The following is a 123,959-nucleotide window of genomic DNA, read 5'->3' on the forward strand; positions in this document are numbered from 1 at the left end:
ACCTGGTAGCCAGCCATGAGGGCGCTTGCTGTAAAAGAAACCCCACAAATTAGAAACCCTATCAAAACTAAAAATCTCTATGAATTGTGTCTCATAAAAAAGATCAGGTCACCAGTTTGTGCCGTCTTTTCTTGTAAAAGCAAACAAAAACGCAAGTAAAACAAAAATGTTCAATGTGAGGTTGAAAAAATGGGACAGAGGTGTAAAAACATCATCAGTTGCCTTAATCATTCTAAAGTATTTCATATACAAAATCGAAAGTTAAATTTCCCTGAAGCATATATACTATCAATACCTAGTTAAGTATATTCATTGACACGTTTTTATTTATGAAAGAATCAATATATGAAACTAATTAGCTTTGACGATGACGTCACTAGGAGGCTGCTAAACAAAGCACCGCTCCCCAGGGGCTCGATGGTGTTGGCAACTTTGGTCAACCGAAGTATGACGTAAATCCGTTAATATGTGCAAGCATGGGTCAACCGAAATTAATTTGGGTCATACCTTACATGGTCAACGAGGGATCATCACCAGGGTCGTGCAGGGTGTTGAAATCGAACACGGACAATGTTCATGCGCAGACCAATATCACAGCTATTCTCTGTCTGTCTGCTAACTGACGCAGCATTAATTAAGGACAAACCGGACTAAACACTGCATGAGGAGCCCTGCAGATAGAGATCGGGACTTCGTTTGTGTCTACACGTTTGCATATATATTATAACAGGTTCCTGTTAATTGGATTAGTCTCGAAAGTTCGAAAATCAAATGATTTATAGGCTACAGTGTCAGGTACCAAAAGTACATGAGATAATATATCACATTTCTTATAGTAGGTTCATCTAATCAGAGAATGCTGGATGACAATGCTATTGTACAGTTTTCAGATTTAGAAACTATTGTCTACAGTTAAAATATTCACTGTTTGCAAATAAATATTAGATGATTGATTGTTGGTTGGTTTGTTGTCGAACGCCGCACTCGGTAATATTCCAGCTATATGACGGCTGTCTGAAAACTAACCAAGTCTGGACCAGACAATCCAGTGTTTGATATCATGAGGACCAATCCACGCAATTGGTATACGGACCCCCCGATGATATAAATATTTCAAGATTTGTTACTGTCGTTACATTTGAATTACCTTTTAGATTTGAATTTAAATCGTAGCCTTTTACGAAATAATACATGTTTTGCCTTACTGTATATATATAGTGACTGAGTGAGTATGGTTTTACGCCGCTTTTAGCAATATTCCAGCAATATCACGGCGGGGGATACCAGAAATGGGCTTCACACATTGTACCCAATGTGGAATCGGGGAATCGAACCCAGTTCTTCCGCGTGACGAGCGTACGCTTTACTACTAGGCTACCCCACCGCCCACAAGCCAAATAGTGTCACAATATTAACTATCGGGAGCTGAGTACAAAATGTATTGAACGGTAAAATGGTATGCATTGCAGAATCGCCAAATCATAACCTTTTTGTTTTCCCGCTAGAAATTTACCCTTCGCTGTAATAAAGCCGACCAATCAGATTCATGTATTCCATTCTGCTCAACGGAAATAACAAATACGGCATGGCTGCCGTGTACAGAATGACAGCTTGCTCTCCATTCACGTTTTGGTAGAAAAGCTTGATGTGAAGGACAAGACTGCTTCGGTAAGTATTCAAGTGTTCCCATAGACAACAGGAAGTGAAACACGCATACAGTAACATTTTCTGGAAGTTCTACTTCCGCGGGAGGTGGAAATATCGACACTCACTCGAGATGACGTAGACTGCGTGAGCAACTCGCTGGAGGAAGTGTTTTGTTTACCATCTGAGACCACCTGTGAACTCGGGAAGTGCGATTTCTCTGTTGCCTCTTTGTTCCCGAAGCGAGGTTAAGCTGGATTTAGAGTTTTTTACAGTTAAAGAAAGTTATTTCATACAACGCTGAAGACTACATGAGACTATATATCCAAATAAGCTAATAGGCTATAGCTTGTTCAGCTGTCAATCGAACATAAAGATCAGGTAGGTTAAGTATGCAACTTCTGTGTCTATGCCGTCCATAAAGGTATGCATGATATATCTATAAACTCGAATAAGGTATCTTGGTATATTTACATTATATATCTTAATTGCATGTTGGTGAGTTGTCCTGACAGCTACCATCCACTAAACATTCTGATCACTTGATGAATCATCGTCTTCATATAAGATGACATTTTTATTGATTAGCCACTTCAAACCTTATGTCGTAATGGTTTTGCAGCACCTTTAATTTATATTTTAAGATAATTTCACTGTGGAATTATGTTGGATGTTGATTTTGAGATAATTACCCATCCATCTAATTGTCAATATAGACTGTTTTGCAATGTTTCATATATCATCGCATGATTCAACAAGTAAATGCATGGTAAGGATATTTGTCATATACCAGCTGAGTGCTCCTGAGTTTTATTACTGCAGTTTCATATGAAAATGTTATGGTGAATGTTGGCTAAAATCATATCTGATTGCATGATGATGGATGTTTACAATTAGGTCTAGACATTTTAATTAGGTATAGTGCCTTGCTTTCGATCAAGAGATTGCCTCTATATAATTAGGGTAAAATTCTGCTAGATTGATCATGAGCAGACGAGAAAAGTTGGAATAACCTGACACCGACTTGCTGGGTATGTTGTTTGAGAGGCAGCTGTCCCCCACACCCTTCTTCCTCCCTCCCGCAGTGTGTAAATAAGTCTTTGTATGTGTAATTGGTATCTTAAATTCAGTCATGCAGATTAGGCATCTGACCCCTTACCCCTATCAACATGCTGCAGCTATAGGTATCACATTACCGCTGACTGCATTGTGGACAGTGATAACTAATTTAGGACAACAGGTTTATTTCAATGTAGTTATCTCACTCAACTTTAGTCAGATCGTGATTTGGTCAAAGGCCGGTTTTGTTCTGTCAGCAGTTAACTCCAAGAAGATAATAGGTGACAATGTGGGTGTATCACAAGACTTGACCTGATCTATCCAAGCCTGAGGTTATCAGGTGCTGTCATTAGTGGTGTTAACAAGGTATTGTAACTTGCCTCGTGCCCTTCATATGTGTCTTTTTGTTGCAGCATACAGTGTGCTATGCACTCATTCCATGTGTTGAATTAATCACATGCAGTTGATATACCTGCATATGTTATGAGATGGGTTATTGATGGATCATGTCTTGTTTCACAAATCGTTATTTATCATCACCCAGATCATAGTAGGTTAATTAGGGACTTGCTCCGAGGTATTTGTCTTGCATCCCATAATACCAAAGTCATTATTCATGTTTTAGCTTAAACAGCTAACTCAGCATAAAATCTGACAACCTCGGGAAAAAATCATTAAACCCCCACAGGTGACCAAAAATATATAATGTTTATTTCAACAATATTCAAATGTCAATTTCAAATGTTAAAATGATGATCTGAAGGAAGTTACAGTGTAACTCAAATTGCATCTCAATGTAATGTCAAGTGTATCTGGTTACTGGGGGTATGGTTGGAGAATGGCAGGATGTGCAGGAGACTGGTGTACAGTCTACACTGCTTCTTTCTAATCGTGAGCTAGTTAAGTTGATTTAGCACTGCATTGCTCTGCACAGGTTTAGGGTGGTGGGGTAGCCTAGTAGTTAAAGCGTTCACTCATAACGCCTAAGTCCCAAGTTTGATTCAACACATGGGTACAATGTATGAAGCCCATTTCTGGTGTCCCCTGCAGTGATATTTGCTGGAATATTGTTTAAAGCAGCATAAAACCATTGTCACTCTGCAAAGGGAAAATTTCAGGTCAGCATTTGTAATTGCAGACATGCAATTTTTCAGTCTAAAGTCGTAATTCCTTCGTTCTGTAAAATAGTTATAAAGTTTTATGGGTTTATTTTTCACTTCTTCATTTGTTCTCGGTGCATACATTTCTATGTGTTATTGTGGTCTTGTTACCTATTAATTTGTCAATCAGTGTTTAAGATGTTGCAATGACGTCAAGGCTGACAACGCCATACTCATAATGGTAATAGCCCTAAATTTATAAATAAAAAATTTGGGGAGTGGTTAGGTTCAACTTAAAAAATGGTAGCCAAAGAGTCTTGAGGTCTGGAGGTTAGATGAGCTGGAATAGGGTTTAAAGTTGCATTCAAGATTTATTGCACTTATATGGTGAACTTTCGAGTGTGGCTGCTTGTACTAGTCTGGATAGCCTCGCTCCAAAGCTGTACAGAATAATAAGTCCATGGGAGTATTGTCTTTCTATCCTTATGACATGCAAGTCCAGATAAGCAGACATTACATAAAAACCTTTATTGGGACAATTTGTTCTTATTTTGAATATAATCTTGAAATTATGATTAAAACTAATAATTATTGCCTTAGAGACTTGTGTAAATCTATGGTCTGGAATAATGCTGGTTTTATAGTACTCGCCCTCTCAGATACCATGCTGCAGCTTAACATGGACACCCCACTCATAAACAGTATACAGACACTGATCCGACCAGGTCTTGTTTTAGCCCCTTAAGGGGCGGTCGGGTAGCCTAGTAGTTAAAGCGTTCGCTCGTCACGCTGAAGACCCAGGTTCGATTCCCGACATGGGTACAATGTTTGAAGCCGAGCACCAGTCAAGGTAGCATGTACCATCTTTAAACATCTTATGGTATGACATGGCTGGGGATCCAACCACAGACCTTTCCTCTCTCCAGGCAGACGCTCTATCCGCTAGACCATGGAGGCGGTCGAAGGTCTCTAGGAGCCCCCTTGATTTCTAAGTGATACTCCAAGATTTAGTGTACATTAGACAGCTGATCATGACTGATTAATAAATGTGCTACTATTAGTCATAAGGTATATCGACCACCCACACAACCTTCAAGATATTTCACAAGCCTTAAGTTCAAGTATTTATTAGGTTGTTGCTGAAAAACACCCTTGTAGTTATGTCTAGAAATGTTCTTTGAGGTATGTTTGTTATGGAAACCATGTGAACTGATGCCATCTAAATCAATAGATGAACGGGGCCATGTTGCACAAAGCGATCTTAGTGCAATGACTGCCATAAGCCTTTGTTAAAGTATGGGAGGTACGATCACCTTAGCACTAAAATAGCTTTGTGTAACAGGGCCCAGAGTGTTATAAAAACTGATGTCACATGACTGTAGCTCACCTGGATATATAGTCAACAGCCACTTGACAAAGGTGACACTGCTACTTGCTAGGGATGGGTATTGGAGTTTTAAAGTGTATCACAATATTTTACAATGTGCAAGGCCGTATGGCAATACGTATCACAATATTTTGTAAAATTCTAAATTTTGAATTCAGAAGCAGTTTGAAACACCGCTTTAGGAATTGAAGTTCATTAACATGATTAATGGAACAAAACAAGATGCTGGTGCAACATAATGTTTACTCATACAATAAATAGGCATGGATGCACGTTCCGGATTCACGATTTGGGTATTTGGCAAGTGTATAACATTAAACACAGGATAAAAATTGCCATTTGAAATAACCTGATATATCGAGCATTTAAAAATGATATTGTGATACGTATCGTGGATAGAGTGAACCTCAGTATACCAATATACCGGTAATACCACGCACACTTACCACTGGTACCATTTTGTTAAAAATCTTTTCTGGACTCTATAGTACCCTACAGCAACTGTCTCGTAACTATCTGTTTCCATCAGCATACAGCGGTAGAATCATATCATGCACACTAAGGTACACACACATTCTACAATGTGACGATTACAGCTGTGCACTGCCATCATGGTAATGAGAGGAAAAGTATTTAATCACTAATACGGTTGAATATGAAACACAACTATTTCGCAGTACTATTGTTATGGTTAACAGATGGCTAATAAAAATAATAAGTGATGTTGCATAATGACAAATGTAATTTAAGTGGTGTCAGTTTTCTACTATGTCCTGAAATGAAGTATGCTTGAAAAGACATGAACATTTATGATTGTGTTGCTTTCAGATGTCCTAATAAATGCATATGGAATTTAAAGCGGTTAAAGGGCAAGTTCACACGGAAATGAACCAATTTTTCTTGTACTTTTTCCACATTAAAAGTGTTAACATAGAAGTGTCATAGACAAAAATATAAAAACATCAAATTTAATTAACATATTTTTTGCATTAAAACGATTTATATTTTTCACATTTACCAAGTGTTCTATTTCCATAACAAAAACACCATGGCTTATGCCCCTTGCAATATGACGTCATTGGTGCCAATTGATAAACATTATGACGTCATCATGCTTTGTTAGAGCCGCTTCACGTGGTGTAGGTACAGTTTTGTGATTCTAGCGTCTCAGATGCCAGCCAGAATTGTGTTATGATGAGTCACCACTGCGCCGAGTGTGTCGTAGACCATGTTGTTTTACCGCAAACTGGTCCTTGATATCTTTTGCGTTGAGAATAGACAGGGACCCAGTTGAATTGGCACCAATTACGTCATAATCTAAGGGGGATAACTCAGGCCTATTTCGCTCGTAAAACGAAGGCTTCATAACAGCATATCATTTTAACACTATTGTGAGCTTCCTACTTTCACTGTGAAAAAAAAATGAGTGTATATTTTCAAACACAGATACTAACTAATTCTAAAATTGCGTTTTGTTTAGAAAAAGAAAGAAAGTGATTTTTGCATGTACACTTCCCCTTTAACATGATGTATCAAAATAACAGTGAGAAAAACCTGTTGCTAATTCGTTGCAGTCCCCATTATTTGTTTCTGACATATTTATATCGAGTGACTGTGTCTGGGTCACATCCTTCCCCTTCCATCACTTATAAAAGTTCATGTAGACATGGATTTATATATAACATTTTATATTGTATGAGAGGATATATATTACAAATGGGAGACATAATAAAAATAATTTATTTTATTATTAATTTGTTTCTTTTCCAGTTGTTTTTCAGCATGTTTCAGTAGGGGCCTTGGGCCTCTGAAACGAAAAATAAAAAATGTGTGGCCTTATGTTTGTCAGTGAAACTCTTGTTTGATTTTTTTAAACATTGATACAAAAAAGTTTTTGGTGCAGTATGCTATCAGTTTATTGGCAGGATAACAGCAAAGAAACAAGTTTCTAAGAAAAAAATATATTCCATTTCAACAATATTTACAGACGGCGGATTTCCGTAAAGCAATTAGTGTGGCCTAATTTCTATTATCCCTCTGTCCGTCTTGGCAAGGATTACTATGGTTACAGCAGTAATCACCAGCAGAAAAACAATGTCAATAAAATACAGGTTTGTGGTATTCCATTTCCTGGAATTGAATGTTACCATGCACTGAGGCGTGGTGATTCTAAGATTTTGACATCCATGCTGATTGGGTGATTTTGTTAATTAATAATGAAGTAATGGTGACCAAACCAATCACAGCCTTCTTAACACGGATGTAAATCTTCATTACACATCATGAAGGTGGAATAACTGTTGAGAGAATAGAAATTGTCCTTGGCCTGCTATGGGAGAATGTCATGCTTTATGTAGCCTCTCAGAGTCCCTTAGCCATAGTATTTCCCCTTCCGCCCAGCCCTTACTGTAATGCTCCAGCCTGAAATGAAGCAAGTCTAGATTTTCCACAGGTTAAGTTAAGTTCTGAATCTCCTATCTCACTAGGGCTCGGTTTCAATTTTATAGGAGTTGTTTGTGTCTATATAAATTATATATTTTCAGAGACTAAGCTTTCGCTTAGCCATTTTGGTGAGTGTCCTTATCTTTTATTATCAGGGCTGGTAAGTGTTATGTGACCTACCACTGCTGCAATGGCATTTGTTGAACATTTTTGTTTAGCTGCATGGGAGAGGATAATGAAACATTCTTTATATTTCATCACTGTGGAGGTATGTATATTCTGGTTCTGTTGAGACATGTTTAAAGTTAAAGTGCAAGTATCATGAAAAATAGGAATACATTTTTCTTACATCATTATGTAGCCAGTATGATGTATAATACTATGGCCGAGAATAAAAGTGTGAAAACATACATTTAGCACTGTTGCTCTTTATAAAAAGTATGTATTTTGAGGCCTGTATTTGTCACAACCCAAACGAATCTTGAAAACGCTGCAAAGGAACATGGCTTTATTAGCAAGTCCAGTTAGGCGTGCAAGCTGATTGGGTATTACCACCAGCCGGGTACAGAACATACGCAGTCATTTAGTTGTCGGGAGACCTGTGCTGTATGTATAATACTGGTAAGGATTCCATGCACGTCACACGTATGGCTAGTAGGGTCGTGTCAAGTAACCTTGATGAAACATGAATCATATCATTTTATCATTGTTCCTTTTCAATATTAGGGGCAAGGGTTGCACCCACCCCCTTTCCTGCAATCTCTGCTGTTATAAACATTGATTGATCTTTGGAGCCAATTAGTGATACTGTAAATCTTGAAATTAACGCGAGCGTGAATTAAATGTGAAAAATGCAAGTGGTCTTGGCTCGCATTATTAAACATCGCATTTATATCAACAATAAGACATTTTGGATAGCAGAAATACCAACTTAGACATACACTGGAAACAAACAACTATGTATTCCACATCACCGTTTATTGAGCAGCACTTGTAACAAGTATATAAACAATGCCATTCAGACACTAATTACATCCTGTGAATTGTTACAACTGGGGTCAAGACACTAACACGTCATCACTGATCACACCTGCAAGTCCAGACAGACGCCACCCATGCAACACTGTGTCTTTGTTCTTTGCAACTGAGTCAAAGGCCGACACGAGCCAGCGCGCATGCATGTCCTGACAGAGGACATTTTATTTAGATAACATATCCACTGATGCTTGAGAGGAGGGTGTGTTGAATTCATATTGAGTCGCATTTTTGGCCAGGGGCCAGCGTTCGCATTCTTTAGGAGACGCATTAATTTCGCGATTTACAGTAATTGACCAGAACAGTAATTATCTGACCTCCAGTCAATCACCTCCAGCAACGTGTAACTTGCATGATGTATGCCAGCAGTCAGTCGAGGTATCAGAAAACACTCCGCCATGTGGGTAGTGTAGTGTAACACGTTGGCCATTGACACTGGTTCACAGCCTGTGACATGTCGCTTCATCTTTGTAGTGCTATTTCAAGACTGCAACGGGATAATGTGATCAGGCCCCCGTTCCACAATGCGATCTTAGCGCTAAGACTGTCATAAGTCTATCTTAAAGTATGGGAGTTATGATCGTCTTATGGCTACGATCGCTTTGAGGAACGGGACCCTGGAGAATATATACTAAACAAACAAACTAATCTGTGTTATGCAATCACTTGTAATCCATGCATAGAAGATGGGAATCATCCTCATTATTTTCGTCACTATTGTTGGTCACAGGTAGCAGTTCACTTGTACATCTTCCAAAATCACCAATACATCTTCCAAGATACATTCACATTCCTGGATAACTCGAAAACTATTGTCACTGTCAGAGTCGAACATATCGTCACGTTGTGATCAGGATACCCAAACAGAAACAAAGTAAGTACTATCGATGCTTCATCATTTTATACACAAATCAGCGAATATTTTAAACACAAAGCAGTCTCACAACAAAATAAATGAAAGTACCTTAACGCGAACAATAAACGCAATTGAAGAAGTATAGTATGTTTCTCATAAGTTTTCTCACCGAATAGTGATCTCAATTTATGATGTAAATGGCATTTGTCACTTTTATGTTGGAAGAAAGAGGGGTTTTTTTTTCAACCTTTTAATCCCATTCATATGAAGTAAAGTACAGTGTGCAAATGATCATTGTTTAATTGTGGATAGGAGAATGCCTAAGAGTTAAAATGGGTGAAGAAACTGTTTTCTTTCCGACCATGACTGTGAACAGAGGCTTGCCTGCTAGAGTGTGAACGGAGGCTTGCCTGCTAGAGTGCGAACGGAGGCTTGCCTGCTAGAGTGCGAACGGAGGCTTGCCTGCTGGAGTGCGAACGGAGGCTTGCCTGCTAGAGTGCGAACGGAGGCTTGCCTGCTAGAGTGCGAACGGAGGCTTGCCTGCTAGAATGTGAACTGAGGGGAGGGCTTGTGTGGTCAAGTGTGTAATGTTAGAGGTAGCTTGTGCAATTAAAGGTGTAATTTTAAAGGTAATGTCCTCCAAAAAGACCATATATGGAGCCTCTGTATATAAAGGCTTCACCTCTGCTGTATTTTCGTTTCAGCCTTTGAAATTGATAGACAGGACAAAAGTGCACATAAGACTTATTTACATGCCGTTTTGATGTTGTCAATACAATATTTCCATTGACAATGTTGCGATCTATCCAAATCTGCAAAGTTACATATACCCATTAAACTTGCACTCTAACATGAACATGTTGAGTTGATTGAGGCAAGAAGTACTTGTATTGGTAGTGATTTCAATTATATAAAGCAATATAATTATCAATCCTTAAAGTTGGTTTAATCCCTGTAATATACTGCTGACAGTAAGTGTTAGTCAGTGAATTAGAATATGCTGTCTTGGTAATGACTATCTTTGAGCAAATTATGAGTTGCATATCTGTTAGTTTAGGTTCCTGAGTGTATGAAATTTGGATAGGAGAATATTTAATGGATTTCTACAGAGTTTTTTTGGTCTTTTTGTCCATGTCAGCAGTGCTAGAGAAGGGATTTCAAGGTAGTTTGATTTGAGATTATGTTTCTCATTGTGAGATGTTGCCAGGTGATTAGCACCTGTGTGGAAAGTAAGGGAGATAACTAGAAACAACACATGCCATGTGGGTACAATGTGTTGTGGGGTTTACAGCGTAGTTCGACTGGTTGCTGTTTTACTAAACAGAAACTTCCTGTAGTCGCTCTGACAGTAGCAAATACAGTGAACATATTGAAGGCCATTATTTTGAGGCTGTACATGTACAAACGTTGCCTCTGTGTTTGGCCTGTTTGTCTATGCCTGGAATATTATTCCATTTGTCTTTTGGCATGTGAAAATGTCCTGTGCAGATTTAAGGAAATGTTGTTTTTGCTATTACCAAAATACTATTCCCAACATGTTTTCATGTGTGTGAAAAATGAGTGCCTGACTGGGCTGACTCATGTGAGATCACTGGACAAACAATAAACAATGTTTATTGGAAACATTTTGATTACACTTATTATGTTTTGTGATAATACATCCTTTTTGGTCCCCTCCCTTGTTTCTCTCTAGACTATGAAGCCATGTTAGTTGGGAACCCCTGCCTCCGGGCACAATGATCCAAGGTAGTAGAAGACATGTTTTTCATGATAGGCACTTTTGTGTTGGTTGTTTGCCTATTTGGTTGTTGTTGAACACCACTTTCAGTAAGTTTTAAAGTATGTGTCAGTGGCTTGTAAACTAGACACACCAGTGATTGGTATCGTTAGCCATGTTGTGGTGGTATGATGGTACCCAATCAACTAGGTCACTAGTCTGACCACCCAGTCCCTTTAGTGACCTCACAATGAGGAGAGTAACGATATATCGAACTACTACAATTGTTTGCCCTACGATAGTTCAATAGCGATAGGAATTTTAAAAATGCCAGCAGTACTGTCAATCGTATGCATAACAATCGATAGTTTCAATAATTGGAGTTAGTTACAAATAATATGCATATTTATGTTACCCAAATTTCAAACCTGCCTGTGTGTTTGGTTAACAAGGATTACGACAACTTCAAATTAGAGTTACTACCCTTTGGTTTGAGTAGCAACAGAGAGGAAAATGGCCGTCTTTCAGAATGTCAGCAATTCTTTATTGATTTCAATTATATAAAGCAGAATAATTATCACGCCTTAAAGTTGGTTTAATACTGTCGCAAAACTATTGCAATACAACCGCAATAGGGAAAATAGACCCCTACTCACAACCATCATAAGATATTAGGAACTGTCTAACCCTGAATCTCCATAATATGATGTCATTGGTTAAATCTATACATAGCTAAAGCACCTTTCATGTCAAATACCTTTGTATACATACAGACTTAGAGAAAAAAATGTCGAAGGTGACTTCACATCATCTGAGTGGAGGCGGGTGGTCAAAGTATTCACTTGTTCACCTGGGTTTGATTCCCCACATTGGGATAACGTATCATGCCCATTCCTGGTGACCCCTGCAGTCATATTGCTGGAATATTACAATGTGCCGTCTAACGGGATCGAATGGTCAGGCTTGCTGACTTGGTTGATGCATGTCATCATATCCCAATTGCGTGGATCGATGGTCATGATGTCAATCACTGGATTGTCTGGTCCAGTCTCTATTATTTACAGACTGCCGTCATATAGCTGGAATATTGCTGAGTGTGGCGTTTAACAACAAACTATCAATGTACAGTTGGAAAATTGCTGAGTGGCGGTAAATAATAAACGATCTATGTACAGTTGGAATATTGCTGAGTGGCGGTAAATAACAACCGATCAATGTACAGTTGGAATATTGCTGAGTGGCGTTAAATAACAACCGATCTATGTACAGTTGGAATATTGCTGAGTGGCGGTAAATAACAACCGATCTATGTACAGTTGGAATATTGCTGAGTGGCGGTAAATAACAACCGATCAATGTACAGTTGGAATATTGCTGAGTGGCGGTAAATAACAACCGATCAATGTACAGTTGGAATATTGCTGAGTGGCGTTAAATAACAACCGATCAATGTACAGTTGCAATATTGCTGAGTGGCATTAAACAACAAACGATCAATGTACCGTTGGAATATTGCTGAGTGGCATTAAACAACAAACGATCAATGTACAGTTGGAATATTGCTGAGTGGCATTAAACAACCAACAACAACAATAACAACAACCATGAGCAGTATAATACCTTATATCCAGGGATAGACACAGTCACTAGTACGTTAGTTCAAGACTAGGGAAATCAAGAGGGAATACGAAAATCTAGTATGTTACATAAACCACTAATCCGAAATGAGCAGCAGACTAGTGGGATTTGACAATGGTGTCTACCGCTATGATATTTGGGTTACATTCCTTGTGGATGTTTGAGAACAACTCGATACAAAGTAAAGCAGCTCAGCGAACATTGAAACAGAAATTATGAAGAGAATTGGGAAAATATTTCAGAAGTCCAAGTTGTTTGGTTTGTTGTTTGTTTTGGTGTTGAGTTGGCGCCATGTGCATGAATTAGCAGCCCACAGGACGTGGCTGTTTTGAGGCCAGTAGCCAGACAGTCTGGTATTTGTCCTCGCAGTGTGGACCGGACTTTCTGCAGTGCATGTTGCAGTATTCTGGGGCCTTGATACATGACTGGAGTGTGTTTGATCAAATTTTTATAACTTTGACAACAGTAAACAGTCATCAACCAAATTTCACCCTGTCTTCTAACATGTGGACACATCAGTGGGGATATGTGGCCTGTGCATGAGAAGGTCCAGATGCATGTTGGGGGATGGGACAACACTCGACATCTGGTACACGGTTACCTCACAAATCAAACATTATTCATAAAGAATTAATAGCATTTTTGTGTGTTGCTGTTATGTTAAGCCAACATGGTCAGTAATAAGAAGTTACAGTTTTTATTAGTAGTAATAATTAGACATTTGATTGTTCTTCAACTCTTATGTCTAAAAAGGGCGTGAGTTAAAATATTACGTCAAATCGGCTTTTTTTTTAAGCCATATAGCGATGAGAACCAGTTGATATATATACAGTTGATTCATGAATACAAAGTTCTATTTAGAAATTTTTTTGTCAAACATGTTTTGGCATAACAATATTATCTACTACTGTTTAATACAGGGGCTATAAGCCACCAGTAACCAATGCTTGGCCACCTTGCTGGGGATCATGGGGACTTAAAAAGTCTAAAAAGAATTCACGAAATAATAATATGGCTAACTTGACTTTTTTGGACTTGTTTTTAGGACATTTACAAAGACATTTTTGAGATCCTGGATAATACTGATGGATACCCAATATGTATGTGATAAATGTACATTTTGCAGTGAATTCTATTTTGGTCCAACATGTTCAACACCATCATCGGTTTGATCAACATGAATTACTCAGAATCTAGATGTTAAAAAAGGGAAGTTTAAATAATTGTGATAAGTATGCAAATATGTCGGCATCAGCCGCCATATTAGGAATCGCATTTGGAGCCATTACTCAACAGTTTTGCAAATATGTTACTGGGTAGATCAATGTACTGTTTGTGAACTGTGTTTTGTGTGCAAATGGCGTACTGTATGGACATGATGTAGTTGTATAGGAGTTCTCGTTTGGTGTTCCAGGGCAAAAAAATTCCAAGCATCATTTACTCTAAGAGCTGAATAAATAGAAGCGGCTGGTTTAAATCGGTGATCATTCATTTCATTGTTTTTACTTAAAATGTTTTTACTTAAACATTTGTGCGACCCATAACTTGAAAACTATCCTGCTGGATTCTTTTCAAATTTATTATTTCCATACTAATAGAAGAGGTTCAGTGCAGAGTTTGAATTTGATTTTGATATGTGGGTTTTCTGAGAAAATGAGAATGTTTCCATGTTTTGAACTCAGGAAGTCTTTTTTCTTCTTTAATATTTGTGCGACCTATAACTTGAGAACGACTACATGGATTCTTTTCAGATTTAAGGAACACTTTCGATACTATTAGAAGAGGTTCACTGCAAAGTTTGATTGTGATGTGTGTGTTTTCTGAATAATTTTTTCCCCCCATGTTTTGAACTTAGAATGTTTTTATTTCAACATTTGTGTGACCTATAACTTGAGAACTACTAAATGGATTCTTTTCCAATTGGGGTCACAGTTTCTTTACCAATAGGAGAGGTTCACTGCTCAGTTTGATTTCGATAAGTCGATTTTCTGAGAAAATGTTGTTTTTTTTTGTGTGTTTTGAACTTAGAAATATGTTGGAGTCAGAGCCCTGTTTACTTTTTGCCTTGTTTGCCAATGTTTTACATGCTGCTGTGATATTGCTTGAATATTCCTCTCTGCAGTTTAATTCTTAGGTTTATTTTGCAAATGCATTTTGTGTGCAAGTACTTGGTGTACATTTACCCCTCCTTGTAAGGTTGGTTCTACTTTCAATAACCCTGGTTAATTATGGTGACCATCTTATCTGATTATATATGGGCTGTGCTCCAGTGTCTTGCTGTGTAAGGCAAAACCTGGTGTATATCACAGTGTATCCCCCGGGCCTGTTCAAGTCGTTCACCAGGGCATGGTATATTTAACCAACACACTGTTCTCTTGTGGGCCTCAACTGTTGTCCTGCTTTCTGGTCACATGGGCTCGTAGCCAGACAAGTTTGCTAGTCCTGGTAAAGATGAAGGAAATGATTATTTAATTACATTTTTTATTAGTTACTTTATAATACAAAATAAAATGAAAAACAGAAACATTTCAGCTTATTATTTTATCTTATCATAATCTGACGTCTTTGTAGGCCTGTGATCATAAAGAGAGGCTGGAGTCTTTATGGTCTATCTATACTTTCTAATTTACCATGTACAGGAGCTTGAGAGAGTTGCTTTCAATACAACCCTTTTTTTCAAAGATTTGTTTAGAATTTCAAGGCCAAAGCCACATAGGACATCATAATATTACAAGTGCAGACTTGGAGCAAGGCTAATGATGGTCCTTCATACAGTGCAGAAGAAACTGACTCATAAGTCACCAGTCCTTCTTTTATGTGAAAACCTTGCTCTGTTAAATCTAATCCTATGTATGTCTGAGTTGTAGGACTTGTGACATTCTCCTACACTTTCCTGCTTATAAATGTTGTTGTCATGTGGAAAGTGGTATGGTGAGTTTTGTGTTTTGAAGAGTTACAAGTCTCCACTAATGACAGTGTTGCATGGACAGGGGGAGTCATAAGTAACTGTAATTAATGGCTGGATGAAATTAGCCCTGAAATTCTTGTTATTCACTATGAGATTGAAATAGCAATGGGTCTACATTCATCTATCCCTTCGTTTCAAGACCTTTGTTACGTAGAAAGTACAATATTTAAATAGGGAACATACTAGAACCCTGTTTCTATCGAACATGTCATTGGGTTATTCCAATTATTAATAATAATAATATTATTATATCTATCATTATTATTATGATGGTGTTATCAGTTGCCACTGACTGTTTTTCTTGGTGATCATGTTGATTCTGTCACATCTGCTGTTGCTCGCTGCAGTTTGACCTTTTGGTCTAAAAACCCCACGTCATGATAGATGTGACATGAATGGACATGGTAGATGTCTATCATAAAATATTTACTGGACAGAAACTTTAGGAATGTATTGATACAAATGTTTAATGTAAAATTTGTTATGCATGAAACCCTCATTAGTTGTAAGGCTGAATATGTATGTTTTGATCGTATCATGACATTTCTGTCATGTTTATTGACATAATTTTTTTACATGTATCTGATGTGTACTGCAAATCGAAAATTAATTAAAGAAAGAAATTTAAAATGCTTATGCTTGTCATTGCTGGTCTATTACACATTTTCCTAGGTTAAGCGAAAAAAAAGTTTTGATTAACTATGCCTTTCATTTCTATGAATTTATTTATAAGGAGTTTTCAGTTCTGTGTGATTTTTCAGTTTTGTAGGAGTTTGTTAGCATGGTTAGGAGTACTGTAAGTCCATGGACAATATCCTCAACATGATCAACACATATCCACCTGTTTTAGCATGCTATAGTGCTTCCAGTCTTCTATGTCGACACAAGTTGCTGTGCAGAGCTGCATGCCTTAGGTGCATCTGGGTTCAAATTCTGATTTACCTTGATCATATTCCTTGTTTTGTCAGCACTGAACCCGTGCTTGTGGGTTTCACTAAAGTAGTCAAGTCTTACCCATGCATCACTTTGGTCTTTCCTCCCACATCAGTCGCGCACACAGTCATATTTACAGCAATACCGTTCAAAGCGACAGTAGACCAAACTCACTGACTGTACCCACCCATGAAAGATATGGGTTGGACTAGGTCATCAGCAACCCATGCTTGTTGTAAGAGACGACTAAGGGGATCAGGTGGTCAGATTTGCTGACTTGGTTTATGTATGACATTGTATCCCTATTGCGTGGATGTATGTTCATGATATCAATCACTAGATTGTTTTGTCTAGACTCGATTATTTTGAGACCGCCGTCACAGCTGGAATATTGCTGAGTGGCGTTAAGCAACAAGCAAACACACACTCACTCTACCATGTCGACTGATGTATGAACATTAAACAACACAGTTGGTTGTCTGTTTTTTCAGTGGATGTTTGCTAAGTGCTTGTGTACACTCAGATTGATTTGATGACCTGTATATAGAACACTGAAGTAATGACCTGTTGTTTTATAGAACAGTTAATGTGTATGGGTCACTGAGCAGATTCAGGAGATGGACAGTGGTGTGGGGATTAGGTGGCCAAAATGGCTGCAAAAAGTGAATGGTATTATCCCAGAAAAGTAAACTGTCAAAATGTACTTGTTCAAAGTCAAAGAAGTTTCTCTGATTGTTAACAACAGAAGGGATACTTGACATGTTTCTGAGAACAATTAGTCTGACACTGATATTAAACATTTCCCTCATTGCCTTTTGCGATAACACCTTCAACAGTGATATTGGGAAGATTATGGTGGTGATGATTGTTCAGCTTATTACTGAGTTCAGCACAGTCGGTGAGCTACCACTCTGCTAGTCAGATAGTGAGCTACCATTCTGCTAGTCAGATAGTGAGCTACCATTCTGCTAGTCAGATAGTGAGCTACTACTCTGCTAGTCGGACCCAGCCAGTGAGCTACCACTCTGCTTGTCAGATAGTGAGCTACCACTCTGCTAGTCAGACACAGCCAGTGAGCTACAACTCTGCTAGTCAGACACAGCCAGTGAGCTACCACTCTGCTAGTCAGACACAGCCAGTGAGCTACCACTCTGCTAGTCAGACACAGCCAGTGTGCTACCACTCTGCTAGTCAGACACAGCCAGTGAGCTACCGCTCTGCTAGTCAGACAGTGAGCTACCACTCTGCTTGTCAGATAGTGAGCTACCACTCTGCTAGTCAGACACAGTCAGTGAGCTACCGCTCTGCTAGTCAGACAGTGAGCTACCACTCTGCTAGTCAGACACAGCCAGTGTGCTACCACTCTGCTTGTCAGATAGTGAGCTACCACTCTGCTAGTCAGACACAGCAAGTGAGCTACAACTCTGCTAGTCAGACACAGCCAGTGAGCTACCACTCTGCTAGTCAGACACAGCAAGTGAGCTACAACTCTGCTAGTCAGACACAGCCAGTGAGCTACCACTCTGCTAGTCAGACACAGCCAGTGAGCTACCACTCTGCTAGTCAGACACAGCCAGTGTGCTACCACTCTGCTAGTCAGACAGTGAGCTACCACTCTGCTGCTAGTGGGATAGTGAGCTACCACTCTGCTAGTCAGACAGTGAGCTACCACTCTGCTAGTCAGACACAGTTGGTGAGCTACCATTCTGCTAGTCAGACACAGCCAGTGCGCTACCACTCTGCTTGTCAGACACAGCCAGTGAGCTACCACTCTGTTAGTAGCCAGTGAGCTACCGCTCTGCTAGTCAGATAGTGAGCTACCCCTCTGCTAGTCAGACACAGCCAGTGAGCTACCACTCTGCTTGTCTGAGCCTAGTGAAAAGTTGTAAGGTCTTCCCAAATATAATCTGAAATAATTATTGTTTATTGTTTGTATTTGTCTCATGGTGTCTTATCCTAACCCTAATTGTACCAAGTAAGGATAGGTTATATGGTTAATTACAATTAGTTTATATAGGTATAATATATAGGTGAAATACAATTAGGAGCGACAATTCGGTGTAGGTTCTCACACTGTTATCAAGCAACCTGATTTAATTTGCAAGGGTGCATGTTGACATTAAAAGCTAGTTGCATGAAACAAAACCAGGTTGCACCCTGGACTCATAAATTTATCTAAGTTGAACATGTTGAAAGGTAAATGCACAAATTGGTGTAAATAAGTACAATCTGAGATCCCTGATGACTGCCATGTGTCCTGAATTACACATGATGCAGGGATTAGTGATGTAGTATGGTAAATAATGCTTTGAGGAATTGAGAGTGTTCAAAGATCAATCCAGGGTGGATAATTACTGGTTAGTCAGACGCAAATTTGAATTGTTTTACATGCGTCTGGTGTATGTAGACATAAATATTGGGTTGCATTTTTCAGTAACAGGTGCATGTTTTATATAACTAACTCAAGCTCTGCTAACCATGCTAGCATCAGTTCTAAACAAGCCATTTGTGTTAAAACTTCAAACAAAAAGTGAAATTTTATAAAAAAACCTACCTACCAACCCATATCTGTTGGGTCCATGTTCAAATTATATTTCGAGATGTTACAGGTTTTGCTGAATTTGATATAGACTGACTTTACTTTTAACTAGCAAAGGTTGGTTGGGGCCAACTGTAAGCAATCAAAATGTGTTACTTAATATGGCCTCCTCTCTCTCACATCTCCAATCCAATCAAAAATATTCCCATTCTATTCCCCCACCACATCTCCCTAACCCCCTCCATCGTCTCCCTCTCCCACCCCCACCCCCAACTCCACCCCCTAGTATCTGGTGTTCGAGCTTCCTTCTTCCATCTTCCTGACCCTGGCCACATTGCTGCCTTGGTAAGTTTGTCAGTGCTGTCTACACACATGATAACCCATGATAAACCATGGAGATTTTATGCTCATCTGAATTCATGTTTCCAGGACAACTGTACAGTTTTCATTTTGTTCTCTGACTGTACAGTTCTGAACTGTGTGACCAGTGAAGATCCGGGGTAGAATGGGTCTTCAGCAACCCATGCTTGCCGTAAAAGGTGACTATGCTTGTCGTAAGAGGCGACTAACGGGGTTGGGTGACTTGGTTGATGCATGGCATCAATCCCAACTGCATGGATTGATGCTCATGATATCAATCACTGGATTGTCTGGTCCAGACTCGATTATTTAAATAGACCACCATCATATAGCTGGAATATTGCTGAGTGCTGCATTAAACAACAAACCAACCAACAACCAAAGGCTTGTTCAAAGGCCAGCTGTACAGTGCTGATCTGTGCTGATGCCTGATGGCTTGTTTCCAAGCCTGCCACACAGTTTTGATCTCTACTGATGGCATGTTTCCAGGTCAACTGTACAGTGCTGATCTGTGCTGCAGGCATGTTCCCACACCAACTGTCCTTGACACATGCCCCTCCTGTATTTCACTTGTCTCAGATTTGTAAACTTGCAATTATTTCAACCCAGGTAGCATGTTTCCAGGCCGGCCATCTGTATGGATGAGTATGACAGAAGACTTATTCGTGATGGCCTCTGGCAGATTGCACTCTCATGTCCGACATTATGCCAACTATGGATATCTCTTGAAGGCATGTATTATCTTCTTCACAATAACAACTGTGCTGCCTCCCTGAACCCAAGACGTGTTTGTTACAAATAATATTCATTATACCCTTTCATGCTGACGCATTAGGCACTTCCCATTGCAGTAAACTACGGTTATAACGAACACGCTTATAACGAACTGACGGATATAACGAACTTACTTTTTGGTCCCGACTATTTGCTGTAGTTATGCTGTATATATGCTTATAACGAACTACGGTTATAACGAACTAAAATTAGTAGTCCCTATGAGTTCGTTATAACCGTACTTTGCTGTATGTTAAACACATTGTAAGAATTATTGTTAGCTCACCTAGACCAAAGATCCATCCATCCATCCATCCATCCATCCATCCATCCATCAATCAATCAATCCATCCATCCATCCATCCATCCATCCACCCATGGTCCATCCATCCATCCATCCATCCATCCATGATCAATGCATCCGCCCGCCTGCCCATGATTTACTTCTCCAACATGGCTGCAGGAATGAGCCTGATACTGATGAGGATAATTACCAGCACCATCATGGGAACCAGAATTGTTCATTTTTGTAAGAATGAACATGATGAAAGAAGGTTAAAATTATGAAAAATAAGTTTGAATGAGAATCTTGTTAGAAACCACGATGTCTGGGAATATCAAACATTGATATGGATTTGGGTTCAGATTTGATCATGCCACGAAAATTATAGAAACAAGGTCTGACAAGCTTCACCTGAATGCAAGGAACAGTTTTGTGACTCTTTCAGTAAACATTACAATTCTTTGTTGTCTTCATTCAACATGATTTTAGACACAATACACACAGAATATGTAACTGATTATTGATAACCCAACAGGATAATGGTGAGAAAAATTCCAACACTAAGATTGAAGTTGGCCTTCTTGAAAACCCAAATAAACAAGAGTTGCACCTACTTTTTATCTAATACACAATGGATAGTATTGGATGTTGTCACTGAGTGGGAGAGGACATGAATGAAATACTGTTCTCAGTGTAACAGGTGGGGGGATCCACGTTGAAAGAAAGCGGAGTTAGCAGTTGTGTAGCAAATGTACCTTTTAGTGTGCTGCTCAGTGTTTGTACTGCCATAAGTGCAGCTTGAGTCTGACATTTGATTGGGACCAGTATGTTCTTTAGTTTTGTTTTGATCACTGACTCTGGGAGACTCCTACCGGGGCCCAGCTGATCAGTTGGAGCATGTCCTGTAAAGCCATCATTACCCGTCTGCCCCCTCCCCAGGCAGCAGGCAGCCATGGTGATGAACCAGACGGCTGCCCGCAAGTTATCTGACCACCCTGAAGAGAGATCACTGATGTGCTAATTAATTAATCTGGCAGTGTCATATTTCAGTGTTTGGGAAAGGCAAATCAAAGCTGGTCAGTTGAGCATTGATCATTGTTGATCATCGATGTGGTTGAGGCAGTATCTCAGTAATGCTGGTGAATCATCAGTTGAATGAATATTGAGATCATTTAACTAATGAAGGAGTAAGCATATACTCCAAAACGACCATGCTTAATAATATTTACTTCAGTATGTAGAAAAAAGGATCTGATTACAGTCTGTGTCACCGTTAAGCACTTAAGCTCCCAATATATTGCAATACGATTATTTTGCCGATGCACAGCCCTAAGAATTACCCTGTTTTCAATTGGCTATTTTTAGCTGCAGTTTCCCCATTCAGATACATGTATTGGCATCCATAGTCCACTTATAAAGGCCCAGAGTTAACACTAATTAGTATTTACTCTTTGCTATTTTTAGTTTTCCTGTTTGCCTGTTTACCTTATACAAGTGAAGTCTGCCTGTGACTGCATTGCTGTCTGGGGTAGAATAGGTCTTCAGCAACCCATGCTTGCTGTAAAAAGTGACTATGCTTGTCGTAAGAGGCGACTAACGGGATCGGGTGGTCAGGCTCGCTGACTTGGTTAACGCATGTCATTGTATCCCAATTGTGTGGATTGATACTCATAATGTTAATCACTGGACTGTCTGGTCCAGACTTGATTATTTTCAGACCACCGTCATATAGATGGAATATTGCTGAGGATGGTGTTAAACAACAAACAAACAAAATAAGTAACTACAACAATGGTGTTTAAATATAACAAATGAAATATTTAATGTTTTTATTCAATGATTTAGTTTTTCACAGTGACCTGTCGAGCTATAATAATGACCTATAAGTTGAGGTTTCATGAAGACAAATGACCCATTGTGTAAAATTCCCTACCTCACTAACACATAATTAGCTGCCAAAATTAGAAGCGAACAGTCTAGTGGGCACTGACATATATGCACTTAAGTATATTATTTAAATTGGAAACCTAATTTCTGGCATTTCTTTCTATTTTTGGAAGGTAACATGATTGTCCGACCAGAATCATATTTCCTTCCCATGTTTTGAGATAATTACAGAAATTAGATAGGGTTCTTCTTGTGGGGTATCTCAGGAGGGACTTCTACCTGATGAGTACACAGCATGGTCTTCGGGCAGGTCCGCGCCCCCATCCGGGGGACGGTATTATGCTGGCGTTTCTTTACTACATTGTGCATGGCAGACATTGTTCATTTGGAGGTAATCTAATAATTTCTTCAAGTAATTTAGGAAGGTAAGTTGTCTGCGTTAGAGTAAGCTCATGGCTTTCCACTTCTGCGTGGCTCCTCTTGGCTGATCAATAGCAAGTGAATTAAGCTGTGGTGAGCTCACTTCGGACGTGTCGATTATGACGTTGATGATCCGATTAATCAAATTCTACAGAGGTAATGAGGTACCCTGGTGACTGGGAAGATGTATACTGGTGGACTTAAAGGGACATTATCACTTTGGACCTTTTTTTTTGTTACGGTTTCATTGACTGATTGGGTTTCAGGACCGTAAACTGTCTGTTATCGGAAACAATTCCAGTCCAGGGTGTTGTGAGGTAGCACATTGCTCCTACATATCGGTACAACTTAGTTGGTCTCTTTGATCAGTCAATTAAGAATTTATTGGTCGCATCACTTTTTTTCATTAGTAAAGGTGATGATTGTGTTTTAGATTCAAATCATTTAATTAATCACAAGTTTCTTGTAAAGTTCAATGAAATTGATTACTTGTTAAATGGACTAGTAGTGTGATTTTATTGTAAAGGACTCCATACGATATTTGGCCACTGAATTGTTCTTCATGTATTGGTATCTTTTGCACCAGAAGGAATGATATGTGTGGTCAAGACAACCTCACTTCTTTCATAGCTATCACTGACAAATGGAGAGGGAAAATGTGAATTGAAACTTATTATCCCAAAACTTTTGTTCATTGTATTAACATGTCCCCCTTGAAAATTTTGGGGCAGAACAGGTCCCTTAAACCCATTTCTTGCCTACCATGATGATTCTGGGACAGAATAGGTCCCCAGTACCCATTGCTTGACAACCATAGAGTATCTGGGGCAGAATGGACCCCTAGGATCCATGGCTTGCTGGGGCAGAATAGGTCCCTAATTAATACCCATTGATTGCCTACCATGGTGATTCTGGGGCAGAATAGATCCCAATACCCATTCTCATGTCCCATGCAGATTCCTTCTCTGTATTTGTTTCAAACATCTGTAGAACAAGGAATTACTTTTAGTGGCCCATACATGGTTAAGTCTATCAATATGTACAGAAAAGTAAACTGGAGTAGAAATTGGTCATGTGACTTTGTTTAGAAGAGCTCTAAATTTCTTCGTCTTAGCTCTTATATATTTCAACAAAAGTACTATTTTTTCAAATCTCATCTTGAGCAAGCGACTCATCTACTCTTATATCCTATGAGCCTCACATGGGGTTTGTGAGATATAAAAAATAATCAGAGTTTAATTCTAAAATATTTCAGAGCAACAATCAGTGTACCGGTAGTACATGTATTTGAAGGCTCAGAAATTTGACGTGTCATGATGTGCAAGCTGTCAGTGTGGGGACAGCGGAAGGAAGCATGGGCGTGTGACAGGCTCCCAAGGAAGTGTGAGAACACGGTATCAAGTGGGTGATAACTGACGTAACACGCCATGTACACTGCTTTGTTACATGTGGAATGATCCCTCAGAGCAGTGTCTCAGTGACCCGTATTTCACCATGGTAAGAGATAATGTTTACAATAATTGTTTTAAGCCATAAGGCAATATAATCTTGATGCAATAATGCTTGGTTTTCTGCATCATGATGTTTGAGAGATCACCAACTGGGGGGTTATGATTGTTTGAAAAACATGACATCCTGCACTATTGAGAGATAGACATATTAAAGTAGTACTTGAAGACATTTACTACAAAAATACACCTTGTTTGAAGAGACATGGGCATATCCTTTATTCACATGATTCAGGACTCATTCACGACTTTGGATAAGAAAAAGGCTTACTTTCTGTCTTAACAATGATGATTCAGGCCATTGCCAGTGATATATGCCTGCTGTGACCAATGTGAAATACTTGGGTTTCTACACTGTAGAGGATGTGGCATTGTTCATCCAACAGGTCAACATTGTCAGGTTGGCTGTCAACGTGGTGAAGTTTCACAATCTTCAACTTATGATGCTGGAATTTAAGATGATGCATTGCTTCCTGTGTCACGATTCTGTCGTGTCAGATCATACTTTTGTTTTAAACATTCCTCATGTTGGTGAACTGTGCAGTGCACCGATCATCTTTGCTGACACGTGGTACTGTTGAAGATGTTGAGAGTTGCTGATCCAATAGGGACAAATAAGAGAATCTCACCCCAGTGTCTTTTGATGACAGAGGTCAAACTAAAATTTGCATTTTTCAGCCAACGATGCTAATATCAGTAAAACCACCCAGATATGCATGAATTCTTCAAAACAGACTTCTGATGAGTCAACCAATGTCAGCTTGACTCTTGTCATTCACTCTTCAGTGAGAGCAACACCTAGTTCATAGAGTGTGGTGGTGGATTTTGAAGTTGACTTACACGACTGCCCATGACGTCCCAGATGTGATGAATGGGGCAAAGGTCAGCACTGAGTGCAGGGCCATGGCATGTCATGGTTGTTTTGTTGTTTGGGGGAATTTGGTCACGATCTGGACTGATGAGCATGTGCGTCATCACATCTTGATAGATTAAACATTTCCCAACACATTGTGCAAATGGCACAATGATGTTGTCCTGACAGTATTGACCTGTAACTCTGCCTCAGGCAATATGGCGCATAGTTCGGCCAGTCATTGTGATACCACCCATACCATTAGAGACCCGCCCTCAGAATGATCATACTTTACGATGGCAACGTCCTTAAAACACTCATTAGGACGTCTCCAAACTCGATTCCTTCGGTCATGAAAGTCAAGAATAAACCTCAATTCGTCAAAATACATGACATAAGCCCAACGTCGATGATCCCACTGCTGATGTTCTCTATGCCACTAACGCCTCTGCTTCAAATGACGTGCAGTAAGTTGTGAAACGACACGTGGACGTCGTACACGCAAATGCCATCTGTGAAGCCGATTTCACGCCGTTTGGGCATGTACCTTTACACCAGTTGCCTTGTGCAACCAGTCTCTTATTGGAGAGGCAGTTTGCAACCGATTTCTTAATGCCATCATTTTGACTAAGCTCTCGTGTTGCCCTTGGGTGTCAAGAGTGGCGTCGATCATTGACATTTTGTGTTTGTTGGTATTGGGCCCACAATCTGCTGATGACAGATTGAGGAACGTGCAGAGTTTGGGCAACAATATTCTGATGTGTGCCCACCTGCAGCATATCTATGTCACATAAATGTTTAGCACGTTGCAAACGTAGCATGATCAATGCTGTTGCTTCCTTAATTAATTAATGTGTTTAATAAAGCACCTTTGAGCGTTTGGTAACAAGAAAAGTGTCTGCTCACAACCCAGTCTAAGTGACAAGGGTAAGTCTGGCGTATCACCCCTTGCACGTGCATGAGGTCACATGCTTCATGACTGTCACAATGTTTTCTGTTTTTCCTGTTTTCATCGCCAGAGAGTGGTGTAATTTCCGAAAGTTTCGCCTCAAAGCAAAATATCCCCTTCCTTCTTTGCATAGTATATTTTATATCAAAAGACACAAGTATATCATATATCAAGAGTTTTAGACATTGATGAGGGGTGATATATTTGATATCAAATGACACAAGGTCTGTTAAGCGTTGGGATGCAGTTTCATTCTGTTACCAGATTCACCCCGATTGTGTTCATAGGTTTGTCAGCTTGTGGTCTTCAACAAAGTAGTAAATATCTGAGACCTGCATGGCTTCTGGCTTATCTCCCACATCAAGATGACATGCCATAATATAACTGAAATCCCATTCAAAGTGGTGTTAAACCAAGCTTGCTCCCTCTCTCTCTCCCTTTCCCTTGATGTCCTTAGCTGTGCCTGAGATTCAGGCCATATTTCTGCGCTGGCATGCTCAGTTCTAACCAAGTGGAATAAAATGAGGAAAATAAATCACCATATTCCCCTTTTATGTGATATACTTGACATTATGTTATTCCCTCTCAGATGACCCTTTTGCTGAAGGTTGGTCAGGCTGCTGACTTGGTTGATGCATGTCATCGATCCCAATTGTGTGGATCGATGCTCATGATGTCAATCACGGGATTGTCTGGTCCAGACTCGATTATTTACAGACCGCCATCATATAGCTGGAATATTGCTGAGTGCGGCGTAAAACAACAAACCAACCATCTTTTGCTGAACATCATACCAACTTGTCTGTCACAAAATGGCGATACCCAGGAACGTTTTTTTCAAACAGCACATCCTGCTTCTTTATGAAGGGGTAGATTTAACAACAAATTTGTATGTAGCCAATTACATTGTAACATCATATATAAAGAACGGATTCTTTATTTCTCTTCCTGAATTGCTTACTATTGCAATTTCAACTTTGATATTTGTTATGCTTAGTTCGTTTGGTTTCATCAATATTTCATTTCTAGCACTGTATGAACTGTATGTGTGTGCATGCAAACAATCTGTGCTAAATGACGCTCACAGACAAAATGATGGATTTATGACTCTGTCCGGGAAATGAATAGGGCATTGAATGTTTGATAACCTAATGATTGGAGAATTGGACATCATTTCCCAGATGGCCCTGTGCCACGCCCATCCACAGCGCATCCACCCCGCAATCAATAATCTCTTTTATCTTACCATTAATGTTTAAGTTTGGTAAATTTGTGTAACAATACGACATGGTGTTGCACTACCTATTGTTCTGCGGAGTGTTTGCACATGAAAGTCATGGTGACTGATAAATGCCAGATTTGCTCTGAAATCCTATGTAATTGAATGAGAAAAGAGGATTAAAAAATGTTGAACATTTTGTGCTCTGGAATCCATGGCAGTGTGATCCTCCGGATTGGCGACAGAGTCTCTGTGCAGAAGTATCGTCTCGTTGATTATTTCCTATTAGTGATCATTGATGGTTGATCACTTATGATGGGATTTGTTGCATAGAACATTTGTGAACTTGGGCACAGAGGCATTAATCTATACTTTGATGTGCTGATTGGGTTTCGTTCTGGTCACCACTATACAATCAATATTATCACTCGATTGGGTTCTGTTGCGGAGAGCAGTTGCCAGGAACTCGTTGCTTCTGTTTTGGAAATTGTTAACAGTGACATAATGAAATGTTGAACCTTGGCTTCTGGACTCGCTTGCCACAGGTAAGACATGTTCCTCATGTACAGGTAGGATGTGGAAGAACAAGTCTGTCAACCATGGATTGATTTTGTCTTGGTCGGGTTTAGGCCATCAACAGTACCTCTTGTTTGTTTTCAACTGTATGTCTATGTCATGTACATCAATGGTTCATGGTTTTTTTAAATGAAGTCATTATTGTTTCATGAATATGAAGCCAGTTTTTGCTGTATCAACATCTTATCTTGGCTGCGTGTATTTTATGCTCGACCTGCTGTATCTATCATCCTACCTGAAACCTTGTCCTCTGAAGAGACATACACGTGAATACACAATGAATGGGGGCAAAGGTGGCCCAACCATCTTAAGGCCCAACAATTCACAGTGCTGAGTTGGGTCCTTTGGGCACACCAGAAATCTATGATTGTGGGTTCAAATCCCAGTTCACCCTGATTTTGTTTCTTGGTTTGTCAGCTTCATATGTGTGTTCATTGGTATCACTGAAGTGGAAAATGACTAAAACCTGCATCGTTCTGGAATCTCCTCCCACTTGAAGCTGACATGCCGTCATATATAAATACTGTTGTAAAAGATGTAAACCTCACTCACTCACTCACTCACTCACTCACTCACTCACAAGTTTAGAAGCCTGCAACAGGGAGAATTTAGTGACATGATGAGACGTAAGCTTGATGGAACAGTCACGTGACTGCTGCTGTCAATATGGAAAACTAAATTGCCTTTGTCCAACAAAACAATTCTAGCTACCAGTTACCAGGTTCTGATATAGTAACATCTCATGTATGGTTGAACACGAACCTTATTGTTCTTTTCCCCATGTGTACAGTATCTGCAACGCAGTACCACATGTTGGATGACCTTGAGGGATCACTGTGACCTTGTTGAATTTGGTGTTTTGAGGCAAAAAGTATGCCATGAATGTATGTGTTATTCTTTGTCATGTGGAAAATATCATGTGTATCAAGAACAGGTGTCTCAAGAACAGGTGTTGACGATCATAACTACTTTTTTGGGTGTTTGCATGTTCAGGTGATGAATAATTAATGAAATGAATAAACATTAATTGCTTCCATGGGAATATTTGCAACATAGGGATATGATCATAAAATGTTAAGCTGATGCTGTGCTGTCATGTGTGAACCTTTGTGTTGGAGGTGAGTGTTGTGTGTTGGGTGAGTGGTGTGTGTGGGGTGAGTTAGTGATGGTGTGTGTGAGGGAGTTAGTGATGTGAATGGTGAGTTAGTGATGGGTGTGAGGTGAGTTAGTGATGTGTGTGTGAGGTGAGCTAGTGATGTGTGTGAGGTGAATTAGTGATGTTGTGTGTGATGTGAGCTAGTGATGGTATGTGTGAGGTGAGTTAGTGATGGGTGTGAGGTTAGTTAGTGATGTGTGTGAGGTGAGGTTAGTTAGTGATGTGTGTGAGGTGAGTTAGTGATGTTGTGTGAGGTGAGTTAGTGATGTGTGTGGGGTGAGTTAGTGATGTTGTGTGTGAGGTGAGTTAGTTATGTTGTGTGTGAGGTGAGTTAGTGATGTGTATGAGTTGAGTTAATGACAATGTGTGCAAGGTGAGTTAGTGATGTCTGTGAGGTGAGTTAGTGATGTGTGTGAGGTGAGTTAGTGATGTGTGTGAGGTGAGTTAGTGATGTGTGTGAGGTGAGTTTGTGATGTTGTGTGAGAGGTGTTAGTGATGTGTGTGAGGTGGACGAGAGGTCGGTCACATGACCGCAAAATTGACGTTCATAAGTGTATGAACGACACAATTTGACGTTCATACGTTTTTCGTCAGACCATGTTCTTGAAATGACGTAAACACTGACGGACTACTTCCACATTCCTCTGGAAACCCATGGGAATTGCCTAGCACGAAAACATACATAATCGTTCTTTCTGATCATTTAGAACCTATATTCTTGGTCTCAGCGTTTCAGTATACATTGAGAAATGTTAGAGAGCGTGACTGCATGATTGTTCACGAATATCCTCGCTGCGGATCATCCAAATGAACAAACGAAGAAATGCTCATCTAAACTATCGTAGTATCGACTCAATCCGTAGAGCAATCTATGAATTTACCTTTGTGTCTGTTTGACGCTTCTTTATTCACCTTTCAATGATCGGCCAGTTGATCAATGATAACTAACACATGTAACCGCCACAGGTTCAGTAACAACTTCGGAAATCTCTCCCGTCACGTTTATCGTGACGGCCAATTTTGACGTCTTGTACTTGATGTAAATGTATTACGACTCGCTGTTATTGTGACTGACTTACTGAGGTAGTTCTTTACGGACCTCTCTCATCTAATGAGGATATGATTTGAATACGTGTTGTGTAAGATGTTTCTGAAGAGCAAGTTGTGCATCCATACGCTCATGTAACCTCTCTTTTTGAGGAACTATTTTATTCCGCGATATAGCTGGTTGTTGTATGGCTGTCAGTTTAAACATAGTCTCATGTACTAAATAAAATTGTGTTGAGATCTTGGCTTACATCCTTTGAGGTAAGAAATTGTGATAAATGTCGCAAGCTCCAACGTTCATACAGTTTGGCCCTCACTCTATGAAGGTTCATACTCCAATGAACTCACACAAAGTGAAGGTCAATTCTTAAATGTGTTTAGTTATGATGTGTGAGTTGTGTTGAGTCGTGATGTTCATTTTGGTTCAGATCTTTACCCAGTGCCCTTTGCTGAGTCGTGGTCCAGTGTAATATACTGTTAGGTTATGTCCCTTTGTCATTCCAGGATCTGCTGATACCAGTGATCCCAGATAATTATGTCAACAGCATATCAGTACCTTTACTCGTTGGTTTCCCCAAAGTCATCATCCATATTCCATTCATTCAATATATTGAATGGCAAAATTGCAAACGCTTTAATGATGAATATGTTGTTCATGTGTATGTCTTCTTTTTCAGAAATGGCAATCTTGCAGAACAGATAATACGAAGATGGGGCAGAGGTGAAAGCAACACCCTCCTCTCCCCATGACCACAGATCTGGACAGCCAAACCAGCTCATCTTACTGACTGACAAGCTCCACAGCCAAACCAGCCTGTCTATCTGACCAAAACCACTGGACCAATATATTCATTTATATATAACAAAGTATATTTTCCCTAGATTCTTATCTTATAACACTATTTTGTACATCAGCTACATATCTTTACATAAGAAGCATTTAATCAACAATTTACACATAGATAAGAAACACATCACTAAGATAAGTGAAGGGTTTCCTGTTACTTCGTGACACAAAAGTGTGACAAGCGTCCCGAAATACTGGAATCCCCAGACGGTGCAATGTCTACGGTGTACACAGTACGTGAAAGCTGGGGTGGTCCGAGTGGCCTTGACCCCCAGGTCAGCTTCGAGAGTTCCAACAGCGGGTACTCCATTAGCAGTCAGACTCAGTTCCTCAAAGGGAGGACGGAAAAAGACGACTACATCGAGTGTAAACTCCGCAGAGAAACAGGCAGCAAGGACAAGAACCTAAGCAATGAGTGCGGAATTGGTACTATCCGACCAAAGTGTTTAAAACATTGCGCCAATATCAAATTGTTTGTGTTTTTCATGTGTGTGCTTCTAACGATTGCTACAAGCTTATCGACTGGCTACCTGAACAGTGTCATAACGACGATTGAGAAGAGGTTTGAGATCGGCAGTTCAATATCAGGGCTTATCGCAGCTTCGTATGAATTTGGGTCCCTAGTTGCTGTTATTTTTGTAAGTTATTTAGGCGGCAGGAGACATATACCAAAATGGATTGGCTTCGGCATTATTTTCATGGGAATCGGGGCACTACTTTTTGCAATGCCACATATCATTGGGCCAAAATACACCGTCCACAATGGCTATGATGTGTCGAATAAGACTGATGTCAGTATTTGCAAGCGTCCAGAAGCAAATAAAGGAGGTTATTTTTCAACAGATTGTATAGATGAGAATTCTGGGAACTGGATGTATGTGTTGATACTGGTTGTGGCACAGATATTTATTGGGACTGGAGGCACACCAATTTTGACCCTTGGAACGACTTATGTTGATAATCACGTAGTCAAGGAAAAGGCACCCGCTTACCTAGGTAAGTTGATTTTATAATTTTCATTTGCTTTGTAACCATTGTAACACAAATGATTTTGATTTCCATAAAATGATTCATCAGTTGCAGTGTTCAAAATCAAGCCAAGGTGTCTTTGTGATATGCCCAATGTCATCTTCCCAAGGTAATTGAGTTACTGACTATAAAAGTCCAGTTTCCACGAGCGAGGCAGGATTTTCTGGGCTCAGTCGTAGAGCTTTTACGAATTTTGTCCCTTCTATGTCCCTCCTATTGACCAATCAGATTCCACCTCTCATGTCACTTGCATTTGCTTCAAGCAAAGACGATATGATCCGTGATCTAGATCTATTTGCATCAAATCCAGGAGCACCTTGATTACAATGATTTGGAAAATATCTGTTGAAGCCCAGTTGATGGTACACATGCTTTGCAAATCCTGCAGTCGACGGAAATCTGCACATTGAAATCCATGCTGTTTATTTCATTTCACAATTTTGATTGGACTATGTGTACACTCGTTAGTCCAGCCAAAATTTAACTCCGGAATTCCAGCCTAGTTTGGCAAGGGTGGAAACTGGACTTTTGTAGTCAGTTAACTGCCCAATGTTGGAAGTAAAACAATAAGGGCCTCCCTAGATTCAGAGACTAGCAGTAGAACTCAAGGACGCCAGTACCCTAGTTCATTTCGAACACTGAGTTGTATAAGGCTGAAAGATTCTGATTCATCGGTGCATGTGATTTCAATCATGTGATACAAGACATGCATTTGTATTTAGAAAATAAGTAACAAGCTATGAGGTACTACAGATTATATGTCCCGAGTGAATGAATGGTGTTAATTGCGAGCTTTGGCAAGGCTGTCCTTCACCAGGCACAGATAATCCGTAATTCAGAGTTTCGAGTAGGTATTTCTATTTATCATCCAAAACTGGTTCCCACATTGTAGATATCGCTGCAATGAAATTGCATCACAATGCTTTACAGACCATTGTGACGTCTTGGTAACCATGACATGACAAACAAATGACATCACTAATGGCTCTGCTATTGAAGCTGTTAGCAGTACTTTTTACACTAAGACACTGCTGATTACTGTCTACAAACTGAAAAAGTTGGAAGAATGATGTTGGATGATAAATAAAATCTCACCCTCATAGCTTTTGATATCAAATATATCAAGTATTACCCATTGACAAGAGAGAGAAAAAGAAGGAAGAAAAGCATAAAATCTCAACCCCTCAGAGAAACTTCATTGAAAACAACCTGTTGTTCAGATGGCGTAAAGTAATCAATTTGTGACACCATGAACTCTGGATGACATCATATATTTTTCTCAGCACTGAAGTACTGTGGTGTCATATGGCTTCAAATGACCAATCTTCTATGAGAATCGGTGACATGCCTATGAGCAAACATCAGAAAGTTATTGTCCATGATCATTCTACCCTTATGGGTAATATGTAGATTATTGAACTTCATGATTGTCTGGAAACTTTGAAATTTTAGCTTTATCGTATGTAGTAGATAACTGTGTCTGATTGTGAGACTGTTTGTCTTTAAGTAACAGGAATATCAAAAAGCTAAAGTGATTTTTAGAAAAGAATCGGCTTTTGTTTTTCTGTTATGTCAAAATTAGTGTCTATTTACGTAAGTTTTCCCCCGACACTGTTGATTGTTTTTTATTGTACGGTTCGCAGAGTGTTGTGATGCACATTCTTGGTATATCATCCACTCATATTTCCATTACTCGTGGATTGGTCATCGGGTCCAACTGACTCATACATACTTATTGAAATTGAAAACGGTAACGTCAAGTAGGTTCTGTAACACATTACATTTCGATTCCTGATAATGCTGATGCTGTCAGTTGTTAATGGTTAAATAATGTTTCTTTCTGAAAGTGACTTTAGCGTTTAGCAGCTATTTGTTCATGTTTTGTTGATACAAGATGTCATATTAATTTTTTTTAAATTACCAATCCTTTGAAAGTTGCATTGCAGGAAGAAAGCTAATAATCATTTTCCCATTTGACACTGTTGAGATAGTGAAACAAACAGATTAGAATTGAAAAGTTTATAAAGAGGAAATAGCCTAAGTGTGGGTTATGAGGTACAGAACAAGCTTTGACTGGAATCAGAAGCCCCGTAGACGACATACATGTGGAACTTGGGGTAGGGTGGATGGTCATATGGTATTGGGTAGCCTAGTTGTTCAAGTGTTTGCTTGTCAGGCCAAATGCCTGGGTTTGAGTCCCCACATGGGTGATACACATTAATGTGTGAAGCCTGTTCCTGTTGTCACTCCCAGGGGCGGTCGGTAGCCTAGTGGTTAAAGCATTCGCTCGTCACGCCGAAGACCCGGGTTCGATTCCTGACATGGGTACAATGTGTGAAGCCCATTTCTGGTGTCCCCCGCCATGATATTGCTGGAATATTGCTAAAAGCGGCGTAAAACCAAACTCACTCACTCACACACTCACACACTCACACACTCACACACTCACACTCACTGTTGTCACTTGCCATGTTGTCATGGCAATGGCTGCCATATTGCTAAAAGCAGCATAAAGCCATACTTACTCGCACACCCACTCACGGCCCTATTGTAATTAACCTATCCCATAGAATTCACACACTTCACTTTATCACTTGAGCATGTTTGTTTTCCAGTGACACCTAGATACTGATGAAACAAACATGGACAAACATTGCCTTACCTGAGTCAATATTGTCACGCAAGTAGTTAATCAAAACATTCGTAACCATCGGCATGATGAGACCGCCTCCGTGATCTAGTAGACAGAGCTTCTGCCCGGAGACCGGAAGGTTGGTGGTTCAGTCAGAGGCCACATCCTAGCGATAGACCTTTAAAGATGGTACTTGTTGTTTCCCTGTCTGGCGCTGGGCATTAAAGGGATAAATCAAGGTATACTCTAGTATTGGTGAGTCAGTGTAATGCGTTTGTGTGGGTTAAAACTGTGGCATCATGGTATCTCTGTGGGCTGGCACTATAAAAGCTGGATTGGCCTAGACTACACATGCACGTCACTATGTAAGTGCAATAATGCGATGGTAGACCCTATTTCACCTCACTCCCCCTCACCTCATAACTAGAACCCTGAATATCCGGGTTGGAATAGGTCTTCAGCAACCCTTGCTTGTCCTGAAAGGCGACTATGCTTTTTGTAAGAGGCAACTAATGGGATCAGGCGGTCAGGCTCGTTGACATGGTTAATGTCATTGTATCCCAATTGGGTGGATCGATGCTCATGATGTCAATCACTGGATGTTCTGGTCCAGACTCGATTATTTACAGACCGCCATCATATAGCGGGAATATTGCTTAGCATGCTTAGTGCAGCATTAAACAACAAACAAACAAACTAACAAACAAACAAACAAACAAAGCCTTCCTAACCATCGAGGACATGACCATAAATGGCGTTGATTGTGACCATGTATATCTTCTTCCTGATACCAAGCACTTTTTGGCAAGTTATCATGGAACAGTCAAGTCTTCCGCCACTGAGACAAAGTAAACAGACATCCATTGTTTCTTGTCTTGGCTTGAGAGCAGACTTGTATGATGCATGTGTTCTTTAAGCACTCTTTTCTTCTCGCCGGAAGTTTGATCAATAATTGATGCACAAGGCTCCTGTGAATGCAGACCATATGGGGATGACGCTTCATCTTATCTTGCTCCTGGCAAATTATTGACAAACTTGGTTATCATTTCTTTTTCAAAGCTAATGATAGTATGCTAAAGAGCACCCCCAGATATTCTCTAGTCAATAGATCAGATGTTTGTGTTTTCAATCTACTTTTTTGAATGTTGAAGTATATTTTTAATATGACATCACTAAATTCAGTTTGAAACTAAATACATAGGATGCCAACAAGATTGCTCCATAAGTCCTGGAATTATTTTCTGCTAACAACATAATATTGCCATTGTTACTAGGTTACTGAAATTTGTTATGTGGAATGGAAAATGAGTTTGGCCTAATGAGTAGTCATTGTGGTATTTTTTTGGTCAACATTTTCAATTTATTTGATCACCCGACTGAAATTAAAGTGAGTTTATGTTGTGTTTTGCCCTTTGTTTGTTAGAACTGAAAATATCTTCTCCAAATCAACTGAACATATCAATATCGTTTTCACATAACATTTTCTGCATGTGCCTAGCTACAATGGAATAATCTTTTCATTTTGAAAATTTCAAAATGGCCACCACAGCATTATTTGATTTTTGGAAATGTTCCCTTAATCTATTTACAAGCAATCTAATATTCATTTATTCCGATGAAGTAGTTTATTGCTCAGAATTGATATTTTCATTGTTTGACAGTTTACCATTTACCATTTATTTAAGCAGCGATCATAAATAACACAAGGTAAACTTATGTGAAGGCTGATGAGGATATTTTTAAAACTTTAAGATTTATGAAAATGAACAATATTGTGTCCAATTATCACGATTATTGTGTGTTTTTTTGTCTTTTGTACAATATAACTAGTTTAATACATTCTCACCCATTAATGCTTTATCACTAAGTAAAGGTGAGCTTCTGTACCTGTGGTACTCATATTTTAATTATGATTTATAGATTTTTGCAAATCAATAAGATTGGGTTTGGACAAATTATTTTATTTTTTTGTGAAGCCCAACATGTTCATATTTTGTTTGCATAAAGTTGTTTGTATGGATTGGTTTAGTTGAGTGTTGATACTGTTTGAAGTGCAGGATGTTTAGCGTGCTTACAGCAGCATGGCTACATTTACTTTTGAGAAGGCTTAGATTTCCTTATGAGATCATTGCTGTTGCCAGGGATCACATACAATGCATATGATCAATTAATATTTAAAAATAGTTACTTTTTGAGTGAAGTATTAGTTGTTGTGTTTTATGTTTCTAATACATCAAGGATTGAGTGGTCAGACAAATGTATATAAATTTAAACTAATGCTTTTTGCTCCAGTCAGTCGAATCTGCCTGCCTCTCCCCACCACCCCAACCCCCAAGAATTATGAAAAAAAGCAGTGTTGCCCCCCTCTCAAAGTGCATGTTGTTGCATGTGTTGCATTTTGCTGCATGTTGTATTTCAATTTTCAGACAAGATATAGCGTTGTGGCTGTGTTGCCTGGGTAACGTATTCTCATACATTCATGGCTGTCCTGCCTATTGTTCTTGCTTGTACTAGTAATCATGGTAATGGTCTCCTCTGGACTGTGGTGTTCTTACCCTTTTTTTAACAGCGATTGAAATTGGCACTAGTCCTATTAAGGAAGAGAATTTATTGATATCAACTTCTTTGTTATTAAGAACACAATGTTTCGAAGTATATCCTCCTTCATCAGGTTAGTAAATGACCCGTGAAGATCCGGGGTGGAATAGGTCTTCAGCAACCCATGCCTGCCGTAAAAGGCGAGTATGCTTGTCGTAAGAGGCGACTAACGGGATCGGGTGGTCAGACTCGCTGACTTTGTTGATGCATGTCGTCGATCCCAATTGGGTGGATCAATGCTCATGATGTTAGTCACTGGATTGTCTGTTCCAGACTCGATTATTTACAGACCGCCGTCATATAGCTGGAATATTGCTGAGTGTGGCGTTAAACAACAAACAAACAGCTATGAGGCAGAGGACAACGTTTCGGAGTATGTAATTACTCCTTCAGCAATTAAGAAGTTGACATCCATAAATTCTCTTCCTTATGTGTATCACTTCTAAATGCCTTTCAAAGACTTGACTAGCCCTGTTGTCCTTGCCAAACTGCCCAATAGTTAAGGTATCAGAAATTTGCCATTTTCAAGGGTTTTGCTGTATGTAATTATAAGGACTAGTGGACTACAAATGGTAGTTTCTATCGCTGTTAAACCTGAAAGGATGTAGGCAATGTATTAAACAATGGTCTGATGATCTCACAAGATCACTCACTGGAAGTCATTTATACATTTCTCTGCCAGAAGACATTCTTCTCAAGAAAACAGACCGCCTCCGTGGTCTTGCGGTAGAGCTGAAGGTCTGTGGCTGTGTCATACCAAAAGACGTTAAAAAATGGTACTTGTTGTTACCCTGTCTGGCACTCGTCATTAAGGGGCTAAAACAAGGACTGGTCGGCTCGGAGTCGGTATGCTGTGTCTGAGTGGGGTATTCATGTTAAACTGCGGCATGGTAGCTCAGTGAGCTAGCACTATTAATTGGCATCAGTCCGGACTAGCTAGTACAGGCAGCACCCCCCCCCCCCCCCCCCCCCCCACACACACACACACACACACACACACACCCCACGTCACTGTATAAGTGCAACAATCTTGGACGTGACGTTAAACCCAATTTCACCTCACCTCTCAAGAAAACATAGGACCATGGTGACAGTCCAGTACAGTCCAACCTTGTATATGGCATTAAGTGTCTGAAGAGGCCTTGAAGAGGCATTGAATTTGGCAACAATTGTTAACTTTGCTTTGAAATAATGCAGAGAGGTATCAAATTGGAGTAAAAGACCTGATTTTCATGAGATTGGCAAGGAATCTCCTAATGTTCTTTATACCTAACACAAACTGCATTGTTTATTAGTTGCACGTTGTTCATCTTGTACTTGGCATTGGTTTAGATATATACATTATGTGCTTGACAGTATATATGATCGAGCTTGTGTTCAAACTGTGAAAGACATTTTCCAATTAAGCAATTCATGTGAGTGTTTATTAAAGATACTAGTCATACATCAGTAACCATGGTAATATTAAGCTGAGAATTATTCAGTTTTCATTTGCGTTTTTGTTCCATTGTGGTATTACTTGAATATTGTTAAGAGCAGCGTAAAAACATACTCACTCACTCATAGTGGTCTCTCAGCAAATTTGGTAATTAGTTCACTTCAGTGATAAATAATTTCAGGTTTGAATGCAAGCTTTGATTGACTTTGCATGTGTACATTGTGGGTTGGTGTTTGTTTTCCAGGCAATTCTGTAGCTCAGCAAATTGTACCTTGTTTATGCTCCCCTCTGTTATTTAGAGGTCATCACCAAGTGCAAAGACAAGGATATTTTGTAGTCGAAAAAGAAAATCTTATGTGAAAAATGTGCATGAAACAAATGCAAAGGATACAGTAAGGATTTATCCAGGATTTCATACTAAGTGCCCTTGCCAGACAATTTGGGGAAAAATATATTATTTCGCTCAAATTGGTCAGTGAAATGCAAGTTTCTTCTACAGATAACTAGCATCAGTTGTTATTACTATATAACATGAATTGAGAAATTTGTAATTCAAATTTGCTGCAGACTTTGGACCAAATATCGGCCCCTGAGGTGGCCTTGATAAATCGCTTTACATAGGCCTACTTAACAAAAATGTGACTTGGAAGCAAGGGATCTGGAGTATTTATTTTGCCTTTCGGATATTTTTATTTTGGTCACACACACCTCATTTTTACGTTTACTGGTGGAGGTTCATGCATGAATAAGATAATAAAAGAATAAAATCAAGGATCACTTTAATAACATATATCATATTTTCTTGGAGTATGGTGTGCACGTTTTTTCCAGAAAACACTCCACAATGAGTTTTGATGTTTTTTCGCCAACGCAGACTAAAGACATTACCAGGAGCATGTAACACAGGAAATACCATGTCAACAATGCCGTACTCATTTGTGCAATTTAATGCTGTTTTTTCACTTTCTGGTTATATGAAGTGTTCATTGTACATATGGACTTATGTTCGTAATCTGTTTTATTAAATTTATTCAAAATTTCATTCAATATTATTTACATTAACTTAGGGAAATCGTGTGTGAAGTGACTCACCTTTATTCCCGGCGACCACGGCCATATTACTGATATTGACAGGGAATGGATACATATTTCATAAATGCCACACTTTGACTCAGTAAAAGTCATATTTGTTTTAGTTTGACTACTACATATTCAACAAAACATTTTCACAAAGGTGACAGGTAAAGTTGTTCTATATGTAAAAAATATCCTGCAAAAGCTATTCCAAAGTGCTTCTCTTTTGGTTATTATTGTTTCAAATGTATAAGGTAAAAACGCAACTAAAATAATACGATATTGATATATATTATTTCTGATAAGATAAGTGTCAAATTCAATTCTTCCAGTCATTGCATCAAATTCATTAATGTTGTATTATTGGGTATATTTTTAACCTAATCACCGGTAGATTGGTAGAAAATGTGTGTATACGTGATTGGTATATCCAGCTTAGTTTACAAGAAAATACACACAGTTTCTGTATTTGAAACAATGCCTAGCACAACAGGAAATATAGTTTAAGTGGTCAATCATCATGTCTACTGATATTTTATCTCAAATTTCACATTTTTATTGACCTGAATTCCTTGAAGGGATATGATGTATACATAGCTTTTTACTAAGCGTAATATAATGTTGACCTGTCTTTATTTTATATCTTCTTCTTTTACGATATCCAGGCTCAGGTTGAATGTCTGGCAAGTGTACTATCTCGAAAATATCCGGTTGGCAAATTTTAGAATGTCCGGTTTACACTTTTTCAAATTGGACATTTTGCAAGTCCAGCACATAGACAGGTTTCCGAAGCCCTGTTGGAAACTAAACTTATGAACACTCTTTAACATTTGTAATGACCTGAAGAATGTTTATTGAAGATGATACAAGAGAGAAAAACTGGGGCATGAGAGATGCATCCAGTGTATTCTTAACTTGCCTAATCACAGGAATAGGCGATGTTCCCACTAAGGACCAGTTGTGGCCAGCATGGGCTATTTCTGTCCTAGAGTCTAAACCTGCATCAGCCTGCTGAGGTCGACCTTCACCTGAAAAGGAGTAACATTCTTCCTTGTGGAAGTGCCTCTGGCCAGAAAACGAGTGCTGTTGTACTAGGGACATGCTCAGACAATCATTGGAATTGCAAAGTCAGCAAAACCTAAGCCCATTTCGCCTTTCCATGTTGACTTGAGCCATGCCTTCTTTTAGTGGTATTATTAGGTGTGATAGCCAATGTCTTTATCACAGGCTTGAAAGTGTGTAGGTTTTGTATTGATTACACATAATTGTCTTAATTATGCCCTTGCTATGTGCTTAGACTGGTGGTTTTACATAAGTGAAGTTATAGATAGCTATTGGGCAATAACATTGGAGCCAGATTCTTATTTCGTTATTTTGCAGGGTAATGCACATTTTTAAGGTTTAGAATGTTGGTGTTTATCTTCCATGGTGTGTGAAATAATGTTGACTTAACAGTGCAGTAGTTGTGATGGAGAAATGTATCAGTTATATACTGATATACTGTGCTGTGATGCAGTGATGTTATGTCACCTTTGATGTTGATTGAGCCACAGACTGTAAGGATAATTTTTTTCCAGTCACAGACTGTAAGGGTGATGTTGTTTGTACCACAGACTGTAAGGGTGATGTTGTTTGAACCACAGACTGTAAGGATAATGTTGTTCCAGTCACAGACTGTAAGGGTGATGTTGTTTGAACCACAGACAGTAAGGGTGGTGTTGTTTGACCCACAGACTGTAAGGATGATCTTGTTTGACCCACAGACTGTAAGGGTGATGTTGATTGAACCACAGACTGTAAGGATAATGTTGTTCCAGTCACAGACTGTAAGGGAGATGTTGTTTGAACCACAGACTGTAAGGGTGATGTTGTTCCAGTCACAGATTTTAAGGATGATGTTGTTCCAGCCACAGACTGTAAGGATGATGTTGTTCCAGTCACAGACTGTAAGGATAATGTTGTTCCAGTCACAGACTGTAAGGGTAATGTTGTTTGTACCACAGACTGTAAGGGTGATGTTGTTCCAGTCACAGATTGTAAGGGTGATGTTGTTCCAGTCACAGACTGTAAGGATGATGTTGTTCCAGTCACAGATTGTAAGGATGATGTTGTTCCAGTCACAGACTGTAAGGATAATGTTGTTTGAACCAAAGACTGTAAGGATAATGTTGTTTGACCCACAGACTGTAAGGATGATGTTGTTCCAGTCACAGACTGTAAGGATGATGTTGTTCCAGTCACAGACTGTAAGGGTGGTGTTGATTGACCCACAGACTGTAAGGATAATGTTGTTTGAACCAAAGACTGTAAGGATAATGTTGTTCCAGTCACAGACTGTAAGGGTAATGTTGTTCCAGTCACAGACTATAAGGATGATGTTGTTCCAGTCACAGATTGTAAGGATGATGTTGTTCCAGTCACAGACTGTAAGGGGAATGTTGTTCCAGTCACAGACTGGAAGTATGATGTTGTTTGACCCACAGACTGTAAGGATGATCTTGTTTGACCCACAGACTGTAAGGGTGATGTTGATTGAACCACAGACTGTAAGGATAATGTTGTTCCAGTCACAGACTGTAAGGATAATGTTGTTCCAGTCACAGACTGTAAGGATGATGTTGTTTGTACCACAGACTGTAAGGATAATGTTGTTCCAGTCACAGACTGTAAGGATAATGTTGTTTGAACCACAGACAGTAAGGATAATGTTGTTTGAACCACATACTGTAAGGATGATGTTGTTTGACCCACAGACTGTAAGGGTGATGTAGTTTGAACCAAAGACTGTAATGATAATGTTGTTCCAGTCACAGACTGTAAGGGTGATGTTTTTTTAACCAAAGACTGTAATGATAATGTTGTTCCAGTCACAGACTGTAAGGATAATGTTGTTCCAGTCACAGACTGTAAGGATAATGTTGTTTGAACGACAGACTAAGAATAATGTTGTTTGAACCAACGACTGTAAGGATAATGTTGTTACAGTCACAGACTGTAAGGGTGATGTTTGAACCAAAGACTGTAATGATAATGTTGTTTGAACCACAGATTGTGAGGGTGATGTTGATCCAGTCACAGACTGTAAGGATGATGTTGTTCCAGTCACAGATTGTAAGGATAATGTTGTTCCAGTCACAGACTGTAATGATAATGTTGTTCCAGTCACAGACTGTAAGGATAATGTTGTTTGAACCACAGATTGTAAGGGTGATGTTGTTCCAGTCACAGACTGTAAGGGTGATGTTGTTCCAGTCACAGACTGTAAGGATAATGTTGTTTGAACCACAGATTGTAAGGGTGATGTTGTTCCAGTCACAGACTGTAAGGATGATGTTGTTCCAGTCACAGACTGTAAGGGTAATGTTGTTTGACCCACAGACTGTAAGGAGAATGTTGTTCCAGTCACAGATTGTAAGGATGATGTTGTTCCAGTCACAGACTCTAAGGATGATGTTGTTCCAGTCACAGATTGTAAGGATAATGTTGTTCCAGTCACAGACTGTAAGGATGATGTTGTTCCAGTCACAGATTGTAAGGATAATGTTGTTCCAGTCACAGACTGTAAGGATGATGTTGTTCCAGTCACAGATTGTAAGGATGATGTTGTTCCAGTCACAGATTGTAAGGATGATGTTGTTCCAGTCACAGACTGTAAGGGGAATGTTGTTCCAGTCCCAGACTGTAAGGATAATGTTGTTTGAACCACATACTGTAAGGATGATGTTGTTCCAGTCACAGACTGTAAGGATAATGTTGTTCCAGTCACAGACTGTAAGGATAATGTTGTGCCAGTCACAGATTGTAAGGATAATGTTGTTCCAGTCACAGACTGTAAGGATAATGTTGTTTGAACCAATGACTGTAAGGGTGATGTTGTTCCAGTCACAGACTGTAAGGATGATGTTGTTCCAGTCAGAGACTGTAAGGATGATGTTGTTCCAGTCACAGACTGTAAGGATAATGTTGTTTGTACCACAGACTGTAAGGGTGATGTTGTTCCAGTCACAGACTGTAAGGATGATGTTGTTCCAGTCACAGACTGTAAGGATAATGTTGTTCCAGTCACAGATTGTAAGGATAATGTTGTTCGAGTGACAGACTGTAAGGATAATGTTGTTCCAGTCACAGACTGTAAGGGTGATGTTGTTCCAATCACAGACTGTAAGGGTGATGTTGATTGAACTACAGACTGATACAGGAGTAATGTTGAAATGTATCCTCATATTTGGAATATTGCGCGAATGAGATAAATATTATGTGAAGGTTCAAGATTTGTCTGCAATGTATCCTCACACTGACTGCTTTGTCTGCAGCTTTCATCTATGCAACTGGTGCACTGGGTCCGGTCCTTGGATACGCTCTGGGGGCGCTTCTCCTCCAATACTACGTCGACACCTTCATCTACGACGTGGGACTCACCACATCCAGTCCCAACTGGATCGGAGCGTGGTGGGGCGGCTTCATTATCTGTGGACTGTTACTTCTCTTGCTAGCGATTCCCTTCCTCGCCTTCCCTAAAGTCCTTGTCCAGGAAAAGAAGAAGCTGCTAGAGTTGAAGGCCAAGGAGGAGCTGCTGTCCCAGGAGGAAGAGGAAGACAAGGAGTATGGGAAGACCATCAAAGGTACGGTGGAGCTAAAACATCCCAGTCTATAAGTTATCTGTAAATGAAAATGGTGATCAATTTGTGTTATTTTTATCACTATTTTGCCTTTTGCACCATTTGGAATCTTGTTTCAGCAGATTTTGGAGGCTTACTGTTTTCTGACGTTGACATTTTAAGTCAATTACTGTTCGAAAATTAAGGATGGCCAGATGTAGGAAATTTGGCATTTGGTATATATTCCTTTGTGTTCGACTTAAAACAACCTTGAATCATGTTAATTTTCTTTGCTCTAGGAAACTACGCTAATTATTGTCTGTAGGTTATGTAGAAAATTTGTTGGAAAAACACTGAAAACCATTTGGGCCAGTATACACAGACAGTTTTGGGCACAGACCCCGTTACACAACTCATGCTCTCTCTCTCTCTTGCTCTCTCTCTCTCACTAACTCACTCACTCACTGACTCACTCCGCACCGCACCGCACCGCACCGCACCGCACCGCACTACACCAAATCACACACACACACGCACGCACGCACACACACGCACACGCACACGCACACGCACACATACCACACCACACCACTCTACACACCCATTCCAATGCATGCTACAATGGCTGCTGTTGCTGCTACATCTGGCATCATTCAGTCACTCCTCACAAGGGCTCTATCAAGGTCAGTGCTGTTGCACATTACCCTGCTGGCGACATTGTTCACCACATGAGCAGCAGGTTTGTCCAGGAATATCACATGCATAAAGCCATGCTGGAGAACAATGGCCTGACATAAACAGCTACCTGTGGGTATGGTGGTTGCATGATTAAGTCCTTGTAGGAATAATAGATCATCATGTGGCGCCGCTGATGGCATGTTTGCTTCCAGAGGTGCAATCAAAATGGCGATTGCTTCAGTTATGTTTGCCAGATATTGTCCTACCTGCTGTTAGTGTTTGAGGCCATTAGGTGTGGAAAACTGCTTTGAGTTTTTAGAAATGTTGTTTTGGAAATGACTTGTACTGTAAACAGGTGCCATGAGCATGGGATATCGTGAATGTATTGGTGAAAAATATCGTAGCCGAGGGGTATACAAGCGTTTTGCTCATCAGGGAAAAAGACCAGGTTTCTATTCTCCCCAAGTGTACAATGTGTGAAGCCCATTTCTTTTATACCCCGGCGGATGATATGAATGATATGAATGATATGCTAAATTTATCACAAAACCCTGGGAATGTGCATAAGTCAACCAAAAACCATGCTCACCAGCCCACCCAGAGAGAAGGTTGCCGCTGGTCATATGACACTATGGTAACCCTGGAGACAATAACAAAATGGCTTCAATTTTGGCGTTGATGCCAAAACATTTCAAAACTTAACATTTTAGACAGTCTTAATCATAGGGTTATTTTTCTAGTCTACCGGACATTCCTGGATGAATACTCCAGTACACTTTTTCATGTCAGTAAGTGAGAGATGCCGTCTGCTGAAGTGGCCCTCTTCAGAAGTCCAAGCCTAAGAACCAGTTGTTTTGTTCCATCAGTGAATGTCAAGTGAGGTGTTGCTTGAGTTCAGTTGACTTGAGTGGAACAGTTTTTATCCAGAGCTATGTAGTATATCAAGCATCCTAGTTGGTGTGGCTTTCACAAGCATTTGCACACCGCTTCAACAGTGAGGATGTTTAGTTCACAGTAAACAAACATACACTCAGTTGGAACAGACCCGTGAAGATCTAGGTTAGAATAGGTCTTCAGCAGCCCATTCTTGTTGTAAGCGGTGACTAACGGGATCAGGTGGTCAGGCTTGCTGAATTGGTTGGTGCATGTAATCGTATCCCAATTGCATGGATCAATGCTCATGATATCAATCATTGGATTGTCTGGTCCAGGCACGATTATTTACAGACCGCCGTCATATAGCTGGAATATTGCTGAGTGCAGCGTTAAACAGCAACCAAACAGACCAACATACAAACAGACGGAACAGGAAATATCACTTGACTTAATAGGTGTACCCATGTTTCTTTCTTTTTTCACCTTTTTTTTTTTCCAAATACACCTGAATCCCTCTTCCTCATTCTCAAACTCATTTGCAAGGTGATTACCTTACTAGCAAACGCCATTGAAGAAAAGCTGATACTAATTGAATGTAAGATCCTAGATGTTATGAAACAGATTTGCCCGAGTGAGTCTCTGCCCTTCTTGTAAGAAGTTTATTTCATTACAGCTTGATTGCCTCACTCAGGAATCATAAACAGTTGGCCAGCTCCTCAATCCAGCAACTTTCAATCAAGTAAAACATAGCATCTCCAGCCACTGTGCATAACATGCCCAATTCATGGACACATCAATACTATTTGAGGTTTTCTAACTGACTTCATGTGCTCTCTTTAATTCTATTACCTTCGAGAGAAGTGTTAAGCGATGGACGAATTAGACACAAAAATCACATCTAGATATTTCATGGCAGGAAATTGACAGTGCCCTTTGAGCTGCGATCTGATTATTGTGGAGTACCTTCACAAAAACTCCAGAAGGAACTTTAGATTCATTGATTTAGCATGGCATAAGTTGAGAATAAAACTGCATCTAGAGGGTATGGGCCGACAAGGGAGCATCGATTGTGTGAGTCTGTACCAATAGCTGCTCCCTCAGCTTGCATGATGACCTGTGTCATTCATTCCAGTAAGAGATTTAAGCTTATTGATAAGTCATATATTTTAAAATCGTTTTAGTGTTTAAATATTTGTGAATGTAGGAATCTGTTTAGCAATGAACATTTCGGATTGATCATTTCATGTTTAAATTTGAATTCTGAAAAGGTCACATGTGTTGAAATAGCTAGAAGTGACATACCCATGTATTTATTCACAAGCATGTAGTTTCAGCTCTTCTTGGCTGTCAGGGTCACTATGCAGTGTTACAAGCAGGGAACTTGGCTGTCAGATCACTATGCAGTGTTACATTCAGGGGACGTGGCTGTCAGAGTCACTATGCAGTGTTCCATGCAGGGGACGTGGCTGTCAGGGTCACTATGCAGTGTTACATTCAGGGGACGTGGCTGTCAGAGGGTCACTATGCAGTGTTACATGCAGGGGACGTGGCTGTCAGATCACTATGCAGTGTTACATGCAGGGGACGTGGCTGTCAGAGTCACTATGCAGTGTTTCATGCAGGGGACGTGGCTGTCAGATCACTATGCAGTGTTTCATTCAGGGGACGTGGCTGTCAGATCACTATGCAGTGTTACATGCAGGGGACATGGCTGTCGGATCACTATGCAGTGTTACATTCAGGGGACCTGGCTGTCAGATCACTATGCAGTGTTACATGCAGGGGACGTGGCTGTCAGGGTCACTATGCAGTGTTACATGCAGGGGACGTGGCTGTCAGATCACTATGCAGTGTTACATGCAGGGGACGTGGCTGTCAGGGTCACTATGCAGTGTTACATGCAGGGGACGTGGCTGTCAGATCACTATGCAGTGTTACATGCAGGGGACGTGGCTGTCAGAGTCACTATGCAGTGTTCCATGCAGGGGACGTGGCTGTCAGGGTCACTATGCAGTGTTACATTCAGGGGACGTGGCTGTCAGATCACTATGCAGTGTTACATGCAGGGAACTTGGCTGTCAGATCACTATGCAGTGTTACATTCAGGGGACGTGGCTGTCAGATCACTATGCAGTGTTACATGCAGGGGACGTGGCTGTCAGATCACTATGCAGTGTTACATGCAGGGAACGTGGCTGTCAGATCACTATGCAGTGTTACATGCAGGGGACGTGGCTGTCAGAGTCACTATGCAGTGTTTCATGCAGGGGACGTGGCTGTCAGATCACTATGCAGTGTTTCATTCAGGGGACGTGGCTGTCAGAGGGTCACTATGCAGTGTTACATGCAGGGGACGTGGCTGTCAGATCACTATGCAGTGTTACATGCAGGGGACGTGGCTGTCAGAGTCACTATGCAGTGTTTCATTCAGGGGACGTGGCTGTCAGAGGGTCACTATGCAGTGTTACATGCAGGGGACGTGGCTGTCAGATCACTATGCAGTGTTACATGCAGGGGACGTGGCTGTCAGGGTCACTATGCAGTGTTACATGCAGGGGACGTGGCTGTCAGATCACTATGCAGTGTTACATTCAGGGGACGTGGCTGTCAGGGTCACTATGCAGTGTTACATGCAGGGGACGTGGCTGTCAGATCACTATGCAGTGTTACATGCAGGGGACATGGCTGTCAGATCACTATGCAGTGTTACATGCAGGGGACGTGGCTGTCAGATCACTATGCAGTGTTACATTCAGGGGACGTGGCTGTCAGGGTCACTATGCAGTGTTACATGCAGGGGACGTGGCTGTCAGATCACTATGCAGGGATTCTTGGCTGTCAGGGTCACAGTGAAAAGGGTGGTGGGGTATCCTAGTGGTTAAGGCGTTTGCTTGTCATGCTGAAGGCCTGAGTTCGATTCCCCACATGAGTACAATGTGTGAAGCCATGTCCCCTGCCCTGATATTGCTGGAATATTGCTAAAAGCCTTTGATCTTTTTGTGAAGCATCTAAGAATGATGTACAATGTATAGGGAATAACCTGTAGCTATAAGAGTTAATTATTAAGTTTCAAAAAATATTTCATGGACAGAAAATCCATAAAAACAAGTTTAGAGTTCCGTATCACTCAAAATTTGTCACTCGGTTACTTGGTTGACTTTTTGTGCCATCATAACCCAATGGCAAGGGGTGTTGTTCATGATATCAACCACTTGGTTGTCTGGTACAGGCCGCCATGATAAAGCTGGAATATTGCTGACTGTGCATGAAGCAACAAAGCTCAGTGTTGGATGGACTGAAGTAGGAACAAGATGTCCTGAAACTTGCAGTACAGAAAGATTCAAATGTCATGTGCACATTCTACCTCCTACTGCCTATCACTACAATCATGCTGAAAGTCAATCAGTTTTTACAGTTAACAGAAAAAAAAGGAAGAAAAATATATTTTGGAGATATAACGAGACGATTCCTGCTGCCCCAGTTCTTATCAATATGATTTGTGTCAGCATTGACCCATAAATTGATTGATCTGCTCGGCTCGGCCCACTTGGTGAGGCAGTTGTCAGCTTGTTACTGGCCATCCCGCAGCACTCCCATCGATCTCTCTCTTCCATCAACCAGTTACTCACCCATTACATGATATTAAGTGATTGTTACTTCCTGATGTATCTGAATGCTGGTATGTTTGCCGTCTGCTGGCAGCCATGGAGCATGTGCTACATATGTGGGCTATGTTTGGGGTGTCTTACCTTTATTGAGCCACCATTAAAGGCAATTATTTGTTGATGGCTCTTTTCAAGAAGAAAACAGTTTCCCAACAATTTCATTATCCAGAGGCCTGTCTGTCTGATCTAGCATCTGATGCCAGTAATATACCATGTAAGTTACTGTATTACTGCTAATTGCTGGGGTGTTTTTGATCATTAGATGTTTAACTGTTCAACAGCGTTATAAAATTGGTATCAGGAGTAATCTGGCCCACTTAGGCAAGTAATAGATGTTGATCTGGAACATAGACGCTTGTTTAAAAGATACGTCTGGGTAGGCTCCTGCAGAATACAATGTTCTGATCAGTTAAACTTTATCTGACTTTGTAAGTAAGCACTACACTTTCCTTCAACATCACTTCACTCACATTCAACATTGCTAGACTCACATTCAACATCACGTCACTCACATTCAACATTGCTAGACTCACATTCAACATCACTTCACTCACATTCAACATCGCTAGACTCACATTCAATATCACTTCACTCACATTCAACATGGCTAGACTCACATTCAACATCAAATCACTCACATTAAACATTGCTAGAGCCACATTCAACATCACTTCACTCACATTCAACATTGCTAGACTCACATTCAACATCACTTCACTCACATTCAACATCGCTAGACTCACATTCAATATCACTTCACTCACATTTAACATGGCTAGACTCACATTCAACATGGCTAGACTCACATTCAACAACGCTAGACTCACATTCAACATGGCTAGACTCACATTCAACAACGCTAGACTCACATTCAAAAACGCTAGACTCACATTCAACATCACTTCACTCACATTCAACATCCCTACTCAAATTCAACATCAAATCACTCACATTAAACATTGCTAGAGCCACATTCAACATCACTTCACTCACATTCAACATCGCTACTCACATTCAAGATTGCTAGCCTCACATTCAACATTGCTAGGCTCACATTCAACATTGTTAAACTCACATTCAACATTGCTAGTCTCACATTCAACATCACTTCACTCACATTCAACATTGTTAGACTCACATTCAACACCACTTCACTCACATTCAACATTGCTAGACTCACATTCAACATTGCTAGACTCACATTCAACATTGCTAGTCTCACATTCAACATCTGCACTTCACTCACATTCAACATTGCTAGCGACGTGCATGCACATGTGTCTGTGGCTGCATGTACTAGTCCAGGTTAATACCAAGTTTGAAGTGCTAGTCCACTGAGATACCATGCCACAGTATACATGAATACCCCACTCAGACAGAGTAAAATCTAACAAGGGAAGCTAACAGATGATTGGCGCTGATAAGGGATTAGCAATAGGCAATGGAAGCCAACACTGCCTGGTGCTTGGGACTTATTGCTTTGATCTATCTTTGTCGGTGCCAATTACCTAGCTGGCTTCAATTGGCCCTTTGCTATGTCCATTCTTTCACCTATCAGTGCTAATTACCCCGGCCTCCCGTTTGCCCAGTGTCCATTACCTATTACCTATCTATAGGACTGGCTTCCATACCTTCAGCGGTCTTTACTGTAACGTGTTGGCTTCCTTTGTCTATTGCTTATCACCTATCAGCGCCAATCATCTGTAAGCTTCCCTTGTTAGTTTATACTCTGTCTGAGTGGGGTATTCATGTATACTGTGGCATGGTATCTCAGTGGACTAGCACTTCAAACTTGGTATTAACCTGGACTAGTACAAGCAGCCACAGACACATGTGCATGCCGGTCGCTAGTAAGTGCAATAATCCTGGATGCAACATTAAACCCCATTTGACCTTCATCTTGTTGTTACCCTGCCTGTTTGCTTGGCATTAAGGGGATAAGACAAGGACTGGTTGTCTTGGAGTCAGTATGATGTTTCTTGGTGGGGTATCTATGTAAAACTGTGACATATCTCACAGGGCTGGCACTATAAAACTGGTATAAGTCCTGACTAGTAGAAGCAGCCACACACTCACAAGTGCATTATGAAATGTGCATGCATGGTGCCAAATAAATAAAATGCAATCATCTTGAACGAGATGTGAAACTTCATTTCCCCTCACCTCACTATCACAGCCTTGCAGTCGGAGGTACGAGAAAGAACACCAGCTAAATCACCAGCTGATGTTGCTGCAAAGATACAATCCATGATATTGTTACTACATGGCTCAGAGAGCCTCTACATCATCAAACCTGAGGTGGCTGTGTACTACAGCCTGTTTTTTGCCCTTGTTTCTGTGTGATGCATCTAATAAATTAGAAAGGAATCCATTTAGCAGGGCATGATGGCATGTTGATGGAATTTCCTCAATGAGTTTTATGACAGTATTAGAGAGTGGAAGCATAATGCCCTAATGGGAAGACCCAGGTTACATGGCCTGCTGTAGTTCAACTCTCATCAAAGTACAAAAAGAGTTATCTGTAGTTTGATAGAAGCAGAGTGCTGATAATTGACCATAGTGTTCGCAGGAATTCTTTCTACTCATTACTCAAGTGACAGTATATCGACTTAACAGAGCCAGACATTAATAAGTTAAATAATGTCATGATGAATTTATGCAGTATATTTTTGTAAATGGTAATTATGATGTATACTTCCCGACTTGAAACACCTACTGTAATCTGTAGGGCGCCCTTTAGAAAGCAGGTACCGTAATCTGTAGGGCACCCTTCAGAAAGGAGGTACCGTAATCTGTCGGGCGCTCTTCAGAAAGGAAGTACCGTAATCTGTAGGGCGCCCTTCAGAAAGGAGGTACCGTAATCTGTAGGGCGCCCTTCAGGAAGGAGGTACCGTAATCTGTAGGGCGCCCTTCAGAAAGGCGGTACCGTAATCTGTAGGGTGCCCTTCAGAAAGGCGATACCGTAATCTGTCGGGCGCCCTTCAGAAAGGCGGTACTGTAATCTGTGGGGCACCCTTCAGGAAGGAGGTACCGTAATCTGTAGGGTGCCCTTCAGAAAGGCGATACCGTAATCTGTCGGGCGCCCTTCAGAAAGGCGGTACTGTAATCTGTGGGGCACCCTTCAGGAAGGAGGTACCGTAATCTGTCGGGCGCCCTTCAGAAAGGCGGTACTGTAATCTGTAGGGCGCCCTTCAGGAAGGAGGTACCATAATCTGTAGGGCAACCTTCAGAAAGGAGGTACAGTAATCTGTAGGGCGCCCTTCAGAAAGGCGGTACTGTAATCTGTAGGGCGCCCTTCAGGAAGGAGGTACCGTAATCTGTAGGGCGCCCTTCAGGAAGGAGGTACCGTAATCTGTAGGGCAACCTTCAGAAAGGAGGTACAGTAATCTGTAGGGCGCCCTTCAGAAAGGCGGTACTGTAATCTGTAGGGCGCCCTTCAGGAAGGAGGTACCGTAATCTGTAAGACAACCTTCAGAATGGAGTTGAATGTCACTATGATATGTAACCATGACATAAAATGTTATTGGACTTTTATAATGAGCAGCATATCATGAACTTTAAGTAGTGAGCTTCTCACCTCAGAGTAAACAGGGTAAATCTTAGAATATTATTGTAATGCAGCAGTGCACATTGATATAATTTCATGTTTAGCAACCCCTGTCTGCGATATTGTGCTTTAGATTCAATATTCAGTTTTTGTATATTTGATTTTAAGTAATTTTCTATACAAGTCAGTCCAGCCATATTGCATCTGTCATTCACATCTTCCCAAGGCAAGAGAGTTAACTGACTATAAAAGTCAAGTTTTCACCCTTGCCGAACTAGGCTGGTATTATGGAGTTACATTTTGGCTGGACTAACGAGTCTATGCATAGTCCAATCAAAATCGCGCACCGAAATCGAAATCCGGTTTGTAAACTGTTGTGCAGATTTCGGTCGATTGCAGGATTTACAAAGCATGTGCACCGCCAACTCGTTGTCAACAGATATTTTCCAAATCTTTTCAGGTTTTTAATCAAGGTGCTCATGTGATTTGATGCATTTCGCGATGTAAGACACATTTTATCACAATATAGATCATGATTATCGATCAGATAGTCCTGACCGGGAGCCACCATTTTGTGTGAAGCAAACGCAAGTGATACGAGAGGTGGAATCTGATTGGTCCATAGGAGAGGTTTAGAAGGGACATAACTGGTAATAACCACTGGTGGCGCTACGATCTAGCCCAGTAATTCCAGCCTAGTTCGGCAAGGGTGGAAACTGGACTTTTAAGGCCAGTTAACTCTCTTGCCTCGGGAAGATGGTCATTCACAGCACTGGAACTGAGTTTCTGTCACGGCAACAGAATGTGTTTTGTTTCTATGGTGTATATTTCAGATATTCATCTTCTATGATGTTTTGTTCTGTGTACTTACATCATGTCATATGTCTAATATATCCCTTGTTGTATATTTCAGGTATTCATCTTCTATGATGTTTCTGTTCTGTTCATGTCATATGTCAAATATATCCCATGTTGTATATTTCAGATATCCCCCGTTCCATGCTGCGCCTATTGAAGAACTCTGTGTATATAGTTGTGTGCCTGGGAATTTGTTGTGAAATCTCTATTGTGAGCGGGTTTGTTGTCTTTCTTCCCAAATACATCGAGACCCAATTTGGTACTTCTACATCCGTCGCCAACTTATTTACAGGTGAGTCATTACTGATACCAAGTTTCGAAGTATAGCACTTCCAAGTTAAGCATATATGAACTGGGTGTTGACATGGGAATATGAAGATATATTCAACTTCATCCCAGCGGCATCTCAGCTACCAGTTGTATTATCATGGGTTCCAATTCCAAACTTTTATTCGTTAGTATCATTCCAGGTCTGTACCTGTGGTCATGGGTATCACCAAAGTGGTACATGTCCAAGACTTGTATCACGTCAAGTTTTCCTCTCATTTTAAGCTTATTTTCCTTACAAATTAGGATGTAACTAGAGACTAGTTCAATGCTGTGTTAAACCCAACTCACTCACTCACTCAGATAAATCCTGCGTTACTTTTAAATGCATCGTATTTGTGGAGGAACTTGGGTAGTAAGAGCAGTATGAAACCACACCCACTCACTCACTCACGCTAGATGTGAAATGTGCCATGTTTCAGGTGGTATCGGTATTCCTGGTGCCGTCATTGGAATCCTGATTGGTGGCTATCTCATCAAGCGACTACAGTTGCAGCCTAAAGGTATGTGACTGACAATAGAGGTACGCTAAGCAATTCATAGACTTCATAAAGCTATACTTATGCCCCAGTAACCTTTGCTTGTCGTAAGAGTTGACAAATGATAGGGTGATAAGACTTGGTTAAATTTGCTTGTAATTGTATCCTAATTGTGTGGGACATTACTTATGACACAATCACTGGTGTGTGTGGTCCAGACTCCACTATTTGTGGACCCATATAATGTAATTGGTATATTACTGTTGAAACAACTAACACTTTACATCACGTGGGGACCCAATCCCTCTAACTGACCCAACCTTGATGATTTTCTATCATACTTCACTTTGGAGCCACTACACCAAGACTCTTTGGTAGCCCTCAATCAGGGTTCGTTCTAGGAATTTTCTGACATGGATCCTTTATGTGAAATTTTCAAATATTCCAGAGGTACGCCCATACAGCACAATGTTAAAATGCCCCATTGTATTTGAAGATGTGGGCCTTTTTTTCAACAAGCACAAGGCCCCACCCCAGAATCATCCCTGCCCCAAGGATGTGACTATCTAGTAGTTGGTGTTTCTCCAGTACAATTTGAGTTGGACCTGACATGCGTACCCAAGGTTTGCCTCAAGTGTTGTCTGGTTCTGGATGAAGGAACATATTTGTTTTCCCAGGTTCTCTATTTAGGTTAATGAAAACTCAAAAATAGTACTCTTGCTCCTGAGGTCCATCTGTCTCAGGGACAAGTGTTTTGTTTAATGCCAATCTGCTACGACCTTGACCCCTGTGCACTAACATGTTTGTCTGAGAGCAGTTTGTACCATCAGCCTCTCAGGCTGTCGACCTCCAGGGCTCCAGGGAGACTGCACACAACCACTAATGCAGTCGTTCATTCCTCCACAGTAAAAAATCTAATTGGAAGGACTATTTTTACCTGACAGTACAGCCATTAACCTGGTACATGGTACAACCTGATTATTCAGGTGTATTCACCGGAGGTAGAAACCCTCACTGCTTGTTAGGCTGCCGTTTTTTATGTTTAGATAAAAATGTCTTCCAGCTTTTTAGCTCTTCTGGCCCGGCCTACCTAGAAGTATAGGACTTTATGAGCATCCTTTGTAGATATGGAAGTGACTCTAGATAAATACACTGGTTAATTGCTATACATCTGATCCAATGTTATATCTATCAGTAGTATCTTGTGAACAGGTTTTTTGTTACTTTTTAATGATTGTGTGTCTCCACAAGAATGTATAATGTAGACAAAAATGATGTATTATGAGAATAACTAACGAACTACAAGGAAGTCATGGTTTAAGATCAGCCACAATTCCATCATGTCCATGTTACGAGTTGGATATTCTTTTTCTTACCCATGATCAAATTTACTGCAAATGTCTCCAGATCCCATCACTGACCAACTTCGAAATGTATCCCTATGCAACGGTAAACAAGTGACCATTTCACGGCACATCAGATTGTGTAAAATAGCTCGATATCACCCTTCAAATTTAGTATATTTGTATCACTTTTTTTTATACAGGACAGCATGCAAAACGTGAGAAATGTGTCATTGCATTTATTTCATTAACATTAACAAATGCAAGTTAACAATTTCATAAGTCAACACGTGCAAGAGTGAGTTGAAGCGGGTCACTCATGTTGACGAAACGTTACAACGGCTCAGTAAGCAATTGTAAAGTTTTCGGACATGTACAAGTTGAAGCCAGACATGCATACCACCGATGGATGGATGGATTCAATATTTTTCAAGTTGCAGTTATTTATTCGGAATCAGAATCCAGAATTATGTGAAGCGTCTCATTCGATATCAGCATGTGTAATAATAGTGATGAACCTGAATGTACTACAATGTTGTACAACTGACCTGATTGGCCTACAGTGTTGTACAACTGACATGATTGGCCTACAGTCTTGTACAAATGACATGATTGGCTTTCAGTGTTGTACAATTGACCTGAATGACCAGTTGTACAAGTTACTGACCTGTTGTACAACTTACCTCAGTGACCTACAGTGTTGTACAACTGACCTCAGTGACCAACAGTGTTGTACAACTGACCTGAATGAACTCAGTATTTCCTTCCCTTACAGGTGCCATCCAGCTGACCCTGGTGCTGAATGGTCTGGCTCTCTGTGGCTTCACATTCTTCTTCTTCCTCGGCTGTGACAATCGCAAAATAGCAGGAGCCACTTTCCCGTACTTCAACAGGTACGTGCAGTGGGGTACCACAGTGGTAGGACAGGTACAAGCATGCCAGGCTTACGTTAGTCACCCGAACATATGGTCATCAGTTTCATCTTCTCGTCAAAGTCAGTATCACTTGAGTTTTAAACCGCCTCCGTGGTCTAGAGGTAGAGCATCCGCCAGGAGAGCGGAAGGTCCAGGGTTCGATCCCCGGGCTGCGTCATACTAAAAGACGTTAAAAGATGGTACTTGTTGTTACCCTGTCTGGCGCTCGGCATTAAGGGGCTAAAATAAGGACTGGTCGGCTCGGCGTCAGTATACTGTGTCTGAGTGAGGTATTCATGTTAAACTGCGGCATGGTATCTCAGTGTGCTAACACTATAAATCGGCATCAGTCCGGACTAGTACAATCAGCCACACACATGTGCATGCACGTTGCTATATAAGTGCAATAATCTTGGACGCGACGTTAAACCCAAATTCACCTCACATCACTTGAGTTTTAGTTAAGTGGAGACGGGAGACAGCCCACTGACAGTCCAAGCAAGTCATGGAAAACCCACTTTGTCTGCTGATTTTATGACACATGGCAATGTATTTATAGGGAGATAAAACCAAGTGTATTTTCAACTGATAGGTTTTGAGCTTGTATTTCATTTGAACTTGAACCAACCGTGATAGTGTGAGGTTCCAAGTTTGAAAAATTTACAGGTATAGTATTGAAATTTAAAATTTCTAAATTGAAACGTTTATCTCCTTTCTACCATGACACAATTACAAAACAAATGCGAACTCTTCGCAGAGATGATTGGATAAAGTGGCATTGGTTGAGCCAAATATTGGCCTTGGATTGTAGGGGCAAATCCGGGATCGGTGGCGATCTGGTGGTGTTAATCTGCATATGTGTTTGCTTTATGTTCCCACACCATGATTATCACCATAATACTCGAACCACTTCAATGAGACACAATAAAAAAGTCCAGATATCCTGTAAACTTTGTTCAGACTGACATCCCTAGAGATAATGAACTGACCTTTGTAGTACACAGCACTATTGTGACGTCACAAAGGTCCACAGATGGGAAGTCTAAGTGTTGCAGTAGACATGACAACACGATACGTGATAGAGTAGCGCCAACAGTCCAGCCGTGTTCATGTTACTGACCTTAGTATTTGTTCGTCAAATTTTCCACATGAAATATTTTGCCACGCATGCTGTAATATTGTAGGAACCGTAGCCTTGAAGAAGTAGGATCAGTGTTTAAATTGTCAAACAGTGCAGGTTTGAGAAAGCAGTGATTCTGAATATTTTCTTTCGTGGTAATGCATAATAATATAGATTCAATACCTCGGGTGGACAAATCAGAATGCAGGATTCTAAGATGCCCAGTGTCATGCCTAGGATGCACACACAGTATCCAGACAGTGGAGGAGCATTGTCTTGCCCTGTTAATCAAAATATGGTTGTTATGCTAAAATATGGGTGGAAGGTTTGTGATAATTCTTTACTTTTAAAAAAAATGGTCAATAGTTATTTAAGAGAAATCAGCAACTAAGTTCGATTGACCATGAGGTTGTGAAAGTACCTTGCCATTTACATGTGTTAGATATTGTTTATTCTGATCAGCACCGGGCATAAGATCTTTGAGGCGAACCTGACGTCATCGTGTAACCAGAATTGTGACTGTTCCCCAAACCACCTGGAACCGATCTGCGGCATCAACGGCATAACCTACTTCTCCCCATGCCATGCGGGATGCACTGGCTCCAACCGCTTCTACAACCAAGACAACCAGTATGAGAGAATGTTTGTAAGTGGAGGTTTATCCCCGGGACCTGTTGATTCTCTGCTAGAGTGAATAGTTCATGCAGCAATAGAAACTAACCCTTTTCGTCCAGTAATCCTAATAATGATAACACATAGCAAAACCCTAAATAATGGAAAATTTCTACTAGTCCTTATGATACCTTGACTGTAGGGTAGTTTGGCAAGGACTATAGGATTAGTGCCAATTTCTAAGACTGGTTTAGCTGTCATGATTAGTACTGATAATCACACAAAATTGTCAAAATATTTGTGAAACCTTAAATATAATCTAAGATATGTTTTCTTTATCGTGTGAAATACTTGTTGCATTTGGAAAGTCTTAAGCTGGGAAAGCAGTTGGCAATTTTTGTTTCTATTTCACATTGTCACGTGTTAGCTAAGTGCGTAACGTTTACAGAACTACAGTGGCTGTTCCTGCATCATGGATCAAGACCATGCACAGTTTGACCACGAGGTCATCATGTCGCCCCTGGCAACCAGTGGCCCGTGCAAGAACACATGTGAGAAGATCCTGCCATTCCTCATCCTGCTGGTTGTCATGACGTTCTGTGTGTCTGGGACTCAGATGCCGTTACTCATGGTGACATTAAGGTGAGGGTCACACACGGGGAATGTCAAGGTCATGTAACTTTGATTTTGCTTTGAAATGACGTCTCCACCTTGAGGATGTATAGTTTTCTTGAACAGATGACATTTACTTTTACACTTGACAAAATATATATTGAAAGAATGGCTTTGGAAAATCTGATTGGGGAATTCAGGAAAACATGGTCACTGCGATGCTTGAGATTTACATATTGTGTAAACAGCGTACTTGTAAAGACAAAGGGAATTTAACATGTCAAACGAAAATGCTTAAGTGGTGATTGGGACCTCTTTCATATGTACCCATTGTTGACAGTAATGAAGTTTAGTTGATTAATACAAACAACTAACTTTGTCTATGTTGCTCTATTGTGTGCAGGTCTGTTGGAGAAGAAGAAAGAGCGTTTGCCCTTGGAATGCAGTTTGTTATCATGAGACTGTTCGGTGAGTTAAAAGAACTACAGTTTGGCCAGTGAGTAGTAATACACACAGCTAGGTGACCTGCTTGTCCTAATGCTCAGACAACAATGTGGAGTAATACACACAGCTAGGTGACCTGCTTGTCCTAAAGCTCAGCTAGGTGACCTGCTTGTCCTAAAGCTCAGACAACAATGTGGAGAAATACATAGAGCTAGGTGACCTGCTTGTCCTAAAGCTCAGACAACAATGTGGAGAAATACATAGAGCTAGGTGAACTGCTTGTCCTAAAGCTCAGACAACAATGTGGAGTAATACACAGGTCTAGGTGACCTGCTTGTCCTAAAGCTCAGACAACAATGTGGAGAAATACATAGAGCTAGGTGAACTGCTTGTCCTAAAGCTCAGACAACAATGTGGAGAAATACATAGAGCTAGGTGAACTGCTTGTCCTAAAGCTCAGACAACAATGTGGAGTAATCCACAGATCTAGGTGACCTGCTTGTCCTAAAGCTCAGACAACAATGTGGAGAAATACATAGAGCTAGGTGAACTGCTTGTCCTAAAGCTCAGACAACAATGTGGAGAAATACATAGAGCTAGGTGAACTGCTTGTCCTAAAGCTCAGACAACAATGTGGAGTAATCCACAGAGCTAGGTGAACTGCTTGTCCTAAAGCTCAGACAACAATGTGGAGAAGTACATAGAGCTATGTGACCTGCTTGTCCTAAAGCTCAGACAACAACGTGGAGAAATACACAGAGCTAGGTGACCTGCTTGTCCTAAAGCTCAGACAACAATGTGGAGTAATCCACAGATCTAGGTGACCTGCTTGTCCTAAAGCTCAGACAACAATGTGGAGAAATACATAGAGCTAGGTGAACTGCTTGTCCTAAAGCTCAGACAACAATGTGGAGAAATACATAGAGCTAGGTGAACTGCTTGTCCTAAAGCTCAGACAACAATGTGGAGTAATCCACAGATCTAGGTGACCTGCTTGTCCTAAAGCTCAGACAACAATGTGGAGAAATACATAGAGCTAGGTGAACTGCTTGTCCTAAAGCTCAGACAACAATGTGGAGTAATACACAGAGCTAGGTGACCTGCTGGTCCTAAAGATCAGACAACAATGTAGAGTAATCAACAGAGCTAGGTGACCTGCTTGTCCTAAAGCTCAGACAACAATGTGGAGTAATACATAGAGCTAGGTGACCTTGCCTGGTCTCAGGTGAAACAATTCCCAATCGGACATTTTGGACCCAGCTCCTGAGAACTACAGCTGGTACCCGGGCAGGGTCGGGTAATAGGGTGTCGGGTACCTGGGTTGTAAATCTGGGCTTGTCGGGTAATAGGGTGTCGGGTACCTGGGTTGTAAATCTGGGCTTGTCGGGTAATAGGGTGTCGGGTACCTGGGTTGTAAATCTGGGCTTGTCGGGTAATAGGGTGTCAGGTACCTGGGTTGTAAATCTGGGCTTGTCGGGTAATAGGGTGTCGGGTACCTGGGTTGTAAATCTGGGCTCGTCCCAGCCCTTTTGAGTAAAACATGTTTTGACAGAAAGCATGAAGCAGCTGTGCAGATATTCATTGTTATCCTATTGTAGTGTCTGGTTGGATCATAATCACTGGATCGTCTTGTCCAGACACCAACATATAGCTGGAATATTGCTGTGTGTGGCATTCAACAGAAGTACTGATCTGGAAATTTATGATTATTTATTTTATTTCCACCAAGATTATATTTAAGGCCCAATTTTTTGTCAACCAAATAAATATAAAAGGCCTGATGAATCCATAGGGACGAAATGACCACTATAAGTATTTTGTGTTGTGTTTCAGCATATATCCCTGCCCCGATCATGTTCGGTAACGCCATCGACACTTCATGTCTGTTGTGGAAACAGAAATGTCGGGACTACGGACAGTGTCTCCTGTATGATATCGTGCAGTTCAGATACAAATATGTGGGTGAGTCACTTTACACATCAACACCTCATGGAAGAGTTACAGTGAGGCTAAAAAATATAATAGTCTTGGTTCTCAGGCACAGCCCACATTGTCATAAAGTCAGCCACTCATTTTGTTGTTATTTCCATTTTCAAAAAAAATAAAAAATCGTAATACAGTAAACTATGGTTATAACGAACACGCTTATAACGAACTGACTTTTTGGTCCCGACTACTTGCTGTAGTTATGCTGTGTATATGCTTATAACGAACTACGGTTATAACGAACTAAAATTAGTAGTCCCTTTGAGTTCGTTATAACCGTACTTTACTGTACTTAAAAACAGTGCGATCCAATATAGCACACAGTTACTTCCCTTTACATGCGCACTGCTTTACTATGCATCTCTTATTAGTATGGTATTTCCTGACATGAACATTTGAAATATTTGGTTTGTGCATGTGTTTGCTATGTTTAGGTCAGTGTCGTGGAATATCTCCTTCACAAGCTGTTGTTTGCTATGTGTAGGTCGATGTCATGGTATATCTCCTTCACAAGCTGTTGTTTGCTATGTGTAGGTCAGTGTCGTGGAATATCTCCTTCACAAGCAGTTGTTTGCTATGTTTAGGTCAGTGTCATGGAATATCTCCTTCACAAGCTGTTGTTTGCTATGTGTAGGTCGATGTCATGGTATATCTCCTTCACAAGCTGTTGTTTGCTATGTGTAGGTCAGTGTCATGGAATATCTCCTTCACAAGCTGTTGTTTGCTATGTTTAGGTCAGTGTCATGGAATATCTCCTTCACAAGCTGTTGTTTGCTATGTTTAGGTCAGTGTCATGGAATATCTCCTTCACAAGCTGTTGTTTGCTATGTGTAGGTCAGTGTCGTGGAATATCTCCTTCACAAGCTGTTGTTTGCTATGTGTAGGTCAGTGTCATGGAATATCTCCTTCACAAGCTGTTGTTTGCTATGTGTAGGTCAGTGTCGTGGAATATCTCCTTCACAAGCTGGTGTTTGCTATGTGTACGTCCATGTTGTGGCATATCTATTTCACAAACTGTTGTTTGCTATGTTTAGGTCAGTGTCATGGAATATCTCCTTCACAAGCTGTTGTTTGCTATGTGTAGGTCAGTGTCGTGGAATATCTCCTTCACAAGCTGGTGTTTGCTATGTGTACGTCCATGTTGTGGCATATCTATTTCACAAACTGTTGCTATGTGCAGGCATTGGTGCTGGGCTGAAGATTATGGGTCTGCTCTTCTTCACGGCTGTCTGGTTCCTCCTCCACCGCCGAGGCCTCGCAGAATCTCGCACAGAGTTGACAGTAAGTGCGAAGATACAATGCACAGTAGTTGAACAGCTCTGTTGACATATCCCCTGAAACAACAAAGCTTGCGGAGCTGAAAATTAGCAGGAAGGTTCTCATCTATGCTGCCTCTGTAAAATTCTACCAGAATTCCAATCCGATTTCGATCATGCCTGCAGCAGCCAGTTTTGCTAGCTCATTATTGATCTTTGTCACCATAACAATGTTGAAGTATTATTCCTATTAGAATTATTTCTTCATTATTCAGGTGAGCTACAGAGCTTTGTGGCTCTGTTAACAACCATGAAATGTTCATAACATCTGTTATTAGTTGTCAAGAAAACATGTAAAACATTCTTCATTCAACTGGTCCTCGGTTTCCAGACAAGACTGATCTTGGCCATGTTCCGGAGAGCGATCTTAGCGCGATGATGATTTTACTTAGACTTAGGCTTACAATAGACGTAGTGCGAAGTTCGCTTTGTGGAAATGGGACCTGGGACAGATTTCTGGAGGATAAATATTTTCGATTGTAACTATTTTATCTAAGAGGTACTTGTCAAGACTGATTTCAAAAATTGGTGCCGTAAATTGTACTTTTATAGAGTTATGGCCCTTGCAACATGTAACTTTTTTTCTAATTAGTACATAGTGTCTGCAATGGGGAAAGTAAAATCAGATTTTCTGATTCTAATGTGCCCCATGGCCAGGAATAGTGATAACACTGTTTTCTTGTTTGCCAATGATAACAAGGTCTAGAGGCCAGGACAATATAATGGTCTTTGTTGTTTCCTAGATTATAACTTCAACATATATCAAATATGGAGGAATGTATCCTCCCCCACCACAAAGTGGGAGGGACATATAGGAATTGTTGCTGTCCTGTCGTCAGTCCATCTTGGAGCATAACAAAAAGACTGTCGTTCGACATGTCTTGACTAGAGTCTGGTGCCTTTCATTATTTAGGAATTTTTTAAAATTATTTTTTTTCTGGTTTCCATGACATTCCAATCATTGAGTGGATCATTTACAGAACGTCAATCATGAACCTTCTACTTTTAAAAGTTTTAATCTTGTATATATTTTTTTGATTCAATCAAAACAAATAGTATACCACAGCTTATCTGATGATTGCGCTGTTAAGTCCACTCATGTACATGTATAAGTACAAATCACAACACTAAACCTATCTTTCTGTCATAATGATGATTATTAAATGTTTATTGCCTCTTCTTTGTTACAGCCACTTATTTGTAAAATTAACTTAAAATATTTTTTTCTCAAACGTGTACTGGCTAGCAACGAATTATCGCCAACTCCATGTTATAACACGCACGTTATCGCATCTCATTTTACTTTGCTCGTTTTCATTAGAAGAGAGACATTTATCCAAACAGTCTTTACGGAGAAGGCGCATTTTCATGACAGGTGAGATAGCCTACGGCAGAGGTGCACACGTCATGACTAATTTTCTGTTTCAGGTTCAAGACATCATGAGCTCTATGAGTTCTATAGACAAACTTGACCTTGATCATCGACAAAGACTGAAGGAGCCTGACAAGGTCGACCCTGAACACGAGTCCCACGACACGGAGCCTTCTGCTAGTGATGTGATGGTACAGCGGGACGTCTTCACCTGCTCCACCCCGAGAGAGTCTGTTTTGTGATACATGTGATCCAGATATATGATACATGTGATCTGGGGACATGAGTCTGGATGAAATGAAAGACAATAGCGACTGTTTATATTTGCCGAACAATACGTGATAGTGTGGGTCATGTGTAGAATGACCATTGTATGTTGCAGATGTACTGTATATATTTAATACCACAAAATCTCTTTACGCACCCAGAATAAGCTTGCACACATTGTTTCAGTCTGTTGTTAGACAGAAGGGAACTATGGAAGATGTGTGTTAGATTGACAGACAGAAAGTAATCGCTGTAAAGTACCTGCAATTATCAGCCCAAACTATCAACACTGACTTTTGAAAAACAACTGTGCAAAATGAGAACAGATTTGGGAATATCTAAAGTACTTAAATTGTGATTTTATATATGAACAGGAATGTGTTTTTTTGAAAGACGTATGGATTGATTATACCAGATTTTTTTGAAAGGTGTATTGAAAGAGAAGAAAAACATCATGATAATAGGCGTAGTCATGAAAGTATGCAACATTTTGATGCAGAGCTCATTGAATGACACAAAGGAAGACATGCCTTGGAGTGGCAGTCCTAACATGGTTCAACTTCGTTTGGAAAAGTAGTATTGTATTCAGGTATTTGTGTTTCTTTCTGTTGAGATCAAGTACTGAGGAGTTGTTTTTCTGTGTATCCCATATCATTTTGTTTTATTCATTGTTTGGGGGTTGGGGGGGGGCCCAAGCAGTTCGAACTGCTACAATTTACTTTGTAGATTTATGGCCCTTAGCTGAACCAGGATCTGCCAATTCAGCCCACTTATGATCCTAGGTTTACATGTCACCAACATTCTTGTGCCCATGGCATTCATCAGAGTGGTGACTATGTACAATCTGCCTCTCAACCCAACTCACTCACTCACTCACTCACTCACTCCACCATTTATCCGACATGCCATCATGGAACTGGGTACTGTTCACAGCGGTGTTCACAGCTGTGTTCACTCTACTAATGTTCACAATACTCTTCAACATAGGCTACACTGCTGGACCAATCAAATTTGCTTCAAACATATCAACTAACGTACGGATACTTTTCATCATGTATTGTGATCAAACTACTCATGATATTAAAACAATCAATCATTGAAACTTTATAAATCACTGAAATTTGTGTCATTATGGAAGATATAGATTACTCATAAAAGTTAAGGATAACCCTTTTCTTTCACATTACTACAGTTAATCTGTCATGGCATCACAGATTAACTAATATGAACGAACTGATCCTTATCCCTCTTTCTTAGAAGTATCTATACATATTATAATATATTACATATATATATTACAATTATTACCAATCATATCAAGTTAGGATCATGGAAAAATTTAACCATTTAATCTGGTACATGTATTGAAAGTCTGCACCATATCAATGCTATATGAAAGGTCAGATTGTGTTTACAGAAAGTGTATCTTGCAGATAGCATACGTTGGTAAACAATAACCATTAATACACTTGACATTTGATTTTCTTAACAGGCACTAGTCACTCATGTCGTGAAGACAGAAAGCCTGATTATTATGTAGTGGTTAATCCTAGGGACTATGACTACTGCAGGCTTTTACATGTTTGAAAAACCAATTAAATTCTTGTATAACCTTTCACGAAACCCATATCATGAAATCTATATTCACTGGAAAAAGTTGTTTTTATAGTTTGAATTGTTTTGTGTTTTGATGTTGTTTCCTCAGAACACGTATCATTGATGGGTATTGAAACTGTTACCATGGTTACTATACTCCTTATGTTATGTTTGTTTTATGTACAGCACCATTTGTTTGATGTCTGTTATATATTTTGTTGATCAGTTGTCCGAGAATATAACACTTCATACGATTACCTCACCAAGGCCAGACCAGTTTCATTTCTTAGAACTGGGAGTCATCTTCCTGAGTCCAGTTTCCACCCTTGCTGAACCAGGCTCGATCGTTGCGCCACCTGTGGCTATTACAGGTTATGTCCCTTCTATGTTCCTCCTATTGACCAATCAGATTCCACCTTTCATATCACTTACAGTTGCTTCAAACAAAATGGCGGCGCCCAGTCAAGATCTATAGTGTAATAAAACAGGCCTTACCTTGCAAAGTGCATCAAATCATTTAAGCACCCCGATTATAACCATGAAAAGATTTGCAAAATATCTGTCAACGTTGGTACATAAGCTTTGCAAATCCTTCAGTCAACCAAAATTTGCACGTTGAAATCCATTATGTTCAAGAATTGGATGTCTAGTTCGTTATGCAATTTTGATTGGACTATGCATAGACTCGTTAGTCCAGCCATAATGTAACTCCGGAATTCCAGCCTGGTTCGGCAAGGGTGGAAACTTGACTTTTATAGTCAGTTAACTCACTTGCCTCGGGAAGATGAATGGGAATATGATGTTTGATTTAAAATATGTTTTGTCCTCTTTTGTTTGCATTTTGTAAATGTTTTTGTCTCAAGGTTTGTTTCAGGAAATTAATACATCAAACCTGATGGAAAAAAAATCCATTATTTTACTTCCAGATTCTTGGTATATTGATAGAAAACAAATTGGCCTGGCCTAGGTATATAAGCTCAGTCTGTTATATATTATTAATATGGCACTATTGCATCTATATTGTTTTGTCGTAACATGTTATATTATGTGGGGACCATTTTCATATTATTGCCTGACTAGTTCTCCTTGTTTAAAGCTTTCTATGCTACTCAAAAGAAATTAAAGAACACTGGATTCTTTCACATTACTATAGTTAATTTGTCATGACATGACAGACTTACTGTAGTATAAAATAAGCACTTCCTTAACTTCTTTTGAGTAGAAAGTAATCAGATTACAACGAAACTGACAAATGACAGATTTGGAGAGTGATTCCTTCTGCACATTTTTAAAAAAAAAGTTTGTGTGGTTTTTTTCTAAAGCTTGTCACCATATGAAGGAACATGAATCCTGCCTCCCACTTCACTGGTCCATCCAGCATTATGTTCTGTATAGAGGAGCCAATCTGGAGACACGCACGCACTATCTCGAGAGTTTTATTTTACTGGTTGTGAATGGGTATTATTTCAGTAGGATAGATGTTTATTATGAAGTTATGAGGAGTGATTGTTCATCTTGGAATGGTCTTTTGTATAGGGAGGTCGCCTTTGTGGATTGGGGCGTTGCCTCTGTGGATAGAGGAGGTGCCTTTTGTAAATTGGAATGTCGCCTTTGTGGATAAGGACGGTGCCCCTGTATATTGGGATGTTGCCTTTGTGTATGGGGAAGGCATCTTTCTACTGTAAGAGTCCCGCTGTATGAGAATGGCATTTTTGTACAGGCTTGTGTCTTGGTATTTGGAGAAAGTCTTTTTGTACAAGTGAGGGTCTTTATGTACAGGTGAAGGTTCATTGTACGCACATGGCCTCCGTGGCACTAAGGATGGTCTCGGTACTGTTTCCTGAATGGGGACTATTTGTTCGTGGACAGTCGTACCGTACCCTGCTACTCAGGGTCCACCTCTGCTGTACATCTGTTGGACACGTATTGATGGCAGCTCACCAAGTACCTTACTTCACTTCTCAGGCTACAGAAAGTGTACATGCAGGTAGATTTAGCTCTAATTTGTGGTGATATTTGAACATCGATGAGCACAACCTCGAGACACTTCTATCAGGGACATGAGACTCTCCCTGTTGTCTCCTCGAACTGTTGCTGCACGCACACCTGATACTGGTCTTGCTCCGTACATTGGCAGTACCTTCATGTTCTTATTTGTAGTGGATGCGGTGTTTTATTTTGGAAGCTTCAAATTGCCTGGTTTGGTAGGCATGTGTTTCATGACTACTCAATAAGAGAACGCCTGATTCTTTCATATTATAGCCAAAATCAGACCCTGGGTCAGAACAGAGCATGGCCATGTGCCGATCCATCGAACTCAAATGGATCTAACCTCATCTCGCTTTACGTCATAGTAAAAAAAATCGTGGCATGACAGTGTGTTTGTTGTTTAACGCCACACTCTGCAATATTTCATCTATATGACGGCGGTCTGAAATATAATTGAGTCTGGACCAGACAATCCAGTGATTGACATCGTGAGCATCGATCCACGCAATTGGGATCGATGACATGCATTAACAAAGTCAACAAACTTGACCTACCGATCCCGTTAGTCGCCTCTTACGACAAGCATAGTTGCCTTTTAAGGCAAGCATTCTACTCCGGGTCGGAGAGATAAGCTATAGTAATATGAAAGAATTTGGTGTTCTTTAACTTCTTTTGAGTAGTATATTATGTATGCTTCACAAGCTATGGTAAAGTCTTTAATCTATGTCAAGTTTATGTCACTTTGCGTCGTCTACAGGGACGCAGTGGAAATGCGATAAGTCTTGAAACTTTTGTTTTTTTCTTTTCTTTGAGGTTGGTTAATTTGGCAGATTCACCTGGGTTTGTCCCATGGTGTCATTATTATTTGTATAAGTCAAGGAACCAACAGCAGGTTATTGTTTCACGACATTAATGATAAGTTATGCATATTCTCTCAATCACATTTCATCTACTCCTTTCTTTTACATATTTGATTTTGTGTGTGTGTTAAAGCCGAAATTTTGTGTGTTTTTTTGTCACCTGTTGATTTATTTGTTGGAGATGAGGCTTGGACAGGAACACCTCACAGTGTTGGCTTGTGATGAGGGACACCATGGAAGCCATCTCACACAGCTGATCAGTCTGGACACTGACTCGGTGACTAAATAGTTGATCACTGTATTCTTCGTACAATATTAGAGTGGTGGTTAGTCTATACTGTTGTTTATGTGTGTTAGCAATCTTAACCAGAGTAACGATTCTGTGACATTACATCAACGCAGTATATTACTGTACACCAAGGTCCTGAAACAAGATCCTCAATTTCTATTTCAATTTCAATTTGACGGCATTAGGACAATGTGTGTGACAGACTCACGTATGTCACATCGTGTGGCAGTGGAGTAGCCAGGTGGTAGAGGAAGTGGTCGATTTCCCACATTGGCACATTACCCATTCAAACATTATAATATTTTTTCATCTTGTGACAATGAAGAATGAGGTCGTCCCAGTTATTGGACACAATGACTGGTTGGGCAGTCAGTGTCGGAACTGAACAGTGTTAAGATCTGAAACCGTCAATGATTGTTTTATGGTGTCACTGATGAGTGTATATATTTCTTGTATTACTGCTATGCAGCGGCCATTATTATCCTGCGGGCATGACAGTTCAAAATGGAAAAGTGTCCAGTTTTTATAAAACTCATCACAGAAGCAACAAGGCAGACTGTCATATCTGGGAATGACAATGACCGTTACCATTTATAAGCAGATATTGTCCTCATATTTCCTGCCATGTACATATATTTACATTTGCTATGATACAAACATGTAAATATCTATTTGAAAGCATTGGAAAGTATGTAAGGGAGACAACTCAGGTGTTATCGATTTGACTGGAAACCTGCATTAGAGATGAGATTTAGATCTAGCCTGGGCATCTAGTACAAGCTTCTTCATCGCCTACAGGTATTTGTGTTGCTGTGAACATATCTGTTGGTCAGTGTTATTTATGAAAGTGTTTGTAGATCTTTCCTGAAAAATGATCATGGACAAATGACTGATAGTTTAAATGCTGTTTAGACAGAATATTGAAAACATATAGTCTGTTTACAGAAGATAACATAAAGCAGTACTGGTACCTGAGTGTTTCATCATTGCTGTTCATATCATGTGCCAATGTATGTCATTTACAATATCAAATATTCTGCATATCCCCCCAAATATTGGAAGATATTATTATTTACTTATATATGTATTGAAGATAATTTCTATATACACACATATTTACACAACTTTATGAGCCGATGTATGGTTTAGATCTTCAGTGATATTGCCTCTTCCTGATACTCCCATCCATATGGACCTATTGCCTGGTGTGTACTCTAGTCATTATCTAGCCATGATCTAGTCACATGGTGGATGTACTTGTTGCAGAGGGGTGTGTGCTCTAGTCATTATCTAGCCATGATCTAGTCACATGGTGGATGTACTTGTTGCAGAGGGGTGTGTGCTCTAGTCGTTTTCTAGTCATGATCTAGTCACATGGTGGATGTACTTGTTGCAGAGGGGTGTGTGCTCTAGTCATTTTCAAGCCATGATCTAGTCACATGGTGGATGTAACCTTTGCATGAATGGAGTATATTTCCTCTTCCAACGACTTTGAAACATTTGGAACCCGATCATCAGATGTTCTGTATATCCTCTGTCAAGGGCCGGGTCTAGGGTTAAGGTCTTGAAAACTGAGCTTGGCCCTAAGGGACGGATCGGTAACTTGTTGATCATTTTTTCTTCCCTTTGCATTTAAATATCAATGAACTGGCTAACCTCTAAGATGGGCCTTTAATATGGCCCGGGTCCTAAAGTATGCCAGGGCCCAAGGTCTCAATAGAGGAAATGTGGTACATGGTATTGATGGGCTTTCAAATATATATAACAAAATCAAATTTGTGCACACGAAGTTCTATGGAGTATTTGCACTGACTTCTTTGGGTTCTATTGATGCAATTGCTGTTCCAGGCAAATCTACAATCATGTTCTCGTCCCCATTTTAAGAATTTTCTTTTTGATGGAGACTTTTTTTCAAAATGTGTTACACCTTTGTCTATTCACTTTCCTAGTCACTACGTATTTATTTGTATACACTCTTCACATAGGAATAATACAACTATATGACACTAACCTAGTATATACATTTCTCACTAATGGCATACAGGTCTAAGATATACTTCATGGCACCAATTGGATTACAACCCAACTGTCCATTGTAGTCCCGATCGATGCAACTGTGTATGAGTGCCATTGTGTATTTGAAATGCTGTCGTTAGCAACACTATCATTGTCTTGACAAGATTGATGTGTAAGTGGGAGCTGTCAGTAGCAACACTGTCATTGTGTCATGACAAGGTTGATGGTGGGAGCTGTCGGTGGCAACACTATCATTGTGTCATGACAAGGTTGATGTGTAAGTGGGAGCTGTTGGTATCAAAATTTTCATTATGTCATGACAATTGATGGTGGGAGCTGTCGCTGGCAACACTATCATTGTGTTATGACAAGGTTGATGGTGGGAGCTGTCGCTGGCAACACTGTCATTGTGTCATGACAAGGTTGATGGTGGGAGCTGTCAGTGGCAACACTATCATTGTGTCATGACAAGGTTGATGGTGGGAGCTGTCGGTGGCAACACTATCATTGTGTCATGACAAGGTTGATGGTGGTAGCTGTCGGTGGCAACACTGTCATTGTGTCATGACTAGGTTGATGGTGGGAGTTGTCGGTGGCAACACTATCATTGTGTCATGACAAGGTTGATGGTGGGAGCTGTCGGTGGCAACACTATCATTGTGTCATGACAAGGTTGATGGTGGTAGCTGTCGGTGGCAACACTGTCATTGTGTCATGACTAGGTTGATGGTGGGAGTTGTCGGTGGCAACACTATATTGTGTCATGACAAGGTTGATGTGTATGTGTGAGCTGTAGTCAGAAGTATCCTGTGAGGAATAAGTATGTGTTTTTGCCAGCGCGTGCCTTGCCATACCTAGTCACATGTGTGGGTGTCTGCAGCTGAGTAACGATGTCGTATCTGTAGCTGTTTGAGATGTTGAATGTTGATATTGTCAGCAAGAAGATGTTTGTTATGAAAGTTTAGATCACTGTGAACTTACAGCTACTGCAAACAATGAGCTTTGGCCTAAAGCCTTTGGCATGAGATAAGAATGAGCTTGTACCATATTTCTAGTTTAAAATATCACTTTTGTTAGTTACACCAGGGATAACTGTAAGAATATCTGTTGATGCATGGAAGTATGCCACTGGGATTTTTGTTTGATCAACTGACGCTGGTGTTATTTTAAAAATGTAATTCAGAAGAAACCCTGTCCCTTATGATCATTTGAAATTTGCCATAGGCACTCTTAATAAGGGGATGTAACTCTTTGTATAAGGGAGATAATTCTCACACGAGGCAAAATACCAGGTCAGTTATCTACTTAGTTTTATTACCTCATATCCACCATGTCAACTTGAGAATGTCATACCCTGCATTTGTACACAGTAGTAGTTAACTTCTCTTTAAATGTTAGGCAAGACTCTCTTTGTTAATGGATTACTCCAACACCCCAAAAATGATCAGCAAAAACAATAGAATATATGTTTTCTGCCAATTGCAAACTGTTCCATCATAAATACGTTATTCATATGATAGTTTAAACAGCATCAGCGAGATAAGCTTAAGTACATTTGTTTATTGGTGGTTGTTTTTTCCCCGCCTACCCACCAGGACTTTTTCTAAAAATTATCTGTAGACCAAAGTCACCTTATAGAAAGATGTGAATTGTTAGATGATGCTGCGGCCATGGTGTGCTCATGGCTGTCATTTAAGACTTGTTAGTTAGTTTGGCCAGAAAATGATCCTAGGGACGTATTGTCAGCAAGATTCAGTGTCACAGGGGAACACCGTAGGACACTTGCTTTACCTCAAATCTGCCATGGAGAACACAGACTTCTCAACTGAGAGTGGGTTCACCACATTAATCAAAACTGTATGTTTAATCAAATTGATTTGTGTTAAATGATGGATCAGACACATGTTCAAATTATATATATACTGCTCAATAGAAGTTAAGGACCACTCCATTTTTCCTATGACTATATATAGTCAATCGGTCATGGCTGGTGGGTATTGCAACACAGCCTTCCCATCATGGGTGTTCTTTAACTTGTTTTGAGTAGTATATTTCTCTTATTCTCAGTGGCAGATTTCTAATACAGTGCTCTTACCCTTCATTTTGTTGAAGTAGTCTTTATGACTGCAGTGAATGTGAATCTATGTGATGTTAACTTGTATCAGGTCTGTTGTTGCAATAAACATGATAGTTTCTGGAAGTGCTGGCTTTTAATCCCATCTGTGCATATATACTCTCCAAAAGAAGTAGGTGATCATTAAATATCAAACAATAGTTGTCATTGTTAATAATTCAGCGAATACTACCTCCATTATATCGGTGCTAGAAATTCTGTATTTGGGCTGACATCACACAATAAAAAAAATCTTCAGATTTTCAACGTAAGTTCTAGTCACAGTCAACAATCCATAATCAGTTGTGATACTAGTAGTAACTTGCTATGCCTCGCTCGCGCAAGGCGGGAAAGCCTCATTTCTTTCCAACATCCGTCTTTCTTTGTTATTTGCACTCTTACAATACACCGTCAACATTGCAGTGTTACCCTTCTTGACTTCCTCAAAGTACTCGTGTAATACTGCAATTCGGCAATGATCACTTTGTTAGCTTTTTGATGCATGACTCTGCAATATTTCAGCTATGACTCTAGTCTGAAAAGAGAAAGTGAGTGGACCAGACAATGTAGGTACTGTAATGAGCAACAATCAGTGCCGTTTGGGTACAAGTAATGCAATAAACTTGTCACTGAGCCTGACCACCGAATGCATCAAATCTCCTCTTAAATAAGCAAAGGTCCTGACATGCCCTGATATAACTGGAGTACTGTCAAAAGTGGTTTTAAACCAGATTCGCTCACCTATCTAACCCAGGATCCCCACGAGTATGAAGATATACTCATGTAACACTTGCCTTGGGATACGGAGATATTTCATACCATTGTGAAACTGGAGGTAATAACTTCTTGTCTGTTTAACCTAAGGATGAAGCTGGAACTGCTTCAGTTACAAGAATACCAAATAATCAAACACGGTTTGTATGAAAACATCTCCAAGCAATCCGTCCCCACCTATACTCCCAGATTATCAGGGCTCAGATTACTTTTCAGCAGCAGGAATATGTACTCCTGATTATTTTAATATAGGAGTATTGGCAATACACTTGGCGTACTGAATGGAATGTAATGGATTAATTTTGTATTTCATTTTAGATATCCACCACAGGATTGCTGCTCTTGTGTAAATAAACAGACAACAAAAATAATTGAGTAGTATCATGTGGCCATTAATATGAATCTTACCCGTAATATATGTGCTGCTATCGTCAATTTGGGTACAGTCGTTAATGTCCTGGGCAGGATATTTACCCATGTTAGTATTCAATAGTTTGACAACTATGCCAAAGTCTGTATATTTGTTTTCTGCCACAGTCCGCAATATAATCACACAAGGCCAGACAAAACAGTGATTGATATTACGAGCAACATCACACAGTTAAAGTAAGCAAGTAATCAAGCCGGTCCAACCAATCCAATTTAGTTAGTAGTGTGTTGGGGATTCTTCTAACCCTGGTGCCCAGTGGGTTTGTCCCACACACCCTCCTAGGTATATATTTTACCATACGTACATCTCCCAGGATACTGGTCGTAGCAGATGAAATAAGGAATTGGGTGGTCAGGCTGTTATTTGGTTGCATAGCGTATCATATCCAAGGGCAGATCCATTATTTTTAAGAGGGAGGGGACCCTCTGGACCCAACCTCTGGATCTGCCTATGATACTCTGATGGGATGTATCTCAATACCAATCACTGGTCCAGATGCCAATATCTGAAGACTGTGGCCATAAAGCTGGAATAATGGGTAGCGAGTGCAGTGTTAAACAACAAATAAACCACATCTTGAAAAAAGTATTGAACAAAGAAATCTTTGATATTAGTTTGTTTATTTGTGTTTGCCGAATTATGTTACTGTGTTCAGAGAGCAACAAGTTCACACAGAAAGGTAGGGAAACAAGGATATCGAGAGCAACTAAACATAATCTATGTCATGTTTGCAAACTGCGGACGTTAACATGGACAAAAGACATGATAAGCATACAATAATAATGTGTATGAGTTGCCCCAGAAAAGACACAAGTAACTCCAGACTGATTCCAGCTGCTCTCTCCATCAACTTCACTTCCATGACCACAAGTTATATACACAGCCGTTAACATTTAGTAGGAAACAACCAGTCGTTTTGTTAATTTATTGGGGAGGTAGGAGGGAAAGATAAGTATTTTCTTCTCTTTTTTTATTTCAGTGCTCAATTATTTTTCCCTCCATAAACCAGTGCTCAATCAAGTCTTTAATATTAATATGAATAACCAACTGTCGTCTTGTCTGCAAGAAAAATGGTGCGTTATGTTTCCCTACAAAATCAAGCATATGCAAAATAATTCAGTAAAAGGACTTGATTATCTTTTTAAGAAACATCACTTTTCTTTTCCCCAAACAAAAACAAAATGGTTGCTCCCTAATTAACACATTTCCGTACATAAGACGATATATAGAAAAATGTAGAATATGGTTACCTTAATCATGTTAATGTGTGATAAGGATACTCAAATAAGAAACATTGACATATATTTGCAAATTTACTGTAAGGGAAGGTATAATCTACAAATGTGTAAACCATTCAATACTGCTTGGTCATAAAAACTAATTTCTTGGAATAAAGGAAACTATTGGATAAATCCATATTTTGATTGGTGACATCCCATTCAACATTCCCTAAGTACCTGATCCAGACAATATTCAGTCCAAACAACCGAGTATTACACAGCACCAATATTATACATCTGCAGACACAGCCTCAACATCCACCAATCCTGAACATAAACTCTTCTGTTACCACAATAACCACAACCTTAATAATTTGCCAGTCAGAGCATGCCCCCGCTCCCAACCTGATCACTAACATGAATTTAGTTCTGTTAATGATCACAACCATGACAACCATATTTACCACTGATTCAGAAACAATCTTACCTGCTACTGCTTCTCTCAAATAACAATTATGTAGTATACTCGTAGACATTATCCGGTCTCAAATAGCAACACAGTATTGACAGTAACAATGTTAACTACCAGTACTCACAGACACTGCAATGTCTTCAATAGCAACACTGTTGCCTGCTGAGACACTGCCCTGTCTCAAATGGCAACAATGTTAACTACTCAGACCCTCCCCTGTCTCAAATAGCAACAATGTTAACTACTCATAGACACTGCCCTACCTCAAATAGCAACAATGTTAACTACTCAGACCCTCCCCTATCTCAAATAGCAACAATGTTAACTACTCAGACCCTCCCCTATCTCAAATAGCAACAATGTTAACTACTCATAGACACTGCCCTGTCTCAAATAGCAACAATGTTAACTACTCATAGACACTGCCCTGTCTCAAATAGCAACAATGTTAACTACTCATAGACACTGCCCTGTCTCAAATAGCACCAATGTTGACTACTCAGACCCTCCCCTATCTCAAATAGCAACAATGTTAACTACTCAGACCCTCCCCTATCTCAAATAGCAACAATGTTAACTACTCATAGATACTCCCCTATCTCAAATAGCAACAATGTTAACTACTCATAGACACTCCCTATCTCAAATAGCAACAATGTTAACTACTCATAGACACTGCCCTGTCTCAAATAGCAACAATGTTAACTACTCATAGACACTGCCCTGTCTCAAATAGCAACAATGTTAACTACTCATAGACACTGCCCTGTCTCAAATAGCACCAATGTTGACTACTCAGACCCTCCCCTATCTCAAATAGCAACAATGTTAACTACTCAGACCCTCCCCTATCTCAAATAGCAACAATGTTAACTACTCATAGATACTCCCCTATCTCAAATAGCAACAATGTTAACTACTCATAGACACTCCCTATCTCAAATAGCAACAATGTTAACTACTCATAGACACTGCCCTGTCTCAAATAGCAACAATGTTAACTACTCATAGACACTGCCCTGTCTCAAATAGCAACAATGTTAACTACTCAGACCCTCCCCTATCTCAAATAGCAACAATGTTAACTACTCAGACCCTCCCCTATCTCAAATAGCAACAATGTTAACTACTCATAGACACTGCCCTGTCTCAAATAGCAACAATGTTAACTACTCATAGACACTGCCCTGTCTCAAATAGCAACAATGTTAACTACTCATAGACACTGCCCTGTCTCAAATAGCAACAATGTTAACTACTCAGACCTTCCCCTATCTGAAATAGCAACACAGTTACCAACACTGAGAGTGCAAAATGTCATCTATTCATGTATGCCACCCTGGCTTAAATAGAAACAGTGTCACCTGGGAGACATCACCCTGCCTCAAAACAAGCTCAGAACAAGAGTGATTTGTTTTCTTTTTGACACTTAGCAGGATTGCAGCTACATCTTCAGTTGGTGCAACTGGAGACAATCAAGTTTGAAATCCCCATCTGACAGACCCTGCTCTCAGCTGACTGTTTAGTATGTTAGCTACATTCAAAGATTATACTGAGAGTGGATGAGTCTGGTTGTACACTGTTCAGTATTAAAGGAATATCACTGACGGGAAATACCACAAACTGGTTCACAACTATCTGTGACATGACAGCAATCTGTAAATAGCCAAGTAGACAATCCAGTGATTGACATCATGAGCATAGTTCCACACAACTGGGATACGATGACATGCATCAGCCACATGAATGAAACCCAATCCCCTAGTCGACTCCCAACAACAAGAACTGATTGCTGGAGACCCGGCTCTTCACAGGGCAGTTCACATCTGACCCATGAGCGGAATCAAACTTGGATCTGTAAGTCAATAATTTAACATTTCCTAGACATTCTAAAACATTCAACAGTTACCTGACTTCAGCTCTACACTGTTTTCCAGTAAACATGGTAAATTTCAGACTTCCATATCCACCCAACTCTTCACAAACACTAAAAATCAACCATTTCAATTTGGAATTATTTTGAACAAAGCAGCAATAGCAAACACGTCAACATTCCACCATGTGATATCTTATGCTGATATCCCACCATACACTACTATTAAAACCTAACTCCCCCTAATCCAGGTTGCGACAGGCAAACGTGATTCATTTGGGACCAGAAAAAGAATTGATGTGATAACAGTTCTGTACAAACAGGAGGGGGTCAATTTTGGTTGTATTCCATATGTTTGTTTGTTTGTTGTTTAATGCTGCAATCAGCAATATTCCAGCTGTATGACGGCGGTTTGTAAATAATCGAGTCTGGACCAGACAATTCAGTGTTTGACATCATGAGCATCGATCCACGCAATTGGGATCGATGACATGCATCAACCTAGTCAGTGAGCCTGACCACCCCATCCCGTAAGTCGCCTCTTATGACCAGCATAGTCACCTTTTATGGCAAGCATGGTATTCCATATGATCTATAATGCCCCCAAAACACAGTGTAAAATCACCCTCAATACTAGAGAGACAATGCAAAATATAGGAAATGACAAATCTGAGTCAAACAAAACATATCCGTGTCTGGATAAAATGTTAGAAAACGATGGATTTGTACTGGAGTTAAGTGATACAGTAAATAAAAGTTCTTAATTATAAGTGGTTTGTTAAATAGTCTAAAAAAATTAAAAACATTACTCTAAGAATAAAATAGAGTTTACATCAGCAGTCATAAAATATAATCTAAACAACCATAGTTAGCAACAGTAAATACTTAAGAATTGACCTTCACTTTGTGTGAGTTCATTGGAGTATGAACCTTCATAGGGTGAGGGCCAAACTGTATGAACATCGGAGCTTGCGTAGTACGTGTGACTTCATGTTTACACTGAAGGCCATACAACAACCAGCTATATCGCGGATTAAAATAGTTCCTCAAAAAGAGAGGTTACATGAGCGTATGGATGCACAACTTGCTCTTCAGAAACATCTTACGCAGCACATGTGTTCAAATCATATCCTCATTAGATGAAAAAGGTCTGTAAAGAGCTACCTCAGTAAGTCAGTCACAATAACAGCGCGTCGTAATACATTTACATCAAGTACAAGACGTCAAAATGGCCGACACGATAAACGTGACGGGAGAGATTTCCGAAGTTGTTAATGAACCTGTGGCGGTAACATGTGTTAGTCATCATTGATCAACTGGCCAATCATTGAAAGGTGATTAAAGATCCGTCAAACAGACACTAGGTAGTAAATTCGTAGATTGCTAGAGACAGTCACTGTCAGCCTAGACACGGATCGAGTCGATACTGAGATAGTTTGGATGTGCATTTCTTCGTTTGTCCATTAGGATGGGCCGTAGCGAGTATATTCGTGAACAATCATGCAGTCACGCTCTCTGACATTTCTCAATGTATACTGAAACACTGAGACCAAGAATAAAGGTTCTAAATGATCAGAAAGAACGCTTATGCATGTTTTCTTGCTAGGGAATTCCCGGGGGTTTCCCCAGGAATGTGGAAGTAGTCCGTCAGTGTTTACGTCATTTCAAGAACACGGTCTCGTGAAAAACGTATGAACGTCAAATTGTGTCGTTCATACACTTATGAACGTCAATTTCGCGGTCACGTGACCGACCTCTCGTCCAATGGAAAAGCCGTATATCGTGTAAACTTCAAATTAAAAAATCATAACATATTGGTTAGTAGGAAGAAATGATAATCAATTGTATCATCACACTGTATCATTCATTGGAGGAGTTAGGTCTTGTTCAAACTGTTGGCATGGCAAGACAATGCGACACGTCAGTCACGCATACAAAAATAACATCTTCCCATGTAAGAACTTCCAGGCAAACCTGTCATCTTTCTCCTACTGAATCTATAAAATACATTTGTTTGTCATACCCAAGCCTGCTACACTGTTTATACACATCCATGAACTAATTCACTGAGCCTCTCTGCCTGGTACTTCCTGACACTGCTAATATAGGTGGTACACAATAGGCTTGGAACTACCACTCATAAACACCTTTCAATGTTAATACTTCACAGTTTTCCTATACTTATATTTGTCACTTGGAACAGATACCAAACAAATACAAATAATAAAACCCAAACAAATCTTTGTAGAATTACTGTATTTTTAAATATTAAACTTCTACTTTATCATGTTTATTAGATTTGTACTGGCTCAGATATAACACAACCCTACTAAATACAAACACAAAGCTGAGATCCCTTGCGTCTATCAAAAAGACCAAAATATAATATATAATCAACTACACTTATCTCCCTTTGCATGATATACATCCAGCTTACAGACCATCACTGCAGGCTCTATGAAGGAGCATCACTGCAGGCTCCATGAAGGACCATCACTACAGGCTTCATGAAGGACCATCACTGCAGACTCCATGAAGGATCATCACTGCAGGCACCATGAAGGACCATCACTACAAGCTCCATGAAGCAGCATCAATACAGGCTCTATGAAGGAGCATCACTGCAGGCTCTATGAAGGAGAATCACTACAGGCTCTATGAAGGACCATCACTGCAGGCTCCACGAAGGACTAGTACTGCAGGCTCCACGAAGGACCAGAACTGCAGGCTCCACGAAGGACCATCACTGCAGACTCCATGAAGGACCATCACTGCAGGCTCCACAAAGGACAATCACTGCAGGCTCCACGAAGGACTAGTACTGCAGGCTCCATGAAGGACCATCACTGCAGGCTCCACAAAGGACAATCACTGCAGGCTCCACGAAGGACTAGTACTGCAGGCTCCATGAAGGACCAGAACTGCACGCTCCACAAAGGACAATCACTGCAGGCTCCATGAAGGACCATCACTGCAGGCTCCATGAAGGACCATCACTGCAGGCTCCATGAAGGAGCATCCCTACAAGCTCCATGAAGCAGCATCAATACAGGCTCCATGAAGGAGCATCCCTACAGGCTCCATGATGGAGCATCACTGTAGACTTCATGAAGGACCATCACTGCAGGCTCCATGATGGAGCATCACTCCAGGCTCTATGAAGCAGCATCAATACAGGCTCTATGAAGGAGCATCCCTACAGGCTCCATGATGGAGCATCACTGCAGGCTCCATGATGGAGCATCACTGTAGACTTCATGAAGGACCACTACAAGTTCCATGAAGCAGCATCAATACAGGCTCTATGAAGAAGCATCACTACAGGCTCCATGAAGGAGCATCACTGCAGGCTCCATGAATGAGCATCACTACAGGCTCTATGAAGGACCACTACAAGCTCCATGAAGCAGCATCAATACAGGCTCTATGAAGGAGCATCACTACAGGCTCAATGATGGAGCATCACTGCAGGCTCCATGAATGAGCATCACTACAGGCTCTATGAAGGACCATCACTGCAGGCTCCATGAATGAGCATCACTACAGGCTCTATGAAGGACCACTACAAGCTCCATGAAGCAGCATCAATACAGGCTCTATGAAGAAGCATCACTTCAGGCTCCATGATGGAGCATCACTGCAGGCTCCATGAAGGACCACTACAAGCTCCATGAAGCAGCATCAATACAGGCTCTATGAAGGAGCATCACTACAGGCTCTATGAAGGAGCATCACTGCAGGCTCCATGAAGGAGCATCACTGCAGGCTCCATGAATGAGCATCACTGCAGGCTCCATGAATGAGCATCAATACAGGCTCTATGAAGGACCACTACAAGCTCCATGAAGCAGCATCAATACAGGCTCCATGAAGGAGCATCACTGCAGGCTCCATGAATGAGCATCACTACAGGCTCTATGAAGGACCACTACAAGCTCCATGAAGCAGCATCAATACAGGCTCTATGAAGGAGCAGCACTACAGGCTCTATGAAGGAGCATCACTGCAGGCTCCATGAAGGAGCATCACTGCAGGCTCTATGAAGGAGAATCACTGCAGGCTCCATGAAGGACTAGTACTGCAGGCTCCATGAAGGACCATCACTCTGGGCTCTATGAAGTACAAACACTGCAGGCTCCATGAAGGACATTCACTGCAGGATCCATGAAGGGCCATCACTGCAGGATCCATGAAGGACCATCACTGCAGGATCCATGAATGTGTTTCCAGACTCTTGTTAACATTATGGTAAACGTCCCAGAATGGGTTAATTTTAAAATGTTATCATTGTGTTTTATTGTTTTTTCTGTAAATAAAACACAGCAAACAGGGTGTCCAAATCAACTGATTAATCATAAAATCATAAATAAAGGAGAAAATATACAATCCATGAATAACAATCTTACAAAAATACCAACAGTCAGTCTATATAACTATTAACCAAATGACCCAAGGGTTCAATCATCACTGGCAACTATGACAGCCTCAATCACTGATTTAACAATCATTGAGATTTTACCAACTACACCAGAAAAGTATTTAAAACGTCAATACCTTTTGACAGTGCTAATCCTATTTGAAGTAATCAAAACCCTCGAGGTCACCCAGGTAACAAAACCATAAAACTTGCACCACTCATAGGAAAATAAACATTGAAATATAACGTGTACAACTAAGGGTGTGCATTGGTCAGCCCTCACAAGGTTGAAAGCACCTGCTCGTACAGGTGCATGTGACAGGTAAATCACCAGTGTTTGTGACAGGTAAATCACAGGTGTGACCATACATGTGTCACTGTCACACTTCATGTATATAGACCTCTGAAAGTCAACAATTATTTTCCTCATAATCAGCTACATTCTAAATCATTTGTGCAGTGTACTTGACAAAGATGTCGTAAGCATTTTATTATATATACAGTAAACTACAATTATAACGAACTCAAAGGGACCACTAATTTTAGTGTGTAATAACCGTAGTTCGTTATAAGCATATATACAGCATATATACAAGAAATGGCCGGGACTAAAAAATAAGTTCGTTATATCCATCAGTTCGTTATGAGCGTGTTTGTTATAAACGTAGTTTACTGTATTATTACCGGTACTTATTGTTGTTAAATTAATGTGGAACACAAACCTAAAAGTCTTATTTCCAAATGGCACCATTCAACTGTTAAAGCCCATCTGTTGCTGGTCTTATGACATTCCACAACTGTGTAACGATCTCATCCAGAAACTAACAAATACATGTTAATCTTTTCTGATCATAACTGCATTTCTTATCATAAATGATTAACATAAAAAGTCCACAGAAAAATTAGTTTAAATTAAAACTTCACTGTTTATGGTAATCATGCTAAAATCACATCAAAGTTGCATATAACTAGATTTAACAACAAAAGCAGTCAGTGTTAAGTATTTGTAAAACACGAAAAGCAGAACCAGTTGACCCACATCTTCCTTCAAATAGACTGAATACCTGCATTCACATAGAGATCATTTTACATTTTAGGTTCAACTTGGCAACTTGTCCATGGTTTCTTATAAAATAAGCTGTAATTTAAAAGTAAAGGCCCCAAATTTGACTGATTTCTCACTTGTGACTACCCCCACCCCCCGGATCTCCTACGACACTCATAAACTGGGGCTTACACCAACACTTCATCTAAATGATCCTATGCTGTTGTAAAGTATCTGGGCACTGTGATTTCTAATGTTAAAAAGCATACAAATACGTAACATGTGTCGATAAAATCAAATGCACATAATCTGAAATACCCGGAAAACAACAAGAATCAAGGAAGTTGCTCTATTGATTTTCAAAAATCCATGTTTTTAAAATAGAACCAACACCTCAAAATGAACATTTACTGAACAAACAAAAAGGGTTTGCGGGTGTAAAAAATGTCTCATTATCTTCACTTGAAGTGATTCCCAGAATAGTGAGAGAACTAAAACATTGTATGTCAGAAACAGGAGGGACGTAGACGCTCCAACTTGTTTCTAGTACAACAAATATACCTCGTACAAGTTAGGGGCACTACTGAGGCACTATCGTTTCCCATGTTGCTCCCATGTGTAAGGGCTGACCAACTGCTAAGCTGCAACTGATTAAATACAAACTCTGCTATATGACGAGCACGGATGAAACTAGCTGTGGTGCTCATTGTGGATGTGTCCTATCTATGAGGCCAAGACTGTGTCGGACATGGCTGTGTAGCTCTTGACTCGAGAGAATATCAGCGGAGGAAAATTCTTTGGCTTCAAGTCGAAGTTGTTGATGACTTCCTCCCCACTGGATCTGTGAAATCAAAGCATGAAGCTGTGTAATTAGGGGGTAAAATTCCTTCCATCTTGTGTTGATGGTCGTGAATCTTGGTTGACAAACGTCCCGATGCTTAAAGGTCACATACAGAAATGGGAACATACTTAATGCACAGTATGATTTACAAAATTAAAAAAAAGTATTCAGAAATAGTTGGTTGGTTGGTTGGTTGGTTGGTTGGTTTATTGTTTTACGCCGCACTCAGCAATATTCCAGCTATATGATGGCGGTCTGTAAATAATCTAGTCTGGACCAGACAATCCAGTGATTAATGTCATGAGCATCGATCCACGCCATTCGGATAGATGACATGCATCAACCAAGTCAGCGAGCCTAACCACCCGATCCCAGTTAGTCGCCTTTTACGACAAGCATGGGTTGCTGAAGACCTATTCTACCCCGGATATTTACGGGTCTATTCAGAAATGAAAAGGTTATATCAAATCTCAATGAAGAGAAAGGGGGCAAACAATTCAACATTACCACATTTGGGGAAATGACATTCACCGAGTTTAGTGATGGATCAAAATTATTCGAAACTGATTAAAGGTCTACTAAATTCTAAGATTATCCGTGGACAATTTAAGTTGATTGTTTTGTTCGTCAGGTGATCTCACGTATCATGTCCGGCAAGTTGGGAACTTTTTCCCTATTTTGTCAAGGGGTATCAGCATAAGGAAAGAAATCCTGAATTGCACCAGTTCAGCTAACTGCATGTTCTGACAACAAGGGTAAAAAAATTAAAAGGAATGGACTGTATTTAGTTACAGTGAGTGAGTGAGGATGGTTTTACGCCGCTTTTAGCAATATTCCAGCAATATCACGGCAGGGGACACCAGAAATGGGCTTCACACATTGTACCCATGTCGGGAATCAAACCCGGGTCTGCTGCGTGACAAGCGAACACTTTAACCACCAGGCTACCCGACCGCCCCGTATTTAGTTACAACTCATCTCTGTGGTGGAACTGAATCTGAACATAGAAACGGCGTTGAAGGGTTCTCCTCCTGACACACTAACCCGTGATGATCCGGATCAGAATTTGTCTTCAGCACCCCATGATTGTCGCAAGAGGCGACTAATGGGATAGTGTAGTCAGGCTCACTGACTTGGTTGATGCATGTCATCATATCCCAAATGTGTCGTTCTATGATCATGATGTCAATCACATGATTGTCTGGTCCACTCGACTTTTAAGAAAAACACCTTGCAACAATGTACCATGCTTGTCGAAAAAGGGAACTATGCTTGTCGTAAGAGATGACTAATGGGATAGGGTGGTCAGACTCGCTGACTTGGTTCATGCATGTCATCGTATCCCAATTGCGTAGATTGATGCTCATGATGTCAGTCACTGTATTCTCTGGCCCAGACCTGACTATTTACACACCACCGTCATGTAGCTGGAATATTGCTGTGTGCTGCGTTAAACCTCAAACCCACAAATCGCGACTTACTTGTAGTATATCCGGTTGAAGTACTTGCTCCACACAAGCTTTGAGTGAGCCCTGCGGCCTGAGACATGGAGTTCAAATTCCTGAAACAAGATATACACCCATTCTCACTATGGAACACAAGCGTCACTGTCCAGATCACATATCACACTGCAGGGCTGACAGAATTCACTTACTCAGCAATACATACTTTGTAGGGTATTTATACATTGTGGGTCTGTTAATTGCTTCCTTACAGAAAGTTCACAAACTGGTTTTGACTGGGAATACATTATAAAATCTCACTATTCAGTATATTCATGTATCTGTGCTGAACTAACATTGAAATTAGATCAAGTTGATTAAAAGAAATTATATGGAAACAAATCAGCCCTTAATTTCATATATTAAATAAAAATATAAATACAGTTAGTTTTTTTATCTTGGTGTAAGATCAAGCTATAAGTGCCATTTGAGAAAAGAAACTTGTTCTCCTGAAAGAATTTTATTTTCATGTTAATACCACATCAATATTCATTCACTGATCAGTCATAACATCCCATAGTTGCTACTCTCTCTGTTGTACAAGAGTTAAGGATGGATGGATGTATGGTTTCAAGGCCGTGATCAGGAAGACGGAAATCTGTCAGTACCTACCACAAAAAATGTGGACTCTCCCTCCGGCTGCTGATTGGGTTGCTGCCGACGCTTGTAGCGGTGATATGTGTTGTCAATACCCGTCGTCTCCCGCTTCAGAACTGCAGAAATCTGTGGATAACCATAACGTGTACATAAATACTTACTCAAACCCAGCCATCTAACACCAGAAACTATGTGAGCAAATGAGTTGCACCCCACTCTCAGTTACATCACAGCATGTCATCTTACTATGGAGGGAAAGCCTAAAACACTGCAGGAGATGATGTTCTCCACAACCAGGCAGGGTGCTCATAGACAAAGGCTTTAACTCGTGAAAATCTGGGATTCAAACCCAAGAACGAATCCTAGCACGGCTACGGTACATTGAAAACTTCAAAGTAACAACTGCCACCATTCAACTATCAACCTCTCTCATCTTGTACAGCAGTATGGTGACAACTCCAAATCAGTTCTGGGTTGATCAACAGTCAGCATCTTGCGCACCATGACAAAAGGTACACCAACATGAGCTCAGTTTCAACGGTAAAACTCTTTGTCCCCATAAAGGCAGAGTTTAAGATCAAAGTTTTCAAACTCGTTTCAGTTTTAATGTTCTGCTGCCCCCAAACTGCATCCTGACACTGTTGGTGTTGGTCCGGCCCCAGTTCAACTGTTGCTAGGTGATGGCTACACATTGTGCTCCGTAGTATTTACCTTATTCTTCTGCAGCTGGTAGTAGCCACTCATGAGGCCCTGCTGACGGAAGCTTCGGTCACGCATCCGTGTGACCATCGCGCTCGGATTCTCAGGGGTACACACCATTAGGATGGTGCCTGCGGGACAAAATACATGTGGTCAGCGATAGAAGACAACCGTTTTAGTCCACTAGTCCTTATAATGATAACATATAGCAAAAGCCTTAAAAATTGCAATTTTTTACTAGTCTTTATGATGCCTAACTATTGGGCAGTTTGGTAGGTACTATAGGACTGGTGCCAATTTCTAATGCGCTAATCAAAGGGATGATCAAAACATGTGGTCTATCATGGATAACTATTCTTGTTTGTTTCTTAGTTTGCTTGTTGTATAAGGCCGCCCTCAGCACTATTACAGCTACATGATGGCGGTCTGTAAATAATCCAGTCTGGACCAGACAATCCAGTGATTGACATCATGAGCATCGATCCAGGCAATTGGGATACCATGACATGCATCAACTAAGTCAGCGAGCCCATTAGTCGCCCCATACGACACACATAGTCGCCTCTTACAGCAAGCATGGGTTGCTGAAGATCTATTCACTACCCTGATCTTCATGGGTCGGAGAACTATTCTATCCCTGAATTCCCCAACACAGAGACAAGCATGGGGTACTGGGGACCTATCCCACCCTTGAATCCCCACACAGAGACAAGCATGGGGTACTGGGGACCTATTCTACCCTTGAATCCCCACACACAGAGACAAGCATGGGGTACTGGGGACCTATTCTACCCTTGAATCCCCACACAGAGACAAGCATGGGGTACTGGGGACCTATTCTCCCCTTGAATCCCCACACAGAGACAAGCATGGGGTACTGGGGACCTATTCTACCCTTGAATCCCCACACGCACAGACAAGCATGGGGTACTGGGGACCTATTCTACCCTTGAATCCCCACACAGAGACAAGCATGGGGTACTGGGGACCTATTCTACCCCTGAATCCCCCCACACAGAGACAAGCATGGGGTACTGGGGACCTATTCTACCCTTGAATCCCCCCACACAGAGACAAGCATGGGGTACTGGGGACCTATTCTACCCCTGAATCCCCCCACACAGAGACAAGCATGGGGTACTGGGGACCTATTCTACCCTTGAATCCCCACACGCACAGACAAGCATGGGGTACTGGGGACCTATTCTACCCTTGAATCCCCACACAGAGACAAGCATGGGGTACTGGGGACCTATTCTACCCCTGAATCCCCCCACACAGAGACAAGCATGGGGTACTGGGGACCTATTCTACCCTTGAATCCCCCCACACAGAGACAAGCATGGGGTACTGGGGACCTATTCTACCCCTGAATCCCCCCACACAGAGACAAGCATGGGGTACTGGGGACCTATTCTACCCCTGAATCCCCACACGCACAGACAAGCATGGGGTACTGGGGACCTATTCTACCCTTGAATCCCCACACAGAGACAAGCATGGGGTACTGGGGACCTATTCTACCCTTGAATCCCCACACAGAGACAAGCATGGGGTACTGGGGACCTATTCTCCCCTTGAATCCCCACACAGAGACAAGCATGGGGTACTGGGGACCTATTCTACCCTTGAATCCCCACACGCACAGACAAGCATGGGGTACTGGGGACCTATTCTACCCTTGAATCCCCACACAGAGACAAGCATGGGGTACTGGGGAACTATTCTACCCCTGAATCCCCCCACACAGAGACAAGCATGGGGTACTGGGGACCTATTCTACCCTTGAATCCCCACACACAGAGACAAGCATGGGGTACTGGGGACCTATTCTACCCCTGAATCCCCCCACACAGAGACAAGCATGGGGTACTGGGGACCTATTCTACCCCTGAATCCCCACACGCACAGACAAGCATGGGGTACTGGGGACCTATTCTACCCTTGAATCCCCACACAGAGACAAGCATGGGGTACTGGGGACCTATTCTACCCTTGAATCCCCACACAGAGACAAGCATGGGGTACTGGGGACCTATTCTCCCCTTGAATCCCCACACAGAGACAAGCATGGGGTACTGGGGACCTATTCTACCCCTGAATCCCCACACGCACAGACAAGCATGGGGTACTGGGGACCTATTCTACCCCTGAATCCACACACAGAGACAAGCATTGGGTACTTGGGAACTATTCTACCCCTGAATCCCCACACAGAGACAAGCATGGTGTACTAGGGACCTATTCTACCCCTGAATCCACACACAGAGACAAGCATTGGGTACTGGGGACCTATTCTACCCCTGAATCCACACACAGAGACAAGCATGGGGTACTGGGGACCTATTCTACCCCTGAATCCCCACACACAGAGACAAGCATGGGGTACTGGGGACCTATTCTACCCCTGAATCCACACACAGAGACAAGCATGGGGTACTGGGGACCTATTCTACCCCTGAATCCACACACAGAGACAAGCATTGGGTACTGGGGACCTATCCTACCCCTGAATCCACACACAGAGACAAGCATTGGGTACTAGGGACCTATTCTACCCCTGAATCCACACACAGAGACAAGCATGGGGTACTGGGGACCTATTCTACCCCTGAATCCACACACAGAGACAAGCATTGGGTACTGGGGACCTATTCTACCCCTGAATCCACACACAGAGACAAGCATGGGGTACTAGGGAACTATTCTACCCCTGAATCCCCACAGGAAACCAGCATGGGGTCTTGGAACACCCCTGTGGGTCGAGTAGAGAGCTACCCACCATCAGGGAAGAAGCGGACCATCCTGTAATAGTAGACCAGATGGAATGGTCTGTAGAAGTTGTCCAGGCCTTGCTCTCCCTGTCGCACATACCCAGTTTGGCTGATGTAACAACCTTGAATCACAAAAAAAGATATTGTAATATTCTTCTCACATATAAATAAGGTAAGCACAATGGTAAATGTAAGCATGTGATCACACATTTTGTTCTGTACACATATCTTTTTACGGAGAGCCTAAAGGGTAGTTTACCATGGAACAGCGGGTGTGGCTTCTCGATGAACATTGTCCTCCAAGAGCCGCCATACTTCCTGGGACTGCGAGTGTTCTGTCCCCAAACCCTGCAACATACACACAACATCAGCGTCTTGTCAACAAAATAAAGATGTGTAACTTTCAGGATAATATCAGTTGTCTGCTGACCCTGCTGGTGTCATCTTCTATCGTCCACAGTTGAGATACAATTCAGTGTAAAAGCTGACTTACTTCTCACAGGCAATTCTCCACAGCTCCTCGTCTCTAGCACACACATAGAAGCCTCTGCACACCTGGAAGATGGCACAGGTAAGTACACACAAATACAGGTAAATACATACAAATACAGGTCAGTACACACAAATACAGGTAAATACACACAAATACAGGTAAGTTCAAATACAGGTAAATACACACAAATACAGGTAAGTGCACACAAATACAGGTAAGTACACACAAATACAGGCAAGTACACACAAATACAGGTAAATACATACAAATACAGGTAAGTACACACAAATACAGGTAAGTATGCACAAATACAGGTAAATACACACAAATACAGGTAAATACAAATACAGGTAAATACACACAAATACAGGTAAATAGAAAGGCTCAATTATACTTCAACAACAATACTACATAGCTCTAATTCAGAACCTACAAGCACATGACGGAAGAGATCTGATTTTCAAAGAATACAATGTTTCAACAACAAAGAGTTGACTCTTGTCATTTTAATGAGAGCAATACATAAGTGTGTCCCTAAGCATGCTAAGTTGATCTACGGTATATATCTTTCTTAATTTTTTCTTTCAGTAAGAAGTTGGCTTTCATCCCACTTTTAACAATACTTTAGTAACATAGCATGTCAGCCTAGTGTGACACAATTTTGCATGTTTATTGCTTTGGCAAAATCCACAAGCATGGATATGGTGCAGACAGATCAAGGCCATAATCAGTGGGGATTCAAACCCATGACCATCAGATCCTGGCATAAGTAAGGAGGGCAACACTGCACAACAATTTGTGAGGCTTAAGACAAGCATCCCTGTCTCAAAACGAATATGGTAGGACCCATATAAAGCAAAAACAATGAAGAAAAGAGCACCCTAATAACTAAATAATTGTTAACATAGGGAGATAATAATACCTACCAAGGACAAGTTCTCCAGAGACCTTATGTCAAGGTCGTTTGAGACAACCCAGCGGAAGATGTAGATGATAAGTTCCAATGGCAGGGATGAGATGTGGGTCACCTTCAAGTGATAATAGCAACATTGTACAACAGGTACCAGTCACACACAGTCAACCTATACACATCAACAGTGTTCAAAGTTAAACAGGTAAGTCAAACTGTCCATGTCATAACCACCTAAAGCTAAAATCAAATATAAAGAAGATCCAATGATTTAAGCACTTGGAATAGATCATCACTTTCATTACAACATGTACCTCATAACAGAACAATGGAATCGGACATTTTGCAATCTTTTTATCCAGATGTTTTTGTTCTGCCACGAGTCCAAAGGTTGAGTGAGTGAGTGAGTTTGGTTTTACGCCGCTTTTAGCAATATTCCAGCAATATCACAGCGGGGGACACCAGAAATGGGCTTCACACATTGTACCCATGTCGGGATTCGAACCCGGGTCTTCGGCGTGACGAGTGAACGCTTTCCAAAGGTTGAATTTAGTAACAGTCTGCTTGGTCTGTTAAGCTCCACTCATACCTGTCTATAACATAATACAAACATCTACTGTACATGATGTCCAGAGCCTAGTTTGGGCATGTAGGCTCCAAGGGGTTCTTTGCACAGACTGCAGTAACTGATTCTATTCTTGTAACAGTTCACTTTGCATCGCGCAGTTTGCAGTGTGTTGTGTCAGCTCTACTCACCCTCTGCTGTAGGCGGGGCTGGCAGAATGTCTTCTCCCCAACACTCAGCTCCTGTAACTGTGCTAGCAAGCACTCATCGTTCTCCTCAGACAGGGCCCTGAGGTCAAACAATACAGACCTAACTATGTGTAAACAACACAGACAATGATACAAAAACTATGTATGGATTTGTTTGTTTGTTGTTTAACTCCGCACTCAGCAATATTCCAGCTATATGACGGCGGTCTGTAAATAATCGAGTCTGAACCAGAGAATCCAGTGATTGACATCATGAGCATCAATACACGCAACTGGGATCGATGACATCCATCAACCAAGTCACCAAGCCTCACCACCCGATCCAGTTAGTCACGTCTAAAAAACAAGCAAAGTCACCTTTTAGGGCAAGTATGGGTTGATGAAGACCTATTCTACCCCGGATCTTCATAGTCTATGTATGGAAACCATTTGGATGGTGTTATTGAGAAACTCAGAAGGTAATAGGGCCAGATGGGCAACTTGGCTACATTGTACTTGGGCCCTTGTTTAATGACAATAACAACAAAACATGGGTACACTACAAGTCACTCATGTTCACATTTCTTTCTGACTATACACCAATCCTTCTGAGTGTTATATGTTTGTTTCAGTCAACTTCAGTGTATGCATGATCAGATCATTTTATATGTGTATCTAAAACATTTTTGCCAGGGCTCCGGTAAAACAATGCCCAATCTAATCTCTTGAGGCCGACTTCAGGTACCCGGGTATGGACGGGTACCCAGGTAAAACATTTCGACTCGTCCCAGCACTAGAGGGTAATGTGACTGGTTATGTCACTACTTCCTAGGAGCCTGATATTTTATGCAGTCTCGTCATGTTAATAGGCACCAAACATCAGCTGCACATAATGGCTTTATGATATAGGGACACGCTCATGGATAATAAAGACAAGAGTTGTTCCACACTCAGGATTCTGGACTATTCAGAAGGCTCAGAACGCACATAAATTCATTAGGGGCAGGACAATCGTGACTACTCAGGATTTATACATTTTTGCATAAAACATGAACAGTTGTAATCAACATTCTGAAACTTACTGGTCTTCCAGCGATGTCTCACTGTCTTGTCGCTCTAAAGAGGAGAAAAATACAACTGTAAATAGACTGTATAAATCATTTGCAATGCCCTTTAGGCCATCCATAGTTTTTTAGTGTTTCCCATCTCCAACTTCAGCCGCAGGAGAGCAGGTGAGCAGGAAATTTCTTTTTTAATTTTTTGTTCTGTTTTTGACTAATTGTGTAACTTATCTCATCTCTTCATGTTAAGAACACTAAAGTGAAACAATTTGTGAACTATACCTTACAATGTCCTTGACCTTGCATGTATGTCCAATGTAATTGCCTACAGAGCATACACGGGACTTGGAAAGACTCTTTTTGAAGGGTCCATTTAAACCCTTTTTTTCAATAGTTTGATATTATTTGGTGAAATTCAAATTCAAATTCAAATTTTGTTGAAGAAACATCAAACTGACCTTGGTTTTTTTATGAGTATGAAATGGCTGGAGGATTTTTTTAACCAGGGGTGGGCATAAAAGTCCACAAAATTATCTTTTTATTTTTAGTGGGAATGGAAATTTAGGGTCAGCCCACAGGAGATGGGAAAACAAAAATACAGAGTGTCTACATGGTAGTTGTACAGCAATTTAAATAGATATCTGACAGCAATACAACCGTCAGTATTGAGTTGTAGATGATTGCCATGGGCGGATACAGAGGGGGGGTACGAGGGTGCGCACCCCCCTTTTTATTTCGAAAAAAATCTTTATTTCTGTATAAATTACCACCAAAGACAATAATCAGATCTTAATTGTGAACCCCCCCTTTTCAAAAAAGCTGTATCCGCCCATGATTGCTTTTCAATATTAACACTGTCATCACAATAACAATAAACTATTACACTGGCACAAATGTCACGTAACACTTTCCTGGTATTCACTGCAATGGTATATATTCCGTATCATCACCATGATGATCTCTCCTATTTCTAGGTCAGATTGTCATCCAAAATGTCCTGAACAAATTTTCAAGTTTGTTAGAATTAATTTGTTTGAATTTTTCCTACCAAAAAGTAGAACAAATCAAGAAAATGTCTCAATGCCATTTGTCTGGCAAATATATACACAGTATCTCACCTCTCGATGACCTCATGGAATAGACATCGATCTTTGACTCAATATCTGGCACCAGATGCATGGCTTTCTTGTAGAACAGGATGGCTGCAACAAGAACCAGCCAATATAAGAACTAATTTACAGGAGATGCTGGAGACATAAGATGCTAGGATCTTCCGTGCAAGGGTTTAGCTTCATAGGTCTTTTGTTCTTAGAGGAGATAAAAGTGAAACGAGACATACAAGAGTATGTCAAAGGTCAGCAGGCTTATCAAAATATGTCAAAAGCAAACAAAAATACTAGAATGTGTTTTTTACTCATAAAAACAGATGCCTCCACACTCCTTTTTTTATACATTAGTTCAAGTTGTTACTGTAAATGCATATCTGAAAACAATTACAGCAGAAAAAACCCACTAGTACAGGTTCTGATTAATGCATTCATGAAGCAGCACTGCTACAGTTGATACTATGTTGACTGCTTATGGCAGATACGCCTATTGAGCTTGTAACAGCAGTTTGGATGATAGATTGTGTTGTGCCCAGTATCTTTAATCTTAGTGGAAAGACTCCTAAGAATTTCCAAATTGTTTCCATGAAAACACAAGAAACTAAAAAAAATAAAAATGGATAAATAAGAAAAAGGCAATGATTGAGCATGTGGTCATTACATGTTTTTTTTACAGTTTCATGTAAAAGATTCATTAGTTTGTGCTCAGAAATGTTTGTGCTAGAGAAGCTTGAGTCCAAATTGTTTCCATGGAAACTTAAAAAAATATAAATATGAAAATTTTTAGGGGAAGACATAATAGAATAACTAGAAAGTGCAGATCATGTGAGCTAGAAAAGAGGGCTTTAAACACAAGTACAGGCTAAGCATAAGTTCTGCATACTTCAAGTGCACATTTCAAGGACAAAGAAAATAGCATTATGTATGTCCTTTCCAAATGAATTCATTCAGGTCAAAAGCAACATGTTTTCTCCTCTACATAATTATGTAGTTTCAAATTGTCTTCAGTGACTGATCATTTTCCGACATGTCTTCACTATTCCTGTGAGGTAATATCTAAGATCAACATGAGAACAAAAACAAAGCTATTACCACACATCAACATCTCCCTGATTACAAGAGACCTTCAAGTGGTCAATAATATGGCTAGGATGATACTGAAATGAGTCAACTACAACAAAATATCACCTCTCTTGCCAACAACATCTCCTAGAAATCCAACCTTCATTTTGACACAAAAATTATCCTCAACGATGCACACCTCTCACCACGGCATAATTTCCTCACTAAACATGAACCACTTATAGGCTGGTAGACATGCAAGCGCTAATCAGTTTAATTGGCCACCAAGTGATCAACAGAAGTAACAAACACCTGTAATTAACCTGCAATCACACAATGCTGCTTAACATGCTAAATTGAAATGACCTATTTTCTTTGCAAATTCAGAATGTTTCAAGAAAGAGCTCATTAAGTATTAGTTCCAGTCCATGCATGTTAAGGGGATATGTTTCATTTCCATGAACAAGAATCATCTCCTCGTCAATAAGCCAGATCAAGTTGGGATAATGGCTGATTTGAGGGTAACATGGTTCATTTCCTAAAACAAACACTGGAAATAAGTTTTTACCAAAAATACAAAATAAAATTATTTACAACTATGGTGGCCAAGTCCTCTCCCCTACCTCAATTATAATGATGTGCGTGTGCGTGTGTGTGTGTGAGAGAGAGACAGACAGACAGACAGACTGCAAATTGGTCAAATGACCTTGAAATTGAGGTCATGGTAACCATTATCAACAGGGGTCTACAGTCCTAAGACAACTTGGCACCAAATTGGAACCAAATATTTTGCTGACATCTGTGGAACCTTACAGAAAGAACCTAAAGCTACCAAGTGTTCAGAACTCAAAAACTTTCAAAGACATTAGAGGCTAAAATTGATTTATGGAATAGCCAGTTTAAGGTGAGATAACAGTTTTTAACGTACCTTCATAGAAAGCTCCACTCCTCTCTGCTTCACTTCCCAGTAAAAACAACCGGGTGGCCTGAAACATGACATATATTTGATACAGGCTCTGCAGTACAAGGGCTGATGCAGCATGAAGCAATATTCACTAATGTCTTGTGTTACAATGGAGCCATTCATGAAACATGACATATATTTGATACAGGCTCTGCAGTACAAGGGCTGATGCAGTGTAAGGCAATATTCACTACTGTCTTGTGTTACAATGGAGCCATTCATGAAACATGACATATATTTGATACAGGCTCTGCAGTACAAGGGCTGATGCAGCGTGAGGCAATATTCACTACTGTCTTGTGTTACAATGGAGCCATTCATGAAACATGACATATATTTGATACAGGCTCTTCAGTACAAGGGCTGATGCAGCATGAAGCAATATTCACTACTGTCTTGTGTTACAATGGAGCCATTCATGAAACATGACATATATTTGATACAGGCTCTGCAGTACAAGGGCTGATGCAGCATGAAGCAATATTCACTACTGTCTTGTGTTACAATGGAGCCATTCATGAAACATGACATATATTTGATACAGGCTCTGCAGTACAAGGGCTGATGCAGCATGAAGCAATATTCACTACTGTCTTGTGTTACAATGGAGCCATTCATGAAACATGACATATATTTGATACAGGCTCTGCAGTACAAGGGCTGATGCAGCGTGAAGCAATATTCACTACTGTCTTGTGTTACAATGGAGCCATTCATGAAACATGACATATATTTGATACAGGCTCTGCAGTACAAGGGCTGATGCAGCGTGAGGCAATATTCACTACTGTCTTGTGTTACAATGGAGCCATTCATGAAACCCGACATATATTAGATACAGGCTCTGCAGTACAAGGGCTGATGCAGCATGAGGCAATATTCACTAATGTCTTGTGTTACAATGGAGCCGTTCATGAAACATGACACTAAACCTGACAGTATAATACTTTCTGTTTGCAGTTTGACACTCCACTCAGCATTATTCCGGTTGATTGAATGTGGCCTGTAAATAATCCAGCCTGGACAAACCGCTGATCAGTACTTCACACTGATTTTGTATTAGATATTCTCAATATATCTTCCTTTACAAAGAGGATGGTTTTCTACTTTCACTACATGCCCAACCCTTTGCATTAAATCACTGAATTTGATATACCGTATTTGACTTAATTAGCACACACGGCGGTATTTGCTTAGCATGCACATAGTATTATATTCAAGAGATATATATCTCTAAGGGGTAAAATATGGACACAGATTTTTTCTGCATTTGCCAAACCATGAATTTTACGATCTTTCAATTCTGGTATGACAATAATTATAACAACTATTAATAACCAATTATATCAATGATTAATCAGCGATCCTAAACCGCTGCAATGATAGATTGAATGGGTTCATTATCAATTGTTGAGAATATCCTCATTCAATATTGCATTTAAACAAAAAATACTAACCATTGAATCATTCATTAAATCTACATGTTGTTACACTATGTACACATGAACACACTCATTATTAATATGTAGACATTTCATATCGGGAAAAAGATATTGAAAATTTTAAATCACAGTAACATTTGAAAAAAATACATTGGTAACTGATCATAGCTGATGATTGATTGGTTGAAACTAACTGATTATATCCACTCTGGCTTCTGTGATGGTCATATTGAATAACACACTCAATCCTCTTTAACATATTGGGGTGTCTTCATTGGTGGGAACAAGTATGTGAAGTTTCAGCTTCCTTGACCAAGTGGTTCCGAGGAGAAGACGTTTACAGTGTGAGGAAGTGCACTTTAGGAATATGGTCAAAGGGCAATTAAAGGTCAAATATGTAAAATACCGAAAAATAGAACATATGTGTTGAGCCCCAGTTCTAGCTACAGTGAAACACGGATAGAGCGAACGCGGATAGAGCGATGATATAACAAACATGGATAGAGCGAACAAACAGATACTGTAAAACAGGAAATTAATGCGAGCGGAATATTAATGCGAAAAATGCAAGTGACAGAAGGTCGCATTAATTTTATGCGCATTAATTTTTCAAATAACAAAGTCACCTACACAAAGTGAAGTTAAGTAGTGGTCAGTTCACATCCTGTAAATCAGCCCAGATTGGCGCCAGCCACGAATTATCCCATCAGTGTCCTTTACAAACTTGTCAAGAGCAGACACGAGCCAACGCGCATGAATGGGTTTCATGACACTAGTCCGCAGGTCAACAGGAGTGTGAGGATTGTCACCTGATCGAAGATTTGATACACTGATCTGTTTTCTACTTCTTTTCATCAAAGGGCCAAACGTATGTACTAGTACCAACAGACTGTCAACTAAAACAACACTAACACAATGATAGCTGCAAGGAAACCATTCTCACGCTTGGCCATCAAACATACGGGCAGTTAGCTTAAATAATATTAAAATAAGGAAGGAATCTCACACTGAAAAATTATGGACAGGTTTTTTTTTTATGTGCACAGTTATTTTATTTCTCTCTGACTACTCACTGTTCCTGCTCAAAACGTCATTTGAAACAAACGAAGCGTTTTCAGGTAAGGCTTTTATTGACGTAGGTTACGTTAATTAAAATAACACAGAACATAAATCCAGTGCATAATTTTTTTAGGAAAGGGTATAGGCACTTGCATTTTTAAAATGCGCATTAATGTCTAAAATCAAGAGCTCGCATTATTTTCATGTCGCATTAATTTCCTGTTTTACAGTACAACAAACTGTTAAAAATTCCCCGTTTTATCTCCTATAAATTATCATATAAAATTTACATACATAACAAACTCTCTACAGCAAACTAACATATATAGCGAACTGATATCTGATCCCGACAAGCCCAAATACCACTAATTAGTGACGTGTATAGCGAACTGAGAAATCTCACTCAGTGTCAAGTCTCACGGACAATTGGCTGTACGCAATCGAAATACATGTAGCGCAGGAAGTCCCTACGATGACTGGTCAAATTGTTCCTTACGTAAATATATCCGGCAATAGCAATCACCTGCACCAAAGTGCTACGCTTATGGTTCTTATTATTCTAAATATATATAGTGAAAGCTGTAACTAAAATAAAATGATATTGGAATATATTATTCTGATAAAGAAACAATTTCTTCCGACTATTGCATCAAAATATTTTGAAGTTGTATCATTGGGTACTTTTTAACTGAATTATCAGCAGATGTAGGAGGAAAGGTGTATAAACGTGTATGTGTATTGTGTTTTGTTTTAGCCAAGATGGCGGACGTTTCCAAGCGAGAACGTATAAAACAAACTAAGTATATAACGAAATGATTTCTCAGGTCCCTTGTAGTTCGTTATATCCATGTTCTACTGTACACGAATACCAAATTTCATTCCATTTCTGAAAAAAAGTGGTTGAGTAATGCCCACAAATAGGTTTTTCAATGTGGCAGAGGTTGCAACAATATTTGAAACTCGGATTCCAACCACTTGAACAAATTTGGGTGTCTCCACTGATGGGAATAAGCTTTTGAACATTCAGCTTCATTGGTCCAGAGGATTCTGACAAGATGTTACGATACAGAACAGATGACAGACATAAGCTCTGACTTTCAAGTCAGGTGAGCTAAAATGGTTCACAATTTGAAGCCTTTCCCTCAAAGTTTTCAAACTGGCTCCGACTGATGTCACACACCATGATGGGACTTCTATTTTTCGAGTACTTTTTCGATGTTGATGTCCAATTTTCGATGTTTATGCATTGCTTATTTTGAGCTTATCGCCCTGGTTTTCTTTTTCAAATAGTGATGCTGTCACAAGTGGCTTTATTAGTAGCATCAAACAAACATGGTGGATTGGTGTCCGGTATAATGTATGAGTACCATATCCAAAAGCCTATATGTTCATCAGCTAACATCCTCACAGTGTATATTCATCACTGTTCACAGAGCAACACTATCAGTGTTGATAGCTCAAAAGCCAGAAACAGCAGAAAGCTTAAAAGAAATGATAAAACGATAGGCAGACTTCTCATCTTTTTTACGAAATGGGAATCACCTTCTTCACACATCCAATCTCATTAGAATCAGATCTTAGTTTTTGCTACCGCTAAACAAAGATCTGAGGACATCCCATTACGGGTCACGTCAGAACGACCTTTCGCGAATTTTGACCAACAAATGAAATGACTGACAAGAAATCGACATTAGCCAATCAGAAGGCAGCTTTCTCAAGCTTTACAACACTAGTTTCAAACTGGCGACTATGCTTCGAAACATATTTTGACGTATTCTCGATTAAAAAAATTAAAACTGATAAGAACATTCTTGAATGGCTTATAGATGGCCTAGATTGTATTGATATAATCATAAAACCTGTAACTGTCGTTCGGAATACCCCATGTTAAATATTTCATGGTTGCATGATTAGAAAACACATTCCGACTGTCACTTTCATGATCTGGTAAGCAACGCTCTGATTGGTTGGATGAAAGGTCGTTCTGACGTGACCCTTTATGGGATGTCCTCAGATCTTTGTTTAGCATAGCGAGAACTAAGATCTGATTTTAATGAGATTGTCACACATCTTGATGATATTTATTGATTCAAGCAGAACAGGTGACACAGACACCTTTTTTTTAACTTTGTATGGTATGGTAATTTAGTCCAAATAGGAGATGAGGAATAAAAGATTATATTAATGCCCTTCGTGTCATACCTCTTTTTCAATGGCCTCTTTCCCCTTCAGGGTTTGAATGTGACTGCGTTTCTGGTTGCGAACAACATCCAACTCGTTCTTCCATTCCTCTCGGAAGGTAAACAGTTCATCCTCCAGGCTGGGGGATTCCCCCCGCCCTTCTTCCTGCTCCTCACCATGGGAGGGCAAGATTTCATCAGACTGCAACAAATGATATAGCATCCATGATATGGTCATGTTCAGCAATATCAACCAACATGCCATGTGATGTTATCACGATACATTTGACAATATTCACAAAACAAAACAAAAGGTGAGGTGAGGTGAAATGGGGTTTAACGTCGCGTCCAAGATTATTGCACTTATATAGCGACATGCATGTACGAGTGTGTGTTTGTGTGGCTGCTTGTACTAGTCCGGACTGATGACGATTTATAGTGTGAGCTCACTGAGATACCTTGCCGCAGTTTAACATGAATACCCCACTCAGACACAGTATCCTGACTCCGAGCAGTCCAGTCCTTGTTTTAGCCCCTTAATGCCGAGCGCCAGACAGGGTAACAGCAAGTACCATCTTTTAACGTCTTTTGGTATGACCCGGTCGGGGATCAAACCCCGGACCTTCCGCTCTCCGGGCGGACACTCTATCACTAGACCACAGAGGCAGTCAAAACAAAACAGTGAGTGAGTGAGCTGGGTTTAACGCCGCTTTTAACATTATTCCAGTTATATCACGGCGTGTCAGCTTAATGTGGTAGGAAAGCCCGAAGTGATGCAGGTCTAAGACGTTTACCACTTCGGTGAAACCCACGAGCACGGGTATGGTTCTGACAAACCTAGAAACATAATTGGGGCGAACCGGGATTCAAACCCACAATCATAGGTTTCTGGGGGCAACTATTGGGGGCAAGCAGGCATTTTTCCGGACACCTTCCACCACTATGGTATGTGCACTAATAATGATAGAAACTGTTCCTAAGGAAGAATACTAAGTTCTTAGAAGCAATATTTAGCTGCATCGCTAAAAACAATGGGGTTTAGGGTTCTTGGTCCCACACAACAGCTTGAAATAAATGCTTTCAAAAATAAAATTTATTATTAGTTACCAAAGTTAGTGAAAATATGAGTCTCTTAAAATGTGTCCCAAATGGAATCACTGATGAGGTTGTTGAACATCATTTTGAAACTTCTACTTTTGAGTAATTTTTCGATGTTGATGCCCAACTGTCTATGTTTGTGAATAGCTTTGATATTCAATATCAACATGATCAAGGCTTAACCATATTAAACTACACAAATTCGTAATTTTCCTGCTTACCTTTAGCAATGTTTAGCTTTACTGACTTAATTTTCAAATAAAAATATATTTAGGCGTGGCTATAGTAGTAGCCTCGGCAGCTGTGGAAAGATGACACACAAAGCGCAATCTGCCCCATGTTAACCTTATCATTTGGGCTGGTTGAAATTTATTCTTAACAGTTTGCCAGTTATCATAATTCAACCAAGTGCAAACAAAATGTCACTTCCCTGTTTTTCCCAAATAGCTATAGATTCCGATTCCTGTTCAAAAGATATATCCTACATATAAAACAACCATAATAACATGAAACATTGTAAACGTTGAATGCTATGACTTCCAATTACCAGTATGTTATCAGTTTTGCTGACATAAATTGTTATCTCAAACCAATAAGGAAACTATTCATGTAAAATACCATATTGCCAGTCCCAAGTCTATGAAGTACCCAACTGATTTCATAAACATAAACAGTTAATAGAACAAAATACATCTGTTCTATATGCGCAAAGCGCATAGAAACATAATTATAACTCTACATGTTCCCTTGGCTGACGCTCTTATTGTGCGCAACTGGCTTCCACGCCAAGGTTCTAAGTTCATCAGTGCGTGGAGCCCAAAGTCAAAAACGATGTCAACATGTTTTCTGCTCGGAACAAGGTCACAATGTTTAAACAAAATTATGTAAAAGTAACAAATAACAGGCATCGACATGTCAATATTTCAATACTCTTACCATCTCCAAATATTATAAAAGTGGAGACACTTCAAATAAGTAGTTCTCTGAATGTATAACAGATGACAATTGAACAGGCAAAGATTCTTGATCGTCTCACGGCCGCCATATTTACTTCTCATTGGAGTTGATAGAGTAACTTCCCCTTGAGTGACTAAGACTCAAGCTCCGCCGCAGCGCGTTTGTCACGCGTGTGCTCCGTACGACTGGCTGTGGCCGTGGGGAGCCTAATGAAACGAATTTCATGAAAGACAGAGCTCAGTCAACTTAGGCGATATATTATTTGCAGCTGTTGGCTTTTGCGGTGGCTGCCAGCTCCCTTTTGGTAGGCAGGATTCGGGGTCTGCTTAGAGAGCTTTATGTCGTACCATAAAACGATAAAAATCTACTTTATGGTCTCTGGTCGTACAAAGGACTCAAATAAAATCATATCTTGCACGCAGATTCAACATGTAAAAATATAATTGAGTATAATCAGTGTTCGAAATACCTGCCTGCCCGACCGTCCGAGACGTGTTGATTTCAACTCGGGCTGCCAGATTTTCAAATCCCCCTGTCCGACGGTCGGGTTATATTTCATATGTGAAAATATTCAAAATATTTTCCGATGAAGCATTAATTCACACGTAAAGATGAATGATAAAATGTAACCAAAAAGAAACCCCGTTAGCTTATCCTGAGAAACATATGATTATAGTGGGCAGGCAGGTTTTGGTCAGGGCTGGCAAGTATTTCAGCTAGCCAGTCCTGTGGTCTGGCTGAAATGTTTGGGAGTTTCATACCCTGGTATAATAGACAATGACAGTTCTACCGCAACCCCACTGGAGCCAGATTAATATTCCTATACAGCTACTACAGAGGGAATTTTTATGTCAAAATGATTATGTGATTCCCATGATCGTCATGAGATTAAGCTAAATTGACTCTTCAATCAATGCTTCTATGATATAATTTTTTATAGACAATGACAGTTTTACAACAACCCCACTAGAGCCAGATTTATATACATATTTTCCTAGAAAAAGCAAGCAACTGCTATATTTTGCTATATTTTTCTAGGAAACAAGATTCTCGGTGTGTTGAATTTCTATGTATAGGATTCCTATTGTAGAATATGTATACAATGCCTCGAAAGAAAAATCCATCCGAAGAGTTGGAAGAAATTCATGCTCTACGTGGAAACATCCCAGCGGAGGATGCGAAAAGAAAATATGGTATTGGAGCTGGGAGGTTGTATAGAATATGGAAAAACTCGGAGAACCCTGTAGAAAGCATGACACAGGTGTAACCATACAACCCTATAGAGCGTGTGTCTCGCGAAGATATATTTGGAGATATATAGAGAGTATTGTTGGATATACGAAACAATATTGCGAAGATGAAAGAAGATGTGGAGGATGTAGAAGAAGAATTGGAGTCCTTGGGGAAGGATGTGGAGGATATAGAAGAAGAAGTAGAGTCCTTGGAAATGAATGTAGAGAAAGCGCGATTGTTTGCCAAATACACAAATATAGCGGGATATATTCTCCTTCCAGTTGTTGTACTATGGAAACTACGGAGGAAAAAGGAAGGTCCCATTGATCCACCGCTGGACCCTCCCACAAAACCGGATACTTTTCGAATGCTATAGATTTTCCATTTGGATATTTGCTATATAGTATAGAATAGAAACAATCTCATTAAAATCAGATCTTAGCGGTAGCGAGAACTGAGGTCTGATTTTAATGAGATTGGAATAGAAACAACAATGCAATATGTCCAAGAAGATGGTATGCCGAGAAGATTTCGTGAAAAAGTTTGGAAGTAATACGATTTTGGAAATGCCAAACATGTATATACTGCAAAAGAATACATAGAGAAAAACAGAAAGCATCCTTGTGGAGAAGGGGGATTGGAAATAGATGGATACCTTGGAGAAGGAGAGGAAGAAAGTTTGGGGTAGGGAAACATATGGAGGAAAGTTGTATATTGCTACAAATAGAAGAGGGCACTCTAGACTTGTTTTGCCTTGTGGTATGTTTGCGTACTAGTGTTTTGCGGATATAGATACCAATCTATCTTTCTTTCTATGTATTGTTCTCTTTTCTCTTCCTATTTTGCATAGTATTGGTGCTGCATATGTATCCAAGGGATCCAATTTTTCGACTTCTTCTTGCAAAAATGTCCCATATACTGGAATTTCCGATCCATCTGTTGATTGTAGAAACAGAATAGTTCCATTTTTGTCTGGTTTTTGTATGTTGTGCAACTGGTTCTAGCAATTCTAGTATCTTTCGCAGTCTTTTTGTTTGCCAAATAGATAGAAAACAATATACATCTACATTTTCTCCTACAGACGCTGTATTGTCTAGAATTGTCCCTTCTTTTTCTCCTTCTATACCTTGTAGAAAGTATCCCTGGCTTTGTAGGTATTCCACTAGTTTTTCCCTATCTAGCACACCAGAAAAGTCTATGGAATACGAGTATATCTCGTATCCGAAGGAATATAGTTGCGTGTGTAGTGCATCCAACCCCTTTTGTGTTTCCTCTAGGGACAACTCGGAGACATCTATTTTGCACACAAATATACCTTTGGGTTCTTCGTTGGAAAATCTTTCCATCCATTTTTTCTTCGCTTTGTATTCTGTTTGTTTTTGTATTTGTTGTATTGTGTCTCGTATTTTGCTTCCGGAGCCTCCTATATAGGAAATTGTTTTTGCAATAGTAGCATGCACGTGACATCCGTATACTTTCTGCGTTGCTATTTGTATTTCTTGTAGTATACGTTTTGCAGATCAATTTTCTCCAGTTGTACAAGACACAGATCCTCGTAGAGATACTATATCGTTTTCTTCTAAATAGCCAAATATATACATATCGTCTACAAATGTTGGTAGGCCCTCCAAAGGTTCTAGATGTGTTCTGCCTAGATTTCCTTCCAAATAGTCTACCTTGGATATATCTGGTAGCAAGTTGTCTTCGTATGCATTCTCCACCAGTATATGTTGGAACACAGACATTTCTGCGCGTATGCCCATGCTCTGCATAGTTGTATATTTCGCTTCTTCCATTTTTGTTCTATACTATAGTTGGGCACAAATGCTGGATTGGGAATTCATTGGGCACAGTTGTATGCTTTGGGCACATTCTATTGCTCTATTGGAAAAAATATTGTAGGGGGGTGGCGAAATCGGGGGTGCTAAAGAAGAAAAATGCACTCTCTTGACATAAAAAATTCCCTCTGTAGTAGCAGTATAGGAATATAAATCTGGCTCCAGTGGGGCTGCGGTAGAACTGTCATTGTCTATACTACTTAATTGTGTACGTGTAAAACGGTCCTTTATATATCATATTTTTGCGATATATATTTATAAGTAATTTCTCTTCAAACTACTGTCTTTTCTCAGTGCTTTAGAGATTTTTGTCAAGTGGTATTTTGGATTCACAGGTGGACAAATGACACTCAGAGTGAAACATTAGATGGTATTCCAGATTTAAGAGACGGCCTCCGTGGTCTAGTGGTAGAGCGTCCGCCCGGAGCGTAAGGTCCGGGGTTCGATCCCCGGCCGCGTCATACCAAAGACGTGAAAAGATAGTACTTGTTGTTAACCTGTCTGGCGGCATTAACTTCACACCATCAATAAAGTATACACGTTCTGATATGACTACAATTTGTTTGATAAAAAAGCAAATGTCTGTTTTGTCATATTACACGTCGTCCTGCGATTTGCACAATTGTAAGGCTTTTACATATGTTTGTAAATCAGATATAGACAATAATAACAAGTATTGTTTTACCTTTTTATTTTTATATTAATAACATATAACCTTGCCTCGTCACAGCACCAGGGCGGATTCGGGGTAATTATTTACCGACTGTCTGTATTACGCTCAAATCGTTCTGCATCATACTGAAGCTTCGGAGGGCCAACAAGGGATTTGAGCAGGGAAAATTTTCATACATAACGACCACCTCCGTGGTCTTGTGGTAGAGCCTCTGCCCGGGGTTCGGGGATTCGATCCCCGGTCGCGTCCTACCAATAGTGGTTAAAAGGTCGTACTTATTGTTACCCTGCCTGGCGCTCGGCATTATGAGGCTAAAACAAGGACTGGTCGGCTCGGTCAGTATACTGTTTTTGAGTGGGATATTCATGTTTAAATGCGGCATGGTATCTCAGTGGGCTAGCACTAAAAATCGTCATCAGTACAAGCTGCCACATCCATACCCCCACACACGTGCATGGACGTCGAGTTATAAGTTCAGTAATCTGGAACTCGACGTAAAGCCCCATTTCACCCCACCTTTCATACTTAACATAACCCATATCTATGTCAAGGTGACCGCCCTAGCATATGACTGGCGGGTGTTGAAGGTCAAGGTCACTACTTTCGAAGTATGCATACTAACACCTCCTGACCCAATAACGTGAGATTTTAATACAGGAAATTATCAATTTAGGCAGAATTCCTCACTGTTGTGAAATGTCTAGGCAACCCAAATGCAAAAAAGTCAATATATGCAGTTTAAACTTTATATATACTTAAATGTTTGCATTACATCATATATGAAAACCTATATGTAGTAACTATAATTGTAATGAAGCCACAATAAACAGAGGGTAACATGAGTGCTGTCGACGAATGTGCCAAAGATGGACCAAAAGAGAAGAGAACCTGTTGAATGTGTGTCAGAGTTGATTAAGACAGTGCGTAATGTTGTCATTGGTTGAAAAAAGAGGAAAACAGAATTTGAAAACAAAAACAAAACTTTTTTTGCCCCCCACCAGCTCTCACCCAAGACTATTATACACTTCAATAGGTAACAATTTTTCTGCTTTCGGATCAGTTATGATAATCTTTGATGGTTCATAATTATTCTTCTATACCGGGAAGTGGGATTGCATCTATCATGCAGATGTTTGTAATGATTTACAATATTAACAACCGAAGATTTAAATTTCATTTCAATGTACTAGGTTAAAGACATGTCTCTGTCATGGTCATGCACTCTCATATATATACGTCAACCCGGCTGCGTCTTCAGATAGGTAAAGATCCTCTCTTACACTATCTGTACTCAGTCATTCATGGCGCTGTGATCCCCCTTGGTTACAATTTTGTCTCTCAGAACATGGTGGCTGTTAATTCCCATGCACACAACATCAGTGTGTCGAGCATCAGTCATGATGTCCATTCCTGCCTCAGCATCCTGATCTGACATGAATGTAAAACCGATATCTTCTTTCAAAGCATTGTCACAGCTGTCTTGATAGTCCGCTGCCACACAGTTGTCATAGACAGCTTTATCACCTTGCACAAGAGATATATGTCCAGTATTGGCACATGGAGCATTCCACTACAGAAATATCCTTGGGCCATACTGAAGTTGACGAGAAACTATTGATTTGGGAGGTATGGTGACGATGCCCGTCGGGGGAGTGATGTGTTGCATCTCACAGGATATACCCAAAGCCGTTGCATGTCCACGACAGTACCTTTTAACTTCGGAGAGCTTTCCATTTCTGCAGGTTCGCACATGATCAGCAGTCATATTTGCAAGTCTATCCATGGACTGTACTGCTGTCAAAAATATGCACTGGTTGACATCCCCCCTGTCGGTGGTGCTGTAGGTTGGTTGACATCCCCCCCTGTCGGTGGTGCTGTAGGTTGGTTGACATCCCCTGTCGGTGGAGCTGTAGTTGGTTGACATCCCCTGTCGGTGGTGCTGTAGGTTGGTTGACATCCCCTGTCGGTGGTGCTGTCATTTGGTTGACATCCCCTGTTGGTGGTGCTGTAGGTTGGTTGACATCCCCTGTCGGTGGTGCTGTCGTTTGGTTGACACCCCCCTGTCGGTGGTGCTGTCATTTGGTTGACATCCCCCTGTCGGTGGTGCTGTCGTTTGGTTGACATCCCCCTGTCGGTGGTGCTGTAGTTGGTTGACATCCCCCTGTCGGTGGAACTGTAGTTGGTTGACATCCCCCTGTCGGTGGAGCTGTAGTTGGTTGACATCCCCTGTCGGTGGTGCTGTAGGTTGGTTGACATCCCCTGTCGGTGGTGCTGTAGGTTGGTTGACATCCCCTGTCGGTGGTGCTGTAGGTTGGTTGACATCCCCCTGTCGGTGGTGCTGTCATTTGGTTGACATCCCCTGTTGGTGGTGCTGTAGGTTGGTTGACATCCCCTGTCGGTGGTGCTGTCATTTGGTTGACATCCCCTGTCGGTGGTGCTGTCGTTTGGTTGACATCCCCCTGTCGGTGGTGCTGTAGTTGGTTGACATCCCCCTGTCGGTGGTGCTGTAGGTTGGTTGACATCCCCCTGTCGGTGGTGCTGTCATTTGGTTGACATCCCCTGTCGGTGGAGCTGTAGTTGGTTGACATCCCCCTGTCGGTGGTGCTGTAGTTGGTTGACATCCCCTGTCGGTGGTGCTGTAGGTTGGTTGACATCCCCCTGTCGGTGGTGCTGTCATTTGGTTGACATCCCCTGTCGGTGGAGCTGTAGTTGGTTGACATCCCCTGTCGGTGGTGCTGTAGTTGGTTGACATCCCCTGTCGGGGGTGCTGTAGGTTGGTTGACATCCCCTGTCGGTGGTGCTTTAGGTTGGTTGACATCCCCCTGTCGGTGGTGCTGTCATTTGGTTGACATCCCCTGTCGGTGGAGCTGTAGTTGGTTGACATCCCCCTGTCGGAGGAGCTGTAGTTGGTTGACATCCCCCTGTCGGGGGTGCTGTAGGTTGGTTGACATCCCCTGTCGGTGGTGCTGTAGGTTGGTTGACATCCCCCTGTCGGTGGTGCTGTCATTTGGTTGACATCCCCCTGTCGGTGGTGCTGTCGTTTGGTCGACATCCCCCTGTCGGTGGTGCTGTCATTTGGTTGACACCCCCCTGTCGGTGGTGCTGTAGGTTGGTTGACATCCCCTGTCGGTGGAGCTGTAGTTGGTTGACATCCCCTGTCGGTGGTGCTGTAGGTTGGTTGACATCCCTTGTCGGTGGTGCTGTCGTTTGGTTGACATCCCCCCTGTCGGTGGTGCTGTAGGTTGGTTGACATCCCCTGTCGGTGGTGCTGTAGGTTGGTTGACATCCCCTGTCGGTGGTGCTGTCATTTGGTTGACATCCCCCTGTCGGTGGTGCTGTCGTTTGGTCGACATCCCCCTGTCGGTGGTGCTGTCATTTGGTTGACATCCCCCTGTCGGTGGTGCTGTCATTTGGTTGACATCCCCCTGTCGGTGGTGCTGTCATTTGGTTGACATCCCCCTGTCGGTGGTGCTGTCATTTGGTTGACACCCCCCTGTCGGTGGTGCTGTAGTTTATTTGACATCCCCCCTGTCGGTGGTGCTGTAGTTGGTTGACATCCCCCTGTCGGTGGTGCTGTCATTTGGTTGACATCCCCCTGTCGGTGGTGCTGTCATTTGGTTGACATCCCCTGTCGGTGGTGCTGTAGGTTGGTTGAAATCCCCCTTGTCGGTGGTGCTGTAGTTTATTTGACATCCCCCTGTCGGTGGTGCTGTCATTTGGTTGACATCCCCCTGTCGGTGGTGCTGTCATTTGGTTGACATCCCCCTGTCGGTGGTGCTGTCGTTTGGTTGACATCCCCCTGTCGGTGGTGCTGTAGGTTGGTTGACATCCCCCTGTCGGTGGTGCTGTAGTTTATTTGACATCCCCCCTGTCGGTGGTGCTGTAGTTGGTTGACATCCCCCTGTCGGTGGAGCTGTAGTTGGTTGACATCCCCCCTGTCGGTGGTGCAGTAGGTTGGTTGACACCCCCTGTCGGTGGTGCTGTCGTTTGTTTGACATCCCCCTGTCGGTGGTGCTGTAGGTTGGTTGACATCCCCTTGTCGGTGGTGCTGTAGTTTGTTTGACATCCCCTGTCGGTGGTGCTGTCGTTTGTTTGACATCCCCCTGTCGGTGGTGCTGTCATTTGGTTGACACCCCCCTGTCGGTGGAGCTGTAGTTGGTTGACTTCCCCCTGTCGGTGGAGCTGTAGTTGGTTGACATCCCCTGTCGGTGGAGCTGTAGTTGGTTGACATCCCCCTGTCGGTGGAGCTGTAGTTGGTTGACATCCCCTGTCGGTGGTGCTGTCATTTGGTTGACACCCCCCTGTCGGTGGTGCTGTAGGTTGGTTGACATCCCCTGTCGGTGGTGCTGTCGTTTGGTTGACATCCCCCCTGTCGTTGGTGCTGTAGGTTGGTTGACATCCCCTGTCGGTGGTGCTGTAGGTTGGTTGACATCCCCTGTCGGTGGTGCTGCAGGTTGGTTGACATCCCCTGTCGGTGGTGCTGTAGGTTGGTTGACATCCCCTGTCGGTGGAGCTGTAGTTGGTTGACATCCCCCTGTCGGTGGTGCTGTCGTTTGGTTGACATCCCCCTGTCGGTGGTGCTGTCGTTTGGTTGACAGCCCCCTGTCGGTGGAGCTGTAGTTGGTTGACATCCCCCTGTCGGTGGAGCTGTAGTGTCATGCCAGGTGCTTCTTCCATAGCTTCACCTTTCTCCTTCGTGTGCGCCTTTGTGTAAACGTCCAGTATTCTTTCAATGGCTTCAACATTGTTCACTCTGAGACCCTGCATATTGCCTGTAATAATTTCTCTTACTTTTAATACGTTGGCCATATAGTTGTCTTGCACATCTCACTAGAAGTAGCATTTGGGTAATCTCTCACAAGTGTAGAAAAACAATGGAAAACTGACATGTTTTCATCTTCCCGAGGCAAGAGAGTTAACTCACTTTAAAAGTCCAGTTTCAACCCTTGCCGAACTAGGCTGGTATTATGGAGTTGGATTTTGACTGGACTAACGAGTCTATATGCATAGTCCAATCAAAATCGCGCAACGAAATCGAAATCCGGTTCGTAAACTGTCGTGCAGATTTCGGTCGATTGCAGAGCAAAACATGTGCACCGCCAACTCGTTGTCAACAGATATTTTCCAAACATTTTTATGTTTTTAATCAAGGTGCTCCTGTGATTTGATGCACTTCGCGATCTAAGACCCGTTTTATCACAATATAGATATTGATTATGGATCAGATCGTCTTGACTGGGCGCCACCGTTTTGTTTAAAACAAATGCAAGTGATGGAATCTGATTGGTCCACAGGAGAGGCTTAGAAGGGACATAACTCGTAATAACCACTGGTGGCGCTACGATCGAGCCCAGGAATTCCAGCCAAGTTCGGCAAGGGTGGAAACTGGACTTTTAATGTCAGTTAAAGGATTCTTAAAAAGGTTTTTACACATGCTTTATATTCACTATTAATGAATACTTAGATATATATGTTACACACTCAAGGCAGTTTGAAACAGTAACACTTCGTTATATAGCTTGAATTTGCAATCTAAAACGGACGATCATCGAAAGCATTTGGCGATTACGTAAGATAATGAGGTAGCCAGTCACGTGATCGTGTGACGTCATACCGGACAGTTGTAGCATCAAAACACACAAGGTGCCGCGCCGAATCGCTCTCGGAAATCTTCTTTTATCTTCACCCATAATTCGACCCACAAGGTCAAAAATGGATTTGGAAGGTCTACCCCATACAGATACTGACATAGAAGTACAACCTTTACAATTTGAACCAATTTCTGGCAGCAAGAACGACCAGAATACTGACGACGATTCCAGCAGTTGACAAGAAAACAGTGACGATCCCGATCTCGACGATGTTTTGAATAGGCCTCACACAGACTGGTATGCTAGTAATTAGCGTGCCATATATTCAGGAAAACAGATTAAATATGGAATCAATCTTTCAGCTGTCGCGGTAAAATGTGTAATCACAATTACCGCAATGTTAGACCAATAATAATATGCGAACCCACGCCTATATATGAGTGACAGTAAATGCTCAAATCGCGAGTTACAAGTTAATCGGTTCAAAATAATATGTCAGACTTTTCACCTTAATTATTAAATGTGTTATAAAAATTCTTCTGGCTAAATATACCCAACAGAAGGATCGAATATGGGGATCAACCTTTCTGTTAAATACCATTACGTACGTCAGTCAATACACGTACTAGCACAGTACCCTAAATTCGTTAGTGTAACATTATCAATGTTGCCGGTGCATCGAAGTTCAATTTTATAACACATTCAATTTCCATAGCTATTGGTAAGCTGTTGTGATAGTTATTGTGGAATATAAATTTTCAAAAATGGAACACATGACATGTTAAATAATTATGAATTTTTATAGTGTGAATTTTAAAAGTGTGCCATAAATAAGAAATACGTGAAATACTTTTATTTTTAGGGAACTGTACCATAAAGAAATTGATAGGTTTGCATTTATTTATGTATTATTAGCTATATCATAATTTTGTTGATAGGTGTGACTGTGGCAACTGTATGCCTATGTCATCCCGACCTGAGTCGAAATGTTGCCACTTTTATGCTGGGGTGAGAGAGAAACCTTTGAATTGCATCACTCAACATGAAGGATTCTCAGTAAATTTCACCAACATACACGTCCTACAGTTGGCTCTCCTTGAATTTGTGAGCTTGGCTGGCCCACTAGACGATAACGAACCAATTCATAAGTATGTTCCTTCTTAACCGCTGATAATTACTATAGTAAATGTAGCTGCATCGATTAAAATTGACATATCCTTATCATTATTATCAAATATTCTCCTAAACTGTCAGCAAGTGAAAAAGAAATATTCTTCAATGCCTTACAGTAATCATGGTAATATATAACATGAATAAAGTGTGGTCAGTTCCAAAGAAAGACCTGCAATCAAATTAAGGAACAACTAGAACAAAACTGAAGGTGTAAATAATTTATTTGCATACTACTTTTTAACATAATGTTAAAAAATTGATCAATTAAAACAATATCTAGACTAACACCACAAAGACATGTTGGATTAATAACAGAAGTGAAGTAGCAAAAAATTGTGTTTGTCTGTTTAACGACACACTCAGCAATATTCCAGATATATAACAGCAGTCAGTAGATAATCGAGTCTGCACCAGACAATTCAGTGATTGACATCATGAGAATCGATCCATGCAGTTGGGATACGATGACATGCATCAACCAAGTCAGCTGTGTCTGCGGGCTTGTCTACTCTCTACTCTCATTTGCATAGAAATTACCTTGAACTAGATCATCAGCCATATCTTTCAACATATAGATAGGCATACCATCACGATAGAACCTTCTTCTGATAATAAAGATTTCCTCAGTCCATTTTTCTTGATAGTCTCTTTGAAATTGATGTCTCAAATGAGAGAGTCTCACTTGATCGCCCACTTTAAATTTAAAGGGTTTCTTCATTGACTTCTGTTTGATTTCAGCTTTCGATTTGACTGGCTTTATCAAAGTGTCAATGTATTGTTCCTTCCATACTAAAGCTTCATTAGTCAGATTAATATCTGAGGGTGATCTTTCATTTAATGATCTGTGAGGTCTGTGGTTATAATCCCGGAGACGAGATCAAGGCCTTAATGACCGCATCCAGTGTTTTATTTTTAAGGGGCGTGTAAATACATTTATAGCTATGAGTAAGTATTTCACAACGTCATTGTCGGAGGCTATATCAGCAAAGTCAATATCCCATCGAGTATTGAGGCCTGAAGCCACCACTCTGTTCCGCTTGGGCTTGTATCTTAAAGGTCGCTGAAGCGAATAGGCATCTCGGTATGTCAACCACTTCTTTATGTGATGCAAACTAATATCAAATTTCCCCTCCTTTTTCGCAATGTGATACAACTTAGCAGGGCCAGAAAAGGAGGCTGGGTGTTTGGGATTCAAATAAATACTAGACAAATATGCTTTCCATCCGTCAGCAGGCATGGTTACACATTCAATGCCAAACGTACTTGTGTTTTTATGTTAACCCGTGTATACAGCTGACTGCCTTCATTGCATACCGTCTGGCGACGTGACCTAGTTCATCACTGTTTCCAGTAACAAAACAATTCTCCTTTACCTATGCAACTAATGTAAACATAAAATAACTGACAACATTGCTTCCTCACTATTTCAAAGGAATTTCATACATACTATTCTACAGATTTTGATACTTAAAAGGCCGATGTTTGAATGTGTAACCATTGATCTGTCTATAGCGTGACGTCATTTAGATTGTCATGCCTCCGTGCTTGGGGTCAGTGGGTGCGAGCCTGGGGCAGAACGCCCAATGTTCTTTCATCAAGGGAATACATTCCATCTGAAGAAGTGGCAGGGTTCAAGTACTATAGACCTTCTTAATACATCAGACACATATGATTTCAGTTCTTTCACCAGGATTGGTGTTGGGGAAGTAATCTGGATTGTCTCCTCAGCCTTATCTTCCTCTATGTCCATGTCCTCTTCAAACACAATCTCACTCCTCTTGTACATGTCACACTGTACAGCCACGGTCTTGGTCAGTGGTCTTGCCTGAATGCATCTTGTGAGTCTTCGGACGGGTAATGTCTGAATCCGTCTTGTGCGAAGATGTATTTTTGCCTTGGGAACTGCCACTGTCAATAAAACAAATATCAAAATCATATAACATAAATATACTAGGATAAACCAGGTCAGACCTATGGACATGATCTCTCGATGTTACTTATTACTATATTAGATATCCTTAATCATAAATCTCATTGTATCCCTTCCACTATTCAGGCTGTTACATGTCCATTCCATTGCGATAATTTCCTTGACCAACTGGACATGATGGCTTTGATTAACAGGATTATGTCAGCAGGGTTTTGTCCAATCAAAAGTATAGCATGTGGTTTCTTTCGCCAACCTTGATTTGTCTCCAGATATGTATACATGAGTATTTATCATAACAGAATGGCCTGAATTATTGGAAGAAGGTATCCCTCAATCAATCTATAGTATTTTCTGTCACATTTGTCTAAAATGATTATCCAAATATCACAATGAAAGCTCAAATAGTTACAATTACGGAATTAATTAATCAAATTTGATTCTGAGCAGAATCAATATATGAAATGTTAGAATAAATCACTTACATGACACCTGACACTCGAAATGGTGTTTTCCACTGCCAGACTCAACACAAGTTTGAACAGGCTCGAATGTTGACATATGTTGAATATCTGTACCTCCGGACTGTCCACAATCTTAAGTTGCTTTGAAACTATCATATGCTTCTTTCAGATCCTAAAACGGGAAAATAATTAATATAGATTTTATTTCACATTCTAGATCTAATTAATTTTACAAAATATAAATTATATAAATCGTAGACAATTATGACAATTCTGATTTTTTCTTAAACTGAGTAACCTTGCGACTAGTGTATGTAGGAGGAATGCCCAATCCCTCATGGGTGACAAGGCATACTGCCAAAACCTACGAGATGCGCGAAAACTGTGACATAATTACAGCTAAAAACAAAGTAGTCAAATCGATCTACATCCAACAACTCTGGTAAATGAAAACTGTGAGAGATACAAACGAGCATGTCATATCATACGACTCAATGTTGTGAATCAAGTTCATATCTACTTCACTCACTTCTAGGCCTATTTGTTCTAACCGTCGTCGCTTCTGAAAAAGCCCCCCTCTCGGTGAACGTGGCACTTTTGGTGATATTCTTGCTCGTGCCGTCGATAGCCAGGGGAATGTCCGGTGCGGCATGCTTAAAAAGCTTGGGTTTAGCTTTCGTGGAGCCATACTGTGCCATGAACTCGGGATCCCGTTCATAATTATTCTTCGAGAAATGCAAGGAGCACAACGTGCTGTGTTTGCTTATGTCTTTGAGTTTGACATCAGCACGTCGACAATACGCCAGCCACAGCTTTCTTCTTGGTAGATCGCGGGGAAATCCATGGAAATGAAGGCCTGAAGTATTCGTAGCACTCGAAGTGCACCCGAATGCGAGACAATACGGCATATTGTCACTACAACTTCATTCAAAATATAGCGCTTAGCGTCACTTTTCAGTCGACAGCCAAGCGTAAACACGAACGATCAACACATAGCGGACTGTCTGGTATGACGTCACAGCCACAGGAGGCTGACCGCTAAATAAAAAACTATGCATACGAGTGGGCGGAGCCAAAGTGTTCTAGGTTTTGGAGCATAATTATAACAATTGCGAATTATTTTCAAAAATCGACTATGCAGATTTGGTATAAATTCATGTTTGAATGGTATTCTGTAAGAAAAATGCTGTGTTCGTAGCCTTTTTAATAATCCTTTAACTCCCTTGCCTAGGGAAGATGTCATGTTTTATGCCTTTATTGTTACTGACGAAATGGAAGCGATCATGGAGACACACCTTGGTCTGGGACCGATACGTACATTGCCTGCTGATCAGGCTGGAGATGAAAACTGCACATCATCTGGTAACCCACAAATGACATTAGAAGATGACACAGACAACAGTGAAGAGAGGGGGTGGCTGACATGCCCCTTTCCCAGCTGACCAAGGAGGAGATGGGAATCACGAATGACCCCACTGTTTATTCAATCGATGCATTACACATAGACAATACAGACAGTCGTGGACGCCTCCTAAACATGACTTTCCTGGTGTTAAAACTGTCATTTCGGAAAGGTATTGTATAAGAAATATTGGACATTACTCAGAAACGGGAATGATCCATGCGTGATCCAGGATATATAGCAAGAAAATGTTAAACTCTGAGACAGAAGGATGGCATAATACAGTTGGCACAGGAGAGACATAATGCCCTACTGTGTTATTCCGAAAACGAAACCATGGATGCCTAGGACTGACAGGGGAGCGGTCGGGTAGCCTACTGGCGTTCGCTCGTCACGCTGAAGACCCGTTTTCGATTCCCGACATGGGTACAATGTGTGAAGCCCATTTGTGGTGTCCCCCGCCGTGATATTGCTGGAATATTGCTAAAAGCGGGGTAAAACCTTACTCACTAGCTCAATCACTCACTCACTCACTCACTCACTAAGACTGACAGGGAGGAGTATGTTGGACATCAGTGGTAGAATGTGTAGAACATTATTCTTTGGAAAGATTGAATGACTGATAACTGGTAGAGAATTTGTTTTATTTTGCTCATTTCTCACTCTGGCAGTTTGTCAACCCCTGAAACAATGCATGGTGAATAGTGCTTCAAACATCTCTAAAAGCCAGATAAGGAGACTTGTGTCCCCAGGTGATTAAAAATGTTGAAATATAAATATGTTCAAATATAAATATCCTTACTTGTGTAATCTTGGTGAATTTGGTGTAACGTTCTTTGAGAGAAAATTACCTTTGATAAGTTTGTTTGTTTGTTCGTTGTTTATCGCCGCACTAAGCAATATTCCAGGTATATGACGACGGTCTGTAAATAATCGAGCCTGGGCCAGACAATCCAGTGATTGACATCATGAGCAGCGATCTACGCAATTGGGATACGATGACATGCATCAACCAAGTCAGCGAGCCTGACCACCCGATCCCGTTAGTCGCCTCTTACGACAAGCATATTCGCCTTTTACGGCAAGCATGGGTTGCTAAAGACCCCGGATCTTCACGGGTACATTTGATAAGAAACTACTTTTGGAAAGAAATTTTCAGTCACTTATCGTGCTTGATACGAACATCTTTCAGTGGTTAAAGCGTTCACTCGTCACGCCGAAAACCCGGGTTCGATTCCTGACATGGGTACGATATGTGGTGTCATTTGGTTGACACCCCCCTGTCGGTGGTGCTGTAGGTTGGTTGACATCCCCTGTCGGTGGTGCTGTCGTTTGGTTGACATCCCCCCTGTCGTTGGTGCTGTAGGTTGGTTGACATCCCCTGTCGGTGGTGCTGTAGGTTGGTTGACATCCCCTGTCGGTGGTGCTGCAGGTTGGTTGACATCCCCTGTCGGTGGTGCTGTAGGTTGGTTGACATCCCCTGTCGGTGGAGCTGTAGTTGGTTGACATCCCCCTGTCGGTGGTGCTGTCGTTTGGTTGACATCCCCCTGTCGGTGGTGCTGTCGTTTGGTTGACAGCCCCCTGTCGGTGGAGCTGTAGTTGGTTGACATCCCCCTGTCGGTGGAGCTGTAGTGTCATGCCAGGTGCTTCTTCCATAGCTTCACCTTTCTCCTTCGTGTGCGCCTTTGTGTAAACGTCCAGTATTCTTTCAATGGCTTCAACATTGTTCACTCTGAGACCCTGCATATTGCCTGTAATAATTTCTCTTACTTTTAATACGTTGGCCATATAGTTGTCTTGCACATCTCACTAGAAGTAGCATTTGGGTAATCTCTCACAAGTGTAGAAAAACAATGGAAAACTGACATGTTTTCATCTTCCCGAGGCAAGAGAGTTAACTCACTTTAAAAGTCCAGTTTCAACCCTTGCCGAACTAGGCTGGTATTATGGAGTTGGATTTTGACTGGACTAACGAGTCTATATGCATAGTCCAATCAAAATCGCGCAACGAAATCGAAATCCGGTTCGTAAACTGTCGTGCAGATTTCGGTCGATTGCAGAGCAAAACATGTGCACCGCCAACTCGTTGTCAACAGATATTTTCCAAACATTTTTATGTTTTTAATCAAGGTGCTCCTGTGATTTGATGCACTTCGCGATCTAAGACCCGTTTTATCACAATATAGATATTGATTATGGATCAGATCGTCTTGACTGGGCGCCACCGTTTTGTTTAAAACAAATGCAAGTGATGGAATCTGATTGGTCCACAGGAGAGGCTTAGAAGGGACATAACTCGTAATAACCACTGGTGGCGCTACGATCGAGCCCAGGAATTCCAGCCAAGTTCGGCAAGGGTGGAAACTGGACTTTTAATGTCAGTTAAAGGATTCTTAAAAAGGTTTTTACACATGCTTTATATTCACTATTAATGAATACTTAGATATATATGTTACACACTCAAGGCAGTTTGAAACAGTAACACTTCGTTATATAGCTTGAATTTGCAATCTAAAACGGACGATCATCGAAAGCATTTGGCGATTACGTAAGATAATGAGGTAGCCAGTCACGTGATCGTGTGACGTCATACCGGACAGTTGTAGCATCAAAACACACAAGGTGCCGCGCCGAATCGCTCTCGGAAATCTTCTTTTATCTTCACCCATAATTCGACCCACAAGGTCAAAAATGGATTTGGAAGGTCTACCCCATACAGATACTGACATAGAAGTACAACCTTTACAATTTGAACCAATTTCTGGCAGCAAGAACGACCAGAATACTGACGACGATTCCAGCAGTTGACAAGAAAACAGTGACGATCCCGATCTCGACGATGTTTTGAATAGGCCTCACACAGACTGGTATGCTAGTAATTAGCGTGCCATATATTCAGGAAAACAGATTAAATATGGAATCAATCTTTCAGCTGTCGCGGTAAAATGTGTAATCACAATTACCGCAATGTTAGACCAATAATAATATGCGAACCCACGCCTATATATGAGTGACAGTAAATGCTCAAATCGCGAGTTACAAGTTAATCGGTTCAAAATAATATGTCAGACTTTTCACCTTAATTATTAAATGTGTTATAAAAATTCTTCTGGCTAAATATACCCAACAGAAGGATCGAATATGGGGATCAACCTTTCTGTTAAATACCATTACGTACGTCAGTCAATACACGTACTAGCACAGTACCCTAAATTCGTTAGTGTAACATTATCAATGTTGCCGGTGCATCGAAGTTCAATTTTATAACACATTCAATTTCCATAGCTATTGGTAAGCTGTTGTGATAGTTATTGTGGAATATAAATTTTCAAAAATGGAACACATGACATGTTAAATAATTATGAATTTTTATAGTGTGAATTTTAAAAGTGTGCCATAAATAAGAAATACGTGAAATACTTTTATTTTTAGGGAACTGTACCATAAAGAAATTGATAGGTTTGCATTTATTTATGTATTATTAGCTATATCATAATTTTGTTGATAGGTGTGACTGTGGCAACTGTATGCCTATGTCATCCCGACCTGAGTCGAAATGTTGCCACTTTTATGCTGGGGTGAGAGAGAAACCTTTGAATTGCATCACTCAACATGAAGGATTCTCAGTAAATTTCACCAACATACACGTCCTACAGTTGGCTCTCCTTGAATTTGTGAGCTTGGCTGGCCCACTAGACGATAACGAACCAATTCATAAGTATGTTCCTTCTTAACCGCTGATAATTACTATAGTAAATGTAGCTGCATCGATTAAAATTGACATATCCTTATCATTATTATCAAATATTCTCCTAAATTGTCAGCAAGTGAAAAAGAAATATTCTTCAATGCCTTACAGTAATCATGGTAATATATAACATGAATAAAGTGTGGTCAGTTCCAAAGAAAGACCTGCAATCAAATTAAGGAACAACTAGAACAAAACTGAAGGTGTAAATAATTTATTTGCATACTACTTTTTAACATAATGTTAAAAAATTGATCAATTAAAACAATATCTAGACTAACACCACAAAGACATGTTGGATTAATAACAGAAGTGAAGTAGCAAAAAATTGTGTTTGTCTGTTTAACGACACACTCAGCAATATTCCAGATATATAACAGCAGTCAGTAGATAATCGAGTCTGCACCAGACAATTCAGTGATTGACATCATGAGAATCGATCCATGCAGTTGGGATACGATGACATGCATCAACCAAGTCAGCTGTGTCTGCGGGCTTGTCTACTCTCTACTCTCATTTGCATAGAAATTACCTTGAACTAGATCATCAGCCATATCTTTCAACATATAGATAGGCATACCATCACGATAGAACCTTCTTCTGATAATAAAGATTTCCTCAGTCCATTTTTCTTGATAGTCTCTTTGAAATTGATGTCTCAAATGAGAGAGTCTCACTTGATCGCCCACTTTAAATTTAAAGGGTTTCTTCATTGACTTCTGTTTGATTTCAGCTTTCGATTTGACTGGCTTTATCAAAGTGTCAATGTATTGTTCCTTCCATACTAAAGCTTCATTAGTCAGATTAATATCTGAGGGTGATCTTTCATTTAATGATCTGTGAGGTCTGTGGTTATAATCCCGGAGACGAGATCAAGGCCTTAATGACCGCATCCAGTGTTTTATTTTTAAGGGGCGTGTAAATACATTTATAGCTATGAGTAAGTATTTCACAACGTCATTGTCGGAGGCTATATCAGCAAAGTCAATATCCCATCGAGTATTGAGGCCTGAAGCCACCACTCTGTTCCGCTTGGGCTTGTATCTTAAAGGTCGCTGAAGCGAATAGGCATCTCGGTATGTCAACCACTTCTTTATGTGATGCAAACTAATATCAAATTTCCCCTCCTTTTTCGCAATGTGATACAACTTAGCAGGGCCAGAAAAGGAGGCTGGGTGTTTGGGATTCAAATAAATACTAGACAAATATGCTTTCCATCCGTCAGCAGGCATGGTTACACATTCAATGCCAAACGTACTTGTGTTTTTATGTTAACCCGTGTATACAGCTGACTGCCTTCATTGCATACCGTCTGGCGACGTGACCTAGTTCATCACTGTTTCCAGTAACAAAACAATTCTCCTTTACCTATGCAACTAATGTAAACATAAAATAACTGACAACATTGCTTCCTCACTATTTCAAAGGAATTTCATACATACTATTCTACAGATTTTGATACTTAAAAGGCCGATGTTTGAATGTGTAACCATTGATCTGTCTATAGCGTGACGTCATTTAGATTGTCATGCCTCCGTGCTTGGGGTCAGTGGGTGCGAGCCTGGGGCAGAACGCCCAATGTTCTTTCATCAAGGGAATACATTCCATCTGAAGAAGTGGCAGGGTTCAAGTACTATAGACCTTCTTAATACATCAGACACATATGATTTCAGTTCTTTCACCAGGATTGGTGTTGGGGAAGTAATCTGGATTGTCTCCTCAGCCTTATCTTCCTCTATGTCCATGTCCTCTTCAAACACAATCTCACTCCTCTTGTACATGTCACACTGTACAGCCACGGTCTTGGTCAGTGGTCTTGCCTGAATGCATCTTGTGAGTCTTCGGACGGGTAATGTCTGAATCCGTCTTGTGCGAAGATGTATTTTTGCCTTGGGAACTGCCACTGTCAATAAAACAAATATCAAAATCATATAACATAAATATACTAGGATAAACCAGGTCAGACCTATGGACATGATCTCTCGATGTTACTTATTACTATATTAGATATCCTTAATCATAAATCTCATTGTATCCCTTCCACTATTCAGGCTGTTACATGTCCATTCCATTGCGATAATTTCCTTGACCAACTGGACATGATGGCTTTGATTAACAGGATTATGTCAGCAGGGTTTTGTCCAATCAAAAGTATAGCATGTGGTTTCTTTCGCCAACCTTGATTTGTCTCCAGATATGTATACATGAGTATTTATCATAACAGAATGGCCTGAATTATTGGAAGAAGGTATCCCTCAATCAATCTATAGTATTTTCTGTCACATTTGTCTAAAATGATTATCCAAATATCACAATGAAAGCTCAAATAGTTACAA

General features: G+C 40.6%; 3 protein-coding genes and 1 long non-coding RNA gene across 6 annotated transcripts; 3 read left to right on the forward strand and 1 right to left on the reverse strand.

The window, feature by feature from the left end:
* The first annotated feature begins 1,566 nt into the window (after positions 1 to 1,566).
* LOC124131641 (solute carrier organic anion transporter family member 5A1-like) lies at positions 1,567 to 65,269 on the forward strand. Of its 3 annotated transcripts, none has more exons than XM_046495050.2 (12): positions 1,567 to 1,668; positions 31,028 to 32,193; positions 44,282 to 44,590; positions 54,318 to 54,482; positions 54,940 to 55,020; positions 57,115 to 57,232; positions 58,836 to 59,019; positions 59,434 to 59,627; positions 60,001 to 60,065; positions 61,875 to 62,003; positions 63,208 to 63,308; positions 64,772 to 65,269. In XM_046495050.2, exons 2-12 carry the CDS (start codon positions 31,413 to 31,415, stop codon positions 64,955 to 64,957), a joined length of 2,313 nt encoding a protein of 770 aa, XP_046351006.1. In that variant the 5' UTR covers positions 1,567 to 1,668; positions 31,028 to 31,412; the 3' UTR covers positions 64,958 to 65,269. The 3 variants fall into 3 exon arrangements, with proteins under 3 accessions (XP_046351006.1, XP_046351005.1, XP_046351008.1); XM_046495049.2 differs by lacking the exon at positions 1,567 to 1,668 and adding an exon at positions 1,682 to 2,025; XM_046495052.2 differs by lacking the exon at positions 1,567 to 1,668 and adding an exon at positions 24,444 to 24,539.
* Positions 65,270 to 67,322: 2,053 nt separating this feature from the next.
* On the forward strand, positions 67,323 to 73,932 carry LOC124131642. The gene is made up of 2 exons (XR_007220147.1): positions 67,323 to 72,001; positions 72,255 to 73,932. It is a non-coding gene; the product is annotated as an uncharacterized LOC124131642 (long non-coding RNA).
* Positions 73,933 to 83,924: 9,992 nt separating this feature from the next.
* Positions 83,925 to 103,689, reverse strand: LOC124131643 (F-box only protein 9-like). Its single transcript, XM_046495053.2, has 14 exons — positions 103,554 to 103,689; positions 101,542 to 101,721; positions 96,803 to 96,860; positions 94,825 to 94,908; positions 93,728 to 93,761; positions 92,649 to 92,745; positions 91,909 to 92,010; positions 90,983 to 91,044; positions 90,749 to 90,837; positions 90,498 to 90,611; positions 87,728 to 87,846; positions 87,032 to 87,142; positions 86,399 to 86,478; positions 83,925 to 84,917 (listed from the first exon to the last, which is right to left on the reverse strand). Exons 1-14 carry the CDS (start codon positions 103,554 to 103,556, stop codon positions 84,800 to 84,802), a joined length of 1,251 nt encoding a protein of 416 aa, XP_046351009.1. The 5' UTR covers positions 103,557 to 103,689; the 3' UTR covers positions 83,925 to 84,799.
* A 9,162-nt stretch (positions 103,690 to 112,851) lies between these two features.
* On the forward strand, positions 112,852 to 114,130 carry LOC125384481. The gene is made up of 3 exons (XM_048403907.1): positions 112,852 to 113,142; positions 113,272 to 113,308; positions 113,848 to 114,130. Exons 1-3 carry the CDS (start codon positions 113,031 to 113,033, stop codon positions 114,071 to 114,073), a joined length of 375 nt encoding a protein of 124 aa, XP_048259864.1. The 5' UTR covers positions 112,852 to 113,030; the 3' UTR covers positions 114,074 to 114,130.
* Positions 114,131 to 123,959: the final 9,829 nt, after the last annotated feature.

The sequence above is a fragment of the Haliotis rufescens genome, unplaced genomic scaffold (assembly GCF_023055435.1).
Source record: "Haliotis rufescens isolate VD_foot unplaced genomic scaffold, xgHalRufe1.0.p SCAF_1, whole genome shotgun sequence".
In the NCBI taxonomy this organism is placed as follows: Eukaryota; Metazoa; Mollusca; class Gastropoda; order Lepetellida; family Haliotidae; genus Haliotis; species Haliotis rufescens.

Bases quoted from the DNA above. Each gene is read 5' to 3' on its own strand.
- LOC124131641 (XM_046495050.2), top strand. From the start codon at position 31,413: ATGTCTACGGTGTACACAGTACGTGAAAGCTGGGGTGGTCCGAGTGGC. The intron at 55,021-57,114 runs GTATGTGACTGA...CTTCCCTTACAG, and splicing joins ACTACAGTTGCAGCCTAAAG to GTGCCATCCAGCTGACCCTG. The intron at 57,233-58,835 runs GTACGTGCAGTG...TATTCTGATCAG, and splicing joins ACTTTCCCGTACTTCAACAG to CACCGGGCATAAGATCTTTG.
- LOC125384481 (XM_048403907.1), top strand. From the start codon at position 113,031: ATGGATTTGGAAGGTCTACCCCATACAGATACTGACATAGAAGTACAA. The intron at 113,143-113,271 runs GTTGACAAGAAA...TCAATCTTTCAG, and splicing joins TACTGACGACGATTCCAGCA to CTGTCGCGGTAAAATGTGTA. The intron at 113,309-113,847 runs GTTAGACCAATA...TTTTGTTGATAG, and splicing joins GTAATCACAATTACCGCAAT to GTGTGACTGTGGCAACTGTA.
- LOC124131643 (XM_046495053.2), bottom strand. The intron at 94,909-96,802 runs GTACGTTAAAAA...TTCTTGTTGCAG, and splicing joins GAGTGGAGCTTTCTATGAAG to CCATCCTGTTCTACAAGAAA. The intron at 93,762-94,824 runs GTGAGATACTGT...TCTCCTCTTTAG, and splicing joins TTCCATGAGGTCATCGAGAG to AGCGACAAGACAGTGAGACA.